The 107,590-nt window shown below is 39.9% G+C and overlaps 1 long non-coding RNA gene across 1 annotated transcript; it reads right to left on the bottom strand.

The window, feature by feature from the left end:
- Positions 1 to 20,012: 20,012 nt before the first annotated feature.
- Positions 20,013 to 80,438, bottom strand: LOC132375897 (uncharacterized). The gene is made up of 3 exons (XR_009506154.1): positions 80,363 to 80,438; positions 77,621 to 77,712; positions 20,013 to 20,123 (listed from the first exon to the last, which is right to left on the bottom strand). It is a non-coding gene; the product is annotated as an uncharacterized LOC132375897 (long non-coding RNA).
- Between the last annotated feature and the right edge of the window lie 27,152 nt (positions 80,439 to 107,590).

Raw genomic sequence — 107,590 nt, 5'->3', positions numbered from 1 at the left:
TTTCAAGGAAAGGAGAAGACATGCTTTTAACCCATTAGCATCTTCCAAGAAAATATGTGTATATTTTTTTCTCAAATACATACACACACACACACACACGTGTGTGTGTGTGTGTGTGTGTCTAAAAAAGGAGCTATAAGGTCTGGGTCTATTCATTTAGGACTTCAATGCCCAATATGTGTAACCCTCACCAATTCAAATAGGTAGGCTTATACATGCCCCCTGTAAATAAAGTGTCTGTCAATCTTTGCGTAGCCAAGCAAGTACAGACTAAGACATTCTCTGGATGAAAGGAGTTGGAACTACTATTATAGGTCACAGGAATAACTCAAGTTCAATTTTCACAGTCCCCGTGTAAGGGAACCACTGAATACATAATGAAAGTATTTAATACAAAGTGGCTGTTGAGGATAGAAATCCCAGAGATAAACCCACGCACCACACCTATGGTCACCTAATCCATAACAAAGGAGGCAAGGATATACAATGGAGAAAAGACAGGCTCTTCAATAAGTGGTGCTGGGAAAACTGGACAGCTGCATGTAAAAAAATGAAATTAGAACATTCTCTAACACTATACACAAAAATAAACTCAAAATGGATTAAAGACCTAAATGTAAGACTGGACACTATAAAACTCTTAGGGGAAAACATAGGCAGAACACTTTCTTGACATAAATCACAGCAAGATCTTTTTTGATCCACCTCTGAGGGTAACGAAAATAAAAACAAAAATAAACAAATAAGACCTAATTAAACTTAAAAGCTGTTGCACAGCAAAGGACACCATCAACAAAATGAAAAGAAAATCTACAGAATGGGAGAAAATATTTGCAAATGAAGCAACTGACAAGGCATTAATCTCCAAAGTATACAAATAGCTCATGCAGCTCAATATCAAAAAAAAAAAAAAAAACAACCCAATCAAAAAATGGGTGGAAGACCTAAATAGACATATTTCCAAAGAAGACATACAGATGTCCAAGAGGAACATGAAAAGATGCTCAACATCACCAATTATTAGAGAAATGCAAGTCAGAACTACAATGAGGTATCACCTCACACTGGTCAGAATGGCTATCATCAAAAAATCTACAAACAATAAATGCTGGAGAGGGTGTGGAGAATAGGGAACCCTCCTACACTGTTGGTGGAAATGTAAATTGGTACAGCCACTATGGAGAACAGTATGGAGGTTCCTTAAAAAACTAAAAATAGAGCTACCATATGATCCAGCAATCCCACTCCTGGTCATGTATCCAGAGAAAACCATAATCCAAAAGGTTACATGCACTCCAGTGTTCATTGTAGCACTATTTACAATAACCAGGACATGGAAGCAACCTAAATGTCCATCAGTGGAGGAATGGATAAAGAAGATGTGGTACATATATACAATGGAATATTACTCAGCCATAAAAAAGAACAAAATAATGCCATTTGCAGTGACATGGTTAGACCTAGAGATTGTCATACTGAATGAAGTAAGTCAGACAGAGAAAGACAAATATCATATGATATCGCTTATATGTGGAATCTATAAAAAGGGTACAAATGAACCTATTTACAAAACAGAAATTGAGTCACAGATGTAGAAAACAAACTTACGGTTACCAAGGGGGAAAAGGGCAGGGGGGATAAATTGGGAGATTGGGACTGACTCATACACACTACTATATATAAAATAGATAGCTAATAAGAACCTACTGTATAGCACAGGGAACTCTGTTCAATACTCTGTAATGACCTGTATGGGACTAGAATCTAAAAAAGAGTGGATATATGTATGTGTATAACTGACTCACTTTGCTGTACAGCAGAAACTAACACAACATTGTAAATCAAGTGTACTCCAATTTAAAAAATTAATTAAAAAAAAAAAGAAAGAAAAAAAAAAAAACCAAAGTGGCTGTTGACTTCGATGGTTTGCAAAGTCCACAAACCTGGCCCTATTTTCTTTTGCTGCTACCCTACTCCCCTTACATTTTCAAATCCATGTGCAATATCAAGTGAACGTTCTATTCAACACTACGGGCCATTCCAGGAGTCATCCTGGTAAGACATGTAGATGTTCTGTTCTTTTAGATGTACACTTGACCTTTGAACAATAGGCATTTGAACTGCGGGGTTCCACTTACAAATGGCTATTTTTCAGTGGTAAATACTTAGTATTGAATCTGTGGATGTGAAAGAATCTTGCATAAGGAGGGTGATTATAAGTTATATTCAGATTAACCCCCCCTGTTTTTTGAGGATCAACTGTAGTAATAAAATCTTTTCAAATTTTCATACTCAGCAAATTCATGAAGCATAGAAAGTACCAAATTTTGTCCTTTACTAAAAAGAACTGTTGTTTTTTAAAAATTAATTGAAGACATCACAATTATACTTTTAAATGTTGCTTTTTTAAAAACGGTTCCTAAATTAGAAAGTTGAACTCCAAGAAAGTATCAATAAATGTACTTTAAAGGGAACAAATAAATTACTATGGAAAAGAAGCAGAGACTACATTCAAGGGAAGCATAATTTTTCAAATATTTTTATTTAAAGATTTTGTTGGTCTAAATAACAATCATCTTTTAATTAATGTTTCATAAATCTGTTGCTGTACATAACACTCGTGGCATGTTTTAATACACTCTTCGGTCATGTTATAAAATAACAAATGCAGTGTTATTATTACTCAACAAGTGCATAACATAACCAATCTCATAAAAACATCATCAACAATGGGAAAGATGCATGTCTTTACTATGACTAAATGTAGCAGCCCAGTAACTTCCGGGAGCAAGCAGATTTTTGCATCACCCAGGTGTATTTGCAAATTGGACTTCAAAGCTTTGCAATGGGCTCCATCCAGAAGGAGGTGGAAGAATGTGGGTGTGGCCTGGGAAAAGAGCTCTAGGTCAGCTTTGGGAAAGGTGGGGGTGTGGCCATTGTTTGCTTTCCATCTTCTTCCTCTTTCCTGCACTATGTCTAAATAAACCTTTTAGGAAACAGTAAACTGGGAATTTTGACTGTAAGATACACAGTTATAAGACATTAAAAATAGGGGGGTTTTTTGGCAAGGAAAATTGTACAAATTTGAAAAATCTCCTAATAGGTTGTTACTGGACCAGGGGTCTACAGAATCGTACTGTTTTCATCAATGCTCTTTGAACCGTAAGGCACAGAGACTCACTTGACTTTAGGGAAGAGACGTGGGTATTATTTGCAGTTTTCACACAAATTAGAATGGATCGCAGCCACAAGGCCCTGGATGTTACCTGGTTTTAAGCACTGATCTTTTTCCCTTGGTCCCTTTCACGTCCCCTTTCCTGGCCTCTCTCTGACTCAGATTCTCTCAAGGTCATTCTTTCCCGACCAGCTTTTTCTCTCTTCTTCAGGCCACTTCATAATTTCATCTTGCACATGGCTTTGGCTTTCTCAAGCCTGTGGCAATTTGACAACTCCAGTAAAATTTCTTGCTGGCAATTCATTCCTTTTTTTCTTATTCTGGATTTCCAAGGGAAAGACTCTTGGGTCAGGCTTGTCCAATCTCTGTGTGTGTGTTGGAGTGGAGGCGTGGGTGCAGTTGACAGAATGAGCAAAGACTTCATGGAGCAAAGGCCATGGATGGAATCCATTCCTTAGAAAGGCCTTCAGTCGTGCTGTCAGTGACCCATATCTCTAGGACACTTCACTTTTTATATCCTCTCAGCTCTTTATTCAAATATTCAGTTATTCATTCAACATCTTTATTAAGTAACTTCAGTGAGTCAGCTATAGGGGAAAATGACAATGTGAGGTGGAAAGTGAGGCTACTTAAAAGCCTTTGCTCCCCAGTAGCTCCCTTCACTGCAAATCTTACCCCTACCCCCCTCACCTGCCCCAGATCTACAGAGGTTCAGGCGGTTGGCCCTCAACACAGTAGCACATTTTTGATTTGACAACTCTATGAAATGTAGTCATTTTGTCAGCATGAAAGAAAGATGTCTTTATGTGTACAATATCCCCCTTTACATAAAAGTAGGCTTATGTCTTCATGGCACAAAACTCTACACGAGAGCCTTCTATAGGGTCTGTGGCATTTTAATCTCTGAAATGATATAAATATGAATATCTCACTAAGATATAAATAAAAGCACATATAGGTGCCAAGGCAGGGAGGGCTGGAGCAGATGGGGAAGAGAAGACAGGCTCATGTGAAGAGTGATGTTTTCTTTTCTAGGTACTTTTTTTTTTTTTTTTAATAAATTTATTTTTATTTATTTATTTATTTATTTATTTATTTATGGCTGTGTTGGGTCTTCGTTTCTGTGCAAGGGCTTTCTCCAGTTGCGGCGAGCGGGGGCCACTCTTCATCACGGTGCACGGGCCTCTCACTGTCGCGGCCTCTCTTGTTGCGGAGCACAGGCTCCAGACGCACAGGCTCAGTAGTTGTGGCTCACGAGCCTAGTTGCTCCGCGGCATGTGGGATCTTCCCAGACCAGGGCTCGAACCCGTGTCCCCTGCATCGGCAGGCAGACTTTCAACCACTGCGCCACCAGGGAAGCCCAAGAGTGATGTTTTCTTAAAAAATCCTGGTAGTCAACAAAGCCTTGTCATGTTTGTTTGTTTGTTGTTTATGGTTTTGTTCTGGGTTTTTTTTGCCATGTTTACTTTAACTCTTTTCCTTGGCAGATACTCAAGTTGGTAAATGCTTTAAAAACATCTTTCACTTTCTCAGCTAGGTGGTCAAGGTCAACATCAACAGAATAAGTCATGTTAATAGTCTGTACCCTTGATATGATGATATGGTGACAATGACACTTTATCTTTGTGGTCTTTCCCCAAAACTCATAACCCTAGACTAATGATAAGAGAGACAACAGACAATTCATCACCATGGAGGAACATTCTAGGAAATACCTGACCAATATTCCTCAAAACAGCCAAGGTCATAAAAAACAAGGGAAGTCTGAGAAAGTGTCACAGCCATGAGAGCCTAAGGAGACATGATAACTAATGTAAAGTGGTGTCCTGGATGGAATCCTGGAACAGAAAAATGACAACAGGTAAAAACTAAGGAAATATGAATAAAGTATGGACTTTCATTAATAATGATCTATCAATATCAGTTCAGTAATTCAAATATGCCATATACCATGCTAATGTAAGATGTTAATAACAGGGAAAACTGGTTACAGAGTATATTAGAACTCTATATCCTATTTTTCCAATTTTTCTATAAATCTGATGCTGTTCTAAACAAATAAAATTTATTTAAAAAGTCAACACTACTTAAAAGAACACAAAAAAGTTCTTTTTGTTTACTTTTACAAGAAATTTTAATATGATAGTTCTGATCTGCTATGTTTGCACTTCAAAGATTCTCTTGTAAATTCTCTGGAGTTATGATACTTCATTAGCTCATCTTGCTTAAAGGTTCTGGAGATTAAAAAGAAGAGAGAAACAGGGAGTGGAAAGGGGTTACATTACTCAGGGATCTTACACTTCCATCCAATACACAGCATTTTTGGAAAAAAGAAGTATTTAATGATATAATCATTAAAGACTAGGCTCAAAATCATTCATGACTAGGTTCCATTTTTAAAAGCAATGCAATCATATTAGATCAAAAATTGCAAATATATTAAAAGAAACAAATCCCCAGTTCCACCTATATAACAAATTGCCCATTAAAAAAATGTCTTTCCGGGCTTCCCTGGTGGCGCAGTGGTTAAGAATCCGCCTACCAATGCAGGGCACACGGGTTCGAGCCCTGGTCTGGGAAGATCCCACATGCCGTGGAGCAGCTGGGCCCGTGAGCCACAACTACTGAGCCTGCGCGTCTGGAGCCTATGCTCCGCAACGAGAGGCCGCGATAGTGAGAGGCCCGCGCACCGCGATGAAGAGTGGCCCCCGCTCGCTGCAACTAGAGAAAGCCCTCGCACAGAAACGAAGACCCAACACAGCCAAAAATAAATAAATTAATTAATTAATTTTAAAAAAAAGTCTTTTCCATATTCCTTCCTACTGGCTGCAATCACAGTGTTGATGAAATCAGGTATTTTTATTTTTATACTAACATTTTATCATAAACATTTCCCAGGTGACTTCATAGTCTGAAAATTTGCATTTTCAAAGCCTGCATAGTAGTCCATCAGGTGTATATACCACAATTTAGTCGATCAATTCCCCACTGCTGACATTTCAAAGAACCATTTCTACCATGGAAAAATCAACTCCCCCTATCCTTCAGCTGAAAGTTGAGATGATGACTGCGGTGTATTTAGTCCTTGGGAAAAACATGTAGAGTCTGAACTCTTGACCTGTGCCTCCTGCTGGGGCCCAGGGAGGAGGTGTACAGAGCCCTGAGCAGCAGTCTTCGGGGTGCAGAGCAGAAACCCTGCAGCTCCAGGCACTCCGCTAGGCCTCCTCTTGACCTTTCTAGTTATCACTATGCCTCCCTCTAAAATCAAAGGTATCTGGCCTTGGGCATTTAAGTACCACCAAACCTGCTCATAAAAGAGAAGATGAGAGTTGCTGCTCTTAATTTTATGCATCACATATCCTAACAGTGATATCTCTTCATGGACAGGACTCAAAAGAGGGATTGGAACAGGTGAGAAAAGCAAGGCTAGATAATAAATCACAAAGCTGCAGGGTATCCGGAAGGTGGAGGTAATGTGTTATTTGTGAGATGTCCTCAGACTGAGAGCATTACTGAAACCTGTCAACTCCAGAGAGATAAATGCTAGACACACCTGGTTTCTGCGTGTGTGTGTGTGTGTGTATATATGTGTGTGTGTGTATTTAAATCAAACACAATTAAATGAGACCTGTTATTCTTCCGAATTTTACTTCAAAAGTACTAGCTCAAGTTTGGTCTTGCTACAGGTAAAGAAAGGAGGGGCAGCAGATACATCATTAATTTAAAAACTGTTCTGTGGCAACAGGCACAGGAGACTATGGGAGTGGTGCCAAAATACGTAGGAGTGTTCCGCACCAACTCATACACATGATCACTAAATTGGCAGAATTTACGTCGGGAAGATGAAACACAATGAGTGATGTTCTGGTCAAAAAAGGACATTCTGTGGGGGGGTGGTGGTAGGATGAATTGGGAGATTGGGATTGACATATATACACTAATATGTATAAAATGGATAACTAGTAAGAACCTGTTGTATAAAAAAAAATAAATTAAATTAAATTTTTTTAAAGAAAGGACATTCTGGATGGTCCCATACAAACAAGCAGTAGGAGGAGGCTGGAGGCCTGCTGACCTCCTGAGTAAACTCATGGGTAAACATCTGTGAGGTCAGGCCCAGCATGGAGACACAGGAGGTTTCTTTCTTTGCAAACTGAAATCAACACATAGAGCCCATTACTCATCCCAAGAGAGAATGTAAGCGCCCTAAAATCTGAGATGAAGCAGATAATGTCACATCAGTCAGCTCTGATCCAGCTCGGTGACTGTGAGCCAAGATGCGCACAGCAGGGATACGTGTGATGTGGAAGGGCAGACCGCTTGGCGCTGCCTGTGGTCTGAAACGGAAAACATTTCAGGGTGAGGGGTCCTATAATATACTGGGGCTTTTATAGTTAAACATCATACTTATCTTTTTTGTTTTTGTTGTTAAGCTGTTAATCCTACCTTACGTAGGTAGGATTCATTTGTATGTCAATAGACCTTTATCACAGGAGAATAGAGGTCCTGAAAATCCCACGCATCCCTTTTCCCCTTTTAATTTTTTGTCCTTTGCATATTTTCCTGTTTCCAGGTTATTCCACCCTTTCAAAATTCTGGTAACATTTTGCTATGTTTAGATGAATAAAAATCAGACAACTTAAAATTTATTCTGTGTAGTTCAGTTGGCCTTGTAGTGCCAAGATTTCTCTTTCTTCATAGAAAATCTATTCGGGTGTTCAAGAACCTGCTTGATTCATAGATGACCTCAAACTCTAGTCCATTCGAATAAATCAGCTTCCAAATCAGGTTTAGTGATGTGGAAAAAGATGCATTTTTATTTAACTTTTCAGAAATATCAGTTGGTGAGCTCCTAGGGCACTGCATCTACTTTCTCCATCTTTGTGTTACTCATAGGGCCCCACTGAGATCTTTGTCTGTAACATGAGTTCAGTAGTGTTGAATAAAGTGGAAAAATATAGTGTTGAATAAGTTAGAAAAAGAAAAGGAGACAAAGTTGGAATGTGAATATAGGCTAAAAGTAGAAATCCAACACAATTTTCTTGAAGGGGGGTTCTCATGTCACCCTCTCTCCTGTGCCGTGGAGGGGCTGGCTGTGGTTATGGGGGAGAGTGGTACTCCTACCACAGACCTGACTCCCTGTCTCTGGCTGTCTGGGTCAGGAGTGGGGGCTGGTGAGGAGGGCAGGGCTTGACAGGCCAGGCAAAGCAGAGGTAAAGGTGTTGCCTGAATACATGAAGAACCCCATGGCCATGAAGCCTTTGGAAGGTGACAATGTCGCCGGGTGGAAGCAGTCTTGGCTGGGAACTCTGGGGCTGGGTTTTAGCCCCGTGTGTCCTTTCTGTAGGGCCTCTTTACACAGTGTTCAACAACACAATCGTATGTGAGAGACTGGCCAGGTCTCGTGGTAGAGTGTGTGAGAAGCAGGGTAACATTGCTCCAGGCAATCAAAGACTAGAAGGTCAGGTAGGTGGGAGGTCAAGCAGTGATGGCAGACTAGGGACCCTGCTCAGCTTACCCAAGTGTTTTGAGTGCCACTTAATAAATGAGTCCACCCCACAGGAGCTACCACAGAGGGATACTCCTGAGCCTGCTGGACCAGCACTCTGTCTTTCTAGACTACCAAGTGGTCCCAAGGGCAGCACTGAAGGCAAGTACAGGAGACCCTTAGTTCTACTGGGACACAGAGGCCTCACCACACGTGGGCCAGGAAAGAGAGATGGCAGCGCGTGCCCTATCAGACATGGGTCTTCCCTCCTTTACCGTTGGGTGGTTTTCTGGCAGCCCTTCTTCAGGCTGGGAAACTACTTGCTCTCCCAAGGACAGGCATCTTATGTGGGCTCATTCTGTAGCATGAAGTAGAAAGCAGTGGGGTTGATGGCATTGCTTGTGAATTTGACTCTAAGGAGCGGGGTATCCTGGGAGTGAAACCTCCAGCTCAGTTCCCGATCCGTGCCTTCAGCCTGACACACAGGTCAGTTTGCTTGGAAAGCCAGAGGGCTTCTGATGGTAATTCATCTTGTAGCACCCCTGGGGACTCCTCTGATTGTGACTGTACTGCTGAGCAAGAAGGAGCTCCAAGACTGAGTGACGTACTGCCTGCCCAGTGCCGACCATCCTAGCACAGGCCTCTGCGTTTAGAGCCTGTGCTAAGCCCTTGACTATTTTTGAGTTGTTTGGCATGGGGAGTTGACAGACACTTCCGTTAGCTGTTTAGAGTGACAACACATCGATTCACCACTGGTCACTTGACAGAGGAGAAAAAAAATATGGCGTTATCAGATCATATTTGTCTTTTTCTGTCTGGCTTACTTCACTTAGTATGTCACTTATATGTGGAATCTAAAGAAAAAGATACAAATGAACTTAATTACGAAACAGGAAACACAAATGAACTTAATTACAAAACAGAAATAGACCCCAGAGGTAGAAAACAAATTTATGGTTACCAAAGGGAAAGGGGAGGGGAGGGATAATTTAGGAGTTTGGGATTAATATATACACACTAGTATATATAAAATAGATAAGCAACAAGGACCTACTGTATAGCACAGGGAATTATACTCCATATTTTGTAATAACCTATAGGAGAAAAGAATCTGAAAAAGAATATATATATATATATAGTTAACATTTTTTTCTCACTGGATTTGGTTTTTTAAATTAATTTTTATTGAAGTACAGTTGATTTACAATGTTGTGTTAGATTCTGCTGTACAGCAAAGTGAATCAGCCATACATACCATACATATATCCACTCTTTTTTAGACTCTTTTCCCATGTATATAACTGAATCACTTTGCTGTACACCTGAAAGTAACACAACATTGTAAATCAACCATACTTCAATTAAAATAAGAATATTATGTAAATACACACACACGCACAAAATAATATGGTGTGCAGAAGTGGAAATACTCTCAGATTAAATTCAAGTCTGCAGAGTTTACTGAGCAAGTGCCACTGATTTGGGAATTTGCCGAAGTCCTGGGTTTTTGAAGGAGAGAAGTCAGCATTCCCTCATCCCACTTTGCCTGTCATACCTTTTATTTGTAGATACTTGATGGGTTCCCATTTGCCAGTGTAGTGACATCTATCCACATCAACTATATTTGGGACTTTCCAAATAATTGTGCCAAAGGAAGCTTCACTTTATTAATGGTGGATGCACCATATGTCTCTGAACATAGAGCTGTGAGCTATTAATCCTAAAGTCAAGGTTTGAAGAACTAAAGCTGTGATTAAGACAACACTTTATTCTGGAGTCAAGGTCTTTGGAGTAGAGCACTGAGTGTTTCTATTAGGTTGTCATTTCTTTAGCTTCTCTTTCATGAAAGCACAGTGATGGCACATAGTAGGTGCTTGGTTGAATCTGGATTCCCTTGAAAGCAGAGCCTAAGACAAAGCTTTGCAGGCAGGCAGTTTATCTGGACATGAACCTCTACTGCACACTTACTGTATCCTGGGTGCTTTTGCTTATTATGTGTCATTTAATCTTCACAATGATTCTGAAAGGAAATAACAATAACAGCCAAACTTTAAATGGTATTATTCTAAGCAGTTCATATATATTCACTCAATAATAACCAACAACAATGTTTTTAGTACCCTGTTTTATAAATGAGGAAGCCGAAGTAGGGAGAAGTTAGGAAAGTGCTCAACGTTTTGCATCCAGTAAACTGCACAGTCAAGGCCAAATCCAGATAATCTGGTACAAGAGACTTTGCTCTTATCCATGAAGCTCTACTGCCTCTTGAATAGTGGAATTATATATAGTTTTCTGATCTGCTAGGGTTACTTTTCAAGTAGACTTTTTTCGGTTTTTTTGAGTAGTTTTAGGTTCATAGCAAAATTTAGTGGAAGGTACATAAATTTCCCATATATCCCCTGCCCCACACATGCATAGCCTCCCACATTATCAACATCCCCACCAGAATGGTACTTTTGTTACAACTGACAAACCTACATTGACACATCATTATTGCCTCAAGGCCATAGTTTACCTTAAGGTTCACTCTTGGTGTTGTATATTCTGTGGGTTGGTACAAATGTATAATGATATGTATCCACTATTCTGGTATCATAAAGAATAGTTTTACTGTCCTAAAAATCCTCTGTGCTCTGCCTAATCATCCTTCTTTCCTCCCTAACCCCTGGGAACCACTGATCTTTTTACTGTTGCCTTAGTTTTGCCTTTTCCAGAATGTCATATAGTTGGACTCATACAGTATGTAGCCTTTTCAGAATGGCTTCTTTTATTCAGTAATATGCATTTAAGTTTCCTCTATGCCTATTCATGGCTTGATAGCTCATTTCTTTCTTAGCACAGAATAATATTCCATGGTCTGGATATAGCACAGTTTATTTATCCTTTCACCTACTGAAGGACATCTTGGTTGCTTCCAAGTTTTGACAATTATGAATAAAGCTGCAATAAATATCCAAGTGCAGGATTTTGGGTATACATAAGTTTTCAATCCCTTTTAGTAAATATCAAGGAGTGTTATTGCTGGATCATATGGTAAGAGTATGCTCAGTTTTGTAAGACACTAGCAAACTGTCTTTCAAAGTGGATACACGATTTTGCATTCCCACCAGTAACAAATGAGAGTTCCTGTTGCTCCACATCCCACCAGCATTTGGTATTGCCAGTGTTCTGGATGTTAGCCATTCTAATAGGCATGGAATGGTATCTCGTTGTTTTAATTTGCATTTCTCCCTGATGACATATGATGTGGAGAATTTTTTCATATGCTAATTTTTCATCTTTCTATATCTTCTTTGGTGAGGTATCTGTTAAGGTCTTTAGTCTAATTCTCAATCAGATTGGTTGTTTTCTTACTGTTGAATTTTAAGAATTCTTTGTATATTTTGGATAACAGCCCGTTATCAAATATGTCTTTTGCAAATATGTTCTCCTAGTCTGTGACCTGTCTGCTCTGGGTTTCTGCTCAGATAAGTTGTGGTTCTCTGTATCTACCTGTCTGTACCTCCAGTGTGGCGGGCAGAAGTTTGCCCTGTGACCTCATTTCTGTTACGGATCTAAGAAGAGTTGTAGACCTTTCAGTTTGTTCAGCTTTTTACTCGTTACAACAGAGTGGCAACTTCCAAGCTCCTCCTATGACACAACAGAAACCAGTATGTTGATTTTCCAGATGACGAAACTGAGGCTCAAAGTGCCAGACATATTGTATTAACTGTGTGGCCACAGACCCTTCTATCAACCAGTCTCAGAGCTGTTGCAGGCTGTGGGGCCGTATTTTGTGTCACATGATCTTGCTTCCCCCTGACCCTCTTTGTCTGGCCATGGATGATTAGACCAAGGATGGATAAAGGGAAAGAGCAGCCACAGACTGGCCAACAACCCCTGACTTATGGACTGCTGTGAAACACAAAATGACCTGGGCCAACCTGATCATTCCTTTTAGAAAAACTGGAAGGGAATGGGGATAATCTTAATCAATGAGAAGTCAGAGACGTATTGTACTTAGAGCAGACTTGGGAAATGGACAAAAGTCACATTAACTATAAGATAACAGGTCCACAAGCCACAGGGGTCTCTTGAGCTACACCAATCCAACACAGCTCCAGTTTCAGGTTCAACAAGACCCAGCACCATGTGGTTTATGCCCCTGGTTTTCCCCTGAGATTCACTTCGATACAAATCTACTATAAATGCTCTTGACTTGAGCTAGCCTGGGTGGATCTCTGCTCCATATTACCAAGCTCCAGCTCAAAATTACAGTGCAGTTAGTAGTGGAGCTATACTTTAAATCCACATTTATCTGACTCAAAAGTCCATGACTCTCACAGCCTTCCGTTTGGACCAAGGAGCAGTATGTCTAGACATATTGCTCCTGATATGTTGTGATTATATTCCCAAATGAATGTGAAAGCTCACAGGGTCCAAATCGGTGAGATATGTTGCCTAATTTAACAAATGCTAAGTGGACACAGCATATTATCTGCAACACAAATACCTTAAAATGAGAGAAATACTAAAGGTGAACAGAATCTTCTGGGAGAGCTCAGGGGTCTCTCCTGTGCCCTGAGCTCAGTCTGCAGGAGCCCTGCCCAAGTAGTATGTGTAGGGAACCCCAAGCCATGGAGAAGGTAAGTATGGCAAAATGCCAAAATAATACAAGTGTGGTAAACTTTCAGCTTGGTCTGCTTCCTTATTGCAATAAAAATTAAATCTGGCTTTATTCCTTAACCTCCCAGAGTCCCTAAAAATAACTTATCAGTTTTCCTATTTAGAACAATAATGTGTGTTCATTGTACTCTTGAATTATTGTTTATTTTCCTTCTAGTTTATTTTTCCTAGTTTTCTATCACTTTATATTTTTATTTCCTCTTTCTCATTTCACCCTAGTATTTGATTTTTCATTATCATCTTTCTTTTAGTTTTCTTTGGATTTTCATTGCTTTATACATCACTTCTAATTTATTATTTTTCATAACTTATTCAAGAACAGGAAAGAAATAACTTTGAAAAGAGAACAACTGTAAACATAGCCCTGTAGCATCTCTTGTAAAGAGACCGGTCCTGTAGGAATGCCACTCTTTCCTCCTGTTCTGTGCCAGCCAACCCCCTCATGAGCAGTTACATAATATAAATTTATTCACTGGACAGATTATTCACTGGACTGCCTTTTTAACAACTGTAGACAGTGGTAGTAATAAACGACCCATCATCCCTTCACCTTCATCCTGTTTTATTGAGGTCTGGGGACACAGCAGTCAGCAAGACACAGTCTCTGCCTTCAAGAAGCTCATCTTAAATCTTGAGGGTGCTTTTTTTTTCTGTTGAAGAAACCTAATTTCATCCAGAGTTATGGTTCATACATGGTGGGAGTGGTGGGGGGGAGTTGAACTTCAGCTCTGTGTCAGGTATTTGAAAACTTTTAGTCACCCTGTAAGGTCAATTTTATTGTCTCCCTTTTATCTTAAAACAAACAAACAAACAAACAAAACCCAAACCAAAAACAGAGGTAAAGCCTGCCTGTGGTCTCACAGCTCCTAAGTTGCAGGCAGCGCTAGAACTGGGTACTGTGTGTTCCAAGCCTGTGCGCCCTCTCACACCAAGCTCTAGATAATGGTACACATATTGCTTTGGGTTCTGCTGTTTTTCACTTAACATGTCAAAAGCATTTTCCCGTGTTTCTATAGTATTCATGATAATCTTTTAAAATGACTACATGATTTTTCTCCCCATGCTGATGTACTCTAACGTAAACTAGTCCGTAGAATATTAAATGTTTATTTCTAAAAAAAAAACCAGCACCGGGGGGCTGGGGGTCAATAGAGATGCATCATTTAGGAAACTTCATCAATATATTTTTCAATTTCATCTACAAAGCACCCACAGGGATTGATTCTTTTATTATTACTCCTTTGAAGAAGGCACAATATAATAAGATATAAGATTTATAGCCAGGTTTCTGGAGTTCAGCATTTAATCTATCTGCCTCCAACTTGTCAATTACTGGTCTGATTAGCTCCTTCCAAAACGGTTATAGGAGAATGACTTGAACCACTACAGTGGTCATAAGTGCAGGATTTCTTATAAAATAAAACATACATTTACCATTTGAGCCAGCAATCTACTCCTAAGCCTAACCTAGAAAAATGAAAACTATGTTCACACAAAAACCTAAATGTGAGTGTTTTTAGCAGCTTTGTTTATAAGTGCTAAAATATAGAAATAACCCGAATGTCCTTTAACTAGTGAATGGACACACAAACTCTAATACATCTATACAGTGGATACTATTCAGCAATAGAAGGAACTATGACACATGAGACAACATGGATGAAGCTCACAGATGCATTATAGTAAGTAAAAGAAGCCAGCTTCAGAAGGTAAATACTCTATGATTCCATTTATATGACATTCGGGAAAAGGCAAAATTATAGAGGCAAGATCAGTGGTTGCCAGAGGCTAGGTGTGTGAGGAGGGGTTGACTACAAAGGGGCATGAGAGAACTTTCTGGAGTGATGGAAATATTCTACGTTTTGATTGTGGTGGTAGTTATCCTATTGCATGTATTACTCCAAATTCACAGAACTTGGCACTAAAAGTGATGAATTATTCTGTATGTAAATTACTCTTTAATAGAAAAAATTTTTTTTTTACAGTCCAGGCTTTGGAATCAGACTGCACCTAAACTTGGCTCCTCAACATTTCAGCGATGTGACCAGAGTTTGCATAACCTTTCTGTGTCTAATTTTCTTAACTTGTAAAACAGAGCTAATAACTGCAGAGGGTTGTTGGGAAAATTAAATAAAATGATGTATGTAATTATTTATCACAGTGCCAGGTCACACAAGTGCTTTCTCTTTTAAATAGGAAATCAAAGTTTTATTAGAGGGACTTCCCTGGTGGTGCAGTGGTTAAATATCCGCCTTCCAATGCAGGGGACACGGGTTCGAGCCCTGGTCCAGGAAGATCCCACATGCCATGGAGCCACTAAGCCTGCGCACCACAACTACTGAGCCTCTGCTCCAGAGCCCGCGAGCCACAACTACTGAGCTCACGTGTCACAACTACTGAAGCCCACGTGCCTAGAGCCCATGCTCCACAACAAGAGAAGCCACTGCAATGAGGAACCCGTGTGCCACAACTACTGAAGCCCACGTGCCTAGAGCCCATGCTCCACAACAAGAGAAGTCACTGCAATGAGAATCCCGTGTGCTGCAACGAAGAGTAGCCCCTGCTCACCGCAGCTACAGAAAGCCCGTGCGCAGCAACGAAGACCCAATGCAGCCATAAATAAATAAATAAATAAAGAATTTTTTTTTAGAGAGCTTTTTAGGAACACTAGAGCCCCATTAAAAATAGGGCATCTCTTTTACTTCCTAAGCAAACTCTTATTCCCCCACAAAAATTATTTTCTATTCTTTCTCTAAAACATTGAGGATGGTCTCCAGAAGTCATTTATTCATCTTTCTTGAGAGAATAATGGTCATATTGGGTAAGTTTGAGTTCCTGAAAAATAAGCTGAGGAATAAGTAGATAAATAACCCTTTCAAACCTATCCATGGTATTAGTCCCTGAGATATCATTCATTCATTCATTCAACCAAAGAGAACCTATATGCACCAAATATTGAATGTCCTAAATGCTGAAGATTCAGCAGTCATCCAAGCAGGCAAAAAGTTGCTGTCCACAAGGAGCTTTGGTTCTACATTTAATGAGCTTCACAGAGTAAGCTTCCTATGCATTACATCCACAGAGATCTGAAGGACAGCCCTCAAGGCCCCAGTCACTTGGAAACAGTCATGGACCATCTCCCTGAACCACACGCACCCTCCCATTTCATCTCACAATGTGCATTACTCTTCATTTCCTCCCTCTTGGGACTTAGGTCCCTTCAGATTACGCCTTATATCCTTCTTTTTTGTTTAATTTTTATTTTGAAATCATTATCAACTCACAGAAAATTACAAAAATAATACAGTGAGTCCTGTGTCCCCTTCATTCAGCTTCCTTCAATGGTAAAATCTTATGTAATATAGTACAATACCAAAGCCAGGAAGTTAAAATTGTACAATATCATTAACTAGACTACAGACCAGATTCAAATTTAAACCCACATTTAAAAAGTCCAAAAAAAATTTTTTAAAGTATAGTTGATGTACAATATTGTGTTAGTTTCATGTCTACAGCAAAGTGATTTGATTATACATATACATATATATGTAGATATCTATATATTTTTTTCTATTCTTTTCCATTATACTTTATTATAAGATATTGAAGAGACTTCCCTGGTGGTCCAGTGGTTAAGACTTCACCTTCCAGTGCAGGGGGTGCAGGTTCAATCCCTGGTCAGGGAGCTAAGATCCCACATGCCTCAGGGCCAAAAAACCAAAACATAAAGCAGAAGCAATATTGTAACAAATTCAATAAAGATTTTAAAAATGGTCCACATCAAAAAGAAAAAAAAGATATTGAATATAGTTCCCTGTGCTATACAGTAAATCCTTGTTGTTTATTTATTTTATATGTAAACCCACACTTTTTGCCCATTGATTGAAATTGTCCTTAGCTCCCTAAACTTCCAGGCCCTTTCTAGGTAGAAAAGAGTTTTCCTTCTTTGGAAACATAAAGCTAAGGCCCCTAAGACTCACCTGGAACATTTCAGAGACCCCTGATCAAGGAGATTCTACTCAAATGTTGCTGTCACAAACTCACCATCTCAAAGCCAGTTCTGCTGGGTCTCTGCCAAAACTTCCTGCCAGATTTCATTTGAAACCACAAGGACAGTTATTTCCACCTTGCCTCAAATCCTGTCCCCACATGTCACTGTCTGAAACACACACTTTTTCTCATCTGTTTTTCCATACTCTCATCCTCAGATACCTCTGTGTTGTGTCCTTTTCACCTGCCCACCTTTCCACTCCTTCCTTTCTCCAAATTTTTCAAGTGTACTCTCTGAAATTCCTGTTTCATGTAATTAAAATCCCTTACACACACACACACACACACACACACACACACACACACACACACATCCTAAACACGCCTTCACAGAATGATAACTTCATCTTCTTATCTTAAATAAGAGTAGACTTCTTGGGACTTCCCTGGTGGTCCAGTGGTAAAGAATCCGCCTTCCAATGCAGGGGACTCCGTTTCGATCCCTGGTCGGAGAACTAAGATCCCACATGCCGCGGGGCAACTAACCCAAGTGCCACAACTACTGAGCCCAAGGGCCTCAACTAGAGAGGCTGTGTGCCGCAAACTACAAGAGCACACGCGTTCTGGAGCCTGTATGCCACAACTACAGCAGAGAAAAACCCGCACGCCACAACTAGAGAGAAGCCCATGCACCACAACGTAGAGCCTGTGTGCCACAACGAAAGATCCCGCATGCTCAATGAAGATCCCATGCACCACAACTAAGACCCAATACAGCCATAATAATTAAATAAATAAATAAAATAAAATAAAATAAATATATATATATAAAAAAAAAGACAACTTCTTTACAAAGTCACCGTCTCCCTAGAAAACCTTTAGTGGAAGATGTTAATTCTTCCCTGTTGCCCATCAGCAGAACCCAGCCAAATAACAGTACCATCCACCAAGTGTGAGGCCACAAGGCAGTATCAGTATTCTCACAGCTCCTCAATGCCTCTTCCAAACTCTTGTTCCTTCATCTTTGCATAAAGACCTCCATGGCATCTGGCTATTCTGCCTTCTACCCTCCAGATTGCTGTCCCCTACCAGCCACTTGACATTCATCCTAGACCTTGGTACCTCACTTGTCTATCCCATGTCCTTCTATTATGTTGAATAACACTGACACCTTTCAATGTCCAAGTGGATGACTTTTCCAAAACTCTAGCTTCCCCAGTTTCTTGAACTTCTGAACTCCAGCTTCCTACATCCATGGCCACATCATAGACATGCTATAAGCCAGAATACTCCCTCCTGTGACACCCTGAACTCCAATACCCACTCTGATCTTTCTCCTGTATTTTGAAGTTTTTCACATCCACTGATGCCTTTAAATCTGCCCGTACTGTTCTATGTCTCTTTCAGGTCCCCCATTACTCCATTTTCTCCTGAAAACCCCATTTTCTCTCAACTTATCAGCTTCTTCCTAAACCCATTTACTTTCCTACTCAATCTGGGTGTCGTGGTGAATGACTAGAATTCTTCACCAGCAACACAATGCCCAGGCACTGCCCTTCTTGCACTCCATGTTCCTGTTCAAGTCCCAACACTGCATCACAACCAAAATCTGTGCTCTATTTTTCTACGGCTAGAACATTTAGCACTGCAAGGAAAATGTTCTGAACAATCAGGTTGGTGCCACTACAGATTCATGATCTTCAGCCAAACTCTCAATGCCATTCAACACATCTCTTTTCTTGTCCGCTGTAATCTACTGCTTCCTCTCCCATTCTCTGCAACTGGGCCAAACCTTTATCATTCTGTGCAGTCTCCCTACCCACACTGTACATTCACCACTTGCACTTCAACTTGGTACGTACAAGTTTAAAAGAGTACTCTAATAGCAGTGAAGAGAATGTCTAGGTAGCCAGCCTCCAAGATGATCTGGGTGATCCTGGCCTTCTGTTATAACTTTGTTAAATTAACATCTGTTAAGTGGAGCACAGAATGCTGGATGGTAAGCTGAAGTTCAACCACAGACGACAGAAGAAATTGAAATAGAAAAGTTTATTACTCACAGGTCCTAGAAGAAGTACAGGGCACACCTCAAGGGATCACATGGGAAGGTCAAGGCAGAGTGCAGACAGAAAGAGAGGGGCAGGACCTGCAGCACAGGTAAGCCCCACGGGAGTCTTATTAAGGGGTGCATAAAGTATACAGGTGCTGGAAGGCAAGGGAGACTTTGATCATGAGGGCTGTTAGGCAAGTCATGTCAGGAACTTACGTTTGCTTGTGACTCTGCAGGCTGCTATCTGGGGTATGTGCTTGCATGAGTGGGCTAGTGTCAGTTTAAGGTCCCTGCAGGCCACTTGGCCAAACAAAATGGATGCTAAGGCAGCAACACCATGGAGTAGCTTGGCTCAACTCTTGACACCTTCTGCTATTCATGCACTTATGTGGTCTCCTCTCTCTGACAGACTTTGCATGATCAACAGGCTATGGTGCAGATGAGTCCTGAGGCTAAGTCATAAAAGGAATTGCAGCCTCTGTCTTGGCATCTTGGATCATTTGTTGTGGTGGAAGCTAGGTTACCAGGCCATGAGGTGATTCAAGCCATTCTGTGAGGAGGACTACCAAGCAGGACTCCCAAGGAGGAACTGAGGCCTTCCACCAACAACTACAGCAATTTACAAACCATGCGTGGGAGCCATCTTGGAAGTGGATCCTCCAGCCCTGGTCAAGGGTTCAGTCAGCTGCAGCTCCAGCCAATATCTTGACGACAACTTCACGACAGAACCACACAGCTGAGCTTTCCCCGAATTCCTGGCCCACAGGAACAGTGAGAGATAATATGTTTTTATTGTTGTTTTAAGTTACAAGTATAAGATAATTTGTTATGCAGACATAGATAACTAGCACAGATTTACAAGAACAAGACCAGAGGCAAGGAGACTGGTCAGGAGGTCATAAAACAGTCAAGGCAAATGCTAACAAGGGCCCAAATTACAGCTGTGGGGTACAGATGGAAAGGAGAGGAGGATCTGAGAAATATTCCGGAATAGAAATCTGCATGAAATTGAGTGGATGTGGGTGTTCTAGGAGCATATAATTATTCTCAGCTTTCTAGCTTTGGTGTCTAGACGTCAAAAATTAAAATAGAAAATGCAGGAGGAAGAGTGTGATTGGAGAGAAGGATGATGAACTTGGAATTGTGACTTTGAATTTGAGGTGCATTGGGGTTCTATGTGGATATGCCACTAACATCTCCACAATGCCCACTTCCGTGGTCTCTTTTCAGTCTGTTACTGGAGGGCTTTGCTGCACTTGACACGGTTAACTACTTATCTCCGCAAATTTTCTACTTTCTTGGCTTAAGACTCTTCTGGTTCTTCTCAAGCACTTACATTTTCTCCTCAGTCTCTCTCATCACCTTCTTTGCTCATCCAAACATCAGTGTTCCACAGGATTCCACTTCCACCTGCTACTCAACTTCTTCCAAATGCTCTGCTGTGGGTCCCCCAGAATCTAAGACTTATCTCCACAAATTCAGCAGAATGAAGCTTTAAAAACAAATAACCTGATTTATGGCTCTTTTTATGGCTACATATTCAAATTTCTAATTGACATAGTTGTATTCTGTACGTCGGTTCTAACTTTCTGTTACTGTTTGTGATGTTATGATTTATGATAAGAAATATATATTTGGTTTTTGTCTGTGTTCCTGGCTCAGAGCTCCCCAAACCCTTGTAATTTCCTAAGAAATTAGAGCAACAGTGGCACCTTTTGTTATAATATTTCATTTTGTCCTCAATTCCTGAAATAGCTCCAGAGTGATAAAGGTGAAACAGGTGTTTTTGTTGTTGTTATTCATAAGAAGTTCTTTTCAATCACCTCTGAGTTTATGTTAATGAGGGGACTTTTGAAAAGCCCCTAAGGATGGGGGCTGGTTGCCAGGGGAACACCAATCAACCGTCTGATTAGAGGGTTGGAACTGTCAGCCCCACCTCCTGACCTCCAGGGAAAAGAAAGTGGTTAGAGGTTGAATCAGTCACCAATGGCCAATGATTCAATCAATTATGCTTATATAATGAATCCTCCATAAAAATCCCTGAACTGCAGGTTCAAAGAGCTTCCAGGTTGGTGAATATGTGGAGGTGCTGGAACAGTAGTGTGCCCCGAGAGGGCATGGAAGCTCTGCACTCCATCCCACATACCTTGCCCTATGTATTTTTTCCATCTGGCCATTCCTGAGTATTATCCTTTTATAATAAATAAGTAATCTAGTGAGTAAAGTGTTTTCCTGAGTTCTGTGAGCCTCTCTAGCAAATTAATCAAACCCCAGGAGAGGGTCATGGGAACCTCCAATTGAGAGCTGATTGGTCAGAAACACAGGTAACAACCTGGACTTGCAATTGGTCAGAAACACAGGTAACAACCTGGACTTGCAATTGGTGGTGGTGGAGGGGGGGTTCCAGTTTTATGGGACTGAGCCCTTACCCTGTAGGATCTGTGAGATCTGACACTATCTCCAGGTATGTAGCGTCAGAATTGAGTTAAATTATAGAATACCCAGCTGGTGTCTGTAAAACCTGAGAATTGCTTGGTGTGGGGAACACTCCCACACATTTGCAGTGCAGAGTAGTGCTGTGAGTATAATGAAGGAAAACAGGAGAGTTTTTCTTAACACTGTTGTAATTCTATATATGAACTTTTGCAAATATATGTCATGCCCTTCTGGACACATTGTAGAATTGAACTTCCATGTCTCTTTATCCTTTAAACTAAAGTAAAGTATGATCCTTTTTCTTCCTTTGGCCAATGAAATGTGAAGAGAAGTGACATGTGTAGCTTCTTCAGGAAAGTATTAAGAGCAGTCATTTACCAAGTTCTCTTTCTTTTTCTTTGGTTCTAGTCCCTGGATTACCATAGGGAGCAGAACTCTCTGCTAATGTGCATTAGACATGAATATGGGGGAGAAATAAATGTTCACTATGTAGAGTCATTGAACTTTTTTCTTGTTATCATATTACTAAGCCCATCCTGATACAACTGCAACAAAATTCCAGAGAGTGTAAGAGTATGTCTCCTCTAGTTCTGAGGCCCCTTGTGTCTAATAAGTAATATCTGAAAGTTAACGATCTCAAATACTTAAGTTAACTAAACACTGCTGATGTATATACTTCCCAGTGTCTTACATACCAGTCCCAGAAGTGGAAGCTGAAGACTTCATCTTCCTGTTGTCACAGTCAATGAAGGGGAGATCATTCATCAGTTTAAAATTATTTCAATTTCAATTATAATACTTAAGCCAAATACACAGGATACTTGAAACCTCTTTTGAATATCTTTTGGGCTATCAATAGGACATAAAGTCTTCAAGACACCACCTAAATGTACAAGATTGCTTTAAGGATAAAGGAAACATTTGGTTCCTTGGTGGTGGTAGGAGTAAGTATAAGAAAAGTTATAAGAAAATAATTTTAATATATTTCTTCATTATCTCTATATATTTATTAAATATCATCCTTTTATGACAAGTTGCTGTTGTCAATTTTTTATTATTCAAGGTAACTTTGGGCAATACTAGTCCTGAAAAGCTTGTAGAATGCTAGTAATTCATGTTAAAATGGGTTTTTCTAAGAGTTTCCATCCAATATTTCATGTATATTATGTTAAATAAAAGCCCTATAAGATCAGTCTCAATCTGTATCACTACAACACTTCACCTTTTGACCTATTGCCATATAAGGAAATTATGTTTGTGGTCAAGAATGGTAAATACTGGAACACTCAAGTGAATAAAACCTTCTTCAATTACTGATGAGATCTTCAGTATGTCCATATAATTTCTCAAATAGTTACATTAGGTACATTTTTCTAGCAATATTAAGGGGCACATTACATAGAATTTTTAAGCATTTTGAAGAATATATGTGTCTTAGTCATCTCAGGCTACTATAACAAAATAGTATAGACTTGGTGGCTTAAAAACAATAGATTTTATTTCTCACAGTTCTGGAGGCTGGGAAGGCCAAGATCAAGGTGCTGGCATGGTCAGGTTTATAAAGAGCCCTCTTCCTGGCTTGTAGACAGCCACCTTCTAGCTGTGCTCAAATGGCCTTTCTTTTGTACTTGTGAGTGGAGGGAGAGAGGGAAAGAGAGAAAGAGAGCGCTCTGTATTCCTCTTCTTATAAGGGCACTAATCCCATCATGAAAGTCCCACCCTCATGACCTCATCTAAACCTAATTACCTCCTAAAAACCCCAACTCCAAATACTATCACATTTGGGGGTTTAGGTCTTCAACATATGAACTTGGGGGGAGGGCAAACATTCAGCTCATAACAATATTATATAACATCCTTTTGAACAATCATAACATAAGCATTGTTAAGTAAAGAATTTGATATGTAGATACTGAGGTAAAAAAATACTTGGTCTTAAGGAAAAAGATCTTTTTGTCCAAATTATTAGATTGTTTAAGACAGAACATATTGGCCGGGTAATTGGCCAGCCCTACACCACACTCATAAATGTGTAAGATAATTTTTAAAAAGGGCCTGGACAAGAAAGTTTCCAGATACCAAGAGACTAGATCCTATAAGCTAAGTATGAGGGTACAGGATCAGGACAATTTGATCATGTACACATATTCATCCCTTGTGTCTTTTTTCATTACACAATTAGAGAAATGCTGCCTTAAAAAGTAATATATAATATAAAAGCTTACATTAGGCAGCATGGTGGGACAATTGGTTTTAATCCAAATAATACATGTGGTTATATATTATTATAAATGGATCTTTGGGGTCCTGGCAATTTAGTATAATACACTTGATATTTGGCACATATACAAATTCCTTGATAGTAAGCAAATAACCTGTTCTATAGAGTTAAACAGTGAACAAGATTCTAATCTAGTTGTGATCTTAGGCAAGTGAATAGACTGTTATGGTGCAGCTGCTAAGTGTTTGAGTAGACAAATGTGGGGAGCTACGGACAAGTTCAGGGGATGCCTGAACCTGTCTAGGGGCTTTAGGGAAGTCTTCTTGGAGGGAGTGCCGTTCATCTGAGTAGGTACTAGTCATGTGAAGGTTGGTTAATTTTATGCATCAGCTTGTCTGGGCTAAGGGATACCCAGATAGCTGTTAACACATTATTTCTGGGTGTGTCTGTGAAGATGTTTCCAGAAGAGATTAAAGTTTGAATTAGTAGACTGAGTAAAGCTTGCTGTCATCAGTGTGGGTTGGCATCATCCAATCTGTTGAGGGTCTGAATAGAACAAAAAAGCAGAAGAAGGGCAAATGTGCTCTCTTTGCTTGAGCTGGGACATCCACCTCCTCCTGCTCTCAGACATTGGAGCTCCTGGCTCTTGGGCCTTTAGACTGGGACTGGGACTTACACCACTGATTCCCCTAGTTACACCATTGATTCCCCTAGTTCTCAGGCCTTCAGGCTTGGGCTGGACCTACACCACCAGCTTTCTTGGGCTTCCAGCTTGCAGATGGCAGATCGCAGGCTTTTTCAGTCTTCATAATAGCGGGAGCCAATCTCTCATGATAAGTCACTTTCTATAAATCTCTACATATCCTTTTGGTTCTGTTTCTCTGGGGAACACTGACTAATAACAGAGAGAGAGAAAAAGGAGAGAATGTTAGATTTGCTAATAAATAAATGAATAAATAAATAAGGGAAAGGGGATTATGAAGTGGAGGGAAGGGGGGTGTTGTGGAACAGTGAGAAAGGAAGTGAGGCTGGGGCACAGTAATGAAAGAAGAAAGAAACAGCAGAAGAATCAAAGAGGTAATGGAAGAAAGAAACAGGCCAGGTGAGATCTTGTGGGTCACATCTTAAGTAAGGTGGGAATGCTGGGAGACTTTGAACAGAGGAGTGGCAAGATCTATCAAAACTTATTCTGGCTGATATTTAGAGAATGGAATAAGGGAAAGAACGGAAGCAGAGTTGGTCCGAGATAGTGGGGGTGATGAAAACAATTAAATTCTAACTACATCTCAAACGTAGAGCTGACAGGGTTGTTGACAGACCAAACATGGGAAAGAGGCAAGGATGATGCCAAGGGTTTGGCCTGAGCAATGGAAGGATGGAGTTGTTATTAATGAAGAGAGGGAAGGACACTGGAGAAGCAGGTTGAGTGGGGACATCAGGAGCTCAGTTTTGGATGGTTAAGTTGGGAATGACTATAAAACATCCACGTAGGAAAGCTGCTAGTGGTTGGATGAATGAGTTTATATTTCACTGGAGATTCTTGGCTAGAAATATAAATTTGGTAGTCAACTCAGCAAATAGGTAGCCTTAAAGCCCTGAAATTAGATAGGATCACTTATGGTGATCATAAATATTAATATGCAAATGGATTACTAGGGATTTTGCTAACATACAGATTCTGATTCAGCAAGTCTGAGGGTGTGGGTGTGGGGCATTTCTAACACTCTACCAAGTCAAGTTGCTGGTTCCCAACACGAGTAGGAAGGACATAAGGGGTGAAGAAAAGAGATACGTGCTCTGAATCCTGGGTCTCTCCAATATTTAGAGGTTGGGCAAAGGAGACTGAGGAGAAACAGCCAGAAGGTAAGTTTAAAACTAGGTATGAAAAAAAATAAATATTAAACATATTTAAAAATTAAAAATAAAGAAAAAATAAAAATGAAGAAAATTAATACAAACTAGGTATTTGTGTGGTCCTGGAAGAAAGAGGAAGTGATCAACTCCTCCAGTGCTTCTGACAGGTCACATAAGATGAGGACTGAGAGCTGACCATTGGAATTAGCAGTGCCTAAGTCACTGGTGACTTGGCAAGAACCGCAGTGGAGTGACAGGGGCCACACTTAATTAGAATGGAGTCAAGGGAGAACGGGAGAAGAGATATTGGAGATGGATGATATGATGGTCAACTCTTTCAAAGAACTTAATCCTAAAGGGAAGGAGAGAAATGGGGGTATCACTGAAGGAGGAAAAAGGTCAAAATCAGATTTTTAAAGGTGGGAGAGAAAGTTCTATGTTTGCATGCTAATGGGGATGATCAGTAGAAAGAGAAAAATCAAGGATGCCAAGAGGGGAGAATGCTACAACAATGACCTTGAGTGGGCAAGAGGGGACGGATTGTAGTGCTTGGGAGAAGGGCGTGGTTTAGCCAAGGGCACAGCAGTCCATGCGTGGTTACAGGAAGAATACAGAATGTTACACAGACTTCTAGACGGGGTGGTGAGAAGATGTGGAGGTGATGGGAGCTATCTCTTCTGATTGCATCTTTTTCCTTTTGTCATTGAAATAGAAGCATGATCGTTAGCTAAGAGTAAGAATGGGAGGTTTGAGACTGAAGAGAGTATGAACTCCTCACCTTAGAGAGTGAAAAGATTATTAGATCAGAGAAATACTGTGTGATTACTGGGCAGCGTTAGGTGCCCACTTGAGATCAACAGTCAGGAATTTAACGTGAAGCCAGTCAACGCTGTTGCCATTCCTCTCCAACCACATCCAGCCCTGTAGGTCAAAGCCCAAAGCTAGATGAGCAGGACTATGGTTTAGCTACAATAAATCAGTTTTTAAAAACTCTTCTAGTCTCATGTGAGTGAGTGCTGGAAGTGGCATCCCAATAGTAACAACAACAATAATAATAACAATTATAGAACTCTTAATATGTGTCAAGCACTCAGTTAAGGTCTCTGCTCTCATTTAATCTTCAGAAAAAACAAACAAACAAACAAAAAAGATGACAGACTATCAATACTATTATTACCACCATTTCAGAGATGAAACAGAGGCTAAGGTGGGTAAATAATGCCAAGCTCGGACATCTAGTAATAGAAATAACTAAGAGTTGAACGCAGGGTTCTTGATCAGCTCAGAGTCTAGCAGGGAAACACATTAGAAACAGGGTGAGAGTCCTGGGTGATTCATGCTACTTCGAGGGCATGCTCAGGTAGCCCAGGGAACACAGATGTGAGTTGCTTTTATTTTATTTTATTAATTAATTGATTGAAGTGTAGTTAATTTACAATACATATATTCTTTTTTAGATTATTTTCTTCATAGGTTATTATAGGATATTGAGTATAGTACCCTGTGCTATAGAGTAGGTCCTTGTTGTTTACCTATTTTATATATAGTAGTGGGTATACATTAATCCCAAACTCCTAATTTATCTCACCTCCCCCCACCATACACACTATCCCCTTTGGTAACCATAAGTGTGTTTTCTATGTCTGTGAGTCTATTTCTGTTTTGCGTCTGCTTCATATGTATGAGAGCTGCTTTTATTAAAAAAATATATATTTTTAAACAAAAATAGGTGGGCCCAAACATTTTATAATAATAGAAGTACACATTTCCATCTGTGTGAATATATTAATCATTTGTGCCCTAGCTAAATGGCTGCTACCCGAAATATGACAGGAGTGATGCTTCCCCCTAACTTGAGCATGGCCCAGAATGACAACTATTCTCGTTCAGTGACATCATGAGTCCGTGACCATGGCCATCCATGCAGGCTTCCCACAATTTCCTTCCTCAAAGACGTTTTAGGGGAGCAACAAGTTCCAGGACTTTGAGTGTGTGTCTTTATCCTGATATAGCTCCCAAAGCTTTGGATATTAGAGCCCATAATGGGCAAAATAAGTGACAAGAGGTTTTAGTAGGCTGGCTTTTTTTAAGTATCCCTAATGTAAAGGGTTGGAAGGTCTTTTCTTGACTCTCTCTTATTCTCTTATGGTTTGAAGTGGCTCTTATGGAAAAGCAATCCACACTCTGATTCTGTGATGCCTCTTTCGGAAGAATGGCTAATAACTTCTAACACAAAGCCTGGACAGGAGTCCGTATGCTCTATGTAGGCCTCCTATGTGCCAGACTGGGCTGGCCAGTGTACAGATGTGTCTCATTTAGTCTGCACCCAATCCTGTGAAGAAGCTTTTTTGAGCCTGAGTAAATTACCCAAGGTCTCTCAGCTAGAAAGAGATGGAGTTAGGATTCTAACCCACCCCTCAAGGAATAAATCCTTTAGCTAGTTTACAAAAAGAACTCTGCTTCTTTTAGCTTGTTTTATTTTATTTTATTCTATATTATTTTTTGGTCTAGCAGAATCTCTTTTCAAAGGTTTGGAAATGACTTTGTCAACACAATTCAAAAATGTGCTTCAAAGCTTCTTGATTCGTTTTGTTTTCCTAAATCAGAAAATGAAACTTTATTAACAGGCGAGTTGTCTCCTAGGTACTCTGTGGATTAAAAATGAAGCCAAGAATAATAATAATGGATTCTTCCTGTACTTGGTAGAACACCTCTACAAAGAGGGAATGGCAAATCCCCAGGTTTTCCAGGCAATGTGGAGTTGCCAGATGAGGCCCACCACTCTTTAAAGATACAGATGACCCACCCAGGCAGCAGGAAAATTAATAAATGCCTTTTGGGGTAACTGGGGGCTGCTCCATCCACGTGACTGAGGAGTGACCTAAATCTAGCTCTCCAGCCCTCTCCCATAATGCACTGCTGAGACTAGGAGTTCCCTAAATGTTTTACGAAGCAAGTTCCTGTTACAGAGCAAGTTTCTTCAGACAGACAGCAATGTAATGATGCTTCAGCTAGGATGCCACATGCAGGGCACCACACAAATGTAAAAGTGCACGCTTCCCTTGGGAAAGGAAAAGAGGCCACAATGCCATAAAGAACGTGAAGTATGTTCTGAGGACCAAAGGATTCCAAGTCCTTTCCTTTCATCCAAGGCTGCTTTCCTGGAGCAAGTCTTTCACGATCTACTAGTGTGCACATTCCTGTGAGTCTGGGACCACTCGCGGGTCAGGGAGCACCTGCAGCCTCTGCTGGCAACAGCTGAGTCCTCGACAAGTTCTTATTCACCTCTGAGTCAAGCCTTGGACGCTGTCCAGGTGCCAAGAGCATCAAGTCTCCACAGCGGGGAAATCACCCCCATTAGGATAACAAGATTAACTAGGAAGACAGGTGAGGTCACCTGTGACTTTGTGCCAACCTGGCAACCCAGGCTGGTGCTCGTGAGATTAAAATGCCCTGCCTAGCAACAGCTCTGATGTTACATCAAACCGGCTGGAGCTGCTTGCTTAACTATTTTTCAGCCTCAAACAGGAAGTCCTCAGTGGCTCAGTTCAGAAAGAACACTAAGGTAAGATTAGAGAGAAAGGTCATCAGTTCCCAAACTTCTCTTCAGGGGGTCAAAGAGCTGAAGTCATACAGTATTAAGAAAACCCTTTGGGAAGTCACAGGAGAGCAGAATAAACAAACAGGCGAGCTAGAGGAGATCTTTCCCTTGCTGGTGTGTTTCAGTGTAATTGAAAAAATGAGCCATCTCTCCAGATGCTGAAAACTACAGACTGGTCCCCATGAGTCCACAGCTCTGAAATTTGCACAGTGGCCAGTTTGTCATTTAGTTTGAGCATCTTCTCTTCCTGGGAGTTTCTGTGTCTGCCCTGCTGACCTCCATCAGAGGCTTTTGAGAGAAAAACTCTCCTAGCACACCTGCTCCTGGGCTCCTAGACGATCCCTCAGTCTGATCCTCCCTGGCAAACCCAAGGGACTGAGGGAGCTTGTCAGCTCATTTTGTTTCCACGATAGGACAGCTTCCTCGTGAAAATATACTGAGGACCCCAGCCCATTGTTTAGGATGCCAACTCGTTATTCTTCAGGATTGTGGGCATCCTTATAAATGGTGCCTTTCATCAGAGAAGGGTGACGAGTGGGGTGAGGAACCAAGTGGTGGGTAAAACCTTTAAAAAATGGACAAGTAATTCCATGAAAGAAATCAGGGCAAAGGTCCTAAAACAGAACACCTTCCGCCAAGCACAGCAAGGTCATGTGCAGACTGGAGCTGGGACCACAGGAGCCCTCAGGAATGGGGCCGCTGCTCCGCCCTTTCCCTCTGCACTGCCTTGTCTCGTGGGTCTGCTTCTCCTGCACAGCCCTTCCATTTTCCTCACTGCAGCTGCCTCCTGGGCTTCCTAAGAGGCAGACCAATGCTTACAGAGACTGTGTGAACTCGCTTAAGAACGGCCTTACCTGGGTTGCCTCCCAGCTCTGCCTCTTACCAGCTGTGTGACCTTAGGAAAGTCATCACATCCAAATCTTGGTTCCCTCGTTTTATAATCAAGATGGTGATGTTACCCACCTGATAGGATTCTCGCCTGGTGCTTGGCACACGGAAGCATTTCGTAAGTGTTAGCTACTACTCTTGTTGTTGTAATTGTTGTTACTACTTGCAGTTACTGCTTCCCTCTCATGCTAGCTTGCCTGTGGCTTTGGCTTCCCACACACAACTGCAATCCACTTCCTCAGTGACCTTTCATTCTGGTTTCCCCAGAGAACCATCTTGGTCTTGCTATATGCAGTATCCCCAGTCGTGCTGCCATTGGTGCCCGCTACTGTTCCATCAGCTATAGCCAGAGATTGTGGCTACACTGTAGATGTGTAATCAACTAATCCTCCAGCTTCAGAAGGGTTTTTGGGAGGGATGATCCTAAGGAAGTGTACTTTGAAAGAGACACACCCCATAACCTACCTACTACATTCTTTCAGGAACTTTAAACAAAGCTATTTTCAACATCCCATTTTCCTATTAGGAGCCCAGTGTATTGTTAATGCTATCAGCAAATACGTTTAATTTTGAGGGTCTCATGTATCTTTTTTAGTGTTACGGTGGAACACTCTCAGAGGTTGATGCTGGCCCCAAAATATCTGTCAGACCTGAGTATGCATTCTCTTCCTTCTTAAAATCCACATGGTCCAAATCAACAAGCCTGTTTCTGCTGGACACTTACATGCTATCATCATGTGACTGGGGTCAGACTCATCCCAAAGCACTGTTTCTTTCCTTTGTAATGCTAGGGGGAAAATCACAGCTTTTATTAATATACAGTTCTAAGTTCAACATCCTCCATCTTCACACTGGTTTCTAATATCAATCAGTACCGGGCTGCTCCCACCTTTTTGGCTCATTGATCATGAAGGTTGCTCTAACTGAGCAGTAGACTCAAGAGCTTAGCCACACATTTTGCCTCCATTCCCCATGTGATCTAAATGGCCTGTCTGGACACGCTGAGACTGTAGTCACCATGCTGTTCCTTGCCACCTACGCAACTCTCGACTTCATGGCCACGGCTGACCAACACCTGAACCTGGGATCATGAAAACTTAGAATGTTTGAGTTGATTCCCATCAGATTCACAAGTACAGAGATGGTTAAAAGAATAGATACCCGGGTTTCCCTGGTGGCGCAGTGGTTGAGATTCCGCCTGCCAATGCAGGGGACACGGGTTCGAGCCCTGGTCTGGGAAGATCCCACATGCCGCAGAGCAGCTGGGCCCGTGAGCCACAACTACTGAGCCTGCGCGTCTGGAGCCTGTGCTCCGCAACAAGGGAGGCCGCGATAGTGAGAGGCCCGCGCACCGCGATGAAGAGTGGCCCCCGCTCGCCGCAACTAGAGAAAGCCCTCGCACAGAAACGAAGACCCCACACAGCCATAAGTAAATAAATAAAATTAAAAAAAAAAAAAAGAATAGATACCCTTCAGTAGATAGTTGGTTTGGAATGGGACCCAGGCTTTTTTTTTTTTTTCAATATATCAATATACGGGAGATTTAAAAAATATTTTTAAATTTTCAAATTAAGATAATTTGCATACAGTAAAATTCATCCTTTTCACTGTACAATTCTCAGATTTTGACAAACGTATTCAGGCATGCAACTACCATTATAATCAAGATATAGAAAAATTCTATCACCCCAAAAAGTCCCCGCATGCTTTATAGCAGTCATCTCATTCTAAAACACTCTTTAGGTGACTGTGATGGACAGTTATGCTTGGGAATCGCTGATATGACCCAAAACCTTTTACAAATGGAAAAGTTATATGGCTCACCCAGAATCACACTGCTTGACAGCCAGGACTCGGATTTAGGTCACCCTTTCTCTTTTTATCTTATCTCAACACATAACACTTATTCTAAAGTCTTTTCTTTGTCCAAGGTGGTTCCTCTAAGTAAAAACAAGCCTATGAAATAAACAATAAAATAACCATAAACTAAAACAAATAAACCCCAAATTAAAACAATAACATTTTTTAAAAACTGCAATACCTAATCCAGAGAATCCTTAAACTAGTCTGAATATACTCAGAAGAAATAGCAAGGTAGGAAGGATTAATTATACCTGATTCCCATCACAAAATGCTACTCTTTTCTTTTTTCTTTGCTCTTTTTTCTTTTTGCAAACACTCTATATGTCTAACCCAGGGCTAAAATACACCCTTGGTGAATCACCTCTAAGCAATACCCCGTAACTTAACCTCCTTCCTCTCTTACTTTCCCCCTGATCTGGACAATGGAAAGGGACAGACTTGGAGAAAGCACATGCCATAAATATCTCAGGGTGACTGGCAGATAGACCCAATCCAATTATGGCCTTATGATTAGCCTATAAATAAAGTAGCTTTGCCTGTTTTAGATGCACCTCCCAAAGGTAGAAGCCATTTTGCTTTGAGAAGCAAACAGCCCCACCCAGGGGATGGGCCAAGAAAGGCAAAGGAATTGTGAAGTCCTACATGTTTTTAAAAGAAAAAGCTCCGGAGGTCCACGTGGATGTGCCCACAGGGGCAGCACAGCGTGTGAGATAGATCCATGCTGGGGGTAACCAGCGTTTGCTGCTTTGCTCTGCGTATGCCAGGGGCCAAAGTCAAGAATCGTTTCAAACCCTAGGCATGTGCTCCAGACCAAGCAATGAGCACCAGTCTTCCCTTAGGACAGGATGACCCTTTCATGACATCTAAATAAACTTTCCACCCAGAGATGTGTTTTTCATCTCTTTCCTTGGCTCTGTGCCAGAAATTATGCCCTCTGAGGGGCACTCAATCCCCTAAGGTCTTTAGGAGTTCACAGATCCCCAGGCCTGAATCCTAAGCAGTTTCCTTCCTTTTCTTTCTTTGGTTTATTATCCAACGTATTGCTCAAGGTGATCTGATAAAGCTTTGGTTAGAGCCCTTTCTCCAACCTTGAATGAACACAGAGCAGTAATCATTGAAAGATTAACTTCCCAATGACTAGCCTGGCTCTCTCTGAGTGGTAGAGCCTGGAGATGAAGTACCCGGATGCTGGCACAAAACCACCAGGGTTTGAATCCTAACTCTACTATCTGTCTACCACGTTAGTGGGCAAGTTAGTTAATATCCTTTGGGTCTCAGTTTTCTCATCTGAAAACTGGGTGCAATAATGTTACCTACCTCAAGAGGGTGAAAATAGAAGTACTTAGCCCTGTGCTATCATCTTAGGGAAACTTGGAATAGTCTAGCCCATCCTGACTTCTTTAGGCAATACTGTATATAAAATAGCTCTTGCTGGGGACAGGCAACTGAGAACCAGCAGTTACCAAGAAATTATGACTGATATTAAATATTTAACTTAAAAATAGTCTTTGCAATGCTTCGCCAAACTATTTTAAAATATATAGAAATGAGCAATTCCCCTGGAATGTTAAAGAAAGTCAGTGGCTAAAAAAAATGTTCTTCTGAAGGCCCATATGTTTTTGCCATTGTTCAACCTATGAGGCCACATGACATTCCCAACATTCTGAAGAAACCACAGGTAAATTTTAGATTGTCTGAATTTTTTAAAAAACTATTCATATTTATTGTCCCTACTCCCATTAACTGTGCCACACAAGACAAATGTGTTTTCCATGTGTGTTTGTGAGGCGTGCACATGTGAGAATTAGTGTTTGTGCTATTTTTAATTTTCCTGTAGTTTCTCACTTTTCTATATATTATATCTCAGGAATGCTGACCAAAAGGTACCTGTGTGGAATAAAAAGCAAAGTTTCCCTACGTTCAGGCTCTGCTCCTTCTTCAGTGTTGGTTTGAGAAGGGGAGGATCAGTTATGCTATCAAAGGCTGACATTTCTTGGCCAGCGTGTGTTTCCAGAAGCATGGTGTGAGGTGGCAGCTACACGAACCCCAAATTCCCTTCCTCCCCTGAGATTTCTTCTGTTGTGTCTCACATACCAGTAGTACATACAGATGCATGAAAACATTCAGAAGTGTCTGACAATGGAAAAGACACAGCTCTGGAGTAAAAAGGAGCTGAGTTTGAATATCCCAACTGCCACCTACTAGTTGTAGGACCCTGACTAAGAGACGTAGGAACTTTAAGCCTGTTTTACCATCTGTCAAATAGTTTGCAGGACTGTCATAAGAATTAAATAGCAAATGTAAAGTATTAGCTCATAATAAGTGCTTGAAACATGGAAGTGTTTATAGTTATGAAACTCCAACTCAAGCTGCTAGCATCAATCATCACTGAATAGGTATCAAGGTTTTTAACTGAGTGAAAAAACAAGCTCTGTTTAATTAAGTTTTGCTCTCACGCAATGGCATGGCTAGAAGCAAATATCTCCCAAGTCAGACCCTCCATAAAGAGCTCAAAGAAGGGGTTGTCTGAGGCCGAGATTGCAACATATGAACAGACAGTAGCAAAACACAGCATATTAAAAGTTAATATTCAAATGTTTAATTCTACTGTAAAATAAGATTCCTTTCAGGGAGAGAGGTAACAATTTATTAACTAGACTGAGATGACTTTTTGAAAAATCATCATTGCCTCTTAAAGGATTAGTTGCTTGGCTTTTTCCATTTTCACCTGACTTGTTCTCTGTATGTGATCAGATGACAAGCTAGTCGGAGCTAGTTTTCTAAGAGCTAGTAAAACTCCACACATAAACATGGAAAAGTTAATTAATCATAATAGTTGTTCAGAACATTGTGTATACACCAAATGAAATGACTTATTTTCTTAGTCCAATGCCAAGACCTATGTGTTTATAGTTAACTTGGTGGCTAGCACACTTGTATATTTCCAATACAAATACTATCTGAACTCCTTTAACTTGCCCAAGAAATACAGAAATTCCAAGACAAAGAAATGAACTAGTATTGTATTTAAATGCACAGCTATCCCAGCTGATAAATGGATATAAGACCAGTACATTTTCAGGTGAAAAAACAAGTTTAAAACTATTACTAATGAATCTTGAACACATATCCAAAATTATACTTCTATATGTTTTGTTTAATCAATTTTATCTGAAGAAAAGTACAACATTCATGTTATAGAAGAATGAGAAATTTCCTTGGAAGAGAAATTTTATCTATGATCAACCACAGAATCTTTCTGGCACATTACTGAGCTTTGCAAAGAGCTATAAATAACCAATTTGACACATGTGGGATTGTCTAACATTTTTAAAATTGAGCTATAGTTGATTTAAAATATTGTGTTATGGTGGTGTGCTGAACTGGGCAATTGGGATTGACATGTATACACTAATGTGTATAAAATTGATGACTAATAAGAACCTGCAGTATAAAAAACAAACAAACAAAAACAGCTAATACTAAACTTTCTTTGGGTTATTTGTATGGAAATATGTTAATATAAATGTTTCAGACATTACATGAAATTTCTAAAAATCTTATATGTTCTGGTATAATGTTATAAGTCATAATTCTTGTTATTACTTTAAAATGTATATCTCAGAAATAACTAAATTTCCTTGTCAATTGCATTATTATGACCTTTCATCAAATCTTTAACCATGGTCATTTTTAAGTCTTTTGTCATTTACAGACAGTTCTGGGTGTACTCTGATGCTTTTGGAAAAATGTTCCTATAAAAAGGTTTCATCTTCAAGGAATTCATGGAAAAGACTCTGACAAGTACAGGTTTCTGGTAACTGACTATACTGCTGAACTGAATGAATAAGCATTTTCAGAACTCTAATGGAAAACTGATGAACTCATAAAAGTGCTAACAAAAGATCAAGATAAAAAAAAAATTAATTGCATGGGACTGAGTGAACTGATGAGGATGATTATAATTTTTGTGATTTTCTGTTTGAATAAAAAAAAAAAAGAAACAATTAAATAAAATGCATCCAGACAGGTGTCTTTCACTGCTTTCAAAAAATATATATATATATATATATTGTGTTAGTTTCAGGTGTACAGCAAAGTGATTCAATTATACACACACATATATATCTATTTTTTTCAGATTCTTTTTCTTATGGGTTATTACAAAATATTGAGTATAGTTTGCTATACAGTAGGTCCTTGTTGGTTATCTGTTTTATATATAGTAGTGTGTATATGTTACTCCCAAACTCCTAATTTATCCCTCCTCCTCCCCACCTTTCCCCTTTGGTAACCATAAGTTTGTTTTCTATGTCTGTGGGTCTATTTCTGTTTTCTATATAAGTCCATTTGTATCATTTTTTTTTTTTAGATTCCACATATAAACGATATCATATGACGTTTGTCTTTCTCTGTCTGGCTTACTTCACTTAGTATGATAATCTCTATCCATCCATGTTGCTTCAAATGGCATTATATCATTCTTTTTTATGGCTGAGTAATATTCCATTGTATATATGTACCACATCTTCTTTATCCATTCATCTGTCAATAGACATTATGTTGCTTCCATGTCTTGGCTATTGTAAAGAGTGCTGCAATGAACATTGGGGTGCTTGTATCTTTTCAAATTATGGTTTTCTCTGGATATATGACCAGGAGTGGGATAAAAACTTAAAAAACTAAAAATAGAACTATCATATATGATCCTGTAATCCCACTCTGGAGCATATATCTGGAGAAAACTATAATTCAAAAAGGGATTGTCTGACTTTTGACACAGATATTTCATATGTCAAATGAAAGATACACAGTCATTTTACGACTCCACAAATGCTTATTTTAAGGAACTTACAAAAGTAGGTGTTCAGCAGAGTAAGCAGAGTGGGGAAAATGAACACAACACGCTCCCCGCTTCTAAAGGAACCCAAATCATGTGCTGAGATTTAAGGTCAACAGAGAAATGACGAAGCAAGAGAGAAAGAGAGGAAGTAAAACTGGTGGAGCATATAAAACTGGCATCATCACACTTTTTCAAAATGAAAAAGAATGAGTTTTTTCACTCATTTTTCAGAATGAGTTTGTACCTTTACTCAGTAATTCCACATTCATAGAAATTTACAATAAGATATGGGCTATGTTCAAAAATCCACACACAAAAATCTTTTTTAAACCTTTTTCATAGCAAAGACAAATTGGAAACAAACAAAAAAATTAATGACAGGGGATTAGTTGAATAAATTATGTCACATATTGAAAAGGAATAGAACACATCCTAGAAAAATTATGCTTCAGGAAAATATTTATTGACTTGGGGGAAATAGTTATGAAATACATTTAAGAGAATAATGTGAGATATAGAATGGTACACTGAATAATGTAAATTTTGTAACATCCATATATAAACATGGATATGATAGAGAAAATATGATTACATCTTACATACCCCTGAAGGATGGGACCTGAAGTAGACAGTTTGTTTGGCTAAACTGGACAAATGTGGTGATGATAATGAACCATTAGAGGCATCCCATTTCCATTTCCTGACTCTGTGAGCCCTGAAAACCAGGAACATGAGTATCAGAAAGGCTGTATATTTTTTACAGATATCAAAATATATCAGTAAGTGTCACCTTCTTAACTCCCAGAGTAAATAGGTGAATCAAAGTTCATTTTTATGAACTTTACAAAAGGGAGTCAATCAAAGAAGAGCTCGATGTCCTCCTGATATCATCACCTCATCAAAATTAATTCTGTACCATAGGAACAATGTTAACTATTGTGAAGTTTAACTGAAAAATAAAAAAGTTATTTAAATCCAGGACATCTATTAGGAGCACAAATAAAAAAGCAACCAGGTAAAAGGAAATGCTGAGAGTGCGCCCAGCTCTTGTCAGAGAGATCTTTCACCTCTGTGTATAAAACTCAAGTTCCTGTTGATCTCTGGTGCAATAAAAAATGTACTGGACAGCGTGAGACGAATCACCATAAACATCGTGGACTGTCATCTCATGAAAGCGTGGAAGGTCACCTGTTCCTTGTGCAAAGGACACAGACACAGGCTGGGACCTGAAACTGAGAAGAGGAAGGGAACTAAATAAGAATGCTGCCCCAGACAAGGGTTGAGTCAACCAGTGCGGTTTCCACACCACAGTCCTTTTCTTGTTCAAGCTCCGGGGGTCACTTGCTCAAAATTAGACACCACAGTCAAATAGGAGGAGGCTGGGGAAGACATCACAGGTTAAAATGACTACTACCTTTGGCCTTCCAAGTCATCAGTAATCTTCTGTTAGGGAGCAGGAATATTTCCATACTATTGACAGTGGTGCAGGGAAAACTCCAAAAGCCTGTCAGACAGAAAGACTTGAGTTCCAGGCTGGCTCAATCATTTATTAGGTGCTTGCGTTTGTGCAAGTCTCTTATTCTCTCTGAATATGTTTCCTGTCGCATAAAATAGTGTTAATGATATCTACTTGGCAAGGGCTTTTTGAGGATTAAAAGAAATATTATATGTAAAATGCCTAAAGTAATGCCTGGCACACGAGAGATGTTTAATAATAGGTTCTTTCTACTTGTCCTCTTTTACCACCTTCTCTAGGTATAAGTTTTATTTAGTAGTTGCTTAAAATTAGTGAGAAAGCAGAGGAGGAGGAGAACAAAGAAAATTATTTTAGTAAGTTCAGACATAATTTAAAAATCCCCAAAGACATGACAGGTTATTACAGACTCTAGAGGTTCGCTATTTATGCTCAGATGCCGTGTGTGTGTGTGTGTGTGTGTGTGTGTGTGTGTGTACCTTTTTACAAGAATTATGCTCTTAAGCGTGTGTGTACCTTTTTACAAGAATTATGCTCTTAAGCTGTTTAACTGCAAAAGATTGTGTGCATGTGTGTTGTGTTGACTGTTGTGTATTCGTTTTTATTTTGCTATTAGAATTAAGGAAATAATATCTGGAGACTAAATTCTTAGTCATTTTTCTAGAGATCAACAGAAACTTGAGACTTATCTTCAGCAGAACTATATAGAAACTACCTGGAAAGATGGCTTAATTTTAGTTAATTTACATGAAGCAAATGGGCTAGGGGAGATTGAAAGTGTGAGTTTGCAGTGTGGTCCTCTGTCTGGACATCTATACAACAAATTCACTCATTTAACAAATATTTACTGGGAACTTTTTTGTGCTGGGATTGTGCTATGTCCAGCTGTCAATTCTGTGCTAGGGACGTGGATTTTTCTCAAGTCACTAATTGCACGTGGTCTCCTAAGCTAGAGCTGCAAAAACCCAGTCATTTTCTAGCTCCTCTCCTGCTATTTCTAATTAAATGTCACCCTTTGGGGCAAATCTGACCCTTTACACCAAACCAGAAGTTCCAGACTATAATCCTTCATAATTTGTAATGATCAGGAGCCAGAAGTAACAACTAAAAGTTTAGTTACTTTTACAAAGCAGTAAGAATGGCAGACCATGAAGCACTTCAGCAAACTGTATTTTGCTGCTCCTAGGAAAGCCACTTAAAGTACACGTGACCAGCTTAAGATACGTGTGATTTCAATGCTGCAAAATTCGTTCCCATGTTGCTTGTCCCTGATCTAAATGCTCATGCAATATGCAGCTACTCCTCTATACCAGCCGGAGATTTCTAAGCAAAGTAAAATATTTCTACACAAAACTGGTCAGTTCTGTGAAGGAAACTACAATTGTCAAAAATTCTTATAATTACACCTATTTCTCTGCAACTAGAGCTTGTCAGCATAATAGCCAGGTGGATCACAGTTTTCAACACTTTCACGGAGAGAAAATCTACCTGGTTTATTTTTCTAGTTCCTCTGGTAATGAGAGTCTTGTTTGCTAGTTCTCTGGTTTTGGGAACATAGATTACCCCTTCCCTCTTTTTTTTAAAGCATTGTGTTGTAGAAAAAGTTTTAGCTAAAGGAAAACAACTGCTTTGATTTGATAAGATGGCAAATAAGAGTTACGTAATATTCACAGAAACAATTCTTCCAATTCTTGTTTATCTTTTAAATATTTTTTGACAAAAAAATAAGCAAAGAGAAGAAAAAATTTTAAATATGTTCATAATCACTTCACCTAGAGATACTGCTAGCACTTTAGTGTATATCTTCTGGTTCCGTACATGTACAAATAGACATCTATATATTTTCTCTTTTTTTTTTAAACATCTTTATTGGAGTATAATTGCTTTACAATGGTGTGTTAGTTTTTGCTTCATAACAAAGTGAATCAGCTACATGTATACATATATCCCCATATCCCCTCCCTCTTGCATCTCCCTCCCACCCTCCCTATCCCAGCCCTGTAGGTGGACACAAAGCTCTGAGCTGATCTCCCTGTGCTATGCTGCTGCTTCCCACTAGCTATCTATTTTACATTTGGTAGTGTATATATGTCCACGCCACTCTCCCACTTCGTCCCAGCTTACCCTTCCCCCTCCCCGTGTCCTCAAGTCCATTCTCTACGTTTGCATCTTTATTCCTGTCCTGTCCCTAGGTTCTTCAGAACCATTTTTTTTTTTTTTTTTTTAAGATTCCATATATATGTGTCAGCATACGGAATTTGTTTTTCTCTTTTTGACTTACTTCACTCTATATGACACACTCTAGGTCCATCCACCTCACTACAAATAACTCAATTTCGTTTCTTTTTATGGCTGAGTAATATTCCATTGTATATATGTGCCACATCTTCTTTATCCATTCATCTGTTGATGGACACTTAGGTTGCTTCCCTGTCCTGCCTATTGTAAATAGAGCTGCAATGAACATTGTGGTGCATGACTCTTTTTGAAATATGGTTTTCTCAGCGTATATGCCCAGTAGTGGGATTGCTGGGTCGTATGGTAGTTCTATTTTTAGTTTTTTAAGGAACCACCATACTGTTCTCCATAGTGGCTGTAACAATTTACATTCCCACCAACAGTGCAAGAGAGTTCCCTTTCCTCCACACCCTCTCCAGCATTTATTGTTTGTAGATTTTTTGATGATGGCCATTTTGACTGGTGTGAGGTGATACCTCATTGTACTTTTGATTTGCATTTCTCTAATGATTAGTGATGTTGAGCATCCTTTCATGTGTTTGTTGGCAATCTGTATATCTTCTTTGGAGAAATGTCTATTTAGGTCTTCTGCCCATTGTTGGATTGGGTTGTTTGTTTTTTTGATATTGAGCTGCATGAGCTGCTTGTAAATTTTGGAGATTAATCCTTTGTCAGTCGCTTCATTTGCAAATATTTTCTCCCATTCTGAGGGTTGTCTTTTCAGCTTGTTTATGGATTCCTTTGCTGTGCAAAAGCTCTTAAGTTTCATTAGGTGCCATTTGTTTATTTTTGTTTTTATTTGCATTTATCTAGGAGGTGGGTCAAAAAGGATCTTGCTGTGATTTATGTCAGAGTGTTCTGCCTATGTTTTCCTCTAAGAGTTTTATACTATCTGGCCTTACATTTAGGTCTTTAATCCATTTTGAGTTTATTTTTGTGTATGGTGTTAGGGAGTGTTCTAATTTCATTCTTTTACATGTAGCTGTTCAGTTTTCCCAGCACCACTATTGAAGAGGCTGTCTTTTCCCCATTGTATATTCTTGCCTCCTTTATCAAAAATAAGGTGACCATATGTGCATGAGTTTATCTCTGGGCTTTCTATCCTGTTCCATTGATCTATATTTCTGTATTTGTGCCAGTACCATACTGTCTTGATTACCGTAGCTTTGTAGTATAGTCTGAAGTCTGGGAGCCTGATTCCTCCAGCTCCATTTTTCTTTCTCAAATTGCTTTGGCTATTCAGGGTCTTTTGTGTTTCCATACAATTTGTGCAATTTTTTGTTCTAGTTCTGTGAAAAATGCCATTGGTAGTTTGATAAGGATTGCATTTAATCTGTAGATTGCTTTGGGTAGTACACTCATTTTCACAATGTTGATTCTTCCAATCCAAGAACATGGTATATCTCTCCACCTGTTTGTATCATCTTTAATTTCTTTCATCAGTGTCTTATAGTTTTCTGCATACAGGTCTTTTGTCTCCTTAGGTAGGTTTACTCCTAGGTATTTTATTCCTTTTGTTGCAGTGGTAAATGGGAGTGTTTCCTTAATTTCACTTACAGGTTTTTCATCATTAGTGTATAGGAATGCAAGAGATTTCTGTGCATTAATTTTGTATCCTGCTACTTTACCAAATTCATTGATTAGCTCTAGTAGTTTTCTGGTAGCATCTTTAGGATTCTCTATGTATAGTATCATGTCATCTGCAAACAGTGACAGATTTATTTCTTCTTTTCCAATTTGGATTCCTTTTATTTCTTTTTCTTCTCTGATTGCTGTGGTTAAAACTTCCAAAACTACGTTGAATAATAGTAGTGAGAGTGGACAACCTTGTCTTGTTCCTGATCTTAAAGGAAATGGTTTCAGTTTTTCACCACTGAGGACGATGTTGGCTGTGGGTTTGTCATATATGGCCTTTATTATGTTGAGGAAAGTTCCCTGTATGCCTACTTTCTGGAGGGTGTTTATCATAAATGGGTATTAAATTTTGTCAAAAGTTCTTCTGCTTCTAAGACGCAGAGATGATCATATGGTTTTTCTCCTTCAATTTGTTAATATGGCTTATCACATTGATTGATCTTCATATATTGAAGAATTCTTGCATTGCTGGGATAAACCCCACTTGATCATGGTGTATGATCCTTTTAATGTGCTGTTGGATTGTGTTTGCTAGTATTTTGTTGAGGATTTTTGCATTGATGTTCATCAGTGTTATTAGCCTGTCGTTTTCTTTCTTTGTGACATCTTTGTCTGGTTTTGGTATCAGGGTGATGGTGGCCTCATAGAATGAGTTTGGGAGTGTTCTTCCCTCTGCTATATTTTGGAAGCGTTTGAGAAGGATAGGTGTTAGCTCTTCTCTAAATGTTTGATAGAATTCGCCTGTGAAGACATCTGGTCCTGGGCTTTTGTTTGTTGGAAGATTTTTAATCGCTGTCTCAATTTCAGTGCTTGTGATTGGTCTGTTTATATTTTCTATTTCTTCCTGGTTCAGTCTCAGAAGGTTGTGCTTTTCTAAGAATTTGTCCATTTCTTCCAGGTTGTCCATTTTATTGGCATAGAGTTGCTTGTAGTAATTTCTTATGATCCTTTGTATTTCTACATTGTCAGTTGTTACTTCTCCTTTTTCTTTCTAATTCTATTGATTTGAGTCTTCTCCCTTTTTTTCCTGATGAGTCTGGTTAATGGTTTATCAATTTTGTTTATCTTCTCAAAGAACCGGCTTTTAGTTTTATTGATCTTTGCTATTGTTTCCTTCATTTCTTTTTCCTTTACTTCTGATCTGATCTTTATGATTTCTTTCCTTCTGCTAACTTTGCGGGTTTTTTGTTCTTCTTTCTCTAATTGCTTTAGGTGTAAGGTTAGGTTGTTCATTTGAGATGTTTCTTGCTTCTTGAGGTAGGATTGTATTGCTATAAACTTTCCTCTTAGAACTGCTTTTGCTGCATCCCATAGGTTTTGGGTTGTCGTGTTTTCATTGTCATTTGTTTCTAGGTATCTTTTGATTTCCTCTTTGATTTCTTCAGTGATCTCTTGGTTATTTAGTAGTTTATTGTTTAGCCTCCATGTGTTTATATTTTTTACAGATATTTTCCTGTAATTGATATCTAGTCTCATAGCACTGTGGTTAGAAAAGATACTTGATACGATTTCAATTTTCTTAAATTTACCAAGGCTTGATTTGTGACCCAAGATATAATCTACCCAGGAGAATGTTCCATGAGCACTTGAGAAGAAAGTGTATTCTGTTGTTTTGGATGGAATGCCCTATAAATATCAATTAAGTCCATTTTGTTTAATGTATCATTTAAAGCTTGTGTTTCCTTATTTATTTTCATTTTGGATGATCTGTCCATTGGTGAAATTGGGGGTGTTAAAGTCCCCCACTATGATTGTGTTACTGTCGATTTCCCCTTTTATGGCTGTTAGCATCTGCCTTATATATTGAGGTGCTCCTATGTTGGGTGCATAAATATTTACAATTGTTATATCTTTTTCTTGGATTGATCCCTTGATCATTATGTAGTGCCCTCCTTTGTCTCTTGTAATAGTCTTTATTTTAAAGTCTATTTTGTCTGATATGAGAATTGCTACTCCAGCTTTCTTTTGATTTCCATTTGCATAGAATATCTTTTTCCATCCCCTCACTTTCAGTCTGTATATGTCCCTAGGTCTGAAGTGGGTCTATTGTAGACAGCATATATATGGGTCTTGTTTTTGTATCCATTCAGCCAATCTATGTCTTTTGCTTGGAGCATTTAATCCATTTACATTTAAGGTAGTTATTGATATGTATGTTCCTATTACCATTTTCTTAATTGATTTGGGTTTGTTATTGTAGGTCTTTTCCTTTTCTTGTGTTTCCTGCCTAGAGAAGTTCCTTTAGCATTTGTTGTAAAGCTGGTTTGGTGGTGCTGAATTCTCTTAGCTTTTGCTTGTCTGTAAAGGTTTTAATTTCTCTGTCAAATCTGAATGAGATCCTTGCTGGCTAGAGTAATCTTGGTTGTAGGTTTTTCTCTTCCATCACTTTAAATATGTCCTGCCACTCCCTTCTGGCTTGCAGAGTTTCTGCTGAAAGATCAGCTGTTAACCTCATGGGGATTCCCTTGTATACTATTTGCTGTTTTTCCCTTGCTGCTTTTAATACTTTTTCTTTGTATTTAATTTTTGATAGTTTGATTAATATGTGTTTTGGTGTGTTTCTCCTTGGATTTATCCTGTATGGGACTCTCTGAGCTTCCTGGACTTGATTGACTATTTCCTTTCCCATATTAGGGAAGTTTTCAACTGTCATCTCTTCAAATATTGTCTCAGTCCCCTTGTTTTTCTCTTCTTCTTCTGGGACCCCTATAATTCGAATGCTGGTGTGTTTAATGCTGCTCCAGAGGTTCTGAGACTGTCCTCAATTCTTTTTATTCTTCTTTATTCTGCTCTGTAGTAGTTATTTCCACTATTTTATCTTCCAGGTCATTTATCCATTCTTCTGCCTCAGTTATTCTGCTCTTGATTCCTTCTAGAGAATTTTTAATTTCATTTATTGTGTTGTTCATCACTGTTTGCTCTTTAGTTCTTCTAGGTCCTTGTTAAACATTTCTTGTATTTTCTCCATTCTATTTCCAAGATTTTGGATCATCTTTACTATCATTACTCTGAATTCTTTTTCAGGTAGACTGCCTATTTCCTCTTCATTTGTTTGGTCTGGTGGGTTTTTACCTTGCTCCTTCATCTTCTGTGTATTTTTCTGTCTTATCACTTTGCTTAACTTCCTGTTTTTGGGGTCTCCTTTCTCAGGCTGCAGGTTTGTATTTCCCGTTGTTTTTGGTGTCTGCCCCCAGTGGCTAAGGTTGGTTCGATGGGTTGTGTAGGCTTCCTGGTGGAGGGGACTGGTGCCTGTGTTCTGCTGGATGAGGCTGGATCTTGTCTTTCTGGTGGGCAGGACCGCATCTGGTGGTGTGTTCTGGGGTGTCTGTGACCTTATTATGATTTTAGGCAGCCTCTCTGCTAATGGGTGGGGGGGGGGGGGTGTTCCTGTCCTGCTAGTTGTTTGGCATAGGGTGTCCAGCACTACAGCTTGCTGGTCGTTGAGTGGAGCTGGGTCTTAGTGTTGAGATGGAGATCTCTGGGAGAGCTTTCACTATTTGATATTACATGGAGCCGGGAGGTCTCTGATGGACCAATGTCCTGAACTAGGCTCTCCCACCTCAGAGGCACAGGCCTGACACTGGCCGGAGCACCAAGACCCTGTCAGCCACACAGCTCAGAAGAAAAGGGAGGAAAAGAAAGAAAGAAAGAAAAAAATAATAAAATAAAGTTATTAAAGTAAAAAATATATATTATTAAAAATAAAAAAATTAAAAGTCATAAAAAAAGAAAGAAGAGAGCAACCAAACCAATAAACAAATCCACCAGTGATAACAGGTGCTAAAAACTATACTAAAAACAAACAAACAAACAAACAAAAACAGACACAGAACCTTAGGACAAATGGTTAAAGCAAAGCTATACAGACAAAATCACACAAAGAAGCATACACACACACACTCACAAAAAGAGAAGAAGGAAAAATCTATAGGTATCTGAGACAGTCAAAGCTGTTTTTAGGATCTGAGACAGAGATTTAGGGAAGAATGCAAAGGCGGTGTGCTCCATCCAAGATGATCTCCCCTTCGTCCTGAAGCCATCTGTAGAGAATTACTACACCCTGGTAACCGATAGCCCTCTGGTGGTCGCCTTGGCGTCGGTGTGGTCACTCTTCCTCTTCTTGGTGCTGGTGTTCGTCTCAGTACGGCTGTGCAGGCCCCAGTGTTCTTTATACCATGCCCAAAGGATGCAGTTAGGGCCACTCTAGCAGGATGTCAGCTATCAGAAATGGTCTCTCAGGGTGGCTGTATTCTTTCTGGCTATATTTTCTTTAGCTAAAATGGGATCATACTCTCTTTGATGTTATATATCCCATTTCCCCATGGCATTCAGTGTTCTCCTACATCGTTATTTCTAATGACAGCACAGTACTCCCCTGTATTATGATTTATTTAACCAATAGAGGCATATATGTATGGATATACAGGAAAAATAATGCCTTTAGAGCTTGAGCTTTTAAACCACCTTTCCGCTTCTAAGTTGTCTTGGAAATTGTATTCTCAGCTGGTGTCTGAATGTGTGCTTCTGCCCCTGGCCAACTCACAGTCTCCAGGAGTCAACTTCGGGTAGTTAATTGAGTCAGAAAGTAATAGAGCTCAGGGACCTAAGTACCCTGTCGTCTTTTGGAAAAGGAAAACTACAGCATGAGTTAGAACATGACCCTTTTTTCTGACCAAACAGAGTGTGATTCAGAGTGTGTGAAATTTAAAACAGATTTTCATTCATTTAACTAATGCAGAAACAGTCCCTGCTCTGTGCATCAGGTGTCACACTACACACTGTGGATACATTGCACTCTACATTTTGTTTAGTTTCTTTCTTGTGGAGCTTACATTTCGATGGACTAGCAATTTTTAAAAGTCAAGAAAACAGCCTCAAAGCCTTTTTGTTGTTGTTGTTACAACTAAAGTGGAGTAGAAATTATATGCTACAAACACATGTATATTTGAAGCTATCACAAAAGATGTAAGATTCTTTTGTAAACTCAAAATATTCCATTTTCTAATGGGAATCATATCTTCTCTATATACTATACATTACCTAAATAATAGTGTACGGAAAAGGCATACTCTCCCCTCAATTATGGAACAGAAGGGATACCTTAATATGGTTATTTTAATTCATAGAAAACAAATTCTCTAGAGCTTTGGAGGCCTTTGCCCAAGGAGTGAATGACATAGTTTTAGACATGAATTGACCTCAGCTATAAAATCAGGAGTGTGTGCGTGAGATGCCACACAGCACAGTGGTCAGATTGTAAGCTATTTAGGAGACAGTGGGAACTTGAATAACCATGAGTAAATTATGATCCACTCATTAGAGGGACTATTGTGCAGCTATTAGAATGAATGAGTAAGCTTTATATTTACTGATTTGGGAAGATATTTGCGATATACACTTAACTGAAGAAACAAGGCTGCAGAGTAATATATAGGATAACAATGCTATTTTGCTTTAAAGATAAGGAAGAGGAAAACGGTATGTCTGTCCATATGTTTGCATGTGTTTATATGTGCGTGGAAATAGATGGGAAAGGCTACCTACTTAACAATATTGATTATTTCAGATAAATGGAATGGAGTTGAGATGGGGAAGTGATTATTTTATATACCGTATCTTTTTACCATGAGCAGGTATCGCCTTAGTCAAGTCATTTTTTAAAGTAGAAAAAATAAAGAAAAAAGTTACAAGGTGGCCAGGGATGAAAACATATCTTTAAAACCACTTTACTGTTAATATTAATCAGCAATTATTCCTGGAGTATTTATTGTTTGCAAGAATGAGAACAAAATATTAGACTTACGACCTACCAGAGGGCCAATAATCTAACTGGGGACATAAGATCTAATCACATGAAAAGATTAGTGTTTTCATGCTGGGAACAGAGTTGGCTAGTTGATATTTATTTTTTGAAAGGAGTGGAATGAAAGTGGTATAGTGAGTAGAGCTTGGACGTGGCAATAATCTCCCGCTCTGCTTCTCACTTGCTATATGAACTTGGACAATTCCTTAACATCTGTAACACGATCGCTCAGACTCTTCACCTCTGGCGTTGAGAATGAAAACATCTGGATGCAAAACAATTAATTAACATTGCATCGAAGATTGGTGTGATGAGCATTTCCCCCTCTCCCACTGCAGAACTTGGGAATTGGGGGCCACTTTTCCAGGACTTAGTCTTTGAAGTTGAGTCCATAGCTCCACAGTTATTAGGAGACCTCTGAGAACCAAATCAGCCCCAACAGCCGGCTCAGAATTCTTGGCTCAACCCAGGCCCTGATAGTCAATGGCCAAAATGCAAAACCAGGCAACTTTTGCTTGCAGTGCTAAGTTGCAAACCATCTGTCTCTAGTCTCTAGTGAGTGCTATTGGGCAGCACAAAACAAAAGCCATCATCCCCAAATTCCAGTTCTAAGGTTCTCTTGGTCTGGGCGTAAAGCCAGAGGCAATTCTACATAGGTGGCGAGCCAGTGCCATCTGAGTGTCATTATCTCCTATGTGATGGTTGAGAAAAGTAAGGAAGGAAGAGCCAGAATAGCCAAAGACTGTATCTTAATTCCAAAATGGGCAGGGAAGAAAGGGCAGGAAAACACAAGGACAGGCACTCACGAGGATCCGCGTTACCAATAGCATCAGCAAAAATAACCAGCTGGCTGTCATCCAGGGGGTTCCCCATCCAGCTGCTGTGTGCGTGTCCCAGGTCTAAAGAGCACACGCAGCCTGTATCTGGCCAGTCCAAGTCCCCATCCATCCTGCAGTGGGTTACGGACTGCATTTCACAGGCTTCCCACTTTGGAAAAAAATGTTAGGGAAAAAGAAAATAACAGGTAGTCCTTCCATGTTACCTGACATATTTAATGGTAGTCACATTTTCAAAAGTGAAGATTGAATTTTGATGCTTAGGCTGTTGTATAGGCCTGTGTCCTGTTGCTTTCCCTTCATCCTCAGCTTCTGATTGTCACAATGTTTAGATGTTGTACAAGGAAGAGAACAAAGACACGGACCTTTCGGAATTGACAAAACTCCTATCTCAATGGGAGCAAGCAATGAAAAATAAGAGATATTGAACACAAGAGCTGAGCGACTGTATTTTAGGGCTGGAGGTGGGAGCCCCACATACTGTGTGGGAAGACTGGAGCAAGCTGCCAATCGAAATCTCCTTCAGATGATTCAGCAGGAAGAGGGAGAGGAGAGGGGGCGATCACTTAGCGCGCTGAGCACTAGGGGAATATCTTGTAGTTTTAGAGAATGTTGAGAGGTGGAAGTGTGAGTGGGCAGCCTGCATTTCTTCTGCACCTACCACCACACTATCTCCTTGCCTGCAAAAATCCATTATTTCACCGTGAAGCATTCATGCTCCGAATTAGGCTAACGAAAATACATCTGGTTCCATCTAGCTAGGATCTGTTCCGTAGGCAAATGCCCAAGCATGGAAGAGGTTTTTAAAGAATGGAAACTTGACTATCTAATCAGGCTCTTGATGTTCTCTTAAGCTAGTTTGTACTTTATCTTTAAATAGTACCCAGGGGAGGAAATAGCTCATCGTGGAAAGAACACTTCCCTGGGCATCTAGAGACCAGCTCCCCAGTTTCCAGTTTGCAGCACAGAAACTCTGGGCCTGAGGGCAGGTCTCTGAACTTATTTAGCCCTCAGATTCCCCACTGAGATAAAATAAATTAGGCTAAGTCACTTCTAAATTCCCTTCCCACTCCAGGATTCTGTGTTTTGCCAAAAATCACTGGATGAGGACTAATGTTTTAACAGGTTGGCTCCAGTGACTCAGCACAGATTTCTCAAACTATCTGCTATTAAGTCCTACTGGTTTAAGAGAATCCAGGTGGTTGGTAAAAGTGCTTTGCATTCTTGGAAACACACAATGCACTGGGAGAATTGTACTCATTTTATAAACATGTGGTGACTCTGCTTTTCCTTAAGCTATACACCATGAAACCTCCCAGGGGGGTAGCTCAGGGCAGTGATGGCTTTAGAATGACAAAGCCCTCTTCTCTGTGAACTGTGGCAGGCACTTAATTTCTCTTAGTCTCAGTTTCCTCCTCTGTGACTTGGTGACAAAGAAGGCCACCTTGAATGTTTAGGGGGAGGAGGAGGGACCTGGGCTTTCCACTGAGCAGTGGAGAAGTCTCCCCTAGCAGGAATATGTGAAGCTTTGGCCTCAGGCAGACCAAGTTCAAGGGCTGGTTTCGTGGTTTCTTACATATGTTGCTGTTTGAACTTCACTTCATTTCTCCACACCGTGGCTTCTTCGTGTGTGAGATGGGAATGATAACCTTTACCGCACACAATTACTCCTTGTAAAGAGTTGAGCGGAGTTCACAGCACTTGGTAAGGATCCAGTTAATAAGCATAATTACTGTGCATTACCCACAAATTCAAAATTCACCTGATCTGGGCACATCAGCTGGAGTTTACTTTTATATGACAAAGGGAAGTGGTCTTGCTAGAAAAGAGTTCAAATGGCAATGTAAGAATATAATTCTAGGGGCTTCCCTGGTGGCTCAGTGGTTAAGAATCTGCCTGCCAATGCAGGGGACACGGGTTCGAGCCCTGGTCTGGGAAGATCCCACATACCACGGAGCAACTAAGCCTGTGCGCCACAACTATTGAGCCTGCGCTCTAGAGCCTGTGAGCCACAACTACTGAGCCCACGAGCCACAACTACTGAAGCCTGCGTGCCTAGAGCCTGTGCTCCACAACAAGAGAAGCCACCGCAATGAGAAGCTTGAGCACTACAACGAAGAGTAGACCCTGCTCGCTGCAACTAGAGAAAGCCCGCGTGCAGCAACAAAGACCTAATGCAGCCAAAAATAAATAAATACATAAAATAAATTAAAAAAAAAAGAATATAATTCTAATCTACCTAGAAGGTGAGCTGTGTTTACACAGAGATAACGAATTCTGTATGTTGAATTTATGTATAAATACCAACTGGAATAAAAATAAAAGTCAACATTGTTTTGATTTGCATATTATTCTATTTATGATAAGAACTTCTACCTAATCTTTTATTTGTGAAGTTATTTCAGTACTTGAAATAAAGATAAAACTGCATTTTCTTGACAGAGTTGGGGGTTGGAGGAATTACAAGTGCACTTTCCTTGAGGCATTAGTTAGGTTCTTTGGTTACAGGCAACAAATGCCAACTCTGGTTCAATTTATTAGAAGGATATTGGTGAGCACAACAGACCAAGCTGACGGAAGTCTGAAGAAGCAGGTTTAGAGATGGGACAGAAATCAGGAGGGCCTCCTGGCAGGGGCAGTTTCTTCCCTCTTTGCATCAGAATTGAAGAGAGAGGACTTCCCTGGTGGTCCAGTGTTTAAGACTTTGTGCTTCCACTGCAGGGGGCATGGGTTCAATCCCTGGTCAGGGAAGTTCCGCATGCCGCAAAGTGAGGCTAAAAGAAAAATCAAAGAGAGGAAGTCCAGCTGACCAGGCTTAGATCTTAGAAGGCCTTCCCTTCAAATCCTTCCCAGAGGAAGAATGTGGCCAAAGGATGTTTCTGGAACCTCTTTGCCTCCATTAAAGAAGAGCTTATCTGAATTTTCTGACCTAACAAGACGACCCACTATGGGTGAGAAGTAAATCCCCCAAAAGAAACAGAGATGCTGAGAGGAAGAGGGGATGGATGCTGGGTAATCCATCAACAAAGGTCCACCACAGAGTTGACAGAGCTGTTCCACACCTGACCCTGCTCCTTGTGAGGAGAACTGCTTCCCTCCCCCAAATCTCTTATAAGAATGGAGATAATAGTAAACCCAACACAACAGGGTTAGTTGGAAGTATACACATTGTAATGCTTAACGGGTGCCCAGGACAATGTCTGTCACATACTAAGCATGTCTATTAACTTTCCCTAAATCATACTATTCTTTCTAATTTCAGTTGTGCCAGTGTTAGGCTTTTCCATATTAGTTGCATGTATAAACATACTTGTGGTGTGTTTCTTAGATCCATGCATATTAGTATTCTATTATCAAAGTGTGTTCTTCCAGAGAAAAGAGATCATGCCTCACTTTCAACAGTGCCATTTGCTTTTGAATAACTGGCAATGATTATAATAACAGGGAGGAATTGCCCTAGTGATTAGTTTTAAATATTGTTTTGAGGGTTTTTTTTTTTACTCTCTACATAATATGTTATTTATAACGCAATCAGCGTTTACAGTTATGCTTGCGCTATAGGCTTCCATTTTCTTTTCCATGGTCATGCTGAGGAGCCTTGATTATAGAGACCGCCTCGTCCATACAAGACTTTTGAGGATGGAATGGTTGACGTGGGCTTCCCTTCCTAAATATTTTGCTGATTCACTTGTTCCATTTTTAAACATCAGGAGATTACCATTGGTGACATCTGCTAATTATTTGGTTTGACTCGTGGCTGGCATGAGACTTCCATCTGCAGCAATCAGGAAGACATGATCAGCGTGAGGCTAATGCTACCCAGTCCATGACCTATTTGTAGTAATGAGTGCCCTTGTCTATTTTTCTGTTTTCCCCATTGGTATCATGTGTTGGAAACATAGCTGCCAGAAGTTTAGCATAAACCTGGTGAGATTGAATATAACTTCCATCCAGTGGAAGGTGCATTGTGTTCCTATTAACAGCATAGCAACTCTCGAATTGCAATGGCCCAACCAATTGCACATTTAAAACCTTCTACATCTCTCTTAAGGTCTCCTCCCAACCCTAATTCCGATGTAGAAGCAGTCTTGAAAGAGAGCTGAAAACTGACCTTTTTTGCTTCCTGGTACCAGGTTTTCAGAAGTCCCCTCAAATGGACTTTGATCGTTTGTTTTTTTCACCATCATCATGTGTCTGCCACAGCGTCATTAAGACATGTTAGTTAAGCTTCCTGGCTTAATTCTGAGCAAATTAAATCATACTCAGTAAACTCACTAATAATTTTGCTTGTTTGTTTGTGTGATGCTCGGCCAAGTTTAGAGAGGTAGTGAGTGCAGAACCTGGTAGTAGCCACACTTGCTAATTCATTCAACACTTTAGATCAAATTAGTGTACATTTTCATCATGCTGTGTTCTACCAAAGCAAACAGAGGAGAAGGCTTTCTGTGCCCTGGTGCTTCTCGTCTGCTACCGCAGCAGATGACTCAGCACAGGAATTCTCCAGACAGGAGTATAGAGGGATTTGTACATCTGCTCATGGCTCATGGGAAAGCCACAACCTTTGAGGGCTTAACATAAGAAGTAGGTGCTAAAAAGCTAAGTATCAGGTCAATGAATAGAGAGGATCACTCAATCGGTTATAGTCGGCCCTGCTGGGGAGAACAGAAGAGACTCTGGGCTCTGGGCCTTGTTGCTCTCTTAGCCCCTCCTTGGGGAGCCCTTTGGGGGAGCATTGCTTATTAATAAGCTGACCATTGCTTATTCTGGTGCCTCTGCCAGGTTCCTTCTACCTCAGTACATTGATACCTGCTGCTTGCCTGAAAATCTCCCTAACCCCCTTAGCCCACTAAACCCTCCTCTCAGGATTTATCTGACCAGACACTTTGGGGGGAAGACTAAATCAGGACTCCATTAAATCTTCTCACACCACCTTCAAGGTACTCATTATGATTGCAATTGAATAATTAATCGCAGAAATTGCTGTTTAATGAATGTATTATCTGCTAAAATGGAAGCCCCCTGAGGGTCTTATTTATGTTTGCATTTCAACTTTTTTTATACATAGTAGGTGCACAGTATATATTTTTTTAAATGAATGAGTGAATTCTGAATTGAGAACTCAACATTCTTAAATGTGACAACACTTATTTAGGTTTTGTGAATAAACCATAGCCAAGTTTATTCTGGAGCACAATTTCAATAACCCAGGGGAGGGAGAGAGAAAAAGGTGTGTAGAGGATGGGCTGAATTGGGTCAACTTTCTCTTCATTATGTTTCACCCAGGAGTAGTTGTATGCCAAGGTAATTAAATGCCAAAACAAGCTTGCAGAAACTTTTCTCTTTCCACAAATTTCTCTAACTGTAGAAAGGGTAAGAATTCTTTTCAAACCCCACTTCCATTTTACCATTTACCTCACATACTGACCCAGTCTCTAAGACTCTAGCCATTTTTATTGTGATACCTGCGTTTAGAGCAGAATCCTAGGTACCAGGTCAGTGCCCATTGCTTTGTATGAACAGCAACAATGCTTTTCATTACTGGGCATAATATACTTTCTGGTTTTTTTCTCTATAGCCTTTTTAAAAAAATTTTTTTTAATTGATTTTTCTTTATAGTCTTATACTGAAAATAAGCAATGATTGTGACTTTCCTTTGACAGATGGAGGAAATGAGCACAGGCAAATCTGGAGCCCTTGACCACTGTCACACAGGCAAGACTGGGTCACATCTAGAGGAGCAGTGGAAGGAAACCTCCAGAACTCCGGGCCTCAGGGCAGTTTCCACAAGGCCTACAGCTAATCACAGATCCAGGGTTTCCTCCCATTGACTAAAAGTATAATAAATACAAGTTACAGCCTGACTACCTTCTGAGAAAATCTTGTAATGGTTAGTAGGGGAAAGAAGAGAAAGTCCAGATGTTTGCTTTTTTTTTTCTCCTGCTTAGTATGAGTTGAATGCTAACTTGAGAGCAGCTTTAACGGTGGACTGGAAAATGCTTTCTCTTAAGGAAACAGTCCCGTATCAGAAAATTGGTGGGATACAGACAACACAGGATAGTTACAGGAGGACATGGATGGGGAAGGGGAAAAGGGAGAGCAAGGTGTGGTCATTATTTATTCCACTGACCTGAAACCTAGCACGAGGGAGGGAAGACTCAAAAAGCAAAAGCCACACGGACTCATTGTTTTAACAGCACATCAGTTTCTTATTCATCAAACTTCCAACAAATACTTAACTGAAAACTGGCAATATACTAAGCTCTGTGGATACAGCGAAGAATAAAAAGAAGCCCCTGGTCCTTTAGATTTTTCATTTCAGGGCAGGGTGTTCATAAAGGATGGAGGGAGAGATAATATACAAGTAAATAAACAAATAGGATGATTTCAAACACAAATAAATCTTCCAGGGGCTTCCCTGGTGGCGCAGTGGTTGAGAATCTGCCTGCCAATGCAGGGGACACGGGTTCGAGCCCTGGTCTGGGAAGATCCCACGTGCCGCGGAGCAACTGGGCCCGTGTGCCACAACTACTGAGCCTGCGCGTCTGGAGCCTGTGCTCCACAACAAGAGAGGCCGCGATAGTGAGAGGCCCGCGCACCGCGATGAAGAGTGGCCCCCGCTTGCCCCAACTAGAGAAAGCCCTTGCACAGAAACGAAGACCCAACACAGCCAAAGATAAATAAATAAATAAATAAATAAATAAATAAATAAATAAACATTAAAAAAAAAAATCTTCCAATAATGATAAATCAGAGTAATGTGGTAGAGAATGGCTGGAGGTGGGATGTTATTTTAAGTCTGTGTGGTCCAATACAGTAGCCACCGGTCACAATGTAGCTGGTCCAAATTGAGATGTCCTGAAGAAAAGTGCCAGATTTCAAAGATGTAGTATGAGGAAAAGAATATAAAATATCTCATTAATTTTTTATACAAATTGTATGTTGAAATGATGACATGTTAGAGATACTGGATTAAATCAAAACACTATTAAAATTAATTTTACCTCTTTTTAATTTGTTTACTGTAGCTACTAGGAATTGTACAATTACATGTCTGACTCCCATTTGTCTCACCTGATGTGTCTACTGGGCAGCCCCGTGTCAACAGCGTGGGCAGGGAAGGCTGTCTAAGGAGGTGATAATACACGTAGCGGTTGAAGGTCATGGGAAGGTCTGGTGGGGCAAAGGGAATGCAGAGAACCTGAGGTGGAAACCAGTTTGGTGAGTTAGAAACGAAAGGCAGAAAGCCAGTGTGCCTGGAGAAAAGAGTGAGTGGGAGACGCTAGGCCTGCTCATACAGGACCTTGTAGACTAGACGAAGAAGTTAGGATTTTATAGAAATACAAATTTTCTATAAAATATAGGAGCAGATTTGCTTCTGTGCAGTTTTCCAGGCACTGCTCCAAAATATCAACATTCATTATGAAACCCTGGCTTAAAAAAATGCAAAGAATCCCACTCAGCTCAGAATATCTCTATGCTAATGGGATATGCATTTATTAAACTTGTTTACTTTCATATAGTAGCTGTGGTGTTTATATATAGGTTTTTTATAAGGGGGAGGAACACAGGTGGACAGAGAATGAACTCATATAAATCAGATGTATATCTCAGTTTCATCTTCTTCTACTTTACTCAAGTTCGAACTCCGATTGTATGTGTAATAGGGAAGGCAGGCAAACTCAAGTTCAGCTAGAAAGTACAAAGTGCAGGTTGGGAGATAAACACTGAAGTTTTTTTTTCCTTCATTATACATGAGTGTGTCCGCTACATATATTTTTTTTACTGGGCTACTCCCAGGAAGAGGAAAATAAACTATGTTCTCCCCTCCCCAAGTCCTGACCCTGGGGGAGTGGTTATAAAAAAAAAGTAGTGAATCATTTAATGACCAAATATTTCTGATGGATTTTGGAGTTTATATAATGAATGTATTGCCATAAAAGCAAACGTCTGAGTTTCACAAGTGAAGTGGAAACATTTTTGTTCCCAATTATCAAAGGGAAACTGACATCCATAATTATCAGGTAACTCTCACACACACAATAAAAGGTAAAGAAGAACATGTCCTAACTAGGGCTAAGTGGTCACTAAATTAAAAAGGAATGAACCCAAGTGTTCAGATTATCCAGGGACACTGTCAAAATTAGTGCTTAGTCAAAACGCATTAAACCCCGCCAGTGGCTGACAACAATAAAAATATCTAAATCCTGGGTTGGCCTGATCCACTCTTACTGTGGTTCCCGAGAGAGCTATGCACACAAGGAACAAGGACAAGTGAACAATAAAAATACATATTTAATATTAGTTGCAAGAGATCCTCATATCCCAATAATGGCCTCTCTGTCCGGCTGAACTGGAGCCCATGTTGCAGTCTCAAGCCCGCCATGAGCCCAGCTCCACTTCTAATTCCCAGTCTTTCCACAGGCTGACTGTGGAGTCCAAGGAGATGAGTTCTCCTGAGTGCTGAAAGTTCATGCTACAATAAGAGAGGAAGCAAAATGACTGGGCCTGCACTTTTGATGCAGTGATCCTGCCAGACAATTGGCATGCCTGCATCTGTGTCCTTGAGTTCCACAAACAGATATGTAACTCCTCCTTCCTGGGACCTGAGGCTTCTTGAGCTAGCAGTGACCTTGATAGGGGGAAAACTAAAATGGAAATCAAGAATAGGTGATCATAATCTATAACTGACAGTTTTAAGAACTTTAAGAACAAAGGGAAATGCAATTTAAAAAAGAATGTATCTATATGTATAACTGAATCACTTTGCTGTATAGCAGAAATTAATACAACATTCTAAAACAACTGTACTTCAATTTTTAAAATTGAAAATTTTGAAAATGTGGGTGCATACTGTATCACCATTACTAAGCACAAACCCTGCGAAGTAAGTTTTATGAAATCTATTTAAAATGAAATCAAATTGAGGTTTATGGTAATTAAACCATTTGGCCAGGGCCAGATGGTAACGTAGTGGAGGAGCAGCTATTTGAGCCCAGATATATGTTCCTTCCTTTCTGCCACACTGCACACGTACACATTCCTGTGAATTGAAGTAATAGCAGAAGCCTTTCACCAACATTTCTCTGCTAATCACTATGTCCATCCTCACCCCCTCCCCTGACACTCTAACCACATAGGAGGTTCTCACCCTTCCCAAACACATTATGTTCTTTTATGCCTTCATGGTTTATCATATGTTGTGCTCATTGTCTGGAATATATTTCTCATCGTTTTCCATCTGGTAAAGCTCCACTCATCATTCAAAGCCCAGATCAAAGTTCATTTCCTTTATAAATGCTTTCTCAATTCCCCAGGTAGAAATAATTTCTTCCTCCCTGGTTGCTTCTAAAGAGTTCTATTACATTAGTTAATACACTGTGCGGTAAAAATTTGCACCCATGTCTTCCACTGAGGTGTTTTTCTATAACAGATTATTATTATTATCATCATCATCATCAACATCATTATTATATTATTCTTTGTGCCCTCAGCCCTAGTACAGAGAATATTCTCAATAAAAGTTGGAGGGTGATCTCTCTAGAATACCCACTCTGTCTGAATTCTGCTCACTCTTCAGGGCCCATCTCTTCTAGGGCTTTGTTGTTATTCCCTATTGATGAGAAGTTTCCTTCATTCAAATCCCCATAACTTTGATTTGTGCAATTAAGTCATTCATATCCTGTCTTGTCTTATGGTTGCCCTCCCCGCCCATCTCTGCCCAACTAGCCTGTGGGCTCCTTTGGTAAAGCCTGTGTTTCACTATTCTGTGGCTCTGTTCCAATTCACAGTGTGGCACCAACTCCCAGTGTGCTTTGCTAGTATGTGTATGTATATAATCAGTTGTTTCTCTTTCATTTCAGCTTTAGGGTCATATTATTTGTGGATTCTTAGCTTTAGAGAGTAGGAAGTTAGAAAAAAAATAGTTAAACAAATGTGTTTGAGAAGCCAAATATTTCTCAAATATCCAGGTGAAGGGGGATCTTGTACGTATTCTGTGGTTAGCTCTAGAAGTTCTATAAGAATTTTTGAAAATATTTTTTAGATAATATACAAACATCCTTGGTGTTTATGATTTTTGAAAATATACAAACATCCTTAGTGTTTATGATTTTTTTTTTTTTTTTACCAAGTCTTATCACAAGATTCCTTGTTCTCAATTGCACTGTGTTTGTGACCTTGTTGAGGTCAACAAATCTATTCCAATTTTCAGAGACTTCTCTCAAGTTAAAGGTAGACGGAGCTACCAACGGATGTTTATTTCAGAGGGCGTTGAAAGAATTGATCTCCTTTAAAAACCACCATTAGATCTAAACACAGTTGCATTTCATTAATATGTGGCAAGTTTGTAGTCACCAGTGATTATGTCTGTCTTACATCAAACAACGAACTGACTTGGTTGATTCAGTGAAGAAAAAATCAACCAACTAATCAAGCTTGAGAAACACTCAAACTTCCCAGCAACCAATGTTTCCTAAGAGTCTATTGTTCACATACCAACTGCCCATGTACCATATCTGAGTACTGCCTACATTGTAGCAAAATTAATAATTCTTGGAATAAAGCAATCAAAAATTTAATACCAACATCATTTGTCATAAACAAGAGGTAATTATTTTAAAAAAGCAATAAAACATAACAATGTGATTGTAACTCTACCTGGAATGTAGGAAAGCCTCAGTGTCTGAGGCCTGCTTTCTTTTTTAAAGATGGACAATTAACAAAAGTAAAGAATTGAAAAAAATGCCAGACTAAGGAGAAGGACTGAAAAGAATTTTAAGAACACATAGCCTTCCCTCTATGTAATTCATTTAATACTATTCCTTGTTATTATGCCCCTCTGAAAATCACCTCCATACCATGAGTGACACCAGCTTGCATTTGGGAAATAAAACCATAACTAAAACAATTAACTGGCAGATTAAAATTAAAGTTTTTAAGGCAGTGTTCTGGTTTATGATCATGTGTTTTGCATGATTACAATGTATTTTGCTAAAGACAATACTTTACCATTTTTGAAGGATTTATAATATTTGACTAAGTGGGTAATATTCAGGAGCTAAAATCTGAAACTCAATTTTATGAGAAAGCAAGTTACACTTCAATAAGACTTTGGAAGAAAGCACAATGAAAAAATGTAAGTGAATTTAGAAGATTTCCCTATTTCAATTTACACCTTAAGAGCATTTCTCTTATTGGGCATTTAATGGCGCATCAAATAGAAGGCTTACTTTTGAAAGAAGTATAAAAAATTAAGTGTTTTTTATCTCCTTTATTTCCTCCAGAACCTAAAAAAGAATTAAAGACTCTTACTTGAAGATATCTCTTGGGAGTGTATTTTCATGCATCAGCCTTCATTTAAATCATTCTGAGATTTTTCAAGTTCAAAAATTCATCTCCAAAAAACTTTCTTTGTTTAGAGGGTATTCAGAGCTGCAGCAATTCAACTATGGAATTCTGGAACTTTTACTCAGCACCCAGGTGGGCTGGAAGAAGGCAGAATCAGGTAAAGCCCATGTGGCCAGGGCTTTACAGCTGTGGAAGCTGGGATGGCAGAGCACAGTTTACTTGGTAGAGACAGATAGTAAGGCCAGGTCTCTACCACTGCTAATCTATGTCACAGAGTGACACAAGCCATCAAGATTTCAGCTCTCAGTAAAGGAATTAAGAATAATAGAGGTTTTTTCTTCTATCAACCAAAGCGCAGTGTCCTTTTCATGGGCAACTTTGGACCAACTTACTCCCTGGGCTAGGGTGCAGTAGATGACTCTTAAGTGCCGAATCTATTTTGGTACTTAGTTAAGGATTCAGTAGGAGGGCTCAGCCTTAGAGGGACCAGGAATTGAAAAGAACACATATCCATCTAAGTGGATTAGGTTGTTAGGGAGCAGATGCAGCTGTAGGCAATGGGAGAAGACCAGTTTGTCCTGCAGGTTAGAGACTGGAAAGTGGGGAAGGCATAGGCAACCAGTAGACATCAGCAGGGCCAGAGAAGTTCAAGTATTACAGCAGGTGGGCAGAGCAAGGCAATGGGAAGTCTAAACTCTCACAAGCAGGTAAGCAGATGGGCAGGTCAGAAACGACTGGTGGGCTGGGAACAAGACTAAACCTACAAGCGCTGAGTTGAGTACACTGGTGAGAAGTGACCTTTGAGTGGCTAGGAATAATAGCAGGGAAGACCATAAGGCTGGGCAGGAATAAGTACTGGGTGGGGTATCAAGGCTGTCTTGGGCATAGGAACAAGGCAGGGACCCCCAGAAGAGGTACAAGAGGAGAGCTTGGTCATAAAAAAAAAGAGGCAAAAATCCATTTATTAGAACTGGGGCAGGGATAGCAGTTGGAGGAATTCAGTAAATGAAAGGAAGTGGAAAAATTAAGCCATACCCTAAACGATCTGAATATCTGAGTTTATTCTTTTCTGTTAGTATATTTGATCTATCCTTTGTGTTGGAGGCTTTCCTAGAACATCTGATGATCCTTGGCCACCAATCAACGTTTAAGAACAAGGCACTGAAAGCTCTGTGTGCAGGCACAGAGGTTATCAACTGATGAGACTCATTGTGAAATAATCAGGATGGAAGTCAAATACTTTGGGTGAGACTCTCAGACATCGGGATGTGGAAATCTCTTCTCAGGTGACATTCATTTCTTCAAAGAAGAGTCTTCTGCCTGAGAAATAAATATCTGGAAGATAAACACAGAGCAGAAAAGGGACAGGGGTCCTACTATTCAAATGCAGACTCTTTCAATCCCTCTATGATCAGCCCATGTCTCATACATCTTCTTCATACCTCCATGCCTGAAGTTTTCCCCATTTAATGCTGCTTGAGACTAAATCTCAAATCTCCTGCCCCTGGCAAGAGTGTAGGTTAACCATAGGCTATCTTTGGTGCAGAAAGAGATGTAAGAGCCCAGTCACTCTACTTCTAGTCTCTTAGGGATTCTGTGATGGCAATAAGCTCACTGTTCATTAGCACTTTACTTTGGAGGTCCTGTAAGTTATAGCTTCCTCCCCTCTTTTGAGCCACTTACCACTTCTTCATCTTCTTTGTGTCTCATAAAAAGGTTGAGATCTTTCATCTCCTGATTTTTCTTCTGTTTTCTTTGTCTTTGAGGCTTTGTAGTCTTCTCTTTACTAGCATATTATTATGCAGTTGAGAATAATTTAAGTAGTCATCCTTAATAAAAACTCCCTTTAGGTAACAATTGACAGTATGAAAAGTGAAGACTTCGTACTTAGAAGAGTAGCCTTTTTATTTACTGTAAAATTAAATGAGTAGACATATAGATAAAGTTATTGTAACAGGTCTTGATGTAAAAGAATGGCCCATAGTCATTCTGATAGCTCTTGGAGAACAGGAAAGAGTATTCTAGAGCCTAGTTAGTGGTCTTAATTTAACTCTCCATTGGGTATGAATGGGACTGGATTAACTAGGCAGAGCAAACCCAGATTGTCTTCAGAAGATTAGCTTTACCTGAATTACCAACCCATCTCACCTCCAGTTGATACCTTCCATTACTTGCTTTTGGATACCTTCCATTACTCTTATCTCCCCTCGAAAAAAGTTTGCCCATTCTCTGGTAATTACCCATACTCATGGTGACCATACCTCAGAGGTACACAATAAGATGCACTTTATCCGACTGAATTATTGATGAATGATCCCTAAATGCTACTGGTGCCAGGTGCCTAGCTGGCTATATGTGAATAACTTTGGCAGTCTGTTAAAAATAATAAAATTGAAGATCCCACTCCCATGCCTAGAAGAAGTGACTCAATAGGTAGAGTACATAGGATTTCATGAAGGTAATTCTGAGTTACTATGATAGAACAGTCCTTTCATTGATTTATTCATACTTATCTATATTGTTCATTTGCAGATAACCAGTGCACTAGGCATATAAATATGAATAGACAGTCTTTGCCTCTGAAGAATTATTATTTAGTAGATGATATAGACTTAATAGAAAGAATTTTAATTAAAGTCAATGTGCAATTATGAGGACAATGTGAATCACCTAAAGTATTGTAGACATTTGAAAGAGTCATAAATGACTTAGAGGGGACCAGGGAAGGTGTTGTAAGGAGGTGGTCACTCAGTTGGGCTTTGAAGAATAGGTGAAATTTCCATGGGCAGGAGTGAAGAGCACTTGAGTAGGTTTTTCAGGCATTTTCCCAAAAGAAAGTGCTCAAAATAAAAATTATGTCGTACTAGATTTATTTTCATTTTTATATATTCTGTGTTGATGAGCATAAATAAATATTCCAAGTCAAATATTTAAGTTTTTGGATATTGTCAACAGCTTTAATTCATATTAGTAATCATTATCACATATTTACTAAGTACCCATTGTCTATTGAAATCTATTAACTGATATAGGACAAATTACAACAATAGCATAAAACTTGTCTACCTTGGGGAAGCTAGGAAATTATAAGACATAGAAACATTAACTTAAAAATACTCAATATTTATTAGTAAATATATTGATAATCTTCCATATTCTTTCAACTTGATGCACCTCTCTGCTAATTAACATGTAGACTGACTCTTCTTGTAGATCACTTTTTGGATAAAGATGAACATTTTTTAAGCTTTTATTTTAGTATCATCAATCAGCAATGCTTCCTCCTTTAATAACAGGGAAACATTTTATACTCTCATTTCCTTATCCCATTTATAGTTAAAAATCATTTTTAAACTTTCCCTTTCCTCTCAAAGGTCCCATTTCATCTCTTGCATTGCTTTTCCAATTTTATTGCAATATGTCTTTGCTATTTCTTGGTAATCTTCACTTTCTTTATTAGTTTCAAAAACAATATGCCCTTTATATTAGCCTCAAGCTCTTCTTTCAGTTAAAGTACAAAATTAGTTTGGAATTTTTCCAGAACTTTTTCAAAGAAAAATGCTATGATAGCATTAGTGTGATGCACTCTGTATATCATCATTAAAATGATTAAAACTGTTATAAAGCACATTTTTGTGCTCAGTGGTGTACAAAGCAATGGAAATTATTGCTATTCTCTAGAGAATCTAATACTGAGGAGGATGAATCAGTAAAGGACATAATTTGTGAGCAAAAAATACATAAACAAAATAATACAGTCGTTATGGAAAATAAAGTCTAGGCATTAATGAAGAGAAAGTGTTGCAGGATACACTTGGTTTCAGAGACCATATACACAGAAGGGTGGCTTTATTATGGGATACACATGATGATCTTCTCTTTTCCTTTTGACTCCACTTCAATTATAGCTTCTCTTTCTCTACATACTGCCCTCTCTTTTCTTCTCATTCCTTGCACATGTCTCTTTTCCTTCCCCCAATCTCTTCTCCACTCAATGAAAGAACAATTCCCCAGCCTTTTTTGGTCCTAAAAAGAGCGTTTACTCTTTTCTCAAGTTGGTCCTTGCCCAGGATGAAGAGGCTTCTCCACTCCTAAATGGCTACTCTGGGTACTCCTGTTCAGTCCCAGTCTCAGCTAGCTGGGGTCTCTGCCTTCCAAAAGCACCACCAATTCCTCACTGAGAGCATGAAAGATTGACATCATGGTGCAATAGAAAGAACTGGGAATCAGGCACCATGAGTTATAAGCCCAGCTCTGTCAACAGCTACTTGTATGGCCTTATACCAAGCTGGGTCTGAACATTCTTATCTATAAAATGTGGAGGTTTGTGGCAGGCTAAATAATGCCCCCTCCCCCTGCAAATATGTCTACATCTTAGTCCCTGAAACCTATGAGTGTTACCTTATATGGCAAAAGGGACTTTGCAGATGTGATGGTTAAAGAACTTGAGATGGGGAGATTATCTTGCATTATACAGGTGGACCTGAGATAATCACAACTGTTCTTATCAAAGGGACCCAGAAGAAGTCAGTCAGAGGAGAAGCCAAGGTGATGATGGAAACATAGATTGGAGTGATGCGATTTGAAGATGAAGGAAGTGTTCACAAGCCAATGAATACAGGTGTCCAATAGAAGCTGGAAAAGAAGCAGAAACGAAATCTCCCCTCATGTTCTCCAGAATGAACCAACCCTACGGCCACCTTGACTTTAGCCCAGTGAAACTGATTTTGGACTTCTGGCCTACAGAACTGTAAGAGAGTAAATCTGTGTTGCTTAAAGCCACTGAGTTTGTGGTAATTTGTTATAGCAACCATAAGAAACTAATACAAGGTTGCACTAGGTGACTTTTATGGCTGCTTCTAACTTTAATTGCTACTTCATAGCTATGACCCATTGCTAAGTGACACAGACTTTGCAACACCTGGGTGCCTTAACAGATCTTGTTTTCTGTTTGTGTTTCTTTGTTTTTTAAAATAAAAACATTGTTTGACGAGACAGTTTACAGGTATTGCTTGTTCAAAACAGCAGGTGCATTTGAAGAAAGGCAATTGAAGAAGAGTCTCTGCAGTTTCATGTGAGATTTTGTTCCAAAAGGAATTGGTAGTCAGAGAAGAGCATTCATCTTCCCCCAGAATCTGACTCCAAACTACCATCCAAATTCTTCTCCCACTACATCCTACTCTCCAGCCCCATCAGTCTTCTCATCACTTCCCAAACAGGCTCTTCTGTGTCCCCATTTCTTTGTTGGTACTTAGCATGAAATGCTGTCTCCCCAAATCTGCCCAAAACTCCAACCAAGTGCAAAGCCATCTCGAAATCTCTCTCTGACCACCCAGGTCACATTTAATCTTTTCTTCCCCTATTCTCTCCATGTATATCATTTGTCCTACTTCTGTTCAGACTCTTGAATCCATCTTCTACTTAGTGCTTACACCTCACTCTCCTCCATTAGACAGAAGGAACGTTGAAGGTAATGTCTATGGCTTATTCATTTCCGTGTTTCCTGAGTGTCTACACGGTGTTTTCAGTGTCTACACAAAGTAGATGGTCCATGTTTCTTGTATTAAAGTTACAGAGGACTAGAGCTGAAGAACCAATTATTGTTGCTTTTCATAAAGATACATCTTAGTGCAAAATTCTTCCATAGGAAACGTTGTGAGGAACATTTATTTATAAGTGCGCCCTATCTTTTCACCTTATTTTCCACAGTGTTTTACTTTAGTGTAAACTTCCTAGGATTACCCCTCCTCTGACATACCATGAACAAGTAGGAAAAAATTAAACAAATCTTACTTGCATTTTTTTTTTCCAATAAAAAGATTAAAAGTTAACTCAGGAGTTAGAGAAAGAGTAAAGAGTTTAGTTAAAGCACAATACATTGCAATTACAAGAAGAACATAATCCCTTCTGATTTACCTTTACCCCATCATTCCTCCTCTTCCTTGAAATTCAGGATTAGGTGCATTTTAAGAACTAAAAAACTATTTTAAAGTGTCAGGAGTAATCACTGATAATACCTCTTTACCCCCTTGTTCCAAACCAAATCCTAATTAAGTAAAGTTTGTCAGTAGAGCCTGAACAGTAAAAGCAATTTATTCCACCTGCTTTATATTAAACCATATCCCAGTATGGATTTGATGATGGAGAACCAAGAGGTAAAATTAGTTCACTCCAGAAATACCTTCTGGTGGTAGAATGCTTGTCACTTTACTCATTTCCTTAATCACAGTTGGTGATGATGCCAAACCCTTCATTTGGATAACTAAGGGAGCTTAACTATTAAATCCTCAGTACACCAAAAAAGGAGACAAGTAGGTAGTACCAAAGTGCCTATCATTGTTATTTTTCAGACAGGTAAATAGATCCAAAGGTCAAATTCTCATAGTATGTCTGTGAACAAAACCACAAAGAGGATGAGGCTAATGGATGCCCAGTCTTGTTTTATTATCACTTGCTCGATCAACACAGTCAACTAAAAACCCCTGACTTGTTTGAACAGAGGTACATGAATTCGCACGTGTTGGATTTAAGCGGCAGGGATACCGGAGGAGATCCTACGTTAGCAGCTGTTTAGATTTAGCAGCATCAGAAATAATTTTATCTTTATAAACAGTGAATGGATACTAGTTCTTTAAAGAAAAACAATCTGCTAATTCCTCTGACGGTAAAAGAACATCGATGGAATGCTACTATCTACAAGTAAACAAACAAACCTCTCAGACTAAACCCAGGTCACCCACACATACTAACATCTTCTTTCATTATTGGCCTTCAGGGACACGATGGATGTTCTAAGTGTTTTCCGGCCCCTTCTCCTCTTTAGGACACAGGTCAGGACAGTACAACCTCAAGACTAAGCTTTGGGATGAATGTTTATACTACTGCTCCCAGTTCCCATTAAAAGAATTACAATGATATTGCAATCTGAATACTTCTGGAAAAGGCCTAAGGGGAGAGGCCTTTATTCAAAAAAGAACTAGTAGCTAAAGCACGACAGAATAAAGAGTGCCTAGTTCAGAAAATCTGGCCAAGTCAGTGCATTCCATATAAAATAAATTACATCTGTTGACTGGCAAGAAAAAAAAGAAATGTAGGAACTAGTTGTATATGTAAATTTTCAATAAAGTTATATAGATTCTGGTTTAGTTAATTATTCTATTGTTCTTTAGTACCTTAAAAGTACATTTAAAGCAAGTGTTTGATCTGTATATTTTGAGGACGGAAAGGCCCAGATCTGGGATAGGAAACTGCCAGGCTAGAAATGGTTCTTGGCAGAATTCCATCTGGCCATTGACTGATTTTCTAAAATTAAGTGTTCCTTGCTTCTATCCCTAATTATTTGGATGAATCAAATTTGAGAGAAAATAAGCATGTCATCTCAGACTTCATAATACTGGGTGTAGTCAGACATATAATTTACAACAGGAAGTACATCTCTGAAACTTTCATAAAAAGCACAAACAAAGTCAGGACAATGTAAGTTCAAATTTTGATTATGTCATTTGGCCTATGTGCCCCAGGGCAAGGAACTTAAACTCTCTGAGTCTCAGTCTCCTCATCCATAAAATGGGAATAATAGTGCTTCTTTGCAGTGCTAAATAAGACAAAATATGTCATCAAGTCCACACACAACCTGTAGATACTCCAAAAGGGGTAGCTATTATCAGGAGTCTTGGGGGAAAGCAGCATTATTTATATAATGGATACATAAAATATCCTTTAGAATATTTTAAACTCCTTGAGCTTGAGTTTTAATATACTGCCTTGTGTAAACTGTCAGACCTCATATCTAGCAGGCACTAAATAAATACTTGTTAATTTGTTTAATTATATATTTTCTTCAAAACAAAGACGTTATGCCAGCTTTTCCCCAGAGCTTCCATTTCCCGTGCTTTATTTATTAATTTCATTGACATCTTTGGAAGCAGTTTGCCACTAAATGCCAAAGAGCAAAACAGCAACAAAAACCATTCTGACCATAGAACAACAAATGAGCCTCAGCAGAAAAGAAAAGAAGAATCTAAAGCAGGCCAGGCTGTCTTGGGAAAGTTGGTCTTGACTGTCTGTGTTGAGAAGGAAGGTAAGGTAATGGAATGCAAGGGGGAGTGGGGGACAAGGTCGGGTAATTTCAAGTTCAGCTCTAAGGAAGTCAGAACTATTTAGCAACAGAGCCAGGACTAGAACCAGGGTCATCAGATTTGGACAGCAGCATCTGAGATCATGAGTCACCATCCACAGTTGGCTAAACTCTCTACCATGCGGCCTCCAGCTGGGAGCTTTGGCGAGTTCCATCGCCCCTCCTGATCTGTTTCCTTATTTGTTCATTGAGAGGGTTGGACTAGATGAACTCCCAGGTCCTTTCCAGTATTAATAGTCTATGTACGTATGTTTCTATATAATACAACTTGGTTCCCTAGATTATAAGACCTTACATTTTTGATAGTGCTTTAGAGTTTACCAAAAGCATTTGAAGTTACCATTCTACTTGACCTTCACAACTACTTTGTAAGTCATATATTTTCATCCTGCAGTTGTACAGATGAAAGAACTAAATCTCTGAGAGATCAAGCGGGTCAGTCACAAGATTTGCTAGCAATGGAATTTTGCGCACATTCAAGCCTCACAATAAGCTGAGGGGTTTGGTATTAAAAGTACAAGTATGTAATATACAAGAAAAAAAGTGCAAGTAAGTCAAATAGAAAGGGTTGGGGTGTGGCGGGGAGGTTGGAGAGGAGAAAATACAGCACAGGTTGAAATAAAAGGCTAAAAGGCCAGAAGCACTTGCACAAATTGCCAAGGGCAAGTAAAGACTTTTTTAAAAACAAAGAAGAGGTGGGCCTACTGCTTGACAGATGGCATAAAATTAACAGACGAGAAAGGATGAACGAATTCTCTCCTATTTTCTTTCTGCCTTAGAAAGAGAGTATCTTTCAACTGGAAAGTATAGAACATAGTAAGACTTTGAGATCAAAATAGTGGAGGAAATAATAAATGTATTTAAAAATCTGCCCTATTTATCCAGGGTCAAGTTCCCAGGCTCAGATGAACTACCTCAAGTTTCTGAAAGGATCCATATCGTGATCAAACGGCCTATTTCTATACTTTCAGCATTTATAGAAAGTAAAGAAATGCTGGAAACCTAGAGATAGACAAATGTCCCAATTTTTTTAAAAGGCAGTTTCCAAAAATTACTGATGAATGTTTGACATCAATCTTTAACAAAGTTCTACAAAGGTTAGGTTGGTTAAACAGATGATACGTAGAACTTACCAAAGGAAGTGCCAACCAAAGAGAGCTCCCATTGGTTGACCAAGAATAAGTCAAGGTCAACTAGCTTCATAATGAAGTTATTAGAGTATAAGTTTAGAAATGCTATAAATGTGGTATATATTCATTTCTAAAGGTACTTGGCAACTTTTTCTTTAATATCTTCATAGAATCAGCTACATGATAATGCAGTTAGTGAATTCATAATAAATTGAATAATTCACAGAGAATTGATAAATATTGATTAATCACATTTGCACATGAGACAAAGAAGAATAAACAATATGTCAAAAGACAGATCAAGATTTAAAAAGATCTTGAAATGCTGAAATTATAGGTCTAAATGTTAATAGGGATCAGTGAAAAGGAACACTTAGGTTCTAGGAAATAACCTAGACCTCGTGGCTTTGAGAAATTTGAAAATTTCTTCGGTGGTAAGGACCTCATGACCTTCAGTCCTAAATTCTTTGATTATATGAAGCATAACTGCATGCATATGCATAGAAGGGCACTAGTGCTGAGAGCTATAGGTCCCACCTTCTATGAGGGACTGCCGGATCAGATACTGCACTCCCAAAACAAAGGATCAGGGAGAGAGCCAGCAGTAAATTCTCACTATGTGGTTTTGACAGTGAGATGGAAGGAGAACTGCTGTGATAGTAGTGGGTCTTTGTCACATGATGAATGTTTTATAACGGCCTGTGGCCTTTGTTAGAAAATATGTCACATTCTTAGCAGAGAAAAAGGAAGATGTTCTGAATGAACGAACAAACAAATGGCTGAAGACACAGTACAGTTTTCTGACATTTTCCCCTTCCCCAAAATGTGTTAGTAACAGTCAGAGCCCATAAGAGAATACCCACAATCTTCCAGAAACCTAGATTTTATTCAGAAGGCTGGTCCCCTTGTTTCTGAACTCTCTTAATGTTGCCCTTTGGCACTCTGGCCCTCAGGACCTTGACCAAAGAGTCTTTGTTTTTATTTCTACTGGTTTTGTTTTTGAAAAATTCAAGGCAAGTAAGAATTCTTAAATATAGTACTCAGTGTCCTCCTAAAAATCTGCTGCTGGTATTTATTCTCTGTTGACACGCTTGTGGGAGAAAAGGGCAGCCAGTGAAGCACTGATGCTGACTGAGCGCGGGAGCCCAGGAAGGCTGGGTGGGAACAAGGATCTGTCCCATGTCACAGTTTTGTAACTCAAACAGCAGAAGAGAAGCATGAGTGAGCCTGTAGGTTCCCAAGAGGAAAGGAGGTGTATGAGGGGAGGACTCATGACCTTCCACTTACAAAGAGCTAATCATATACTTTACAGTACAGCATAGCAAATGTTTTTGGTTTTTTTTTCTCCTGTAGAGAAATTTGACCAAAAGATACCCAGGGAAAATATACAGTCAGGGAAACCCATATTTATGTAGATGAGGCTTCATCTTCATGTAGGATGAGCACTGAAAAGTTTAAATTCTTTTATACAGTTTGTTTACAAGACCCTATTCTGCATGGCTGTTGCAGAGGCCATCAGCCTGCAGACTCAGACCCTGAGGACTAAGGGACAGCAAACTTTCTCCCAATTCTGGGTAAATACCCACGGAAATACCCACACGTATTCATACATACCATACCATACACATTCTGCTTCTAACTATCTGCAGATTTGATTTACTTTTAAGTATCTTGTAAAAGATACTGATCATCTGATTTCATGATCCCAAATATTCAAATTTCAGAATATAATTAACAATGCTGCTCAATGCACATAGCCATAATAAATAAATGTGTAGTTAAAAAAAAAAAGGAGTTACAGGAAAAGCTGGAATAATGTTTGTTTTGGAGAAAAGACCAGTTTTTCCCAATTCCACAAAGATTCTTCCAGCACCTGTGTTCCAGGTGCTTCCAGCCCCTGCAAAGTATCCACAGAAGAGGACAGGGTCGGTGCCTTAGAGGAGAAGCAAATGTGCTGCCGCTGCAGGTTAGGCCAGGCTCTCCACCGCCACCGCGCACAGGCGCAGCGGGGAGGGGTCCCAGCAGGGCATTCTCTCTAACTCTCACGGCAGTTCTGCAAAGCAGCTACTCTTAGCCTCATTTTAAAGACGAGGAGACTGAGACTCGGCGAGGGAGGCAACATATCTGAGTCACACAGCCCAGGAGACATAAACACAGTCGAGCTTCCATCTGTCCACCTCCAGAGTCTGTGCTCTCCCTTTTATACCACGTGTGCCCCCAGTAACTACAATACAGATTAAAATATCAAAGTGTGATAACAGCAAAACAAAGACCTGAAAAGGGTGGGAAAAGAAAGCAATCCTGGCTGGTTACCTGGGACCAGGCAAGCCTTTGTGAAGACTGAGGCATTTGAAACAGGCTGAAAAAAGTAGAATGTCAGCAAGTGGAGATGGGGGGAGTATGATAAAAACCTCTAAACTATGGCCTGAAATGCACGTTGGACTGCAGATTCCGTTCTTTCTTCTAACTTTAGGTAGATAAAAATTATTATCATTCTTCAAGCTTATGATTTATTATCCTACAAGAGTATAAAGGCTTTTCATCTTTACTGATACCATGTAAAGAAAATGAACTAGAATTACAAGGAAGGTTTTAAGTTCGTGTCACATGCCTTATAATTTAAGAATGGTGGTCTGGACACTGACACTAGTAAGAAAAGAAAAGAAAAGAAAAAAAGAAAGAAAGGAAAGAAAGAACGAAAGGAAGGAAGGAAGGAAGGAAGGAAGGAAGGAAGGAAGGAAGGAAGAAAGAAAGAAAGAAAGAAAGAAAGAAAGAAAGAAAAGAAAGGAAGGGAGAAAGAAAGAAAGAAAGAAAGAAAGAAGGAGAAAGAGAGGAAGGGAGAGAGAGAGAGAAAGACAGAAAGGGAGGGAGGGGGGGAAAAGAAAAGAAAAGGGAAGGAAAAAAAAATTTAAAAGACATCTCACATTCAGTAGCTAGAGAATTTAATTCAGCTTTTTCTTTTTAAGGTCATGCTGTCTGTGAGCAAGAGATCAGAATAATGACCCTTTGAGGACTCAGTCCTTGAATATATGCATAATGAAGCCTTGAAAGTAAAGACCAAAAAGACTAGCCTGCAGGGTTTTTTTTTTCTTATTTTACTGCATGTTATGCAACCAGGAAATAAAATAATTCATATTTCTTAGTTATGAAAAACTACATATAGATGTTATTCCAAACAATAAAACCAAACCAGGGGCAATTAATAGGAATTGGGCTTGTTTTTCCACATTTCTCAAGGATATGTGCATTCTCATGGACATATACACTAGCAGATTCTAAACCCTTCCCTTGGTCTTCTGGGCTAAATAAAACTTAAGGCCCTGCATCTACTACCTGTGTTTTTTTTTATAATCAACACAAGACCAATATCATCAGTTTATTCTAAAGTGAAACTCTCAAGATTGTGAAGAAGCTGGTTGAGATTGAAGGGGTAATGTTCACAATGATATCTGGAAGAGGGGGGAGAGGGTATGGGCTTTGGAAAAAAAGAAAAAAAAGATTTAGACCAGCAAGTACAAGGGGATGAGTACTTACCACGTTACACTGAGATTCACACAAGAATACAGGTTTTAGAAGAGATGCTAGATGACAGGATGCCAGGTCAAGGTGAACCGGAGCTCCTGTGGTCTCCTCAAGCTTCCAGCCTTTGGGATAGGCTTACAGTGTTATTGCTATGGTCTGAATGTTTGTGTCCCCCCAAAACTCACATATTGAAATCCTATGCCCAATGCTATGGTATTAGGAGGTGGGGCATTTGGGAAGTGATTAGGTCACAAGGGTGTAGCTTTCATGAATGGGATCAGTGTTTTTATAAAAGAGACCCCACAGAGCTCCCTAGCGCCTTCCACCATGTGAGAACACAGGGAGAAGTCAGCCATCTGCAACATGGAAGAGGACCTTCACAAGAGCTCTACCATGCTAGCACCCTGACCTCCAGAGAGGAGATTAGTAGATGATAATTCAGTTCAGAGCATGTCACTTCAGGGCTTGAGACACTCATAGGATATTCAGCAGGAGCTATCAAGCAAACAGTTAAAAGTATAATGTAGCTCATGGAAAAGTTCGAGAAAATTACAAAATCAAAAGAACAAGTTTGTTGCTTCTACTATAGTTATTAATAACAATCATTAGGAGAGCAGCGACTTGAAAAATGGGTTGGACATAGCCAGATTCTTTTTAGGAAGAATAACTCTGACAGTACCATGAAAGAAGGAATGGAAAAGAATATAGAGGTGGCAATACTAGGTTACTGCAGACATCCATCTGGAGGCGGTGAGGGACTAAATTCAGAGAGTGGCCACAGGAATGAAGTGGGACGGTCAAATTTGAAATTCATTTTAGGGCAAAATTTCTAGGATTCGGCAATGAAAAAATTGGGGTAGGATGTGAGAGAAAGGGAAGCATGAAGATGTCCCTAAGATTTCTAACTGAGAAGAACAGGTAGGTAGACATTATTAACCAGCCCAGCAAAAGTCAAAGTTTTCCTTTGTTCCTTGTTCTTTCCTTTGTACTTATATACTACATGTCCCCTAGGCTCTGACAGGTTTCAAAGATATTGGGCCCAAAGATAATCCTGCTGGTCAGAAGAAAATAAATCACTTGCCTTTTTAAATACGTACAATTTCCAGTCCAAGAATAAATAGCTTGTAGTAGTTGAAAAAGAGATTTAATAAATCGTGTCCTGGGACTGAAAGTAGTGATTCACTACTAACAAATGATGCTATTGTTTAACTCCATCACTCATTACCTCATTAGTCTACACAGTGTCTCTTACAGGTCTCCACTTCCCTAAGTGGAAGGTAATGCAGATCGGCTCATCCAACTCTACTGTGGCCCATCCATCTCCATTCCACCCCACTTAGCATCCCAGAGACTGAAGAGCTACAGACCTTTTGTCATTTGCCGGATTTCCTTACAGCTCTAGTTTCCTTCCAAGGTCGAACTTCCACCAAGCAAACCTAACCACCCAGGATTTGGAAGGCAGAGGCCATTCTGCCACCCCTGCTACTTCTAGTAGCATCATTGCAGTGGTGGCATTTGGTTTTCTTGTCTTTTCTGCAACAATAGTTGCAGAGGTCTTGTTATAGGTTGAATTGTGTTCCTGAAAAATGTTGAAATCCTAACCGCCAGTACCTGTGAATGTGACCTTTATATGGAAATAATAGGGGTTTTGCAGACAATCAATTAAGATGAGGTCATTAGGGTGCATCCAATCCAATATGATTAGTGCTCTCATAAAAGGGGGAAATTGGGCACAGAGACAGACACATGTGAACATGAAAGTAAAGATCAGACTGATGTATCTACAAGCCAAGGAATGTCAAAAGTTGCTGGCAAACCACCAAAAATTAGGAGAGAGACATGGCACAGATTCTCTCTCACAGCTCTCAGGAGGAGCCAGCACTGCTGACAGCTTGCTCTTGGACTCCTAGCTGTCAGAACTGTGACACAATACCTTTCTGTTGCTCAAGCCAAACAGTTTGTGGCACTTTGTTATAGCAGCTGTAGAAAAATAGTACAGGTCCCAGGTCTGGTCCCTAGTTTTGTGGGTGTTGAGAGTCAGGGAATGGGGAGAGGGGTGCATCCATATTGATGATGCACATTACAGCATAGTGGACTATTCCCAGAGCTAGCAGTCACAACTTCAGGTTTTTTAAATTTCCTTCCTTCTTCTTTTAAAGGCAGCAGCTACTCAGGTAGGCCAATTCAGTGGTGGTTCCTGAAAGTTCAGTCTAGAACCTGCTTCTGACTTCCCATTCCTTGAATTAAGTCCTTTTTTCTTAAACTAGGTCCAGTGGATTCTGTTAACTATCCTGACTATAGGAAACCATTACACCCCAAAGTGGTTCTAGCCCACAGAAAACAAACCAAAATTCTATGTTCTCTTGGGCAATACAGTACGTGGATCTATAACAAGTATGAATAAACCAAAGCAGAGTGAAATTAGGTAGTAGGTCTAATTGAAATTACATCACAAACTAAAAAAAAAAACAAAAAAAAAAACAAGTCTATTCCTTCTAGAGATTTCTGTATTTGTAGGAAGAACACTGACCTTATTGCAGTAGTAAGCTAGCTGGTTTCCCTTAACTAGGTAAAATGAGGGGAAACAGAGAGAGGGGTGGGGTGGATAAGGATGGAATTTATAAATATGGGTGTAAACACTGTAAATTTTGTTAGTCAAATAAAATTTTTGGCAGTCTTGTGGTTTTGGAAAGCTCCTTTGGAGATTCTGTAATATAAAACTTCAGAGACAAATCAATCACTAAAAAACTCAGGCCCAGAGCTTACAAGATTTGTAGTCAACTCTTCACAAAAAATGTGAATGAGGTACAAGGCTAAAACTCCCAACAATATTGTTAATAATCATAATATTTAGAGTTAGTTTTTTTTAAAAGCCATAGTGCTTCCTGAGTCTAGACCTTTACTACTCCAAATGGGGTAACTGAGTCCCAGAGAGGTGAGATGACTAACTCAAAATCAAGCAAATAGTGGTCTGATTATTTGAAGGACAAATAACTAACTCTCATGTAAGAAAAAATTTGCTTTCTCAGTGCCCTCAGAAAGCATGTTTCAAGAGCCAGGTGTATATTACATGCTAATAGATATGCACAGAGAAATTTGGGCAAAGTTCTGCTTACCTAATGCTGAGAGCACTGACTCAGATGGACAGGTAAATAAAGAACATCAGATAGAGAATTCAGCTGAGCCTTCAAGGCCTAGATCAAATGCAGTCTCTCCCCTTAGCCTTCTTAGTCTCCCAGCACATGTCTGCCTCTGAATCCCAGGGCACTTCAGTCATTTCTCTGTTAGTGTATTTGTCACTTATTTTTTTGTAGCACTTACCTAGTGCCAACACTGTTCCAGTGCTTTCCTCAAAACAAGCCCGTGTGACATGTCCTAGTATTATCCTCACTTTATAGATGGGGATCTAAGGGACAGAGATAGGAGGCCACTCTGCCAAGGTGGAACAGGATTCAAATCAAGGCGAGCTGGGACCACAGTCCATGCTCTAACCCCTCCCCTACACCCCTTCTACCATGTTAAGGCTGGAGGCTTCCACGCCCAACATTGTCTTCTACCCACAAGCTTACTGAGAGCAGATTTCACTCTGAGTCATGCATATATTCCAGAGAACATTTAAAATAGTGCCTGGGGCAGACTTAGAAGTCAAATCATTAACTAAATAAGTGAATAACAAATAGGTGAAGAAGGCATGAGGGCATCTAGGCTTAGACAGCAAAAATGCATCTGTGATACACACATTGGTGGTGATGGGGCTGGAGAAACACCGTCCTTTCTCTTTGGTCATTTCATTCCCATGTACTCCCCGCGTGCTACTTTCCTTAGGCTGCTGTGCTAAAATTTGTTAAAATGTCTGAATTTTAGGGGAAATAAACAATTGCAGGATGAGAGCTAGCTCTTGATGAAACTCTGAAGAAGAAATGTGACTTTGCCGCTCTCTTTCTTCCCCTTCTGTTTTCTTTTTGCCCAATATGGGTGGTCCCCATGTGAGGCGTCCTGGGCTTCACTTGATGGGTTTGGAGAGGTCACCGCTAGGCCTCCAGGAAGAGAACAGTCTGACCACAGCAGTGGGAAAATCACCTTAAGGATCTACAGGCGTGTGCTATAAAATATATATCCACTCAAACGTATGATTCAGCCCCACTCAAATGTTCCCAGTAGTTTAGATTTGAACATTTGATTTACCCTTCTCTCATAAACTGCCATAAAATCACCTTAGTGCATGACTCACTTTCTTTCATTTACTCACATTTCAGAGAAGATAATTAACCTTGGCTAATAGTTCTCTTCACTAGACTGACTCAGGTGTTGTTAAAAGCAACAGGCTTACAAAATAGACACTGGGAGAGGGAGACACGAAATGCAATTTGGCTCATATGTTCTAGCACCGAGATCTAACACATTCTTATTAATTCAAGCTCTTACTTGGGAGGTGTCTCGGTCAAAAGCAGGGGCTCTGGAATCCAAGTCCTCAATTTTGGTCATTCTCATGGTAGCAGTAGTTTAAGAACCAGCAGCTGGGATAGAAAAGCAAGAAAAGCAATGGAAGTGTTTTCTTTCTATTATTATATTTTATAATAGTCTGTTTGATTACCTATTTGGCTTTAAATTGCATGATTTGTTCCTCAAAAAGTTAAACATAGAATTACCATATGACCCAGCAATTTCACTCCTAGGTATGTACCTAAAGAACTGAAAACAGGTATTGAAATCAATACACGCACTTGCATTTTCATAGCAGCACTATTCCCAGTAACTAAAACATGGAAAAAGCCCAATGTCCAACAACAGATAAATGGATAAGCAAACCGTGGCATATATGCAGAGTCGAATGTTATTCAGTCATAAAAAGAAGTGAGTACTGTTACACACTACAATACGGTGAACCTTGAAAACACACACTAAGTGAAAGAAACCAGACACAAAAGGCCACATACTGTGTGGCTCCATTTATACAAAACATCCAGAATAGGTAAATCCATAGAAACAGAAAACATATTAATGGTAGCCAGGGGCTAAGGGAAAGGAGAAATGGGGGAGTGACTGCTAATGAGTACCAGGTTTCCTTTTAAGGCAATGAAGATGCTTGGGAACTAGATAAAGATGATGATTAGATGAGATTATAAATGTACTATGATTAGATGAGATTATGAAGGTACTAACTGCCACTGAGTCGTTCACTTTAAAATAGTTAACTTTATGTTATGTGAATTTGACCTCAATTTTCAAAAATTGCATGTCTTCCCATTGAGATATTATTAATACACTAAATAAAATTATAAACTTAGCATTCTTTTGCAAATCAGTATGGCACACATCCTATCATACAAGGGTGATGTTCAAGATATTTAATGACCAGCAAGGAACACATGCCCCCAATCAGAAATGACACCTCCCATTAACAATTAGTGCAAGCCAGCTGACTGTCAGCCCTTCTTGGCCTTCAAGCAGAAAACCACTGAAGGATCATTTTCTCTAGGAGCCACGCATTGCAGGTCAGCAAGCATGATCTCACTGACTCCTTACCAACAATTTGGACTCATTTGTAAAGGGAAATTTCTTCCATTTTGCAGAAGAAACTAAAGTTCAGTGAGACTAGGCAATTTACTCAGGATCACATAAACATTAAATGGCAGAAGCAGGGCTCACCTTCAGGAATTCTTATTGCAAACCAAGATCTCTTTACTGCACAAAAGTCGTTCTTCTCAAGACAACTTACATCTAAACAACTCAACTGCTACAGATTTTTGGAAAAGATATTGGCCCTCTAAGCATTCTCTCAGATATTTAAATTATTGAAAGAAAAGGGTAGAAAATATCAAATGAAGAAACAGACCAGATTTCTTGGAATAAGCTCAATGGTACAGTTACATTAATAAAAACTAGTATCTGACAATTTAGTATTTTGCAAACATATGTAACCCTGGATATAAATGTAGCAAAAAATTACCCCCTCCCCTCCCCTTCACCACCAAATCTGATGACAGCCAAGTGTCCAGGGCAACCCTTCACTAGCAGGCAACCTGTTCAGTCACACAGGGCCCTGCGCTCAGAAGTTTCATGGTTTAAAGCTCTGCTGTTGCCACCTTGAAATTCTTAATCATTTTTGAACAGGAGGTCCTGCTTTTTTATTTTGCACTGGGCACTGCCAATTATGTAGCTGGACTTGCCAGCATCCAACTAATTTTAATCCTTATCTGACCTACTTAGAAGAGTTATTATGAACATTGAATGGAAGTAATGTTATAACATTCTTTACAGTTTATAAAGTATTTTCACATAAAAATTATTCTTCTTCAGTTAACAGATTGGTGATTATTTAGATTCACTGCCAGGCAGCTCCTTGAGGAATATATTGCCCACCTAGACTCAGGTCTCCTGATGCTCAGGGAAGGATTCTTCTTGAAGCTTCGACTGCTGCCTTTGCATCCTTCAGCAATAAGTTCCAGTGATGCCTCCCCAGCAAGGCCTCGTTTGCACCCTAAACCGTATGAAGAGCCCCTCACTCACTCTCACTCCCACTTACTCTCTGTCATGTCACTCTGTTCATGCTCCTCATAGCACTGTCACCTCTGTAATTATTTCTGTCTTGTTTGTTCATTATCTGTCACCTTCACTGGAATGTAAACTCTACAAGGGCAAGAACTTCTCCATTTTCATCAGTGTGTATTTCCAGCACATGGAAGGCACTCACCAAGTCATTTCTTGAATGAATGAATGAATGAATGAAGAAATGAATGAATATTCTTTTCCAGTAGACCTGAGAAGGTTGCTTTCTGCACTGACTCTAAAGCACTGTGATGTCCTTTGGTCCCATGGTCAACGGGTAGATCCTGTTGGAATGTATTGGTTTACAAATGTTTAACTATCAGCTTATTTATCTACCTACTCTGAAAATGAGATTCTAAACGATAATAAAAAATGGCTTTGGAATGTGCCCTAAGCCTACGGTGCACATGGTACAGAATGTTCTCAGAAGCAACAGGACTCATGAATAATGAGGCAGCCACTTCTCTGACTTTATGGCCTTGCCTGCCTGGTGTTCTCACCCACAAACCTTTGCCTATATCCTAAATCTCAGCTGCCACACGTGCTCCACAGTTTCTACCCGGCTCCATGCTTAGAGCCCTGCTATTTTATGGAAAGAATGTAATTAACACCACCTACCGCAAACTTTGCTCCCAGCAGAGCCTCTGACCAAAGCAGCATTATTCCATTCAGACTGTGAATGCTAGACTGCTCCAGACGGCAAAGCTGAATCAACAGACCCTGGCAGGAAGGCTGGGTTTATTTCACAGCAGGTAGGAATGTGCAGTTGAAGCACAAACAGAAAATTTCTTTGACCTTCCCTGAATTATGTGAGCATTTGCCATGCTTAATAAAATCAGGATCTATTAGCCTATTTGCTCCACACGCAAAAATTTTTGACTGGCAAATTTACATGTAGCTTTACCCATATGAATCAGTGTCATTTATACACACACACACACACACACATTTTCTCAATATATACTCATTATAAAAAGTTCAAATAATGTAAAAGTGTATAGAATAATATATAGGGTCCTTTATCCCATCCCACTCCCCTCCCCCAGAGGTATATTTTGAACAACTTAAAGTATAATATTTCTCCGTTAACATTTTAGAATATATTGTTCTGACACTCTTTATGCCTTTAAAAACATTTATTTAAAAACAATTATAAAAAGCATTTATAAAAACCTTTTTTGACTTTAAAATGTGTATGTGCTCACATATTAACATTTCTGAAATTGAGCTGGCTTACATTTGATAGCTTCTTAGATTCAATGAAACACACAGTTTTTCAGTTTTCAATTAAATGGTTCATGTTCGATTTATTGTTTTGAAACTTGTTTTTCAAGAGAACCTAAATAATTTCTTGACACAATATTTACCACTCTTACTGCATTTATATCCATATTAGTGTTTGCTATTTTTAAGCTGTAAAATATATGGTTATAGCTCTCATGTCTTCAGATTGCTTCTAAATTTACTCCTGACCCCTCACACAGTGCCATAAGCATAAGGGTCCAAGTCCTTTATAAAATTTGTTTGGGGATGAGATAAAGAATTTGAATCATACTCTTGGGAACACCCTTGTAACCTGTAGCTAATATGCATACAAAACTCTTTCCTCATGCTGAGGGCAATCAGTGTGTCATTTGACTTACACACTGGTTTATTTATATTTTCTTTAAGCTGTGTCTTTGGGAATGTTCCACCGTGTCACATGTACATAACCCATCTGAGAATTGTGGGTTTTGCAACATCTCACCATTTTCTCATGATAGGAAATGGGGAAGTAAGGCATTTGCTAACTCCATTTCTGCTTTTGCCCACAATGGCTAGCAAGTAACACTTTCCTTCCCATCCCATCCCCCAATTCATGAGCAGCCTTAGACTCTCTGGAGCCGGCCCAGGGGCTGAGCAGGGCTGGGGTGAACTCACGGAGACCACAGTCACGTTGCGTGAGAGTGTAGAGAATGGGAGGACGCTGTCCTGCACTTGGACTGGCTCCAGCTCAGAATCAGCCTCCGAGAAGCACGTTAGCTCTGGTCCTCTCAAGAGGGAGGTCCCAAAGGTTCAGATGAGGTTGGAACTCCTCAGGGATTCCTCGGTGCAGAATGGAGCTAGATGCCTGGGGCCTGCCCTACATCTTGGTACTCTTAGGACTGAAGCCTAGACTTATTCCACCTCTGACATAGGAGGATAATTGAGTGAGCCCCAAATGTTGCCCAGAATATGGAGTTCTGCAGCTGAAAACTGATCTCTCGGCAAAAGCAGCGTCTCACCCTTTTGACACAGTAAGGCATTTACAATAGCCACAGTGTAACTATTCTAATGGTCCAAAAGGACAAATGGGAACTTGGATTTTGAACCTGTGAGACCAGTCAGCATTCTCTCCATTTACCTTCATGGGAAGGAGGCCTTGCAGTGGCTTTTGACCCAATGGCCTGATCTCCAACTGTCATATAGCCAATCAGAACCATGAATCTGACACAAATACCCTAGTTGCCATCTACCTCCAAAGAGACCCCAACTTGATTCACCCCTCGCCATCCCTCTGCTACCCCCCCAAATCCAAGCTGTCATCATCTCTCACCTAGGTTATTGCAATAGTCTCCCGAAAGCTTCCTTGCTTCTGCTATTATTTTCCACCAATCTATCTCCATATATAAACCAGTGTAATCCTTGAAAACATCGATTTCCTACGTCACCTCCGCCATACTCCATTGAAGAGCTTGTGCTCTTCTACTGCACTTAGAATAAAACCTAAAGTCCTTGGCCTGAACAAGTCTCCATGCACTGACCTCCCCAGCATTTCCTCCTACACATGATATTCCAGACACCAACCTTGAACATGCTGAGTTCTTTCCTGTTGCAGTGGTTGTTGCCTCTGCCTAGAAAGCATTCACTGCTCTTCTGAGCATGACCTGCTCCCTCTCATCTCAAACTCTCCACTATAACATCACCTGTTCAGCACAGCCATCCCTGGGCACCTGCCTCAAGGCCCCTCTCCCATCACTCTGCCGTATCACCCCATTTATTTTCTCCTTTAAGTCCTCTTATTATGCTCTGTAATTATCCTATATGTCTACTTCTGTCTTCCTATATGAAAATTTAAACTTCTGAGAATGAGGAATGTTGTTAGTTTCTCCTTCACATCCCCTTTTTCTAATCTAGAATATTTCCTGAACAATTCTGAAAATTAATTAAAATTCATTGGGAAGTGCTGCATACCATTCAAACCCACCAGCCCAGGGTTGCCTGTGTCAGGATGTGGGGAAAGGTTGAGTGAAAACAGGATAAAGCAGCTGATCACAACCCAGGTGCCCATCAGCGTCATAAATCTGCAAGTACCCTCTGACCTGCCAAATCACAGTCTTTAGGGGCAGAGTGTGAACATCCTTGATTAGGAAGTCCCATGGGTGATTCTGCTGCATCTTTGTCTCAGCATGATCAGAAAGAGCCTTTCCTTTGCCTCTGGAGTCACCAGGGCTCACAGTGGACTGTCACGGGGTTGATAACACGTGGTCAGAGCAATGCTTCAACCATCCTGCCTTAGGAGAAACAATGAACATAGAGGTGCCCTGAAGGGTGAGGGCAGAGCTCTCAGAAGTGATGTTTCGCCACAACTCAACCTTCCAGGGAAGCGTATGAGGCAACTCAGATCAAAGGGCTTTTGCAGGGGGTGCATGTGAGTAGTATAGGGGTTTGTGTGTGTGTGTGTGTGTGTGTGTGTGTGTGTGTGTTTAAAATAGCTCTTTTTACAAAAGTAAAATATTGTAGAAAATTTGGAAAATACAGAAAAAATATAAAGGAAACATTTTAGTACCAAAAAAGAAAATCACCATAGCCACTAATACTTATACTGAGTGCTTACAATCTGTCAGGCATTCTCCTATATGCTTCACATGTATTTATTTATTTAACTCTCACAACAAACCAATGAGGTGTTTTCCTCACCCATTTTACAGATGAGAAAACTGAAGCACAGGGAGGTTAGAAAATTGGCCCCAAAATATACAATCCTAGGATTTTAATTTAGCAATTTTCCTCCAGAACTCACCTTCTTAACTACTATGCAATTAATCTCTGTGTGGTTGTGTATATTTATAATTGTACAAACATACACATACGTTTATATATGTAATGGGGCAAAAAAATGGTTTAAATATTAACAGCCTTTCCTCATCTTTCTATGGAGGGAGAAAGCTCATTTTTAGTTACCTTCCAGATCTCTGAAAAATAAATAAAATTTTTTAGATTCACTTCTTCCAGTTAAGGTAGTGATGATCTTCCTATTGCAAGAAGCTTACTTGCTTACTTGTTAAATCATGATTAGGTGTGTAATTTTATCAAATGTTTGTTCTACGACTGTAAAAGTAACCATATTCCTCTCTCCCCTCCCACATCCCCTTAACCTGCTAACTAAGTTGGCCGTAGATTTGTTAGCTTGGCTGTGATTTTTTTCTAATCAATGGCTAAATTTTGGTTGCTGGTATTTTGTTTCAGAAAATTGCCTCTATGTTTAATAATTTATTTTAATAAGTTTCCTTTCTCATACCATTCTTGCCTGGTTTTGGTATCAAGGTTGTAATGGACTTAAAAAATGAGTTGAGGAGTGCTTCATCTTTTTCTTTTCTCTGAAAGAGTTTAAGTTTGGAATTACTAACACCTTGAACTCATCAATGAAAATACTCTGGGCCTAGGATTTTGCTGACAGAAAGATTTTAAATTTTTATTCAATCCCTTTCATGGTGATAGCACATGTCACGTTTTATTTTATTTGAGTCAGTTCTGATCATTTTTATTTTCCTAGTAACACATCTATTTCTTATAAGTTTTTAAATTTCGGGGCATAAACTTGTCTTCTCTCACTTATCTAATCGTGTAATGTTACGTGTATAGTAACGTTCTTTTCTCTCTTTTTTTTTCCTTGACAAAGCCTGACAGTAGTTGCCATTTTTATTACTCTTTTAAAAGCAGACTTTTTTGATATTCTTATTTGTATCTTTGATTTCTGTTTCATTTACTTCTGTCTCTCCAACTTTCTTTGGGTTATTAAGTGAGTTTGTTCTTCCCTCTGATTTCTTAAATTGGATGCTTAGCTCAATTTTTTTTTTTTTTTTTTGCATTTCTTCTTTGTTAAAATAAGCATTTAGGGCTACAAATTTATCTCTCAGCACAATCTTACTACATCCCACAAGTTTTGACATATAGTATTTTATTTATTATTCATTTCTAAGAATTGCCTAATTTCTATTAATTAATTCTTCCTTGACTGGTTTAGAAGTGTTTTAACTTTTCTGAGTGTATAGAACATTTTCAGTGATCTTTTTATTGCATTATAGTAAGAAAATGTGATAGGTATGTTACCAATCTTTCAAAACAAATTGAGATCTTTAAGGCCAAATGTATCCAGTTGACTTCCAAAAATGTCCCATGTGTGTTTAAAAACTGTAAGTTTCATGCCAATAACCCCACAAAAGTCAACTTCTATACCCCTGTAGATGTTTTACTGGCCTTCAAGGAATTCCCATATTTTCTTACCAGTAAAAATTGCATTAAAGTAACATTTTAAAAAATATACTTTATCCAAAAATTTAACATATGCTGGACTAGGAAGGAATCTTGTTTTTGAAAATGGAAAATTTTTATAAATCTAAGATGAGTTATTTTCTCTCTCCATCCCTCAATTTGACCTTGATTGTAGCACGGATTATGTTGTGCTATGATAAGATATTCAGAAGTCTGTCTCCCTCTTTTGATGTTAACAGCTTGGGGAAAATGCCTATGTCATACTCACTTTGTAAGCCCTCACTTGCCTGAAACATAGTGTTTTATTAATAGATTTCTCTTAAATCGATGAAATGTATTAATAGTAACCTTCCTTGCCAAATGGGTACATACTACTGCTCTCTTTATTACAGAAATGACTTAGTTCCCCTGAAACTGACTTCTCTTTCAGCCTCACTAAACCTGGTGTAGCTGAGTGCACACTCCATAGAACTGAAATCCAAAAACCCTGAATACTTGTCCCCATTAATTCAATATGTAATGAACTCTTAATCTATGTGTAGTGCTGTGTTCTCAGTCAGCCACTGATATGCTGTTTGCCATTTTATCTTGTTGGAGTTTCCATTACTCTTGTTTCACCAATAATACAGGAATGTTGAAGGGCGAGAGTGGTCTAAATCAGAGCTAAGGATCCATAACCCAACAGCCAGGAGAAATATGGGGTATTTTTTACAGCAAACTGTGTTACACTTTAAAATTTTATTAAACAATTATAAGAGCCTATGAACCTAGTAATGAAAGCCATGAAATAGAACATTCATGTCTATTATAAGAGAGGATTCAGTGAATGAATGAAATACTAGTGTTTAATAACTTGCCTTGCACTCTCCAGTATAGATGAACTAGAATTACATAGGGAGAGAGATTAGATTGATAGGTATTTTTAAAGTGCCAGCTTTTCACTTGGTTTCAGACTAGGATTTAAAAATTAGTGTTTGAGAAGATTAAAAAGTTCTTATTTAGGGTAACTGAGACGAAGTGATTTATACCAAGAAAGAGAGAGAGAAAGAGCGAGAGAAACAGAGAGGGAGAGACAGAGACAGAGAGAGAACCATAAGCCTGCATCTCATCAGAAAGCTACATTAATCTCATGTTCATAAAACTATGTAAAATGAACATCCCCAAAAGTAACCTCAAAAGTTGGGGGAGGGAGAACCAATGTATTTAATTTATGTTGGATGAATGAATTTGGATTTTTTTTCTCTGTAGATATTCACAGAAGTATTATTGTATTAATTTTCCAGCAATTTTTCTTCCATTTTACAACAGAGACGCTGCTTTCTGCCCATGATTTTAATGCCAAGACAGCTGAAAAGGACTTTGGATTGTACCTTTTTGTATTTGTCTTGATTTTTCTTTAAATTCTATTTTCAGGCTGACTTCACATGATGAGAATAGCATGAAATATATGGGTTTAGTTTACATATCTTATAGGAAATTGTAGTCGGACAATTCTGGAGGGAGGGGGAATTCACCTTCCTTGAATTCCAAAAAACTTTATCACAGTAGGAAAGCCGTTTGACAGTTTTTCTTCTAACCACGAGTGCACGTTAAACTAGATTTCCAAATATATCCATTAAAAGGAAAAAAATTCTACCTCCCACAAAGAGTTTGCCTGGTCCTCTGGCCCTGGCTGGCGGCAGGCCTTATTCATCCTTTCTAAATTAGCCGGTGCTCACATCTCCTCCATCTGCGTGGATGGTGGCGAGCTCAGATGCTTGTTATCACTGCCTCTGAGCATTGGATGGACAAACCTGAGTCTGTGTTTTCCTGACACTGTCCTTACTTCTTCCTGCCCATTCATCACGCAGGCTCAACAAAGCCCAGGGAACGATCGATCACCCCAGGCCGTAAGAGGGCTGCACCCCTGGGAAGCAGAGGTTTTGATCAGAGTGCCTCTCCATGATCTTCTGAACTCATCTGGGGAGATTTCTTACTTTACTCCAAAAGAAGGTTTCTTTTTTTCTTCTTCTTCAAAATTTTTTAGCCACACAGCACAGTATGCAGGATCTTAGTTCCCTGACCAGGGATCATCAGGGATGGAACCCATGCCCCCTGCAGTGGAAGCACAGAGTCTTAACCACTGGACCACCAGGGAAGTCCCCAAAAGAAGGTTTTCATTGTCATAGGTTGTCCATAGCAACTAATTACACCACGATAGCTGCTATTATTATTATCATACATTTAGAAAAGTCAAGACACACACGATAAATTAAAAATGCATCCTCGAACTTGATTCCCTTTCCGCTGCACCTGTTATTCTTTGTTATGCAAAGTGCTATTAGTGCACATAGGCAATCATCAAAATATTTACACAGGGCAATGAAAACATGCTTAGAATGTAATAGTCTGCAAAATCCTGATTGCCTGATAACAGTTATTCCAGACTGCTACAATACATTACTTCAATCTCTAGACCACCCAGATAGAATGCTGAGGTATATTCCTTTAAATGATTAAAAATAACTGGAGTTACAAGCACAAAGATCTTAAAAACAGCAAGTCATCATTGCCAGGCTCTCTGACCTGACTCAGAAACACGTTACGTTTTCATAGTGGCCTTAAATAAAAGGTCTCAACTTGATGGTGGTTTTAAAATATAACACATTTAATTTGATGAAACCCATCTATTGGGTTGGTAGTGTTTTCATTAGATGTTTATTTTTTAATATATATATATATTTCTTCAGTGGTATAAGAAGGAAAAGAAAACATGCTAGAAGATAAATGTCATGGGCTGTATTATACAACATAAGGAATATCATCAATAATACTATAATAATTCTGATGGGGACAGATGGTTATTAGACATTGTAGAGATCATTTTTTTTGTGTATGTAACGTCAAATCACTTGTGGTACACGCGTAACTAACATAATATTGTATGTTAACTATAATACAATTCAATAAAAAATAAAATTGTGTAAAAAATTTTAAAAATTAATAAAGAAAAACATGCAATGCCTGTCTTCCCACGTTCCACTTCCACAGTTACTCATCCCTGCACACATGCACATACCACACTGCCACACCTTGTAGACATATATATGTCTGTGTACGTGTACTAACATACAGTATATACGTAGATCGAGTTATTTGTTTTTACCAAGGTAAAATTATGATCTGCATATCATTCTGTAGTTATTCCCACTCTCTACAACATGGACATTTTTCTAAGTCAATACCTCAAACTTCCTCAGTTTTTAAATACTGAATAACATTGGATTGAATGAATACACCATTGTTTAACTATTTAAAATATTGTGTTTCCAATTTTTCCTATAGCAAACAATGCTGCAGTGAGCCAACTCATTTTTACAATGAATATACTTAGCTTAGGGGTATCCATATTCTTCGACTTTTCCTGTCTTAGATGGCAAATGTGAGTTTTTTCAAGATCCCAGAGTTACTGTATGGATGCAAAGTGCTGGAAACCACTCTTTGAACTGCCACTGATGCAGTCAGATCACAAATCAAACCAGGTTATCGTTAGAAATCATACCTTCAGCTACTTCTATCTCCCCTACATGAACACAGGAAGTCTATATTCTGTGTGTTAAGCTTGTCCCTCTCAAAATTGTTATCACTTGTTTCCACTGTATGATAAAATATTTTCTCTTGCAGGGGAAACCAAAACACAAGCTTTAAATCAAATAAAAGAATTGCTACATTCATTCCCTCATTAGATCTGTATTCAGGGTGTGGTGTAAGATCAGGAAATTAAGAACCCACCCAGCTAAGGTTACTGAATGATGGATTGGTTGGAAATTTCCAACAATGTAATGAATTTAGTCTAACAGTTTGAATGGTCCGCTTAGAGACTGTAGTCAGGAAACATATATACAATGTAAACTGCTCAGCTCCTTAGAGAGAAATTAACATTGTTGGTAAAGACAAGTACTATTAAAATCACAGCACTTCTTCATTCCACCATTTCTGGTTTTCAAAGGGAACAGTGGATCCCTAAAAGTTAAGGGGTTGGGAGAAACTTGATAAAAATATTTATCATTTCTAATTCTATAGTCCGTAAGTTTATTCCTAAGCGAGTACCACATAACTTTTACAAGCAGAGAAACCGAGATTGTGGTCTAATGGAATGAATCATTTGTCCAGTAAGAGTCGCCCATCTCAGGTTCCCAGGTCTGTGCTCAATACCCAGTCATTGCCACTTCTCCTGCCATGAACAACATCACCAGGATAACGCATCCTTTCACAGCCATCGCCCAATCCAGTGCTGTCCCTTGCAGTCCTCAGAATGTGTTATTTTCCATTTAGCAGGCTGGCTTTTATCTTGCTAAATGAGAGTTATCCTATATACCCTCTAGCATTTTTTTTCCTACATCTTTTCTCCTGCGAAATTGAAAGATTTTCCTGAAATGATATCCTGCTGATGATACAACCTTGACTGCTCCTTCCCCTGGAGAGGAAACAACAACTCAGAGAATCAAGCCATAGTTTTCTTTATACCTGACAATGTTTCAGATCCCAAGGATGTTCTTAAAGGGTGGCTACGGTTACACTGTGCCTAGACCTGGCAGGGGGAGGGGAGCATTGGAGTTCTGGAAAGGAGCTGAGGTTTTGCTAATAACCAGACCATGGCAGCTGGAGCCTGGACAGCTCACGCTGTGGGCGCTGCCCTCCGGGTGGTGGTAGATGCCTCTGCAGCGAGCCTGCCCTCTGTGAGCCAGCACACAGACCTGCTGGGACTGAGATGAGGAAGCCCAGGAACCAGAGCACCTGGAGGGATCCAGAGAGTGAAGACAGCTAGGAGTGGGTACCTGGCAAAGTCCTTCATATCTTCCACCTGCCCCCAAGCCCCGCCATCTAGTGCCCTCCTTCCCACCCTCCCCCACTGCTTCCCACTCCATATACTTAGTGGGTAGAGCAGTGAAATTAATCCAGCACTCTATATCTCCTGTGTGGATTTTTGCAGGAAATAATCTAATCCTAACTGACCCCATATTGTATCTGACCCAATCAATGCTTGCTTTTCAGAGAGAGGGGATAGCATTCTTTAGTCTGGGTGACTGGGTATTTAGGGGTGTGGCCTATGATAACATCCTGGGATATAACCGGTGGAGGGTAGAGATTGTGCTCTATGTACATTTTTAGTGATTAACTCACGAACGTTAAGACCATTAAACAAGGAGGAAGAACATTTTGCCATTCCTTGCTTATTGGGTTAAGTGTACTTACAGGCACCGTGGCCATCAGGACAATGTGAGGAGTTGATAAGCCACTTAGGAAAGGGAAGGGCTCGATGTCTTCTCTCTGACCATCTCCCTCCTCTCTGACCTTCAGTTCCTGCTTTTATTCAGACACTAGCTTTCTCTCATTCGGACAACTGCAGCTGCTCCCGAACTTCCCATCACGGCCCCCCCAGTGCCATCCTGCTGCCAGAATGATCTACCGGAATGATTTCTCCAGAACAAAACCCTGACCTTGTGACTCCCTCGCTGAATTCCTTTTCTGTGGCCCCTCTGCACACTGGGAAAGCTGGTGCTCCTTAAGGGGACACTCAGGCCCTTTCTCACCTGGCCCTGACCCCCCTCCAGCCTCATTACGCTAAGTGCTTGCAGTTCTGTCGACACACCAAGCTGTTCTTCCTGCCTCCAGGCCAACCCCCCGGGCCACCACCATCATCACCTTGTCACACCCTACACCCGATCGCCCAAGCCTGATGGACTCGAGGATAATGCTTTGTCTTCCTGTCACACAGCTCCCACCCCAGGTGGAACGAGACTCCCAACTTTGCGTCCCCTGGGTACTCCGTCGTGCACCTGTAATGTCCGTCTGTCCTGCTCAAAGGCACAGACTGAGTCTTGTTCACTCCGTGTGCGCGGTCCCCAGCCCTGTGCCGGGAGCGTGGCGTGCACTGCTGGCGTGATTGCATGCTTCAGTGCCTGGCGGAGCTAGGATATGAGCGCGGCCTCTTCCTTTTCTGGCATTCTCCCAGCCCAGCGTGGCTCCTCTATTTTTGCCTCTGTTGCTGTTGGGGTGACTGTGGTGGTCGCTACAGATGCCCCCACACTGGTGTCTGCACTGCCCCACTCGGCTGTACCGATGCGCTTGAGCTTCTCCTGTTATTCTTAATCCTCTGGCATAGAGCTTCTCAACCTTGGACCCCTTAGCTCTGCTAGAATCATCTGCATTGCTTTTACAAAATACAGATGTCCAGGCCCCACCCCAGACCAGTTCATCAGAACCCTTGGGGGTAGAGCTCAGGAATCAGCGTGCAGGGTTTTAAGCTCCCCGCGGGACACTAGTGCAGCCTGGATTGACGGCACTGTGGGCTTTCCCTGCTTTACTTAATGGCTCCAGGGAGCTATCATTTGGGGGGAGGCGGCGAAGAATCAGGATGACCCGTAGCACTACCCACGTGAGGAAGTGAAACACCAAAGCACTCCACAGTGAGTTCTGAGCAGACTCCAGAGAAAGTTTGGCTCAGAAGCTTTCCCGCCTCTGGGCTCCACTCAAAAAGGATGACCAATACGATCTCCAGATGGGGTTTGTTTTTGTCACAGCTTATAGCACATACTCTTGATGCCTGGCTATGGTGTGCAGATTTGAAAATATCCCCACACTTCAAATCACTGTTGACCCTCTTCTAAAGAGAGTAGTTGAATTCCCCAGACATTACTTCTTAAAGACTCTTCAGCATATGAGATGTGTTTACCATATAGCATTGCATCCAGCCATTTCACAAACTAGAATTTATGGAACAATTCCCAGCAGCCCCACTCGACACAACAATGAAAGAGTTAGTACTGGGAACACTAACACCTTGGCTGCCCTCCTCCTTACCTGTTTCTACCTCTCCACTCCCACCCCTACCTCCATCCACAGCCTCGGCCTGTGCAATCCGTTCTGGGGCCGTGGCCACTGCAGGGTCCACCTGCTGACGGCGGCCTCTGGTGTGCCTGTGAGATGAGTGTCACCATGGGTTTAGAAGAGAAATCAAATGCCTCTCTGATGTGTCCTCAGAGAGTGAAAGGACTGCTGCAACCATGCTGTCTCGTTTACATTGTGAACACAAAAATGTCTCAAAACACAAAAAGTTTCCCACTGTGGCTCTGATCTCAGTTTCCTGAGTGCAGCCCTTCATAGAGAAACAAAATGAAATGGTCTTACCGAGCAGCTGGGTTTCTCCAAAAGGTCTGAAATGCTGGATTCAATTAAAGCGACAATAACTGAGCATCTACTGTGTACACGGTGAGTAGCCCACGGGTGCAGAGGGGGAAACACAAAACCTGGTCCCTACTTCCCAAGGAATCACTGTTCAGCGAGCTGGAAAGAAAGACACACACAACAATATTTCAAATCCAACTAAGATAGTAAGTACAACAGAGGTTTAACAAAGTACAATAAACAACAGGGAAGAATGATTCATTTTGACTATAAGAAAAATAGATTGATGTATTTCTTCTATTTATATCCAAATATTGTTTCAGAACAAATAAAGATCTTTTACGATAAGTTGTTTCTCGTCTTTATATATTCCTTTCCTTTCCTAACACGCTCACAAATACACACGGCATCACAATCATGGATTTCTTGTGAAACAGCACCATTAAGAACTTCCCAGATATGGGGATGATGGGAGGTTGGGGATTCAAAGCAGTTTAAAAATAATTACAAAAGGAACTTCAGCCTTGGGCATCTACAGATACCAGCACAGCAATCTGTTCTGAGAGGGAACATTTACCGGTATTTTCTGCCACCCCTGAAACATGTCTTCCTAAGGTACAAATCGGGATGTGTACTATCCTGCGTGTGAAATAAAATCAAAATAAAGCTTGCTGAGAAATCACCTCTTGCAAGGTCAGCTATCTACACATATATTGTTTATAAAGCATTGGAAGTTGAAAAGATTGTTCAGTTTTGTACAGTGAGACCACGTCCTTAAAAGTCCACGTGTAACCAACTCTCTTGTAGACAACACTGTGGAGTAGATGAAATGATTGCCACAGGGATGGAGGCCAAGAGGCAGCCTCCTGTTGTCTTGCATGTTCAAATGACCAGCGTGGCACAGCATCGAAGCACAGAGGACACAGGGACCACTGACATATTTGTCTCAATTTGTTGAAACCTTTAAAAATAGTGAGTTATTTAATAACCAAGGAAATATAAGGATCAGTTCTTCTATAACAGGACAAGGTTGCAAACAAAGACTGCGAGCCAGAGATAAGATATGCTTCCTGGGATGTGGACAGTGCAGGTAACCAAAGTGCTGAATGCTGTTCATCATAATATCTTTTTTTTTTTTTTTTTACGTATTGTCCCCACCCCAGATCTACAGAGTCAGAGACTCTGAGGGTGAAGCCCAATAATCTTGTTTTTTTTGTTTGTTTGTTTGTTTTAAATTAATAGCTACTCTATTTATTTATTTATTTTTAGCTGTGTTGGGTCTTCGTTTTGTGCGAGGGCTTTCTCTAGTTGTGGCGAGCAGGGGCCACTCTTCATGGCGGTGCGTGGGCCTCTCACTACCGCGGCCCCTCCCGTTGCGGAGCAGAGGCTCCAGACGCGCAGGCTCAGTAGTTGTGGCTCACGGGCCCAGCCGCTCCGCAGCATGTGGGATCTTCCCAGATCAGGGCTCAAACCTGTGTCCCTTGCATTAGCAGGGAGATTCTCAACCACTGCGCCACCAGGGAAGCCCCATCATAATATCTTAATCAGAAAAGCTGAGTAAGCCGGGTGGCTCTTTCGCTGTAGCTAGACTGTATTTGTGAAAAGCCACTTTGCATCCATGCTAACCCTCCGAAGAATATGAGCCGATATATATGACTATATATGGTCAAGGATTTAACAAAAAAACACTCTTGCCAAATGGAAATGAGTTCTAGGGCTCACCGCTCCGTTTGTAGAGAATCCACTAGTGACCCTTCTTCCTCTGTCTTCCCCCTATAGTTATCATTCTTCTGTATCTGCTTATTAGTATTTACATTGTCAAGTTTACATCATTCTCTAAAAAGAAATTGAAAGATAGCTATTGATTTTTCCCAAGGGCAGAGATAATTAAAAGTTGCTTTGTTATCTTGCTACCTCAATAAAATTATAAATGGCTCTTAAGGCTTTGGAAGACAATTAATTTTGTTAATCGTTATATGTTTTGTGTATTTGACATATTTCATTTTAAAAGACTAAATCATCAAGGCCTAGTGGGCAGAAATTGCATCTCTTAGAAAACACTGCTGCTCCTTATAACAAAATCACACCCTAAATACAGGTTAATATGTCAGGATTTCTGAAATCTTGTCCTTATAAAGTGTAGTTTCCCATTGAATCTTCCAAGGACTAGATGACCAGAGCAGGCCTCCAACTCAGCTATAGGGATGACAAGATGGCAACAAGAAAACAAAGGATTATGCCTTTAGAGGCAGGACCTGTTTCTCAGCTGTTCGTTTGACTTTGCTCAAAATAGAACTACATTTGAATTTTTAGTATTTGTATTCACTCATTCATTGATTCACCCTGAGAGGGGGACTAAAGGCTATTTGAAAAGTCCAGTTTTAAGGTCAGGGGAATGCTTTTGGATGTTTTTGATGACCAGAGTGAACATGGATGGAGGGGAAGAAGATATTAATTCACAGGCCTCTGATAAACTTTTAAAATGTATTTGGAACAACCAAGTCTTTAAAAAAAAAAAAAAAAAACTTGTGAATTTAACAATTAACCCGCCTTGTTAGAGCCAGCACATTTGCTTTACACTGATTTATGGTGAAGTAAAACCATACCCGTGGTGTGTCTCATGTTCTCTCTCCAGCAGATCAGAGCCTTTTGTACCATCAGAATGAATGGTTTACTAGCAAACACTTATTAGAGGCTCCAAAGTCATTTTAATATTTTAAGTGATTATAGAAGTTTAAAACTGTTATATTTTCAGTTTTAGTAAAGCCTAGTAGAAATAGGCACAATTTGCTTATAAAGTTTTTGAAAGAAAATTAATCTCTGGTTATATGTTCCCAGTGGCAAATATGGCCGACTCTATGACATGGGATCCAGAAATGCCTTGTTATTAGAATTGGAGCCCTTTTCTAATACACTTAGAAAATGCAGGGGTTTTCAATCCAAAAATAGGCAGAAGACCTAAATAGACATTTCTCCAAAGAAGACATACAGATGGCCAAGAAGCACATGAAAAGATGCTCAACATCACTAATTATTTGAGAAATGCAAATCAAAACTACAATGAGGTATCACCTCACACCAGTTAGAATGGGCATCATCAGAAAATCTACAAACAACAAATGCTGGAGAGGGTGTGGAGAAAAGGGAACCCTCTTGCACTGTTGGTGGGAATGTAAATTGATACAGTCACTATGGAGAACAGTATGGAGGTTCCTTAAAAAACTAAAAATAGAATTACCATATGACCCAGCAATCCCACTACTGGGCATATACCCAGAGAAAATCGTAATTCAAAAAGACACATGCACCCCAATGTTCATTGCAGCACTATTTACAATAGCCAGGTCATGGAAGCCACCTAAATGCCCATCGACAGACGAATGGATAAAGAAGATGTGGTACATATATACAATGGAATATTACTCAGCCATAAAAAGGAACGAAATTGAGTCATTTGTTGAGACGTGGATGAATCTAGAGACTGTCATACAGAGTGAAGTAAGTCAGAAAGAGAAAAACAAATATCGTATATTAACGCATGTATGTGGAACCTAGAAAAATGGTACAGATGAACCGGTTTGCAGGGCAGAAGTTGAGATACAGATGTAGAAAACAAATGTATGGACACCAAGGGGGGAAAAACCGCGGTGGGGTGGGGATGGTGGTGTGCTGAATTGGGCGATTGGGATTGACATGTATACACTGATGTGTATAAAACTGATGGCTGATTTAAAAAATAATAATAATTTAAAATAAATAAATAAATAAATAAAAAAGAAAATGCAGGGGTTTTGTCAAGGTATGTGAGTAATGACCCCAGACTCTCTATGCACATTGATCAATGAGTCTCATCTTAGTCCATTTCTTGGTGGTGGCCACTAGGAAGCCCGTGTTGAGTGAGACTCAGACAGAACACACAGGTGAAGTGGAGAAGCCTATCAAGTTGACAGCAAATAGCGAGGGCTGAGGCTCTCACACAATGTCTTTGTCTATGCTGGTCTGGTCTAGTACCCACTATCTTTCAAACACAATTTCTTAGTCACATGATTTAAAAGAAATTCCCTACTTCACTACATACTCATAAAGATTCTCTCTCCTTTACTACTAGATACCCATGTGTGTTGGGAGGGGTAGGGAATGATTATGATAAAAAAAATTCTAAAAACCCATAAATATTTTCTTAAAAACAAATTCTGAAATCCTGTGCACACTTTCTTGAAAAACAACTTTAAAAATTAAAATTAAAAAAAACCTCTTAACACCTCAGATTATTCTTATCATTCATGATTTTTTTCCCCCTGGACTATAGTTATGTGTTTACTGGAACCAAACTGTCTCCTTTCAGTGGAATATTGGGAAAGCTTTAATTTGGGGTTATATGGAGATGAATAGTACACGGTTCCTGACCTCAAGAAGCTCACCATCAAATGCAAGGTAGAGACACATAGCAAATAATTGCATTACCTCGTGTGCAATGATAAACCATGGGCACCAAACAGCCCAATGAAGGGAGGTGGGGAAGAGAGAGAGCATCAAGAAAGGCTGCCTGGAGGAGAAGACATGTGAACTGATCTCCAAAGGATGCATTACACTCCAAAGGATGTGCATTATCCAAGAAGAAACCAGAATCCTTTTCAAGTTCCCTGGGTTCTAGCCCTGCCTCCTTCATCCTTTCCTGGGTTCTAGCCCTTGCCTCCTCCTGCCTTTCTCCTTGCTCCAGCACTGATGGCATTCTTAGCTTTTCCAGTTCTCCTTCATGCCTAAGGGCCAGCTGGCATGCTCTTTCTTCTCTGTGTCTGGAGCTTCCGTCTACATCAGGTTCATTCTTACCTATTCCTTAAAGCTCAGCTCATCTATTAGTTTCTCAAGGAAACCTTCCTTAGGGGCCTTTCGGATGTTCCCCAACACCTTACACTTACCCTTTGTTGCATCCGTCAACATTTTATTAATGAATTGTGCAATTGGTTGCTTGTTTTCTCTTTTCCCTGCCAAAACATAAGCTTCATGAAAGCAGGTACCCATTTACATCTTCTTAAATTAACTCTGAGCACCTGGCAGAGGGTAAGACACAAGGTAGACATTCAATGGTTATTCTGTGGTGCAACTGTTTAGACAAGAGGTGATGAGAACCTGAACTAGAACAATGGGAGGTCGGGGACGGGGGGGAGAGTCTGGACAGAACTCTAAGATGCACATTAGTAGAGCCGGTTCATCTATTTGATGGGGGAGGAAGGAAAGGAGGAGTAAAGGATGACTCACGGGTTTATTGTCTACTTATCACTTTGGCTTGCCAATCATTAAAAAGGAGTGCCTTGTATCGCTCTGTACTATGTCATTTAAAACACACCCACAGCAATTTATTTATTGTTTTTCTACATTTCACATGGAGATTTGAGAGTTATATGTTGAGTTATATACTAATAGGTGAGTCTTTAGACCGAGGCACCCTATCTTTGCTTTGGTCCACACTCAAATATTCGGTCATCTGACCACGTCCTGGATGTGACTGGTAATAGTGAAGGAATTCATAGTAATCACGATGCCCAATATGGAGGAGATTTAGAGTGATGCTCTATGAAAACTGTCCCTTCTCCACCTTATCCAATCTCCCTCATCCCTTCGTTTACCCTTCACTCTGCTCGGAGAGTATCCCTCCCTCTGCCTAGGAGAGAGCTAAACTGTGAGGCTGTGACTTTGTCTGAAATGTGGAACAGGATCACTCCCGTTGTTCTCTCCCACTCCAAGTTTCATAGATAGAGGACTTGGAGTTTCTCCTTTCCCTTCCTCAACCTCAGGGCCTTCTCAACCAAGAATGAATACAAAATGGGATCATTTAAAGCCTACCACAGTTTATTATGTTTATATACGGAGAAAGACTGAATAAAAGTTGAGGCTGGAAGTTAATGCATTACAGTGCATTTTCTAGTATCTCAAACATTTCTTCCCAGTCCATACCCTTTCCCCCAAACCACCTACCGTAGCTCTAGTATTTGTGGTTTCAATGTATATATCTATCCTTATCTCTTACAGGCATTTTTGGTCAGGAATTTAAATCTCAAGTAAAGTTTTCTATCTTTGGAGGAGCAACTTGTCACGTAATAAAGGGTCTCTCCAAGTTTTCAACCCATAATCCTGGAAGGAATTTCAGTAAACATTTATGTAACTAGAGAAATATACCAAATATGAGGTATATCTCCTTAAGTGGAAGAAATCTGACTTGCCTTTCAGAGCCTTGGGATAAGCACAGTTTACTTAAGTGGAAAGAATTTGTATGTTTGGCCCAATTGATAAAGAAACCCTGGAATGTTCCTAAATCCCTAAGTGACTTGACTCCATTGAGTTGTCTGATTGGATCTATTCAGTCTATAAACTGAGAACTACCTGGTGCTGATTCTTACTCTACTTTCTTTTGTGGTTGCCATCGCTTGTCTTCTCTCTCTCTCTCTCTCTCTCTCCTCTCTGTCTCAGATGCTTCCTCAAGTTTTCTTTTTTATTTTTTTCATAAAAAACAGAAATTTATTTCTCACAGTTCTAGAGGCTGGAAGTCCAAGATCAAGATGCCAGCAGATTAGGTGTCTGGTGAGAGACAGCCTGCTTCCTGGTTCATAGGTGGCTGTCTTTTTGCAGTTTCCTCAATGATGGAAGGGGCAAGGGAACTTGCTGGGGTCTCTTTTATAAGAGCACTAATCCCATTCATGAGGACTCCACCCTCATGACCTAATCATCTCCCAAAGGCCCCCATCCCCATCTCCAAACACTGTCACGTTGGGGGTTAGGTTTCAACATAAAAATTTAGCAGAGATATAAACTTTCAGTTTTATTTTTCCTAAACATTCAATCAGTGCTGGAACCCAGAGTTTAAGACATGTAATATAGCACCTTTGCCATACAGAGCTCTATGTAACGTCCAAGTTGAGGAGGTAACCATGGTGATGTCTTGGATTAACAAAACAATCACACGCAAAGAGGTTCAAGCAGCAAAGTTATATAACTGTGCGTCTAGAGGCAGACTTCTATTACTGAAGCTCTACTTAGATCAAGGGATGAGGTTCAAGGTTCCCATTACTTAACTATATGTCCCTTAGGTGCAAAATACTAGTGACTCACTTCACTTCCACGGTGATATTGCATACGCTTGGCAGAAACTGGCATAGAACATGGTTAATTCTAAGAGTGTAACCAATCAACAGTGGAGAATGCTGTGCCTAAAAAACACACCACCACCTTCTCCTGCTTCTCTGATATACAATACACCCTGACTTTGGAGAAACATATCACCTCAAAGTGCCTCCAACTTTGACTTTGCTCCACTGATGCAGCAAGTGCCAAGGACCCGTTTATTCCAGGTCAACCCTGCTGGGAAGGTCTGGTCTCCCTGATCTTTAGCCAACAGCAAGGAGTTCAGCCTGTTTGTTGAGAATGATCGTAACTCATGTAAAATCAGAACAGTATTCCTCGATGCAAACCCACCATTGCCCTGCCTCCACATATTAAGAAGGCCACTTCTTAACATATAGAGAAATGAAATGTAAATGATCAAAAATAAGTCTGCGTGAAAGCCCCTTTCTTCATCCGTGTGCATCTTCAGACTGCCCTCTGTGATTTTTTCTTCTCCTTCAAGGCTGCTTTTGCTGTATATGTCGTCCCATTTCACTAGGATATGGGTGTTCCACATAAGTTTGCCTCAAAACCCTTCCCCACACATCCCCAGCATAAGTCCACAATAAGACTAAGAGTCAAGTAGCTAATAGAGGGAGGGGTATATTTGGGGTATTATGGTTAACTCTGGGTGTCTTTGCCTGGTTTTTATTAGTATAAATTTATTTATTTTATTTATTTATTTTCAGCTGCGTTGGGTCTTCATTGCTGTGCGTGGGCTTTCTCTAGTTGCAGGGAGCGGGGGTTACTCTTCATCGTGGTGCGCGGGCTTCTCATTGCAGTGGCTTCTCTTGTTGCGGAGCTCAGGCTCTAGGCGCGCAGGTTTCAGTAGTTGTGGCAGGAAGGCTCAGTAGTTGTGGCACACAGGCTCTAGAGCCACAGGCTCAGTAGTTGTGGTGCACGGGCTTAGTTGCTCCGCGGCATGTGGGACCATCCCAGACCAGGGCTCGAACCCGTGTTCCCTGCATTGGCAGGGGGATTCTTAACCACTGCGCCACCAGGGAAGCCCTGCCTGTTTTGTTTTTGTTTTTATTTTTATTTATTTATTTATTTTTTAAAGGTGTAGGCTTATTTATTTATTTATTTTTGTCTGTGTTGAGTCTTCGTGTCTGTGCGAGGGCTTTCTCTAGTTGTGGCAAGTGGGGGCCACTCTTCATCGCGGTGCGCGGGCCTCTCACTGTTGCGGCCTCTCTTGTTGCGGAGCACAGGCTCCAGACGCACAGGCTCAGTAATTGTAGCTCACGGGCCTAGTTGCTCCGTGGCATGTGGGATCTTCCCAGACCAGGGCTCGAACCCGTGTCCCCTGCATTGGCAGGCAGATTCTCAACCACTGTGCCACCAGGGAAGCCCCTGTTTTTATTTTTTAATTGCTATCTCATCAGCTATACCCTAGTCTCCCTGAGAATAAATAAAATAAGGACATAACCAAGGAACATCAAATTCTTCTCTATTAGACAATTCATTACATGTGGATAATTTTGTATGAGTATATATATCTACTTCCTCTTTCAGGAAGGGCAAATTGTCATCCTTTAGCTTAATATAGTATATATACATATATAGGGTCAGGAAATGTGTATTTGATATTTTTGCAAAATAGGCCCAAGCCCCAATCAAAGGGGTAGTAACGGGTAGTCACCTCTGAATGATAGTCTTATTGTGACAGAGGATAAACACAAGATGTTGCAGCCACTCGACATACATATATAAACACATATATTTTCCTGCTTTTCTAGCAGGAAAGTAAATATTAACTTATCTACCTATCCTCTGTTGCCCACTTGCTACTCTGAGCATACTTGGCAAAGACGGTTGCAGTCTTCAGTAAAGCTTATAGCCATAAATTTGCTGTAAGGTGATTTGCTCGCTTTGAAATCAAACCTTTAAAAGCTAACTAGCCCTCACCAAGGTCAAACCCAAGACCTTACAGTATAATGTCCCAAACCTCAACTGTTTAACACTCCAGACCTAAGAAGGGGATTCATGAAGTGACCCTAGTAAATTACTCAAAAGGGAGAAAGAAAAATTGAGCACGCCCCAGATTCTTACATTAGTCTTACACCTCTCTCTTTAATTCTGGAGTTCTCTGTGAAGGAACAGACAATCATACTGGTGATCTCAGTTTTCCTCTTTCTTAAGAGAAAGTGCTTTTTCCCAGAATCCTAGAATCTCAGCATGAGAAGGACCTTAAATGTCATCTAGCCCCACACTTCATCCAATGCACAAATTGCCTCATCATCACACCCAGGAAGCAAGCGGTACCTGCTCTCAGCCTTAGCCACCCTAGCAGCAGACAACACTGTCTGTTCCATTTTTGGACACGTCAACTTGATGGAAAGTTCTAGATCTTGTATGACCTTGGTTAAGACTTTAGAAACGCTAAGCATTAAAAAGATTATGGTGTTCCCTGCCTTTCAAGCAATATGTAATTCAAAATTTTAAAATACTGAATTATAAAGTAAGGGAATAAAATTTTGTTCTAAATGTCCTCATGATGAAAACTTGGATTGTTGCTTTATTTTTTTAAAATATTTTATCGAAGTATAGTTGATTTACAATGTTGTGATAATTTCTGCTGTACAGCAAAGTAATTCAGTTATACATTTATATATTCTTTTTCATTATGGTTTATCACAGGAAATTAAATATAGTTCCCTGTGCTATATGGTAGGACCTTGTTGTTTACTCATCCTATATACACTGGTTTGCATCTGCTAATCCCAAATTCCCAATCCTTCCCTCCCCCACGCTCCTGATGTGTTGTTTTAAATCTCAAATGTAAAACTCTTTTTTAAAAAAATTTTTTAATATCCTTTCAGGCTTTGATGCCCTGCTTTGTGGTGTCCTATGCTCATGTGTAATTTGCTAGGAATCTATCATGGCCCTTCTAAATCTTCCCTTCTTCAGACTAAACATTCTCCTTTTCACTATTGCTCAGAAATCACAGTTTCCAGAGTTTTCACCTTTCTTTTCTAGCTGTGCTCCAATTCACCACTGTCCTTCTTTCTGCTATCAATATATCCAACTCAGCTTGGACACTGACCACCCTTGTTCCGGACATGGCACATCAAGGAATAACCTCCCCAATTCATGGTGATCACACTATAGTAGTAATTCGCTGAGTTCATAGTTAATCAAAACCCCTAACTTGTATTCTTCCAAGCATTCATCCTTCTGCTTTAAGGTACCTTTTTGCAAATAAGGAAGAGGTGCTCGATTTGGATGGACACAGTCCCTACTCACACACAATCCTCAGCCAGGCACCTGTGTGCAGGATACAATCTGCTTAAACCTTGGACTTGGCCTTGCAATCTGCCCACTCCTCCCGTTTTGTGTTGCTAATTTTCTGGAACTAAGGGCAGCCTTTATATCTCTCCCTTTTACTTCTTATCTTGTTAGATTTGGCCCATTGTTCCATCCTGTCAAGCTATTTTGGGTTCCAACATGCTTGCCCTCCCACCCAGCTACAGAGTCACCAAGAGACCATGAGTTGCTTAGTCTGCCAGCTCCATGGCCCAACCAAACAGAAGTGAGGTCTCTAAGAGGAGTCCTTATTCATCTCACTCTGACTTAAATGAGTACCTCTCCCCTTTCTAGGAGCTCATAATGACAATCCATTCCAAAGTTTTTTCAGTATCAATATCAAATGTTCCATTTTGTGGTCTGAAGAGTCTAAACTTCTTCCCCTTTCAGAAAACTGGGACATCTTCCCTTTCCCATCCAGCCTCAGGGCACATTTTTTATGCTCCACAATTCCTCAACCAGCACTGACAGCGATTTTCAATTGAAATTGCACAGAGCCAAGGGCAGAAGTCATCTGAAATTTCTTTTGAAGTAGTTTAACTGGATTTTTACAAATAAATGGAAAACTGCTATGATACAGGGCTGATTTTTTTTTTACTACAGTTTATAAGTTCCTTTATTCACCTTTTTCAGGAAGGGCAAACTGTTACCCTTTAGCTTAATGCACAATTTTTTGTGTGTGCAACAAAAAATTTCCAGTAACTACAAAAACAGTGATTTTATATATATATATATATATATATATATATATACACAAAATTTTTATTCCTTTTCATATTTGTCACATGTTTTTTTTCCTCATTTGGGAATCTCAAAGTATTAAAAAGGGTAATTAGTATCTCATTTTGTACATGGGTTAGAATGCAGTACAGAAGTCTTATTTATAATTTTATATAATCACATTGCTATAACTATATAACTCATTAGTGAATTGTTTTTTTAATCTATATTTTAACTATTATCAGAAAAAAACAGAATATACTGAGCCCTTTAGATCAAAGCTATACCACTAGAGGAAAAATCCAGTCTCTACTTAGCATTGCTTCTGATTGGCATAGAGAAAAATGTTATAGATATATTTTTTTCCATATATGAGCTATTTCAAAAAATTTTTAAGTATACCTACAGAAAAGAATCATTTCAGCCAGCAAACTTTTATTTTCCACACTTACATTGCCAAAACCATATTATCCTTCACATCTTCTCATTTCTCTGATTGCCCAAGTTGCCTAAATAAGAAATTGCGGGCATCTACCAGCACCTTATGTAGTCAAAGACTTCTCAGCTAATTCCATTCATATACAGCTGATTGAATGGTAGCAAAAAGCCAAAGGAAGAAATCTGCCATTCAAATAGGGAAGAATCTTTCTTCTCCAAAGTTGATATGGGGTGAGCACTCAAGCCTAACCTAGGATTGGAAAATGAAAATGGGGTACAGTGATTAGAATAGCTGGGAAAGACTTATGCATTAGAACAGAACTAAATAAAGAAGAAGTTGTATTTTTTAGCCTAATCAGTCCAAGTAATATGAAACTACTGTAACTAGTATTAATAATATTTTCAGCCAATCATTTTTTAAATTAATTAATTAATTTATTTTTGGCTGCGTTGTCTTTGTTGCTGCACGTGGGCTTTCTTTAGTTGCGGCGAGCGGGGGCTACTCTTCGTTGCAGAGCGCAGGCTTCTCATTGCAGTGGCTTTTCTTGTTGCGGAGCACGGGCTCTAGGCACGTGGGCTTCAGTAGTTGTGGTACACGGGCTCAGTAGTTCTGGCTCGCGGGCTCTACAGCACAGGCTCAGTGGTTGTGGTGCATGGGCTTAGTTGCTCCGCAGCATGTGGGATCTTCCCGGACCAGGGATCGAACCCGTGTCCCCTGCATTAGCAGGCGGATTCTTTTTTTTTTTTTTTTTTAATAGTAATCTTTTATTTATTTATATATTTTATTTTTGGCTGTGTTGGTTCTTCGTTTCTGTGTGAGGGCTTTCTCCAGCTGCGGCAAGCGGGGGCCACTCTTCATCGCGGTGCGCAGGCCTCTTCACTATCGCGGCCTCTCTTGTTGCGGAGCACAGACTCCAGACACGTAGGCTCAGTAGTTGTGGCTCACGGGCCTAGTTGCTCCGCGGCATGTGGGATCTTCCCAGACCAGGGCTCGAACCCGTGTCCCCTGCATTGGCAGGCAGATTCTCAACCACTGCGCCACCAGGGAAGCCCCAGCAGGCGGATTCTTAACCACCGTGCCACCAGGGAAGTCCCCAGCCAATCATTTTTGAATCCTTAACCTGTCTCAGCCACTAAGCTAAATTCATTACATTTTACAATTGTGATCCTAATAAATTTTCATTCATTATGACACTATCAGGAAAGCACAAATATAATCCCCATTTTACAGATGAAAAACTTGAAACATGAAGAGGTTAGGTAACTTGCTCAAGATCGTACATCTAGTAAAGGACAGTGTCTGAATTCAAACATGTCATGACCCTGTGTTTTCTATTCTTTACAAAATTCTTGTATAGTTTACTACAGAAGTAAAAAGGTTTTCATTTTGGACAACAGACCTCAGGTGGACAGAAAGGAATCAACCACAATCACACTTATTAGTAATAACGCATAGCCTGCTTTTATTATTTTTTCAGTTAATTATTTCTAATAAATGCAATAAATACCCACAAATGTATTTTCCAAAACAAAAAGCCAGAACCTTGACTCCAACCTCCATCTAACTCGGGTCTTCAGCATCCCAATACCCAAACTCAACTGATCTGAGGTGAATCTTATCCTAAATCCTATTATCATAAATCCCTCAATTTCTTTTAAAGCAGTATTATTGCATCTATATGCATTCCTTACAAAGTATGTAGTTTTCCCTTTGGTTGTTTTAAACTTTGATTCATCTATGTTATTTCACATCTCTGTAGTTCACTATCTTTAATTGATGTACAACATCCATGATGGGAATACTCATTATTCCACAATCTTGGCGATGGGCATTTGGGCTCTGTCCTGTTTTTGGTTTTGTTTTTCTGTTTTTGGCTTTTCTTTTTCAGTATGATGAACAATGCAGTTATACATTTTTAAATGTGTCTCCTGTTATTGGTATCAAGTTTCTCTTGGGTATATATCCAGGAGCAGAACTGCTGGGGTAAAGGGTACATGATGTTCAACTCTAGGAGATAATGTCAAACTACTCTCCAGAGAGATTGCACCAGGGTACACTCCCACCAACAACATTGAGATCCTGGTGATCTTCATCATTTCCAATACCTGAAGATATCAGACTTCAAAATTTTCCCCAATCAACTAAGTGTAAAACTGTACTTGTTGTGGTGTGGACTTGCTTCTCCCTGACCACTAACGATGTTGAACATCTCTTCATTTGTGTACTGGCTGAATATTTTCTTCTTCTGTGAAATACCTGACTCATGGGCCAAATCTTTGCTGGAGAAATTGCCTTTATTTTAGCCTTAGTTTTGGTAACTTTAGAGTTAATTCTAGATCTAATAGAAATAGGATAGTAACCCCATTTGATCACAGCACCTAATAACTGCTTAGGGATTGACTTAACTGCCTTGAAGTTTTTTCTGCTGTCTTTTTGCTAAAAATCATTTGATTATATTTTATAACCTTTTTACATAGTTAGATGATATGCAAAGAATCCGTAGTTTTTAGGACCGAATTTCTCCAAAGCACATGAATTTCTAGTGGCCAGAAACAATGACTGCTAAATATTTCACAGATCAAAGGCATGGTGCCTGATTCAAAGGTCCGCTTGCAAAGGCTGACAAGTGGGGAAAGACATTTGCCTTTATAAGGATGTCATAAGCAGCCTTTCATTTGACAGGAAATTATCAGTGCATACAAATGCTGGCTTAAAGCCTGGGGATATTTAATTGTACCCTACTCATTATTCTTTATAATTCCAGGTGCTAGTGTCCACAGCTATTGTCCAAAGTGTTACAGAAACAAATCCAGTAGCAGGAAGCTCAGACACCTGCTACAACTTGAACCACAAGCAGTACTTTTAAGACAATGCATATGGATGCCGGCAAGAGAGCAGCAAGTGTAGCCACTGGCCATGCCTCACTAACACAGAAGGGAATTACAACTCCATGGGAAGAGTAGACACGGTGGAGCTGGAATGAAAGACCTATCTGATTAATAATTAACGCACACTCAGGACACTAGCCAAGCTCGCTGTGCCGGGCAGCAATTCCTGTTGGATGAGCTCTCCATCAGGAGATTTCTGTCCTTAACTATCATGGAAATGGACCCACCCGTCTACAGGCATGTTCAGAATGTGTGAATGCCAGAGTCCACCTCGCTCACCTCAGGACCCCGCACTGTGAAGGGCAGAGGAGCCAGACAGAGTAACAGAGGACCAGGTCTACAGAACAAAAGACCCATCGTGGACGAGTCATTCTATGTCACCGACCATGTTTCATTTTTCATGTGGTTCATTTTTAACCAAACCTTTTATTTACCTTATAAACTGCCAAGTTAAATGTATTGTTTAGTAGAGTCACTTGAACAGAAAGAGCCCCACCAACTTTGCAGTCACTCTCCTGGTGTCCTGACTGGGCAGAAAAGATAAGCCCTGTTCATCATAGGATAGCAATACACTGCTCTGGGGAAGCCTATCACCCACAGCACCCAAAAACGTGTTTCCATGTGCTCATAACAAAAACAAACCAAAAAAATGTAGTA

The sequence above is a fragment of the Balaenoptera ricei genome, chromosome 12 (assembly GCF_028023285.1).
Source record: "Balaenoptera ricei isolate mBalRic1 chromosome 12, mBalRic1.hap2, whole genome shotgun sequence".
Taxonomy (NCBI): Eukaryota; Metazoa; Chordata; class Mammalia; order Artiodactyla; family Balaenopteridae; genus Balaenoptera; species Balaenoptera ricei.
This window is presented reverse-complemented; position numbering and strand designations above follow the sequence as displayed.